Raw genomic sequence first — 144179 nt, 5'->3', positions numbered from 1 at the left:
GAGAAAAGACAGAATCTTCAACAAATGGTGTTAGACAAATTGGATGACCAGATGTAGAAAAATGAAATTAGACCCATTCATTTCGCCATACACAAAAATCCAGTTCAAATGCATTAAAGACCTCAATATAAGACTAAAACTCTTCAACAGCTGGAAGAAAAAAATAGAAGGTACTCTCCATAATATAGGATTGGGAAAAGACTTCCTGAACAAAACCCAGTAGCCCAGAAAATTTAACAAGCATTCAACCAGTGGGATCTTATGAAACTAAACAGCTTTTGCATAGAAAAACATACCATGAGCAGAGCCAGTAGATTATCCTCTGAATGGAAGAAAATTTTTGCCAGCTAAACCATTACAGAAGCCAAATATCTGGAATCTACAAAAAAGTTAAACAATAAACAATAAAAAAATCAAACAACCCACTCTAAAAGTGGGACAGAGAACTGAATAGGGAGTTCTCAGAGGAAGAATTACAAATGACTAACATGCACCTAAGAAAATGTTCCACATCCCTAACCATTAGGGAATTGCAAATTAAAACAACTATGAGATTCCACCTTATGGATAGCAAACATAAAAAAATCAAATGAGTCTTCTGGCCAAGATAGAGACTGCCTAGCTGCACCACAGATCCCAGGGAAAGAAAGGCAAGACATAAAGTGTTCACTGGGTCTTGTAAGGGACAGCAATCTCCAATAAATTGCCAGTGGGGGGGCACAAAGGGGAGAAACAGGGAATCTCTGATTCCCTCACAGGCGGGTAGCCCACCTCTCCCCCCAAGTAGCCGCCGTACCCACGGCACTGCTGTGCCAATTGATCCCTGCATGTGGAAGCTTAGACAGCTCTGCCCACTCACTTCCTGCTCCAGCCACTGCACATTCACACAAGCCCAGATCCATAGCAACTGCCACACAAGCTCTGACAGTCTATTTCTTGTGCCATCCCCTACCTTTCTGCCACGCCAGCCATCTGCCATTGTCCTGTTAGGTGGAGCGGAGACTGTTTCCAGGTCCCAGTGTCCCCCCACCAGAGTTTGGGCTGCTTCAGTGCTTGGTGCATCAGTGTCCCTCCTAGCGCAAGCACAGGCAGCTTTGGCGCATTACCGTGTGAAAGCTCAGGCAACTTTGGTGCCCCGGCCAGGCAGGAGCTCAGGTAGCTTTGGCAAGTGACAGCCAAAGCCCAGACTGCTTGGCAACTACCTCAGGCTGCCTCAGATTCCCATTGTGTTTGAGCCCATGCTGATCCACCCACCTATGTGCCCATACACTATCATGGGCAGACCTCAGTGCAAAAGAAATAACATGAAAAGTCAAATGCAAGAAAATCCAGTTAGATCACCCAGTCCTACAATGAACATCTCTAATCAAAACATAGAAGAGTCACCAGGAGTGGTGGCACACACCTTTAATCCCAGCACTTGGGAGGCAGAGGTAGGAGGATCACTGTGAGTTCGAGGCCACCCTGAGACTACGTAGTGAATTCCAGGTCAGCCTGGGCTAGGGTGAGACCCTACCTCAAAAAAACAAAAATATATATATATATAGAAGAGTCATTAGGATCAGAACACCAAAATGAAGCTATGAGCAATGCAATGCTGACCAAGCTACTGGTACAACTTGCAGAAAAGCAACAAAGGACAAATAATTGTGTGGATGCTGCCATGACTAGACTAGACCTAATAGAAAAGAAAATGGAAGGAGTTCAAAGACAGTTAAGAGATTTGAGGGAGAGTGAACAAAAAGAAGACCTCAAAAATCAGCTGGCCATGCTAAATGAATACATAAATAAATGCAAGGATGAATTCCAAGAAGCATCAAGAAAATCAGAACATGGTGTGAAAAGGGAGCTTGACAGAGGGATTGAAATTATAGATAGAAAAGTAGTAGAAAATGCAAGCCTAATTGAACAAGTCCAAAACTCTCTAGAAGCTCTCAAGAATAGAATCACCCATATGGAGGATAGAAACTCTGATCTGGAAGACAAGATGGAAGAAACAGTTCAAGAGTTCAAAAATTTCCATAAGTTCCAAAGTTTCTGTGAACAGAACATGAGGGAATTGTGGGATACACTTAAATGTCCTAATATTAGGATCATTGGAATATCAGGAGAAGAAATTCAGACTAAAGGCATGGAGAATTTATTTAACAACATAATTGAAGAAAACTTCCCCAGTCTCTTAAAAGAAAGGCCCATCAAGATACAAGAAGCCAACAGAACTCCAAACAGACTGGACCAAAGGAGAAACTCTCTGAGACATATTGTTATTAAGACTCTAAGCCAGGTGTGGTGGCGCACACCTTTAATCCCAGCACTCAGGAGGCAGAGGTAGGAGGATCACCGTGAGTTCAAGGCCACCATGAGACCACAGAGTTAATTCCAGGTCAGCCTGGACCAGAGTGAGACCCTACCTCAAAAAAACAAAAAAAAAAAAAAAAAGACTCTAAACATTGACACCAAAGAGAAAATCCTAAAAGCAGCTAGGGAAAGACAGCACACTAGTTTTAAAGCTAACCCCATCAGAATTACTCCAGACTTCTCAATGAAAACCCTGAAATCTAGAAGGACCTTGAATGAAACACTGCAAAGTCTAAGAACCTTAGGCTTCCAACCCAAACTACTCTATCCAGCAAAAGTATCCCTCATTATAGATGGTGAAAGCAAAACTTTCCATGACAAAACTCAGCTTTACAATTACATGAACACAAAACCAAACCTACAGAGAGTATTTCAGGAAATTCTCCACAGAGCAGAAACAAATAATCAAACTCAAATGCCTACAAGAATCAGATTACAATAACCAAACTCAGAGTAGGCACAAAAAACTTCAAAGTCCATGAAAACACCAACCCACATATACCATCACAATATGTCAGGGATCAAGTAAAATCTCACAGTCATTACCCTAAATATTAATGGCCTTAATTCACCCATCAAGAGACACAAGCTAACAGGATGGATCAAAAAATTAGACCCCTCAATCTGTTGTCTTCAAGAAACACCCCTCACCACTAAAGACAGACACCTCCTCAGGGTGAAAGGATGGAAAACAATATTCCAAGCAAGCAGGAATAAGAAACAAGCAGGTGTGTCTATTAATATCAGTTAAAATAGACTTAAAACCAAAAATAATCAAAAAGACAAAGAAGGCCATTTCCTACATATCAAGGGAATGATCCATCAAGAGGATATTACAATCATAAATCTGTATGCACCAAACACAAGGGCACCACAGTTCATAAAACAAAGCCTACTTGACAATAAAACAAATAACCACCAACACCATCATACCTGAGGACTTCAATAAACCACTATCAGTAATAGACAAATCATCCAAACAGAAACTCAACAGGGAAGTAAGAGAGCTCAACAAAACCATAGATCACTTAGACCTAACAGACATCTACAGAACTTTCCATGCCAAATCCACACACTACACATTCTTCTCAGCAGCCCATGGAACATTCTCTAAAATAGACCATATACTGGGTCACAAAGACTGCCTCCACATATTTAGGAAGATTGACATAACTCCTGCATGATATCAGATCACAATGCAATATTGCTAGAAATCAGTAACAAAAGACCCACCAAGAATCCCAATGGCACCTAGAAACTGAACAGCATACTTTTAAACAAAAAAATGGATAGTGGATGAAATAAAAAATGAAATTGCAAAATTTCTAGAACCGAATGACAATGAGAATACATTGTACCAAAACTTATGAGACACAATGAAGGTGGTCCTCAGGGGAAAATTAATAGCACTCAATGCCTTCATAAAAAAGACAGAAAGATCCCAAATCAATAACCTAACCATCCACCTAAAGGCACTGGAAAAGCAAGAAAAATCCAACCCAAAGAGCTCCAGAAGGAAAGAAATAATTAAAATCAGAGCAGAAATTAATGAATTGGAAACCAAGGAAACAATTAAGACAATTGACAAAACAAAGAGCTGGTTCTTTGAAAAAATAAACAAGATTGACAAACCCCTGGCCAATTTGATCAGGCAAAATAAAGAGATGCTTCAAATTAACAAAATTCAAAATGAAAAAGGAGAGATCACAACAGACATAAGTGAAATTGGGAGAATCACCAGGACTTATGTCTAAAACCTCTACTCCACAAACCTGGATAATGTGGAGGAGATGGATAAATTCCTGAATGCATACCATCTATCAAAGATAAACTCAGAGCAGATTAATCTCCTCAATGAATCCATCACACTCATGGAGATTGAAAAAGTGATTTAAAAAAAAAAAAACTCCCCAAAAAGAAGAGTCCAGGACCAGATGGCTGCTCAGCTGAATTCTATCAAACCTTCATGGAAGAACTCAAACAAATCTTCCTCAAACTGTGCCACACAATTGGAGAACAGGGAAAGCTACCCAACTCCTTTTATGAAGCTAGTTTCACCCTAATTCCAAATTCCATCAGGTAGAGATGACACAAGAAAAGAAAACTACCAGCCTATTTCCCTGGTGAAATTAGATGCAAAGATCCTGAACAAAATCCTAACAAACCGAATCCAACAACACATCAAAAGCATTATCCACCTTGACCAAGTGGGATTCATTCCTGGAACGCAGGGTTGGTTCAACATACGGAAATCTGTCAACATAATACACCACATAAACAAGGTTAAACATAAAAACCACATGATCATTTCAGTAGATGCAGAGAATATCTTTGACAAGATATCACATCACTTCATGATCAAAAATTGGAGATAATTGGCATGGTTGGTTCATATCTTAACATAATAAAGGCAATATAAAAAGCTCCTAAGGCCCAAATAATTCTTAATGGAGAGAAACTGGAGGAATTCCCATTAAGATCAGGAACAAGACAGGGTTGTCCACTATCACCTCTGCTCTAGTACTGGAAGTTCTAGGTCAAGCAATAAGACAGCAGAAGGAGATAAAAGGGATACAATTTGGAAAGGAAGAAGTTAAGTTAGCTCTATTTGCTGATGACATGATTGTATATGTAAAAGACCCAAGAGACTCCAACCCAAAACTCCTGAAGGTGATTAACTCCTATAGCAAAATAGCAGGATACAAAATCAATGCACAAAAATTAGTAGTCTTTTTATATGCAAATGACAAAGATACAGAGAAAGAAATAAGGGACAGGGTCCCATTTTCAATAGCAACAAAATAAATAAAATACCTTGGAATAACGTTAACCAAGGAAGTGAAAGATCTATACAACAAAAACATAAAAACACGCAAAAAATATTAGGGAGGACTTGATAAAATGGAAAGACATCCCATGCTCCTGGATAGGCAGAATAAACATAGTGAAGATGGCAATCCTACCAAAAATTATACAGATTTAATGCAATTCCAATTAAAATCCCCACAGTGTTCTTCACAAAGATAGAAAAATTGATCTCAAATTTCATATGGAAAGGCAGAAGGCCTCACATATCCAAACATATCCTCAGCAAAAGAAATTCCTCTGGAGGCATCACCATACCTGATCAAAAGCTATATTACAAAATCATAATAATAAAAACAACATGGTACTGGAATAAAAACAGGACTATAGACAAATGGAATAGACTTGAGGACCCGAACTTTGGTCAAGCAACTATAGCTACTTGATATTTGACAAAGGCCCAAACAATATACACTGGAAAAAAAGACAGCATCTTCAACAAATGGTGCTGGACAAACTGGATAACCATATGCAGGAATTGAAACTTGATCCACACATTTTGCCATGCACTACACTCACGTCCAAATTGCTCACAGACCTCAATATTTGACCAGAAAGAGACTACTACTGGAAGAAAATTTAGGAACTACTTTCTATGATATAGGAATGGAAAAAGACTTCCTGAACAAAAACGCAGTAGCTCACAATCTTAAACAGTCACTCAACCAATAGGATCATATGAACCTGAAGAATTTCTTTACAGACAAGCATACAATAAGCAAAGCCAATAGATTACCCACAGAATGGGAGAAAATATTTGCAGGTTATCCAATTGACAGAGCCCTAATCTCTAGAATCTACAAAGAACTCAAAAATCTAAACAGTAAAATGTCAAACACCCCACTCACAAAATGGAGCAAACAGCTGAACAGGCAGTTCACAGAGGAAGAAATACAAATGGCAAACACACACTTAAGAAAATGCTCATCATCCCTAATCATCATAGAAATGCAAATTAAAACAACTATGAGAGTCCACCTTACCCCAATAAGGATAGCACATATCAAAAAATCAAATGAAAATAAATGCTGGTGAGGATGTGGAGAAGTAGGAACCCTCATGCACTGTTGGTGGGAATGTAGGATGGTATAACCACTTTGGAAAGCAATATGGTGACTCCTGAAAAACCTGACAATAGAGATACCAACAGACTCAGTTATTCCCTTACTGGGCATCTACCCTAAAACCTTCAAACCACAAGCCAGAGAGATTTGCTCAACCATGTTTGTAGCAGCTCAATTCGTAATGGCTAAGAGCTGGAATCAACCCAGATGTCCATCACTAGAATAATGGATAACTAAGATGTGGTAGATCTACCTACATAATGGAATTCTATATAGCAGTAAGAAAAAAAATGACACAAAGAAATTTGAGGAAAAATGGTTGAACCTGGAACAGATCATTCGCAGTGAACTTACCCAATCACAAAAAAAAAAAAAAAATCACCACATACTCTCAATCATCTATATCACCTAACCTGAATCTACCTAAGATGCCTTACATACCCAGCAAGCATCTTGTGGTCTAGACAATAGGATGGGTCAGGAGGAAGGGGGTGGGAAACACAAATCTAGACCCAAACAGCAATGGTACCATAAAATTCTACTTCCAAAGAGGCAGACCAAATGGCTGAACCTTCACCAGGCCCTTAGAGGGAACACCTGCACCACAAGACACTGGAGAGGGTATGATGTAGACCAACCTTAATCTTCTACAGCTTCCCTCCCTCTCTCTCTCTCTGTCCATCTCCCTCTCTCTCCTCTCTAACTCTTTTATATTACTTATCTTTTTCTTCCTTTTCTTAGTGGGCACTGACCTGTAACTCCCAGTACCAGCATGTGGCTATCATCCACAATGAATTTTTTTTGTTTGTTTTGTTTTCGAAGGTACCGTCTCACTCTAGCTCAAACTGACCTGGAATTCACTCTGTAGTCTCAGGCTGGCCTCAAACTCATGGCGATCCTCTTACCTCTGCCTCTCAAGTGCTGGGATTAAAGGCATGTGCCACCATGCCCAGCTCACAATGAGCTTTTGATCAGAGAGACCTACAAGGTTTCCTAAAAGAAAGACAAATTTCTGTCCAAGTACTTGATGACCCACCAATGGTTAGTGGTAAGACTCTACTGCTGAAGACACCTTATGTAGCCAACACGTAAAATGGGATGGCATGGCTGGAAGCTGGAAGAGAGTCAGTCCCCAGACAGTCAGTGCGTCTAGTGCCAGAAGGTGCTACCTGGGCAACTGGGGGAAAATGACCAATATCTGTCCAAGCAACTCATGGTTTAACCTACTTAGCAGCAAATAACCTGTTGTGATGCTCACATAAGTGCAATAGTGGCACACAGCTATTGTGGGGAACCAACTGCTCTTGATTTGGCTAACTGATCCCCTCAGGGGTACAGGACCCATAGCTGGAGCTGGGAAACAAGTCAGAACCATATCCAAACATAAGCCCACTCTCCATTATCAAGCTATCATTAATCGTGGGCTACAAGAGGACCTACACCTATTAAATTCTCTATTAAAAAAATGTAAAGGTTATCTCCTTTATCCTGGTGCTAACTTACTCTCCACTGGAGAATCTGCTTCTCTTTTTCAGATAGATGTAGATCCTAAGGAGAGAGCCACCCCATCATTCCTCAAAAGGGCCCCAGCTGAAACTAAGAAAAATTGGCAAAACAAGCAAGGGTGCTGTTTTCCTGGTGAACTGGGTACCAGCACAAGGGTGAAGGAGATCAAGACAGAGAAAAATCGACTCCTACCAAATCAGAGAGCCAGAGACCCAGAAGCCCCCAACACCTCATCACTGAAGCAGACCAAAAATGAGCCCAACATGGCTCAGGGAAATTTTGCGGAAGAGGGGGCAGAAAGAATGTCAGAGCCACATCTTGGGTCATGATATGTAGAAACATGTGTCCTACCCACAGTTATGGAGCTACTGGGGGAAAGTGGCCAACATCTGTTTGAGCAACTCAAAGTCTAAGATACTCAGAAGCAAACAACTTAAAATGATGCTCACACAAAACAGATCTGCTCAGTGGTAAGGAAACCATATCTGGAACTGGGAAACAAGTCAGAATCATATCCAGATAACAATTTTGCTGTCCCATGCCAAGCTCCCACTAATCTTGGGCTATAAGAGGGTCTACACCCTTTAAATTCTCTCTAAATTAATAATGGTTATCTCATTTACCTGCTGCTGACTTCACTCTCTGTTGGAGAATCTACTACTCTTTTTCAGATAGCAGCTGGACCTGAGGAGATAAGCAACTTCACACATTTCAGCCCAGCCCTAGCTGAACTCACAAAGGAACTGGGGAAATGCACAAGAGTGCTGCTTTCTTAGCGAGTCTGATATCAGCACAAGGGTAAAGGATATAGACACTGAGAACACTCAACACCTACCATACCAGAGATACAGAGGCTCCTAAGAGCCCATCACTAAAGTAAACTTAAAATGCACCCAACATAACTCAGGTAATTTTGAGGAAGAGGGGGTATAAAGATTGTTAGAGTCACAAGTTGGGACATTTTGCACAGAAACATTGCCTCTCCCCCATAACTGACTGCTGCCCCCATAATGCATGGCCCACAATCCCCATGAGGTTGACCTGCATCCCCAATGAGGAGGGCCTCTTCAGAAAAGAGACAGGAATGAGGGAAAGGATGGTACCAATATGTGTTGTTGACATACTAAGTATGTTCATATCTAATAAAAATAAAATTTTTTGAAAGTTATAAAACATTGCTGTAATTCTTTTTTTTTTTTTTTTGGTTTTTCGGGGTAGGGTCTCACTCTGGTCCAGACTGACCTAGAATTAACTCTGTAGTCTCAGGGTGGCCTTGAACTCACGGCGATCCTCCTACCTCTGCCTCCCGAGTGCTGGGATTAAAGGCGTGCGCCACCACGCCCGGCTAAAACATTGCTATAATTCTTAAAGAAGGCCTGCATAAATGGAATAACATTCCATTATCATAATGACAGACATGGATCACTGAAATATAATTGAAAATTCAGAAATAATCCCTTATACCTATGTCTCGATGACCTAGAATTAGGTAATGGCTTCTTTCTTTAAATTTTTATTTATATAATTGTTTAAGAGAGAGAAAGAGGCAGAGAGAGAGAGAGGCAAAGAGAGAGAGAGAGAGAGAGAGAGAGAGATGGGGAGAGAGAATGGGTGCTCTAGGGCCTTCAGCCACAGCAAAAGAACCCCAGATGCATGTGCCCCCTTGTGCATCTGGCTTACATGGGTCCTAGAGAGTTGAACCTGGATCCTTTGGCTTTGCAGACAAATGCCTTAACCACTAAGCCATCTCTCCATCCTGGTAATGCCTTCTTAAATAACCCTGTATAACAGGAAAAACTAAAAACTTGGATTTAGTCAAAATTAATAAATTTTATATATGGAAAAAAAAAGCTAAAAATTCTAGGATTAGATAGTGGTGATAGTTGCATAGCCTTGTGAACATATGTGAGACTGGATTGGTACCTCAGCATAGTTAAAATTGTATAAGTGAGTTATATGAACTTTTTTACTTTTTATTTTACTTATTGACAATTTTACATATGTATACAATGTATTCTAATCATAATCAGCTCCTGTCACCTCTACCCTCTTCCCCTCACCTAAACTCACATAAACTCATGTGTTTTGAATGTTTGGTTCCCAACTCACGGCAATTTGGTAAGTGGAGCCTTGCTGGAGAAGGTGTGCTGCTGGGGATGGACCTTGAGGTTTATTAGCCCCTAGCTTGCCAGTGTGAGTTAGACTAACTCTTCTGCTGCAGTTTGCCACCTGCTATGGCAGGGAGGTGATGTCTAGTTTCTGCTCATGCTATATTTTCCTCTGCCATCATGGAGTCCCTTTTGAGACTATAACCAAAATAAACAATTTTCCTCCAATAAGCTGCTCCTGGTTGGGTGATTTTGCCAACACCAAGAAGGTAACTGCAATAGAAAATTGATGCCAGAAGTGGGGTTATTCCTACTAAAAACCTGGCTATGTAACTTTGGGCCTTTTAGAACTAATTTGTGGGAGGTATGTGGAAGTAATTGAAACCTTGCTATGAGAGACACCTTGCAGTTCTGAAGACATAATTTAGTGGACTGATTCTTGTCAGAGTTGAAAGACCTAGAGGCAGAAAGAACTGTGGATTGTGAGGTTTTATGAGAAGAAGATATAGCTTTGTCCAGACTGGACTAAAACCCATGTGTGAGAGGCTTATTGCATTCTTTCTGTGTCCTGAGAACCTATTCAGGGTTGTATTGCACAGAAATGGACTGGTGTGAATTTAAGCTGATACCACTGCCCCTTCAACTGTGATTGCTTGAGAGATTTCCCCCCCATTGAGATTGGTACAGCTATTTTTCATTGGGACAGCAGGAATTGTTTTTATTTTTATTTATTTATTTGTGAGAGAGCAAGAGAGAGGGAAAGAAGCAGATAAAGAGAGAGAATAGGCATTCCAAGATCTCCAGCTACTGCAAACAAATTCCACGTGCTTATGCTACCTTGTTCGTCTGTTTTACATGGGTCCTGGTGAATCAAACCTGAGTCTTTTGGCTTTGCAGGCAAGTGTCTTACCACTAAATTGTCTCTAGCCCACATGTTGACTCTTTTAAAGAAAAGGGCCTGAATGCTGAAGGATTTTCCTGCTCTTCAAAGTCAATTTTACTCCCCTCCTAGATTAACAAATTTGGTAGACCACATGGTACTATGGGAGTATAGCAACTGCAGGAAAGAGAGGGTCATTGGATTTGCAATGTGGTTTGTTTTCTGGAAATGATCATTAGGTGATGTGAAGCAGGGTTGCTGGAATATCTGTATAGAGGCCCACTGGAGTCATATGGATAAATTATAGATTGCAGTGGAAACCCCAGGAGATGCCAGGACTATGGAATGGCAACCAAGGAGAGCTACCAGCTCAGGATGGATTTTTCCCTGGGCTGTGAGCAGCCAAGGTAAAATGGTAGAATTGGTACTCCAGAGAATTTGTCACTGATTATAGATGTTGGATTTGGAACTACAGGATTTGATGTTTGTCCTGTTTGTTTTAGATTTTTTTTTCAATTTTTCCTTACTATGCAATGTCATATTTTGAAGTGCAAATGTTTATTCTGTGCTATTATATGTTTCTTGATTTTACAGCTCACTGTTAAGAAATATTTGGACTATGGGGATGTGTGAACAATATTGAGATTGAAAAAACTATGGGAACTTTTAAAATTGGACTGAATGCATTGCATTTTACATCACATTTAAGCATCAGTTTGTGGGGGTCACAGGTAGAATGTGGCAGTTTGAATTAGGTGTCTCCCATTAACTCATGTGCTTGGAATCATTGAGTCCCAACTGGTGGCAACTTGGGTGGTGTAGCCTTGCTGGAGGAGGTGTGTTGCTGGAAGTGAACCTTGAGGTTTATTATCCCCTATATTTCCTGTGTGAGTTCTGTTTGCCACCTTCAGTGGTAAGATGGTAATGTCCAGCCTCTGCTCATGCAATTCTTCCCGTGCTATCAAGGAGCATCCTCTTGAGACTATAAGTCAAAATTAACAATTTTTCTTCCATAGGCTTCTTCTGGTCATTGCTTTGTGCCAGCATTGAGAAGATGTGTGTGTGTGTGTGTGTGTGTGTGTGTGTGTGTGTACGCACATGCACCACTGAGTTGAATTAGGGTTGCTTGCATAAGAACAGGTAGTCAAGTGGTTAACTAGAGCATGTGCTACCAATGGCTACATCACTGAAGAAAATGTCTTCCCTTCACTGAGCAACCATTAACTGCCAATGACTCCTCAGGGTGAAATGGGGGCTGCATGCCCTCCTCCATCATCAACCTCAATTTTTAAAATGTACACCATAGGATTATGTGACTCAAGCTATGGGCACCTCTTCCAACTATGTGATTTTAAGCAAAAAATAATAATTCTTTGAGTTTCAGTTTCCTATGTCAAGAAAATTAGGGATAATAGCAATAGCTACCTCATAAAGTTACCAGGATTACATGAGATAACAAATCATAGGCCTTGGGACCTGGTAAATTCTCAATGAGTAGTTTAAAACATAAACAGATACACTGGAAATATACAAGATAGATACAATGTAAAAACATGTAGCTCAAGGGACACAGTGAGAGAAGAAAGATTAATAGACTCCTACTGGGACGGATGTATGAATCAGCCCACAGGAGCTTTCTTATCTTCTTAAAACTCAATTAGTAGATATTTTGTAATTTATCATTCATTTTCTTTTCTATTTGCCTAGCATGACTCAGTCTTGTAAGGGCAAAGTGATTGAATTAAAACATTGAGATCCTGTTCACATACACACACAAGAGCACACATACAGAGAGAGAGAGACACACCCTTGAGAGCCTGCCTAAATGAACATATTAGTTTATCTATAAAATAGCATCCGCAGTGGCTGAGGAAGGCTGTGTGTGGCAAAAGAAGGTAAGTGATACAAGTTTCCGTTTGTACAATGTGTTCACCAAAATTATAGTTCCAAATAACTTTCAGCCTCTTTGCCCATACAAATCTTTCCAAAGCCAACCCAAGTCTCACCTCAGTTGAACTTTTCCAATTATTTACACTAAAGATATCGCCTCTTCTGTCTATTCAGCTTCACAGAAAAGACAAGGCAGTAATTCATAAATCCCCATCTCCTACCACAACTCCCTTCCTGTACATCCCTTTCTGTGCCCTCCCACGCCCAGTACAGCAGCTCTTTGACGTCATCAATTTTCCACATAGTGACAAGTCAGCTTGGGTTGTACCCAGGACATCCTCCCCTATCAAACTTCAAGTCCATGGTCCAACTTTGCATCTGCTACCTTTTAAGCACCTTCACCTCCTTTTCCTCCTCCTTCCAGAGCAAAGCTCTAACTCTCCACGGATCCGATGTCTCCTCCCCCACCTCCCCTGTGCCTGAACCTGAAAAACATTAGCTCTTGCCAGAGAAGCGCACCCAGGTAGCCTGAATGGAATCAAGCCAACTTAATACTGGCTTATCTCAATTGACACTCAACCATGTCCAGAACTCTTCCTAAATTTCTTTCCTAAAATGTCTCTCCCATTTTCCATTATTATTTCAAACCTCCCCCTCCATTGAAACCCTGTCTCCTGCCTTCCCTTCCTCCTCAGGTGAAGATCATTCCTCACATCTCCTGGAGAGCACGGAGAGAGCCCATCAAGTACCCCTAGTCCCCCACATTTCAACCACAATCTCCGTTGGCAATGGCATTCTTTATTCTTCTTCACAAAAGTGTCTTTCCCCTCCATATCTGCTCTGATTGAATTTTATTTTCTACTTGGGGCCTTGCTGGGCACCAAAGTGAATGCTCATATGGCCACCCCTAAGTGACAATGGGTGATCTAGATTTTTCTGTTTTGTTTATATTTATGGTAGAAGTTACCATGGGTTGTTTATAGGCTGATTTCTTTATGAAGAAATTGAGAGGCATGATCCACTGTCATCATAAAGTTCTGATAGGCTTGGAGAGGCTCCTCGCTGTCCTTTGAGTCCACAGTTAGCCACCCTTCAATTTGGGGACATTGATGAGCACTAAATTCTGCCCAGCCAAGAAGCTGGGGGGAGTCAGTGTTGTCCTCTGGAGGTTTTAAGTTCGTTTTCTCTGCCAGTTAAGGAATTAAGAGGCAAGAAAGTATTTTAAAATAATAAAGTTTATTTCAGAGTAAGAGGGAAAGAAAGGAGAAAAGCTCCTCAAAGAGGAAGAGGCTTTCAGAGCTGGAAAAAACCCACAGTATCAGGGGGAACTGAACCTGTATTGAAAGGGGAAAACCCGCCCACCCAAGTGTGTGATTGGTCATCTTGAGTGGAGGTGAGAGGCGCTGATTGGTTTACGGTATCAGGACTGTGCAGGTCTCAGGCAGCGGTCAGGCCCGCCTCCCCAGGGCACTGGGCACTCGGGAATTTCTCTAGGACGGGAAGCAGCACCACGTCCTCTGCTCTCCTGAATTGCCAAGGGGTCCTTCCCTGGCCTGTCTACCCAGAAAGCTGTCTACTGCACTGTTTCATGAGCACGAAATTCTGCCCAGCCAAGAAAAGTCTCAGATCACTTTAAGGGCCACAAAATATGTTTTGTTGGTTTGTTTTATTAATTTTTTTTTTTTTAGGCAAGGTCTTTCTCTATCCCAGTCTGTTCTTGGGCTCACAGCAATCCTCCTACTTCCACCTCTGGTGTCCTGGGATTATAGGCATGAGCCCCCACAACCAGTAGAATGTAACTATGTCTAGACGGGCCACATAGCTCAAGTATCTCCTATGACCAATTTAAGTGTGACTAGCTTTCTAATTTGTCTTAATCATAGAACTGAGGAGAGATTACCCAGTGGCCAATTCTAGAGGAGAGATGGATTCAAAAGGAGTCAGGTTTTGGGAAGTTCAGACATGGGCGGGCTCACCTCCAAAAAGCAGCATTTCCCATCAGTGAATCATATCACTGAATCACCGTCAAATTACGGGAGAAAGTGACAGGAATTGGGCTAAATTCCAACTCCGGTGTCACAAGGTTCCGCGTCAGCCCCGAAGCAGCAGCTCCCTGTTTGGCAAGAGATGCTTTCTCTAATTAGGTGTCACTCCCGTGGGCCACCCAGCAGGGCCTTTCCCTGCCCCACAGTTATTAATCGGCTATCCAGTGTTAACAAGGTCTGATCTAGAAGTACGCAAACCCTCTCTCCATCCTTATTCCTCAGCACTCAGCAGGCCACTGTACTAGCTCCTCATTAATGAGGATCTTGGTGACTAAAAGCCTCCTGCCAACTGACAAGCTGACCTGTTCCCGTCTTAATGATCTTTTCCAAAATGAGTTACTTCCGTTTCAAGTGCACAGGCCATTCAATATGATAAAATGTATAATTTTTCCATAACTTTCTGGTCAAGCTATATCTGAATTAGGCAAAATTAAAATTCATAATTGAACCCCAACAAAATGGAAAAAACTGCGCAGCATATCAGGTATCCAAATGAGAACAAATTCAACACCTGGGGACTTTCCTGTCTCTACCCAAAGACAGAGTCCCCATCTGTCTCTATTGTCACATCTCACTGTTCTAGAAAGGAAGTAGGCCAGCAGGAGGGAGGGAGGGGGTTCTGCGTACAATGAATATGAACCGATAAAGATTTTTTTTAATCTCATCCTTCTAATGTTTCCTTCTTTTACTAACCTCAAAGTAGGAATCGTTCTGTGAAGGAAGCGTCAGCTGAAACTGAGCACTCGTGGGGGAAGGGCTAAGTGGCAGAGCAGCTGACTGCAGGCGACACCTTACAGAATGCTCTGATGATGAGGCAGGGGCCGCCATGCGTCCTGGGCTGGCTTCACACCCTCAGTCCTCCTGCTTCTGCCCCCCAGTTTACAGGGATTACCAGAATGCACCGCTACACCTGCTTCTGATGATATTTTTATCCATAAACATAGTGATTCCATATAGTTTAACCTAATGCACCGGCCCACAGAGGCTTTTGGAAAGGAATTGGATGCATTAAAATGTAAAAATAGGGCTGGAGAGATGACTCAGCAGTTAAGGTGCTTGCCTTCAAAGCCTGACAGCTTGTTTGGGTTCAATTCCTCAGCACCCACCTTAAGCCAGATACACAAGGGTGGCACATGTGTCTGGAGTTCATATGCAGTGGCGAGAGGCCCTGGAATGCGCATGATCCTTCTCTCTGACTCTCCCTTTCTCCTTGCAAATAAATAAATAAAAAGATTTTTTCAATGTAAAAAATAATCACTCTAATAGCTAAAATTACTGAGGTGTTTCTTTGAACCAAGCACTGGGCTGACATATCTTCATATATTTATATCAGCATACATATTTTCCCCACTCAGCTCTCACACATTTAACACTATCATTCCACAGCCATATAAACTGAAACATAATGAGGTTGGTTAAGCTGCTCAAAGCACAGACTTTCAAAAGCTACACTTTAACACGGAGTGGCCACCTGATAACTTCTATACTGTACTCTACAAAGTTTCTGTTGATAGCAAATGAAATAAATTCTGGGAGTCAATAAATGATAAAGCATTTAAGTGCCAATGGTAAGTCTATTGCATGCATGATAGGTATTATGCATTCATACACACAGACACATGTTAATTATTTTGAGAGAATCTGACCATTTAATATTTTTTGTTTTAATTTTTATTTAAAATTTCATTTAACACTTTACATAACCCTCTCCCCCACCTTCCTTTCTCCACGTGCCCCACGCCCCTCCACTGAACCCCCACTTCTTTCCTACCGGCTCCTCTTCTCTGCTGACGTGTTTGTTTGTCCCCCGCATCCATGACAACGTGTTGACGGGACCAACACCGTGCAGGTCTTGCACAGGTAACAATAGCTGCTGTGAGGTTGTGAATGCAATGGCCACTTTGTGTCTGGAAGACAGCATTCCAAAGCACCTCTCTCCGTTCTTTGGCTCTGAGATTCTTCCCATCACCTCTTCTGCTATGATCCTTGAGCCTTGGAGGGTGTGAAAGAGAGAGATGTGTCACTTAGTGCTGAACACTCCCCTATGCCTTTGCAGAGCTTTGGTGAGTTTTGCATCTCCCAAGCAGTCATTGTCATCTGAAGAGAGAAATTCTCTAACCTAAAGTGGCAGCAGCATTAATATATGGCAATAAACATAAGTATTCAGAGGGCAATTTGCAGGGCATCATATAAGCATTTAAATAAACAATAGTAGTACCTTTCCCTTAGGGCTTATGACCCTTCCAGTCACGGGCTTTTAAAAAATATTTTTTTTATTTATTTATTTAAGAGAGACAGAGTCAGCAGAGAGAAAGAGAGAATGGGCATGCCAGGGCCTCCAGCCACTGCAAACGAACTCCAGATGCATGCACCTCCTTGTGCATCTAGCTTATGTGGGTCCTGGGGAATTGAACAAGGGTCCTTAGGCTTCGCAGGCAAACGCCTTAACCACTAAGCCATTTCCCCAGCCCCAGTCATGGGCTTTTGACTAGGTTTTTGGTAGCAAATATGAATTTCCTCCTGCGGAACAGCCCTGAGATCCTATCCAAGAGCTGTTGGCTACCCCCATAGTTTCATGCCACTATAGCCTGTCTTGCTGATCATATTATAGAATGAAGTATTGTAGAACGCATGATTTATCACTGGACAACATCATTATTGACTGACTCCAGTTTTGTTGCTGTGTTTTGTTTTGTTTTGTTTTGTTTTGTTTTTTTAAGGTAGGGTCTCACTCTAGCCCAGGCTGAGCTGGAATTCACTATGTGGTCTCAGAGTGGCCTTGAACTCAGGGTGGTCCTCCTACCTCTGCCTCCCAGGTGCTGGGGAATAAAGGCATGCACCACTATAGCAGACAGATTCAGGTTCACTGAGATAAACTTCCAGATCAGGCACAGTTATGGAAGAAGGGATATTTATTGAAGCCTACAGATCCAGGGAAAGTTCCACAAATGGCAGAAGAAGCTGGCCTGCCTTCACAGGACCAAGCAGAGAGAGAAGAAGCACAAGCCAAAAGCCACACAGCACAGCACACTTCAGGAACTCCAGCTAGGCACACTTTGCATATCTTTAGATTGAAACCTGAAACCCACCACCACACCTTAAGATCACCCAGTGACATTGCCTCCAGCCAGATAGCCAGCAGATGCAAACTACAAACAATAAAGAACTGAAGTACTGAATATATTGGGGCCATCTATTCAAACCACCACAACCACCATGCCTGGCTTTTTTTTTTTGGTTGGCCTTGAACTCCTGCCTCTGCCTCCCAAGTGCTGGGATTAAAGGCGTGCGCCACCACGCCCGGCTCATGCCTGGCTTTTTAAATATTTTATTTATTTTCAAGCAGAAAGAGACAGACACAGAGGGCCTGGGCACACCAGGAGGGCATCTAGCCACTGCAAACAAACTCCAGACACATGTGCCACTTTGTGCATCTAACTTTATGTGAATACTGAGGAACTGAACCCTGGTCATTAGACTTTGCAGACAAACACCTTAACTGCTGAGCCATCTCTCCAGCCACTACTGACTCCAATTTTTGATGGTTGATTGCTGACAGCTTCTAAGCCTTACCACTCCCTCTGTCCTGTATGTCCCTCATGTGGACTGACTGATAAGAAAGCCTGAACTCTATGTAGTCTTTGGCCCAGCCTCAGCCCTTAACCACAACTAAGACCTTTAATTAATGCCAGTATTCAGGAGGCAGCGTAGGAGGATCACTGTATGTTCAAGGCTACCCTAAAACTACATAATGAATTCCAGGTTAGGCTGGGCTAGAGCAGACCCTACCTCAAAAAAAAAAAAGTGATTTATTATTGTGCTTATATATGATTCCAACTATAAAGACAATACAATAAAAAAAATATCAGTCTGTTTATTATCATCATGTTTTTAGGAGTGGTTAGGTTTAGAAAAAGAATTTTGGATGGAGAAATGGCTCAGTGGTTAAAAGCACTTGATTGCAAAACCAGATAGCCTAGATTCTCTTCCCCAGCACCCATGTAAAGCCAGATGCACAAAGGGGCCCATGTGTCTAGAGTTCGTTTGGTGGCAGGAGGCCTGAACATGCCCGTGCTCACTTTCTCTCTGTGTCTTTCTCTTGCTGTCTGTCTCCAATAAATAAATAAAAATAAAAGAGTCCCTTATCTTAGTAAGATAACCTACATTTAAAGACTTTTCTAGGGCTAGAAAGATGGCTTATCAGTTAAGGCATTTGCCTGCAAAGCCAAAGGGCCCAGGTTTGATTCCCCAGGACCCACACTAGCCAGATGCATAAGGGGGCACACATGTCTGGAGTTTGTTTACAGTGGCTGGAGGCCCTGGTGTGCCCATTCTCTCTCTCACTCCCTTTCTCTAAATAAAAATAAAATATTTTTAAAGTTAATTAATTAATTAAAGAGTTTTCTAAATATCATGGTTTTGAATAAACTTGATAAGTAATTTCTCTAATTCATTTCATCACCTCTTTCTACCTAGACAGAATATATAGTGAACTATTATATAAGAAGAAAAGATACATATGTGATCAACTGATTATTTGTTCACTCTGTATATATCTATTCTGCGAATTGTGTGGACAGCAGAGACCAAATGAATGGAATAATGAAGATCAAGCAACACAAAAACCTCTGTCCTCATGTGTCATTTCCAGTGCAAGGAAGTAGAAATAATAATAACAAAGTATAGGTTTAGATAACAATTGTTATGAGACAAGAAAATCTCATAGAGAGAGGCCAATCCAAAATCCTAGGGCATAAATGGAGAGCTGGAATTTTTAAAGAAGTTTCATTATTGTTGTTTATCAAATAGTGTATTTGGTTTTTCACTGCCAATATCATGTTCTTTCAGGCAGAATCTCTGAATAGCTATGATAAGCAGAATCCCTTGTGTTAGACAGTGAGAGCTACCTGTTAGCCAGACTAGGGACACTCAGGATTATTCATGCTATGGCTATCCTAATTCAGGCACATTGTCAACAGGTCACTGAGGTGACAGATGCAGGTGCCTTGAATATGAGTGGCAATAACAAAAGAGATGAGAAAACATTTCAATATATTTTTGATATTTAAAAAGAATCAAGTTCTGTATGACTGAAAATGTGAAACTTGTCACAGCAGACAACATTGGACCTAATATCAAAGAAACATGAGTTAAAAGCAACTCCAAGCAGGGCGTGGTGGCGCATGCCTTTAATCCCAGCACTCGGGAGGCAGAGGTAGGAGGATCACTGTGAGTTCAAGGCCACCCTGAGACTCCATAGTGAATACCAGGTCAGTTTGGGGCTACAGTGAGACCCTACCTTGAAAAAAAAAAAAAAGCAACTCCAGAAGAAATCCCTTATTTATGGTAACAGTGTGGGAGAAAATAATCTACCTGCTAAGTCTACAACAGTATATATATTAGAAATTTAAATGACAGATTAATTCATTAATAGAACTGAAGAGAGATTTCATCCATCATCTTGAGGCCTTCTACTTCTTGTGGTGGAGTGTTGTTGCCCTCTAGCGATAGAAGAGAGCAAGACATCCAATGCAGCTAAGAAAATGCATTTTCAATTTTAGGGTTATCTACTTTAAAACAGCTTTTGACTAGGAGATAACATGAATAACTGTCAGGCAAAGAAGATAAAAAACAATCACTTCTCTACAAAGTTATACAAGAAACCAAGTTATTTAATGCATTATTATTTTTGCATGTATAAGAATTAATAGAAATAGCCAAGTGTGGTGGTGCACACTTTAATCTCAGTGCTCCGTAGCCAGAGGTCAGAAGATCGCTGTGAGTATGAGGCCAACCTGGGACTACAGAGTGTGTTTCAGGTCAAAAGGGGCTAGAATGAGACCCTGCCTCAAAAAAAAAAAAAAAAAAGAATTAGGGGGCTGGAGAGATGGCTTAGCGGTTAAGGCATTTGCCTGCAAAGCCAAAGAATCCCACTGTGACCCTCTAGGACCCAGGTAAGACAGATGTGCCCATTCTCCCTCTCCCTCTTTCCTTCTCTCCCTCTCTCCCTCTCTCCCTCTCCCCCTCTCCCCCTCCCTCTCTCTCTCTCTCTTTCTCTCTCTCAAATAAATAAATAAAATATATTTTTAAAAAAACAATTAGTAGAAATAGGATCTGGAGATATGGCTCAGTATTAACAGCCATGTTCAGAATGTGTGAGTTCCTTGGCTCAACCAAAAAAGAAAAGAATCTGTACTATTAGCAGTGATATTAACAGCATAAATCTTTTCTGTATTCCCCAGAAAAGGAAATTACAAGTAATATGGTAAAGTTTGGACGGAGGGGTGGCTTGGTCAATTACCCAAATGGAGGGTGGTGGAAAACTTCCTGATGCTAATAGCATACCCAGAACACAGTGGTTCTTGTCAGCTGGTTGGTACAGGCCTATAATACCAGCTACTCTAGAGTCTAAGGCAGAAAGACTGTAAGATCAAGGCTATTCTGGGTGAGCTCAAGGACAGCCTAAACAATTTAGTAAGACCTTTTCTCAAAATAAAAAGTAAAAAGAGGCCTGGGGAAGTAACTCAATGGTAGAGTGCTTGCTTGCTTGCATGCTTGAAGCCTTGACTTCAATCCCCAATATGGGGGCTAGGGGTGGAAAAGAAGAGAAATTGAGATTTTTTTATCTCCTTCATAAAGTCAGTATGGGGTAGCAGAGATATGTAGCTTCCCAAAGAACAAAATGTTCATCTGGATGAAGGAAGAACTTTGTACTAGGACCAGTGTAATTGATTTGATCATCCTGAGTTATAAATACGGTTATATCTCTTTACCTAATTTAAGCTAGAATCTCAGGGGTTTGGATAAACTGGAGGTCTATCTCCTAGCATATATTTCTTATATATTCCCTAGATATCAGATCAAAGGCCCTGACCCAGCCAACAGCTGATAATTTTCAGCTGCCATTGTGCTGCCACATTGTGAAAAGTACATGATTTCACATAATGTCTTTGAGTTTATGTTTCTATGCAGGATGCCATCATGCCAAGGTTCCCAGGAGAAGGCTCTCTGGTTTGGGACCACCGTGCAGCCACTCTTCAGAGCATGTTTACGGTGCTCTGCTCTGAGATCCCTACCAACTTGAGCTCCAGACAAGCTAACCCAGAACCAGCTTTCCCCACCATCAATGGGTTATAAGCCAGAGTCCCCATTTGAACTCATCCTTCCTTTGTTAAGAGTAATCTCTAATACAGAGCCACTGTTCACAAGGACCCCCAACAAGAGACCTATGAGAAATGAACATATGTTCTCTTCTGGTACACATCTTAGATTCCAAGAAAACTTCCTTCCTTATAGGCAATTTTGATCACTACACATTAAAAGCAGTGGCACTCACCAAGTCCATTTTTCAAAGCCCTGTTATATACTTCCCTGAGAATAATCATTGCCTACTTGCCCTGTATTTATTTCCTTAGGAGCCATGAACATAGTATTCCCAAGACAAAGACTATGTTTGTGTTTCAGAGTGACCCATTTCATCTTTCTTGCAAAAAGAGGGAGAAGGCCATAATTAAAATACAGCTCCTCTGACAGCCATTATACAGTCTAGATATCACATGTAAACAGGGAGTTTATCCTAGAAATATATTCTACAAGTCAAATTACTGAAGCTATAATAGACTCCATTGTTTGGAATGCCTTTCATATAAGATGTGTACAAGGCATTTTTTGATGTTCATTAATAGATTGTTGAGTGTATGGGCTGGAGAGATGGCTTAGTAGTTAAGGCCTAAGGACCTATGTTCAACTCTCCAGATTGCACGTTAGCCAGATGCACAATGGTGAGACAAATGCAAGGTCACACATGCCCACTAGGTGGCACAAGCATCTTGAGTTCAATTTCAGTGGCTGAGACCCTGGTACACCAATTCTCTCTCTGTCTCTCTCTGTCTCCCTTATAAAAAGAAAGTAAAAAAATATGAAACTATGGTAAACATTTCATGAAGAAGAACTGGGCTCACTAAGTTACACTATGTCCATATGATTGAATACTGTGAAAATAATAGATACAGGAGGACTTCCGGTTAAGATGGCGGCATAGGTACCACGCCAAAGCAGCCTAGGGGAGAAAAAGACCAAGAAAACTCAGCAAAATACAAACTTTTACTAAAAAGTGAGGTGTATAGGAAATTGAAGCGGCAGCGGAGAAGTAGAAGAGATCCAGAGCATCCAGAGCCCACACAGGCCCGCAAAAGCAGCTCCGGCAGCTCGGCCAACTGCCGCGGCAGTGGCACACCAGAAAGCCGACAGGCTCGGCTTCAGCCGTAGGAAAAGCCAGGTGCGGGAGCTTCCCCTCACACCACGCTCTCCAACTCAGGAAACGTGAAGGGAGAGCGGCAATGAGCAACGGAGGAGCAGAATGTGAGGTAGAAGAACACGTGGAGCAGCAAGAGAACCAGAGTAGCTGCGGCTCCCTCCCCTCCCCCACCACCTGAGCCCAGCTCCTGCGAACAGAGCAGCGGTTCTGGGACCCGGCCACACCAACTTGGGCCGATAGCAGGACCCAAGCAGGGGCAAAGTTCAGGAGCAACATCAGAGGATCTGGCACTGGTAACAGCGGCCCCAGCAGTAGCAGCTCCAGTCATGGCAGCAGCAGCAGACCCAGCAGCAGCAGACCCAGGAGCGGCAGCAGCAGCAGACCCAGCAGCAGCTTCAGTGGGAGCAGCGGCAGTGGACACAGCAGCAGCAGCTTCAGCAGCAGTGGTGGCTCCAGCAGTGGCAGCTACAGCAGCAGCAAAGGAAGAAACAGCAGTGGGTCCAGCAGCAGCACCTTCAGCAGCAGTGGCTACAGACCCAGCAGTGGCAGCTTGAGCAGCTGCAGTTCCAGCAGCAGGGGTGCTGATCTGCAGGGCCACACTTGCCAGGCTCGGTTTGCCCTGCAGGAAAAGCCAGTGTCCAGCTCCAGAAATCAGAACAGCAGCCCGACAACCCAGGCAGCAACTGGACTGAGACCAAAATCATCCAAGGTAACTGGGATTGCACCAGGGAAGGGTCTCACTTGGTCGCAAGCTGACTTGGATCCCTCAACAGACCAGAAATCTTAACCTCTTTGTTGATAGAAGATCTGGTCGTTATAATAACTACTTTTGCATACGTACTCGGGGCTGTTTTTGATTGAATGTGTACAGTGTTTAGTTAAATTTTAGAATCTACCTGTATTTTATTCCACTAAGCCTGCTTGAATACTCCTATAGCAGGGAAACTCAACCCCTAAGAACATCTTTGTAGATACTCTAAGAGTCGTAAGAGCCACACCTAACACCTTAAGCTCCTACCCTGAAAATATATTACATCAAATCAATTGATACAGCTAAGAATACCCAGCTAGCTAGAAAATACAAGCAATAACTTAATCCAAGATGCAAAAATACATACATTATAACACAAGAAACACTAAAAAGCGGGGACTTCTGGTTAAGATGGCAGCGTAGGTACCACGCCAAAGCAGCCTAGGGGGGAAAAAAGACCAAAAAAACTCAGCAAAATACACACTTTTACTAAAAAGTGAGGTGTGCAGGAAATTGAAGTGGCAGTGGAGAAGTAGAAGAGTTCCAGAGCATCCAGAGCCCGCACAGGCGGGAAAAACGGCTCCGGCAGCTCGGCCAACCGCCGCGGCCACGGCGCACCAGAAAGCTGCCAGGCTCGGCTTCAGCCGCAGGAAAAGCCAGGTGCGGGTGCTTTCCCTCACACCGCGCTCTCCACAACTCGGGAAACGTGAGGGGAGAGCGGCAGTGAGCAACAAGGAGCAGACCGCGAGGTAGAAGAACGCGTGGAGCAGCGAGAGAACCAGAGCAGCTGCGGCTCCCTCCCCTCCCCCACCGCCTGAGCCCAGCTCCAGCGAACAGAGCAGCGGCCTGGGACCTGGCCACGTCAACTTGGGCTGACAGCGGGACCCAAGCAGGAGCAGAGTTCGGCAGCAACATCAGCGGCTCCAGCACCGGTAACAGTGGCCCCAGCAGCAGCAGACCCAGGAGTGGCAGCAGCAGCAGACTCGGCAGCAGCAGCTTCAGGGGGAGCAGCAGCAGTGGACACAGCAGCAGCTTCAGCAGCAGTGGTGGCTCCAGCAGTGGCAGCTACAGCAGCAGCAGAGGCAGCAGCAGCGGTGGGTCCAGCAGCAACACCTTCAGCAGCAGTGGCTACAGCCCAGCAGGGCAGCTTGAGCAGCAGCAGTTCCAGCAGCAGGGGTGCTGATCTGCAGGGCCACACTTGCCAGGCTCGGTTGGCCCTGCAGGAAAAGCAGGTGCCCAGCTCCAGAAATCAGAACAGCAGCTCAACGACCCAGGCAGCAACTTGACTGAGACCAAAATCATCCAAGGTAACTGGGATTGCACCAGGGAAGGGTCTCACTTGGTCGCAAGCTGACTTGGATCCCTGAACAGACCAGAAATCTTAACCTCTTTGTTGATAGAGGATCTGGTCATTATAATAACTACTCTTGCATACATACTCGGGGCTGTTTTTGATTGAATGTGTACGGTGTTTAGTTAAATTTTAGAATCTACCTGTATTTTATTCCACTTAGCCTGCTTGAATACTCCTATAGCAGGGAAACTCAACCCCTAAGAACATCTTTGTAGATACTCTGAGAGACTTAAGAGCCACACCTAACACCTTAAGGTCCTACCCTAAAAATATATTACATTAAATCAATTGATACAGCTAAGAATACACAGCTAGCTAGAAAATCCAAGCATTAACTTAATCCAAGATGCAAAAATATATACATTATAACACAAGAAACACTAAAAAGCAAGATGATATGAATCCACCTAAAAGTATTAATGCATCAGAAATGTCCTCCAGTGAGAAAGAGTTAGAGGAAATGCCTGAGAAAGAGTTCAAAAGAATGATTATAAATATGTTCAAAGAGGTCAAAGAACACATGAAAACAATCAAAGAAGAAATCAAAGAGGAAATCAAAGGAATCAAAGAAGATGCAGGTCACCAATTTAAGGAAATAAAGAAGGCAATACAAGACATAAATAAGGAAATAGAAATAATAAAGAAAAACCAGTCAGAATTACTAGCAATGAAGAACACAGTTAATAAAATTAAAAACTCTGTAGAAAATCTCACCAGTAGGATGGATGAGGGAGAGGACAGAATGTCTAAGCTAGAAGACCAGGTGGTAGATCTAAAGCAGTCCAACAAATAGAAAGACAAACGTATAGAAAAGTATGAGTGGGAATTTCAAGATATTCGGGACACTATGAAAAGATCCAATATAAGAATTCAGGGCATAGTAGAAGGAGAAGAACTCCACTCCAGAGTCATAGTAGGCGTCTTCAACAAAATCATAGAAGAAAATTTCCCCCAAGTTGGGAAAGAGGTGCCAATGAAGATACAGGAAGCCTTTAGAACCCCAGCCAGACAAAACCCAGAAAGAACCTCTCCTCACCATATTATAATCAAACTTCCAAACACACACACCAAAGAAAAAATATTGAAAGCAGTTAGAGAGAAAAATCAAGTTACCTACAAAAGCAAGCCCATCAGGATTATAGCACATTATTCAACACAAACTTTGAAAGCCAGAAGGGCTTGGAGTGATATACTCCAAGTTCTGAAAGATAACAACTGTCAACCAAGGTTACTTTATCATGCAAAGTTATCCATTCAAATAGACAGAGAAATAAGGACATTCCATGATAAAAGCAGGTTAAAGGAGTATTTGAAGACAAAACCAGCTCTACAGAAAATACTTGATAGAATCCTCCATGCTGAAGAAAAGGAAAAGCACACATATAAGGAACCTAGAAAAAACAAGCAATACTCAAATACTAGTTAACAGAAGAGAGCACAGGTAGAACCGGAACCACAAAAAAAAAAAAAATGGCAAACATAAATACACACCTTTCAATAATATCTCTTTATATCAATGGCCTCAATGCCCCAACGAAAAGACATAGGTTTGCAGACTGGGTTAAAAAGCAGGATCCTACAATTTGTTGTCTCCAAGAAACTCACCTTTCTACAAAGGATAGACATTATCTTAGGGTGAAAGGTTGGAAACTGTGTTTCGAGCAAATGGGCCTAGAAAAAAAGCAGGGCTTGCTATCCTAATATCGGACAAGGTAGACTAGTCCAACGTTAGTAAAGAAAGATAACAAAGGTCACTTTATATTGAATAAGGGCACACTCCAACAGAAGGACATTACAATCCTAAACATATATGCACCTAACATGGGGGCTCCCAAATTCATCAAACAAACACTATTAGAACCAAGGTCACAGATAACACCAAACACAGTGGTGGTGGGTGACTTTAACACCCCACTCTCATCAATTGACAGGTCATCCCGGGAAAAAATAAACAGAGAGGCAACTGGACTAAATGAGGTCATAGAAGGAATGGACTTAACAGATATATACAGGACATTTCATCCAAAGGCTGCAGAATATACATTCTTTTCAGCAGCACATGGAACATTCTCTAAAATAGATCATATATTAGGACACAAAACAAATCTTAACAAATTCAGGAAAATTGAAATAATTCCTTGCATTCTATCTGACCACAATGGAATTAAACTACAAATCAGTAGCAAGAAAGGCTATAGAGCATACACAAAATCATGGAAACTAAACAATACACTACTAAATGATGAATGGGTCAATGAAGAAATCAAGAAGGAAATCAAAAAATTTATAGAGTCAAATGATAATGAGAACACAACATACCAAAATCTCTGGGACACAAAGAAGGCAGTTCCAAGAGGTAAATATATAGCCTTAAGTGCCTATATTAAGAAATTAGGAAGGACACAAGTAAACGACCTAATGCTTTGCCTTATAGCCTTGGAAAAAGAAGAACAAGGAAAACTAAAAATCAGTAGATGGGAAGAAATAATAAAGATTAGGGCAGAAATTAATGAAATAGAAACAAAAAGAACAATCCAAAGAATTAATGAAACAAAGAGTTGGTTCTTTGAAAGGATAAACAAGATTGATAAACCCTTAGCAAATCTGACCAAAAGAAAGAGAGAAGAGACACAAATTAATAAAATCAGAGATGAACAAGGTAACATCACATTAGATTCCAGAGAAATTCAAAAAATCATAGGGACATACTATAAAAGCATATACTCCACAAAGTATAAAAATCTGAAAGAAATGGATGATTTCCTTGATCTATATGACCTACCTAATTAAATCAAAATGAGATTAATCACTTAAATAGACCTATAACAAACATGAGAAACGAACAGTTATCAATAATCTCCCAACTAAAAAAAGCCCAGGCCCAGATGGATTCACTGCTGAATTTTACCTGACTTTTAAGGAAGAGCTAACACCATTGCTTCTTAAGCTTTTCCAGGAAATATAAAAAGAAGGAATTCTACCAAATTCCTTTTATGAGGCCAGCATCACCCTGATACCAAAACCAGGCAAAGATAGAACAAAAAAAGAAAATTACAGACCAATCTCCCTCCTGAACATAGATGCAAAAATTCTCAACGACATATTGGCAAACAGAATACAAGAATATATCAAAAATATCGTTCACCCTGACCAAGTAGGCTTTATCCCAGAGATGCAGGGATGGTTCAACATATGCAAATCTATAAATGTAATACATTACATAAACAGGTTGAAGGACAAAGATCACATGATCATCTCATTAGACACAGAGAAAGCATTTGCCAAAACCCAACATCCCTTCATGATAAAAGTCCTACAGAGACTGGGAATAGAAGGAACATATCTCAATATAATAAAGGCTATTTATGACAAGCCTACAGCCAACATATTACTAAATGGGGAAAACTGGAAGCTTTTCCACTAAAATCAGGAACAAGACAAGGGTGTCCACTGTCCCCACTTTTATTTAATACAGTTTTGGAAGTCTTAGCCATAGCAATAAGGCAAGAGACACACATAAAAGGGATACAAATTGAAAAGGAAGAAATCAAGTTATCATTATTTGCAGATGACATGATTCTATACATAGAGGACCCTAAATGACTCTACTAGCAAGCTGTTAGAGCTGATCAAAACCTACAGCAATATAGCAGGATACAAAATAAATACACAGAAATCAGTAGCCTTCATATATGCTAACAACAAACACACAGAGGATGAAATCAGAGAATCACTCCCATTCACAATTGCATCAAAAAAAAATAAAGTACCTTGGAATAAACCTAACCAAGGAAGTAAAGAATCTATACAATGAGAAGTTTAAAACACTCAAGCGAGAAATTGCAGAAGACACTAGAAAGTGGAGAAATATCCCTTGTTCCTGGATTGGAAGAATCAATATTGTGAAAATGGCAATCTTACCTAAAGCAATCTACACATTTAATGCAATCCCTATCAAAATTCCAAAGGCTTTCTTCATGGAAATAGAAAAAACAATCCAAAAATTCATTTGGAATCACAAAAAACCTTGAATATCTAAAATAATACTGAGCAACAAAAATGAGGCTGGTGGTATCACCATACCTGATTTTAACCTATACTACAGAGCCATAGTAACAAAAACAGCATGGTACTGGCACAAAAACAGACATGTAGATCAGTGGAACAGAATAGAGGACCCAGATGTAAGCCCAAGTAGCTATAGCCACCTGATATTTGATAAAACTGCCAAAAATACTCATTGGAGAAGAGACAGCCTCTTCAGCAAATGGTGTTTTGAAAACTGGATATATATGTGCAGAAGGATGAAAATAGATTCTTCTCTCTCGCCATGCACAAGAATTAAGTCCAAATGGATTAAAGACCTTAACATCAGACCTGAAACTCTGAAACTGCTAGAGGAAAAAGTAGGGGAAACCCTTCAACATATTGGTCTTGACAAAGACTTTCTGAATACAACCCCAATTGCTCAGGCAATTAAACCACAGATTAATCACTGGGAACTCATGAAATTACAAAGATTTTGCACTGCAAAGGACACAGTGAACAAAGCAAAGAGGCAACCTACAGAATGGGAAAAAATCTTCGCCAGCTATATATCTGATAGAGGATTTATATCTAGGATATACAAAGAACTCAAAAAGTTAAATAATAAGGAATCAAACAAGCCAATCAAAAAATGGGCTATGGAGCTAAATAGAGCATTCTCAAAGGAAGAAATACAAATGGCATATAAGCATCTAAAAAAATGTTCTACAACACTAGTCATCAGGGAAATGCAGATTAAAACTACATTGAGATTCCATCTCACTCCTGTCAGATTGGCCACCATCATGAAAACAAATGATCATAAATGTTGGCGGGGATGAGGAAAAAAAGGAACCCTTCTACACTGCTGGTGGGAATGCAATCTGGTCCACCCATTGTGGAAAACAGTGTGGAGGTTCCTAAAACAGCTAAAGATTGATCTACCATATGACCCAGCTATAGCACTCCTAGGCATATATCCAAAGACTCATCTCATTTCCTTAGAAGTACGTGCTCAACCATGTTTATTGCTGCTCAATTTATAATAGCTGGGAAATGGAACCAGCCTAGATGTCCCTCAAGAGATGAGTGGATAATGAAGATGTGGCACATTTATACAATGGAGTTCTACTCAGCGGTAAAGAAAAATGAAGTTATGAAATTTGCAGAAAAATGGATGGACCTGGAAAGGATTATACTAAGTGAGGTAACTCAGGCCCAGAAAGCCAAGCGCCACATGTTCTCTCTCATATGTGGATCCTAGCTACAGATGATTGGGCTTCTGCATGAGAATGAAAATACTTAGTAGCAGAGGCCAGTAAGGTAAAAAGGAGACATAAAGGGAAGAGAAAGGAAGGGAGGAGGATACTTAATAGGTTGATATTGTATATATGTAATTACAATGATTGTAATGGGGAGGTGTTGCAGTCCGGTTCGCATTGCTGGTAGAAATCACCCAACCAAGAGTAGCTTCTGGGAAAAAGAGGTTTATTTGGCTTACAGGCTCGAGGGGAAGCTCCACGATGGCAGGGGAAAACGATGGCATGAACAGAGGGTGGACATCACCCCCTGGCCAACAGAAGATGGACCACAGCAACAGGAGGGTGTGCCAAACACTGGCATGGGGAAACTGGCTATAAAGCCCATAAGCCTGCCTCCAACAATACACCCCTTCCAGGAGGCATTAATTCCCAAATCTCCATCAGCTGGGAACCTAGCATTCAGAACACCTAAGTTTATGGGGGACACCTGAATCAAACCACCACAGGAGGTAATATGATGGAGAATGGAATTTCAAATGGGAAAGTGTGGGAGTGGGGAAGGAGGGAATTACCATGGGATATAGTTTATAATCAAGGAAAATGTTAATAAAAAGTTTAAAAAAATAATAATAATAGATGCAGGTGGTATAGAAAATTTCCTGGATATTATTAATTTTTTCTAGAATTATAACCAAAGAAACTGATTACTGTAATTAAAGAAGCTACTCTGAAAAGATGAAAGGGTGATCTGGAGGTTGTTGGGAAGTTACTGAGATTTTATATCCTTTTAAATTATTTGGACATCCTACAAAGAACAAAAATTGTTTTTATTTCTTAATTATGGGATGTGTATGTTATTCTTATAATTTAAAGTTATTAAACTGTGAAAAGGCACAAATAATTTACCTACTTAATTTAACTTAACAAAATATAATTGAACTAAATGATTCATAATAATATTTAATTCATAATGCTTAATATTTTAGTGCAAGAAGGAATATGCATCTTTTCTCCTCTAATAAAGAACCCAGAATGATAATGCTGGTGATAAAAATATATTATCACCCTAATGCCCCCAAAACATTACAGGCCATTGCCAAGGCTCTTGGCTTCCCACCAGAACTAGATGGACGACCCTATTGCTGAAGACTCCACATGCTTGGCCTACAGGTCACTGAGAAATCAAGCTGGAGCTGAGCTGAAAACCTCTTCCTTGTTAACTATCGGTCAGAATACTGGAAAGAGCTATGAAGCATTCAGTCCTTGGGGAGAGAGAAGTCATCAATGGTGCTAAACAGCAGTGAAATCTGCAAGCTGTAGCTGGTCAGCCAGGACAAATAGGCCAACTGGTGTATTAGTGGCATGTCTGTTATGGAGAAGACCAACCTCGCTCTGATTGGACTGGAAGAAGGGAATATATGCCTGGTACTGAAAACCTAGTCAAAACCCTATGAACAGAAAGGTCATAAGACCTAGGGGAGTAATAACTACTGTTGTGTGGCTAAATGCATATATTAAGTCCACTAAACTTCCCTCAAAACACTTATGTTTATTCCCATATATTAATGCTACTCTGACCTTTGGTTAAAGAGGCTTCTCTCATGTGGCAGTGACCATGGCAGTGACTTAAAAGTCACCATAGTGCTGAGAAGTGACAATGGTGTGTTCAGCACTAAGTGAAAAATATCTATCACACCCTCCAAGGCTCAGAAACCATTGCAGAAGAGGCGGCAAAATGAATGTAAGGGACAAAGGAAGAGGAGAACCACTTACAATGCTGTCTTCCAAACACAAAGTGTCCTTGATATTCATGACCTCACAGTGGCTAATGCGACCTACACAAGACCTGAATAATAGGAGGGAAGAAAATGATGTGAAAACAATAAATACTGTGGAAATTTTCCTGAATATTATTAATGTAGAAAGAAGGGATTCAGTGGAAGGAGAGTTAGGAGAGGGAAAAGGGAGGATGATGAGAGGGGATTATGATCACGGTATATTATCTGTACTTACGGAAGTTGTTGATAAAATAGTTAAAGAAGCCAGGTGTGGTGGCTCACGCCTTTAATCCCAGCACTCGGGAGGTAGAGGTAGGAGAATCGCCATGAGTTCAAGGCCACCCTGAGACTGCATAGTGAACTCCAGGTCAGCCTCGGCTAGGGTGAGACCCTATCTCAGAAAACTGAAAAAAAAAAAAAAAAGTTAAAGAAATATATTATCAGGCCTAAAATTATGTTGAGTATCTAAAAAGAAGTCAAAAAAAATTATGTTTTGTTTTAAGGTAGGACCTTGCTGTAGCCCAGTGGACCTGAAATTCACTATGTGGTCTCAGGCTGGCCTCAAACTCACAGCGATCCTCCTACCATAGCCTCTCGAGTGTTGAGATTAAAGGCGTGCAACACCATGACTAACTGAATTTTTTTTAATTAATACCTTTGTTGAAAAATTAGGGAGTGGGGAGACGGCTTGGCCATTAAAGGTGCTTACTTGCAAAGTAAGTTCAGTTCCCCAATACCTAGGTAAAGCCAGACACACAAAGTGATGCATGTGTCTGGAGTTCGTTGAAATGGCAAGAAGCCCTGGCATGCCCATTCTTTCCCTCTCTCTCTTGCTTAAATAATTTGTTTAATTTTATTTATTTATTTGAGAAAGCAAGAGAAAGACCAATAGAGAAAGAGAGAAAATGGGTACACCAGGGCCTCTAGCCATTGCAAATGAACTCCAGATGCATATGCCACCTTGTGCATTTAACTTACATGGGCAACTGGAGAATTGAACCTCTGTCCTTTGCCTTTGCAGGCAAGCACCCTAACCACTAAGCAATCTCTCTAGTCCTTTAATAATTTATTTTTGTGTTTTGTTTGTCAAGATAGGGTCTCACTCTAACCCAGGCTGATCTGTAATTCACTATATAGTCTCAGGATGGCCTCGAACTCATGGTGATCCTCCTACTTCTGCCTCCCCAGTGCTGGGATTAAAGTCATGTGCTACCACACTGAGCAAATTATTGTAATTTACATCCTTTGTTTCCATTCCCTTCCCACTCCACTAGACTTCCTTTTATTTCCTAGTATTCCTTCTGTTTAGATTTTTTTAAATTTTATTTATTTGTTTGTTTATTTAAGAGAGCGGCAGAGGCAAATAGAGAGAAAATGAGTGTACCAGGTCCTCCAGCCACTGCAAACAAACTCTAGACACATGTGCCACCTTGTGCATCTGGTCTACATGGATAGTGAGGAATGGAACCTAGGTCCTTACACTTCACAGGCAAGTGTCTTAACCACTAAGCTATCTCTCCATCCCTCTGCTTTGATTTTTTTCCCATTATCCATGACAACCCATTCATAGGTCCAATATTAGGCAGACCTTATGCAGTGTGAGGTCATGAATGCAGTGACCACTTTGTGCCTGGAAGATAGCATTCCAAAGCACTCCTTCTCTCCTTTGGCTCTTGATTTTTTTTCTGCCAGTGGCTTCCCTAACCAACAATTCACTGGTAGGTATTCCACCCCTGGCACTGAAATTTTTCTACAACAACCTAGAGCTTCTGGGCACACAGTATTGGCCACACTCACAGAATACTTCTGCCCAAACTCTCACATTTTTTCAACTTAAATTGCCTTTTTTTTTTTTTTTTTTTTGAGGTATAGTCTCTCTATAGTCCAGGCTGACCTGTAATTCACTATGTAGTCTCAGGCTAGCCTCAAATTCACAACCATCTTCCTACTTCTGCCTCCCGGGTGCCAGAATTAAAGACATGTGCCTCCACACCTAACTAATTATTAAAAATATTTTCACTTATTTACTTGTAGGCAGAGAGATGTAGAAGAGAGACAGACAGAGAGAATAGGTACACCAGGGTCTACAGCTACTGCAAATGGACTCCAGATGCATGCATCACATTGGTCATCTGGCTTGACATGGATATTGGGGAATCAAATTCAGATCATTAGGCTTTGCAGACAAGTTCCTTAACCACTGTGCTATCTCTCCAGCCTGACTCAATATATTTTTAATTAGCTAACAAAGAAATATGTTTCCATATGGTTTATTCATAAAATCTTTAGATTTTTGGTTCTGTTTGTTTTTGGTTTGGGTTTTTCCAGAGTAGAGTCTATACTACCCCAGGCTGACCTGGAATTCACTACTCAGTCTCAGGCAGTCCTCATACTCACGATAATCCTCCTACCTCTGCCTCCTGAGTCCTGGGATTAAAGGAGTGCATCACCATTCCCAATGACATCTTTAGTTTTGATTAACCCTCCTGCCATACCCCCTGTCAGCCACCAGCCACACAGACCTCACTCCTTCCCACCCAAGTATTCTATCCATTTCCTTACATATTGAACATACACTCCAGACTTCCACTTAAGATGGCAGTGTAGGAACCACGCCAAAACCACCTAGGGGAGAAAAAGCCAGAAGAAAAAAAAAAAACAGGAAAATACACTCTTCTACTAAAAACTGAGGTGTGTAAGAAATTACCAATGGTAGCAGGGAAGTAGGAGAGATCCAGAGCATCCAGAGCCCACATAGGCTGGCAGAAGCAACTCCAGCAGTGGAGGCACCAGGTCCGTGGGGCCACAGTGCAAGGCTCAGCTTGAGCCACAGGAGAAGCCAGGTGAGGGGATTTTCCACTCACACCAAAGCTCTTCACAAGCTCAAGAAACGTGAAGGGAGAACGGGAGTGAACAACGGAGGAGCAGATCACAAGATAGAGGATCACATAGACCAGAGAGAGACCTAGAGCCACCATCAACAGCCTCCCCTCCTCCACCACCAGTACAAGCTCCAGCAAGCACCAGGAGATCACAGCACCCAGCACCAATGACAAGAGCAGCAATCCAATGACCCAGCCAGCCTACCTGAGCCCACCATGCACCAAAGAGGGATACAAGCAGAAGTACAGCATAACTGAGACCAAAATCATCCCAAAAGGTAACTGGGATTACACCAGGTCAGTACCCACCCAATAAGCCTGGTATATAGACCTAAACTGGAAGTGCTAATTGCATCTTCCATATCAAGATAAATTATACATTAAATCTGATGGATGGTCAGATTTACCATTCTTAAATAAGCTATATCTTGGGCTTGTTATTTGTTGCTTCTTGATTTATAGTGGCTTTGTTTCCTCTCCTGTTGTACATTAGGGAAGGGTCTCACTTGGTCACAAGCTGACTTGGAACCCTCTACAGACCAGATATCCTAACCTCCTTGTCGGTACTAAGGGTGTGGGGCACTACACACCCTAAGGGACAGTGACTTTTTTAGAGGATCTGGTTGTCATAATACCTACTCTTGCATAAATACTCATAGCAGGCAAACCCAATACCTAGGGTCACTCTTGTAGATACTCTGAGAGTCTTGAGAGCCACGCCTAGTACCTTAGGCTCCTACCTACATTATAACACAAGAAACACTAAAAAGCAAGACAATATAAATCCACCAAAAAGTATTAATGCATCAGAAATGACCTCCAGTGAGAATGAGTTAGAGGAAACGCCTGAGAAAGATTTCAAAAGAATGATTATAAACATGCTCAAATAAGTCAAAGAAATCAAAGAAGACACAGGACACCAATTTAATGAAACAAAAAGGTCAATACAAAACATAAGTAAGGAAATAGAAATAATAAAGAAAAACCAGTCAGAATTACTAGCAATGAAGAACACAGTAATGAAATAAAAAAAAACTCTGGGGCTGGAGAGATGGCTTAGCGGTTAAGCGCTTGCCTGTGAAGCCTAAGGACCCCGGTTCGAGGCTCGGTTCCCCAGGTCCCACGTTAGCCAGATGCACAAGGGGGTGCACGTGTCTGGAGTTCGTTTGCAGTGGCTGGAAGCCCTGGCGCGCCCATTCTCTCTCTTTCCCTCTATGTGTCTTTCTCTCTATGTCTGTCACTCTCAAATAAATAAATAAAAAATGAACCAAAAAAAATTTAAAAAAAAAAAACAAAAAACTCTGTAGAAAATCTCACCAGTTGAATGTACACTCTCCTTAAATTCTCTCATCTCCTCCCTCCCCCACCCCATGACCCCTTTCTAGATTACTGGTTCACTCCAACTCACATACAAATCCAAGCATTTGAAGCTAGGATCAACATACAACAGAGAACATGTGGCATTTGAATTTCTGGGACTGAATCACTTCACTTAGTATAATCTTTTCCAGATCCATCCTGAAATTTTCATAATTTAATTTTTATTTATACCTGAATAATACTTTATTGTGTATATGTACCATATTTTATTAGCCATTTATCAATTGATGGGAATCTAGGCCAGTTCTATTTCCTAGTCATTACAAATAGAGCAGCAATAAACATGGATGAGCAAGCATCTGTATAGTAACATGTTTTACTTAGGGTATGTGCCCAGGACTGGTATATCAGTGTCAAATGGTAGGTGCAGTTTTAGCTGTTTCAGAAACCTCCAAACTCTTTTCTATTAAGGCTACATAAGTTTACATTCCCAGTGACCATGGAAAAAAGTTCCCCTTTACCCACATCCTCACCAGCACTTATTGCCATTTAATTTCTTTTTTTTTTTTTTTTTTTAAGCTGGGCATGGTGGAACACACTTTTTTTAATTTTTTTTATTTTTTAATTTTTATTAGCATTTTCCATGGTTATAAAAAAAATCCTGTGTTAATTCCCTCCCTCCCTCCCCCACACTTTCTCCTTTGAAATTCCATTCTCCATCATATTACCTCCCCATAACAATCATTGTGCTTACATATATACAATATCAACCTATTAAGTATCCTCCTCCATTAAATGTCTTGATGATAGACATCATGAGTGGAATAAGATGGAACCTTGAAGTAATTTTAATTTATATTTTCCTGATGGCTAAAGACATTGAACATTTTAAAACATTTTAGCCATTTGTGCCCCTTTGATATTCAGTATTATAGCCTATTTTTGATTGGGTAATTTTTTAAATATTTTTGTTTATTTTTATTTATTTATTTGAGTGACAGAAAGAAAAAGAGGTAGAGAGAGAGAGAGAATGGGCACTCCAGGGCCTACAGCCACTGCAAACGAACTCCAGATGTCTATGGGTCCTTGTGCATCTGGCTAACGTGGGTCCTGGGGAATCGAGCCTTGAACCAGGGTCCTTAGACTTTAAAGGCAAGTGCTTAACCACTAAACCATCTCTCCAGCCTTTGATTGGGTAATTTGAGGCTAGCCTCAAACTCACAGAGATCCTCCTATCTTTGCCTTTCAGGGACTGACTGGCCTCAGGCTGACTTAGAACCCATTTCAGGCTAGAAATTTCAAACTGCTAATTGACAGGATTAAGGGTATGGATCAACACACACCCTTAGGGATTTAGCCTTTACTAGATTATCTGTTTAGTTTAATCCCCACCCTTGTATAAATACTCTGTGCTGGTTTTGATTGAATGTCTATATTGCTCAGTTGAGTTTTAGAATTTGTCAGTAATTTGCTTCACTCAGTCTACTACAAAACTTGAATAACAGGAAACTCAACACCTAGGGTCACTTCTACTATTTCTTTTGGAATATAAGAGATAAACCTGGTACCTTAAACTCCTACACTGTAGATATATAAAGTCAGATTTACACAGCAAAGAACACTAAAGATAATTAGAAAACCCAATCATCAAATTAACTCAGAATGCAAAAATCTCTACATTATAATACAAGAAACACAAAGAATTGAGATAATACAATCCCACCAAAAATTATAAATCTGTCAGAAATACCCTCTGGTGAGACTGTTTTAGATGAAGTGCCTGACAAATATTTCAAAAAAAAAATTATTTTATCTATACTCAAAGAAATCAAAGGAGTCAAAGAAGAAAACAAAGTAATCAAAGAAGAAAACAAACTCCTGAAGGAGAACACAGGAAACCAACTAATGAAACAAGAAGGTCATTACAAGACATGAGTAAGGAAACAGAAACAACTAAAAAAAAAAATACCAAGCAGAAATACTACAAATGAAAAACAGAGTAATTCAAATAAAAAACTATTGAGCCGGGTGTGGTGGCGCATGCCTTTAATCCCAACACTTGGGAGGCAGAGGTAGGAAGATTGCTGTGAGTTCAAGGCCACCCTGAGACTCCATAGTGAATTCCAGGTCAGCCTGGACTAGAGTGAGACCCTATCTCAAAAAAACAAACAAAAGAGGGGGGGGGGGGGAATAAAAGAAAAACTCTGTTGAAAGTGTCACCAGTAGAATGGATCAAGGAGAGGACAGAATATCTAAACTAGAAGACCAGGTGGCATATCTGATAAGAGTCCCACAAAGAGAAAGACAAACCAATAGAAGGGAATTAATGGAAATTTCAAGACATTCAGGACAATATGAAGAAATCAAACATAAGAATTCAGGGCATAGTAAAAGGAGAAGAATTTAACTCAAGGTATAACAAGTATTTTCAACAAAATCAGAATACAACTTCCCCCAAGTAGGGAAAGTGATGTCAATACAAATACAGAAAGCCTATAGAATGCCAAACAGAAAAAAATGAGGAAAGAACCTCTTACTTTCATATTATAATTAAACTACAAAACACACCAACCAAAGAAAATATATTGAGAGAAATTAGAAAAATCAAGTCACATACAAAGGCAAACCCGTCAGCATAACAGCAGATTACTCAACACAGACTTTAAAAGCTAGAAGGGCTTGGAATGATATATTCCAAGTTCTGAAAGATAACAACTGTCAACCAAGGTTACTTTATCCTGCAAAGCTACCCATCCAAATAGATGGAAAAATAAGGACATTCCACAACAAAAGCAGGCTAAAGGATTATATGATGACTAAATGAGCACTACAGAAAATGCTTGAAAGTATCCTCCATGCTAAAGAGAAAGAAAAGCACACACATAAGGAACCTGGAAAAAATAAACCATACTCAAATACTAGTTAATAAAAGAGTGCAAACATAAAGCCAGAAGAACTACAAAACAAGAAAAATGGCAAAAACAAATACACACTTTTCAATAATAACTCCAAATATCAACAGTTTCAATGTCCCAACCAAAAGGCACAGATTTGCAGACTGGGTTAAAAAGAAGGACCCTTTGATTTGTTGCCTCCAAGAAACTCACCTTTCCACAAAAGATGCACACTATCTTAGGGTGAAAGGTTGGAAAATGGTGTTTCAAGCAAATGGGCCTAGAAAACAAGTAGGTGTCACTATCCTAATATCTGACAAGGTAGACCTCAGACCGACATTAGGTAGGAAAGATAAGGAAGATCACTTTATATTGATTAAAGGAACACTCCAATGGGAGGTTATTACAATCCTAAATATATATGCACCTAACATGGGGGCTCCCAATTTCATCAAACAAACACTACTAGAACTAAGGTCATTTCTGTATCCTACTCTCATCAATTGACAGGACATCCCAGCAAAAAATAAACAGAGTTTCATCTGGAGTAAATAGGGTCATATACCAAATGGACCTAACACATCTGTAGAACATTTCATCCAAATGCAGAATATGCATTTTTTTTCAGCAGCACATGGAACATTCTCTAAAATAAACAATAGATTAGGATTCAAAGCAAATCTTAACAAATACAGGGAAATTGAAATAATTCCTTGCACTCTATCTGATCACAACAGGATCAAACTACAAATCAATAGCAAAAACAAAACTATAGAGCATACAAAAAATCATGAAAATTAAATAATACACTACTAACTGATGAATGGGTCAATAAAGAAATCAAGAAGAAATTTTAAAAATTCATAGGATCAAATGATAATGAGAACACAATATACCAAAACCTTTGAGATGCAATGAAGGCAGTCCTATAAGGGAAATTTACAGCTTTAAGTGCCTTTATTAAGAAATTTAAAAGGTCACAAGTAAACAACTTAATGCTTCACCTTAAGGTCTTGGAGAGAAAAAAAGAACAAGGCAAGTCAAAAATCAGTAAATGGGAAGAAATAATAAAGATTAGGGCAAAAATTAATGAAATAGAAACAAAAAATAATCCAAAGAATCAATGAAACAAAGAGTTGGTTCTTTGAAAGGATAAACAAGATTGATAAACTGGGCATGGTGGTGCATGCATTTAATCCCACTCAGGAGGCAGAGGTAGGAGGATCACCATGAGTTCAAGGCCATCCTGAGACTACATAGTGAATACCAGGTCAGCTGGACTAGAGTGAGATACTACCTCGAACCCCCCCCCCCAAAAAAAAAAACAGATTGATAAACCCTTAGAAAATCTGACCAAAAGAAAAAGAGAGAAGAGACATAAATTAATAACATTAGAGATGAAAAGGCACCATAATAACAAATAGCAATGAAATTCAGAGACATCATTTAAGAATATATACTCCTCAAACTTTGAAAATCTGAAAGAAATGGAGGATTTCCTTGATTTATATGACCTACCAAAATTAAGTCAAGATGAAATTAAGCACTTATATAGACCTATAACAAGTACAGAGGTCCAAGCAGTTATTTTTTTTAAAAAACTCACAACTTAAAAAAGTCCAGGCCTAGATGGATTCACTGGTGAATTTTACCAGACCTTCATGGAAGAACTAACACCAATGATTCTCAAACTTTTGTGTAAAATATAAAATGAAGGAATACTATCAACCTCCTTCTACAAAGCCAGCATCACCCTGATACCAAAACCACACAAAGAACAAAAAAAGAAATACAGACCAATCTCCCTCATGAACATAGATGCAAAAATTCTCAACAAAATATTGCCAAACAGAATACAAGAATATATCAGAAAGATTATTCACCTTAGCCAAGTAGGCCTTATCTGATAGACAGAGGGATGGTTCAACATATGCAACCAATAAATGTAATATATTATATAAATGGACTGAAGGACAAAAATCACATGATCATCTTATTAGATGCAGAAAAAGCATTTGACAAAATCTAACATCCCTTCATGATAAAAGTCCTACAGAAACTGGGAATAGAAGGAACATATCTCAACATAATAAAGACAATTTATGACAAACCTATAGCCAACATAATGCTAAACAGAGAAAAACTTGAAGCTTTTCACTAAAATCAGGAACAAGACAAGGATGTCCACTGTCTCCACTTTTATTTAATATACTCAGGAAGTCTTAGCCATAGCAATAAGGCAAGAGATACATAAAAAGGGGGGAATACAGAGCTGGAGAGAAGGCTTAGCAGTTAAGGCACATGCCTGCAAAGCCTAAGGACCCCAGTTCAATTCTTCAGGTCCCACGTAAGCCAGATGTACATGATGCATGGCATGCCCATCCTTTCTCTCTCCAGTCTCTAATAAATAAATAAATCTTTTTTTAAAAAGGGATACAGACAGCCGGGCGTGGTGGCACACGCCTTTAATCCCAGCACTCGGGAGGCAGAGGTAGGAGGATTGCCATGAGTTCAAGGCCACCCTGAGATGACAGAGTTAATTCCAGGTCAGCCTGGACCAGAGTGAGACCCTACCTCAAAAAACAAAAAAAAGAGGGGGGGGGGATACAGATAGGAAAGGAAGAGATCAAATTATCATTATTTTCAGATGATATGATTCTATATATAAAGGACACTAAAGACTATCAGCAAACTATTAGAGCTAACAAACACTTACAGCAATGTAATAGGGTACAAAATAAACACTCAGAAATCAGTAGCCTTCCTATATGCTAACAACAAACATGCTGAGGATTAAGTCAGAGAATCACTTCCATTCACAATTGCATCAACAAAAAATAAAGTACCTTGGAATAAACCTAACCAAGGAAGTGAAGGATCTCTACAATGAAAATTTTAAAACGTTCAAGACAGATATTGAAGAAGACACTAGGAAATGGAAAGACATCCCATATTCTTAGATTGGAAGAATCAATATTGTGAAAATGGCAGTCTTACCAAAAACAGTCTACACATTAATGTAATCCCCCTCAAAATCTCAATGGCATTCTTCAAGGAAATAGAAAAAGCAATCCTAAAATTCATTTGGAAGCATAAAAAACTTCAAATATCTAAAACAATTTTTTAAATTTTTATTTATTTATTTGAGAGTGACAGACACAGAGAGAAAGACAGATAGAAAGAGAGAGGGAGAGAGAGAGAATGGGCGCACCAGGGCTTCCAGCCTCTGCAAACGAACTCCAGACGCGTGCGCCCCCTTGTGCATCTGGCCAACGTGGAACCTGAGGAACCGAGCCTCAAACCGGGGTCCTTAGGCTTTACAGGCAAGTGCTTAACCACTAAGCCATCTCTCCAGCCCTATCTAAAACAATTTTGAGCAACAAATATAAGGCTGGTGGTATCACCATACCTGGTGTTAACCTATACTACAGAGCCATAGTAACAAAAACAGCATGACACTGGCACAAAAACAGACACATAGATCAGTGGAACAGAATGGAGGACCCAAGTGTAAGTCTGGGTAACTACAGCCACTTGATCTTTGACCAAAAATACTCGATGGAGAAAAGATAGTGTCTTTAACAAATGATGCTGGGAAAACTGTATATGTATCTGTAGAAGGATGAAAATAGATCCTTCTCTCTCCATGCAGAAGAATTAAGTCCAAATGGATCAAAGACCTTAATATCAGACCTGAAACTGCTAGAGAAGAGAGTAGGGGAAACCCTTCAACATATTAGTATAGGCAAAGACTTTCTGAATGTTACCCCAGTTACTCAGGAAATAAAACCACTAATCAATCACTGGAACCTCATTAAATTACAAAGTTTTTGCACAACAAAGTACACTGTGAATAGAGCAGAGAGGCAACCTATCGAATGGAAGGAAATCTTCGCCAGCTATACATCTGATAGAAGATTAATATCCAAAATATACAAAGAACTCAAAAAACTAAATAATAAGAAATCAAACAACCAAATTTTAAAAATGGTCTATTGAACTAAATAGAGAGTTCTCAAAAGAAGAAATGCAGATGGCATTTAAAACATCTAAAAAAGTGTTCCACATCCTTAGCCATCAGGGAAATGTAAATTAAAACTACCTTGAGATTCCATCTCACTCCTGTCAGAATGGCTACCATCATGAAAATAAATGGCAATAAATGCTGGTGAGGATGTGGAAAAAGAGGAACCCTTCTACACTGTTGGTAGGAATGCAATCTAGTCCAGCCATTGTGGAAATCAGTGTGGAGGTTCCTGAAACAGCTAAAAATAGATCTATCATATGGCCCAGCTATACTATTATGAGGCATAATCCTAAGGACTCATCTCACTACCTTAGAGATACTTACTCAACCATGTTTATTGATGCTCTATTCACAATAGCTAGGAAATGGAACCAACCTAGATGTCCCTCAACAGGTGAATGGATAATAAAGATGTGGTACATTTACACAATGGAGTTCTACTCGGCAGTAAAGTGGGGGACTTTATATAAGGAAGCTCTGGGTAAAAAAAGAAGTTTCCTTCCATACACTTGGCTGCCAGAGCTGCTTGCTGCTTTCCAGCATGGATTGAAGACCAGGGAGGACTGAAAACCAGAGTCAACAGAAGACCTGAGTGGATCAAAACCCAGTGGCTCCTCAGGAAGCCTCCAGGCTTTCAGTGCCAGACTGAGACTGTTGAGACATCTGGACACATGGACTGAGCACCTACTGGGTTCCTTGATTCTTGGGCCTGCAACTGCTATTGGACTACCATAGCTAATCCAATAAATTCTCTTTTTAAAATAATTCATTCTAGCAGTTCTGTTCCTCTAGAGAACCCTGACTAATACAACCCTATTGCTGAGGACTCCACATACTTGTGCTGCAAGGACACTGAGAAACCCTGCTGGAGCTGAGCTGAAAACCTCCTCTGTGTGAACCAGATGACAGAAAGCTGGAAAAAGCTATGCTGCATGAAGTTCCATGGGAGAGAGAGAAATCATCAGTAGAGATAAACAGCAGTGGACACTGCAATCCTTATATTTGGTCAGCCAGGCCAGATGAGCCAATGAGTGCAATAGAGGCATGTCTGTTATGGGGAAACCAACTGCTCTCTAATTAGACTGGGGACCTACTCCACAGGAGGTAATATATGCCTGATACTGAAAACCTATGATGGGGGAGTCATGAGCCCTAAGGGTGTAACATCTGCTGGTATCTGGCTAAATGTATATACTATGCTCACCAAACTGCCCAGTAAGTACTTCTCTTAATGTTCATACCCATGTATTAATTCTACTCTCACTTTTGGTTAGAGAAGCTTCAATTTTCAGATGGCAGTGACTTCTGGGATGACTCAAAGGCACCATAGTGCTGAGAAGTGACAGAAGAATATTCAGCACTGAAACACCTCTATCACACCTTCCAAGGCTTAGGGTCCATTGTGGAAGAGGTGGCAGAAAGAATGTAAGAGCCAAAGGAAGGGTAGGACTCCTTACAATGCACTCTTCCAGACATAAAACTGCCTGGGTATCCATGACCTCACAGTGCCTGACACGACCTAAACAAGACCATCATAATAAGAGGAAAAGATGATGACATCAAAATAAAAGGCAGACTTATTGAGAGGAGGAAGGGATATGATGGAGAATGGAGTTGCAAAGGGAAAGTAGGGGAGGGGAATTACCATGGTTTATTGTCTATAATTATGGAAGTTTTCAATAAAAAAATAAAAAATAAATTTTTACTGACCACCTCCATACATGTGCATAGTGTGCCCTCTTTTGTCTTTCTTCCTATATCTCACCTCCATGGAACCCCTTCTTTCCAACCAGTCCCTCTTCTATTTTGATGTCATGTTCTTTTTTTGGTGGTTTTTTTTTTTTTTCTCTTATACTATGCAGGTCTTGTGTGGATAACTTTAGCCACTGTTAGTTCATAAATGCAGAGGCTACTTTGTGGTTTTGTTTGTTTGTTTGTTTGTTTGTTTAACTTTGTCTTTCTAATTTAATTTTATTTTTTAAAAGGTTATACTCATGTCTCCTCTCCCTCACCCTTATTCCAATGAGGCCCCTCCTCAGTGTGGTTATTGTTAGCATCAGCCACTTTGAGGTCATGAATGCAATGTTGGAAGACAGCATTCCAAAGCACTCCTCCTCTTCCTCAGGCTCATTCTTCCTGCCACGTCTTATACAATGGTCCCTTAGCCTTGGAGGGTATGATAGAGATGTCTCAGTTCTGAACACTCCACTGTCACTTCTTCTCAGCATTTTGATGAGCTTTGAGTCTCCCTCAGTAGTCACTGCCACAAGAGAAAGAGAATTTCTCTAACCAAAAGAGATAGTAGCATTAATATGTGGGCATAAACTTAAATATTAGAGGGCAGTTTGATGGACATAATATATTCAGTTAGCCAAACAGCAATCATAGCTTCCCCCTTACAACTTAGGATCTCCACAGCTATCAGCTTTTGACTAGGTTTTCAGTACTGGGCATGAATCCCCTTCCTCAAATCCAGTCAGAGAGTATGTAATTTCCTGGTAACAGACGTGCCATTGACACATTTGCCCAGTTGGTCAGCCATGTAGCTTGCTAATGATGGCTAAGCCCATTGAAGACTTTTCTCCCCCAACAGGCTACATAGAACTTTCCTGAACTATAACTCGTAGTCAACAGGGAGCTTCTGGCTCAGCTCCAGCTTGGCTGTAGGATAAAATTCAGAAATTAATTCTTGAGTCCTTCAAATGAGATAGATGAAACTGTATCTCAGCCATCTGAATGTGCAACTGATACAATAGAGAAAGCCAGAAAGCCCTGTACTCAGAGGTCGAGATTTCATTCTCCATCTACAACTTGGTATCCCGACAAAGATACTGCAGAAGGAAAGAAGCGGTCTCAGTCTACCTCTCCCAAAAGAGAAACTGGAAAAGAAAGCAAAATTTCCCTGTCACCATTACCTAAGAAAGAGTTGGCTAGAGGTCAGAGAAGATCTCACTCTCTAGCACCAAAGACGGATATGATAGGGGAAAGTCACCTTTCTTGGTCTCCAAACAAAGAGAGTAATAGGGAAGCCAGGAGATCTGGATCACTGTTCTCAAGAAGAGAGACTTCTAGAGAGAACCAAAACTCTCAATCAAAAGAGAAAGAGCCTGGCATGGTAGCACACGCCTTTAATCCCAGCACTTGGGAGGCAGATGTAGGAGGATCACTGTAAGTTCAAGGCCACTCTGAGACTACATAGTGAATCCCAGGTCATTCTGGGCCACAGTGAGACCTTACATCAAAAGGAGAGAGAGAGTCTTCTTCAAAAGAAAAATCTAGGTCCCATAGCAGAGAAAGAGAGAGCACCAGGAAAGGTCAGAGGATAGATCAAGACAGAGAAAGGAAACCCAGATGGTGATCAAGGTCCAGATCATGTTCTTGGTTGCCATCAAGATTAAGAATAAGACTTCATCTTCTGGTACAAAATAAAGAGATAGTTATTCTCCCCATTGGAAGGAAAATGGACACATGATGTTTGGAAGTGTCCATGAGGAAGTGATCAGTACAGAAGGAATGACACAGAGAAACAGAAAGAAAATACAAGAAAAGAAAAAAATTGATATCAATCTAGATATTGATGACTCAAATGCTGCTGAGAAGCATAGAAATGACTGTCCCCGTTGGGCAACAGAAAAATAAATCCTGGACCAGATCCAAGGATCAGAACTCCAGAAAAGTTAAAAGATTCTCATTGGGAAGAAAATAGAAATGAAAATTCAAGGAATCCTTGGAATAAAAACTTTGCCTCACAACTAGGCATGGTGGCACACACCTTTAATCCCAGCCCTTTGGAGGCAGAGGGAGGAGGATTGCTGTGAGTTTGAGGCCACCCTGAGACTACATAGTGAATTCCAGGTCAGCCTAGGCTAGAGTGAGACCTACCCTGGAAAGAAAGGTTGGATGTCTAACAGAGGTCGAGGTAACCATGGCAGAGGCACTTACAGAGGTAATTTTACCTATACAGATCAAAATGAAAGGTGGCAAAACTGAAAACCCCTCTCAAGAAATTCAAATAGCTCAGGGAATGATTCTTTCAAGTTTATGGAACAGAAACCCTAAGCAGAAAAATGAGCAAGAGATCTCATTTGATACACCAGCAGACAGATCAGGGGAGACATCTACATCTAGGTGGGCTGTGAGAAAGACTCTGCCAGCAGATGTACAAAACTATTATTCACAGCGAGAGAGAAATTCTTCAGGTCCACAGTCTGGGTGGATGAGACAAGAAAAGGAAACAATTGAAGAGGATTCTTATGTAAAAGACCAAACAAGCCAAATGGATGGCTCTCAGCTACCTATAAATATAATGCAGGCCCCAATGGAAGTCATTCAGCAGCAAGTGAGCACACGGCATCCTCCTGTGAATATCTTTTCTTACCCAGTAGGCATTCCTGCACCTCTGATGAACATCCAGCGCCATCCATTCAACATGTACTCTCAGCTACCCTTGCATCTCCACACAGGAGAGCCTCTAATGCAGGTAGCTCCTCCTGCCAGTGTAACTCAGGGACTACCACCTCCGCCACCCCCTCCTCCACCATCCCAACAAGTCAACTACATTGCTGCACAGATGGGAAACAATTGCAGCAGGGTATTCCAAGTATTTCTCATGTAAGTAACAACATGAGTACAGCAGTCTTACCTGCCCCACCAGCAGCCCCAGGGATAATGGGAACAGTTCAGGGACCAAGTTCTCATAAAACCTCATCATCCAGTCATAGCCAGGCCTCTAATGTTGCTGTAAAATTGGCAGAAAGCAAAATAAGTGTTAGAGTGGAAGCCAGCACAGATAGCCCAAAGACAGTCAAGAAATTACAGACTCAAGAAAAGCAGCACAGGAAGTAAAATTGGCTATTAAGCCATTTTAGCAAAATGAAGATATCACTAAGGATGAATATAAAGAGATTGTACAGAAAGCACTTGATAAAGTTTGTCATAGTAAGAGTGAAGAAGTAAGTTCTACCAAAGTGTCAAATCTCTTTAAAGCTTATGTAGACAAATACAAATATTCATAGAAAGGGAGCCAGAAGAAAACGCTGGAAGAATCTGTGTCTACCGAAGAAAACATAGACTGCCATTGGAGTACTAGAAAGGACATTGTCAAGATATTTACAAAGTGCAATTTCAACCTGTACCATTAACTGAAAATTGTACATAACTGTGACTGAATTTAGTTTGATAAAATTATTTTTTATTGTAGGATATAATGTTTTGTTATAAATACAGTTGTGCACCGCAACTTCTATATCTAACCCCCACCCTAATAAAACACATTCAAAGGAAAATTTTTAAAAATCAGGAATTAAAATATACTGTGATTCTATGAAAAAATGTTTGTAACTGTCTCATGAGTATATTTCTTGCTCCCTTAGTGAAGGACCCCCTAACAGAAGTGCGACATTGGGTTATTTTCATAAATTCTAGCATTCCGATCTCCCTGGGTCTCATGATTCTTTTAAAATAATATTTCATTTATTTGAGAAAGAGAAAGAGCTAATGGCTACAGTAGGGCCTCTTGCCACTGCAAATGAACTCTAGACTCATTCACCGTTTTGGGTGTCTGGCTTTATATAAGTACTGGGGAATCACACCCAGCCTGACAGGCTTTACAAATAAGCACCTTAACCACTGGACCATCTCCCTATCTCCCTCTTTACTCCAAACCATAATCACAGAAATTTCAATATCTCAAGACTCAAAGATTTGTGCAGAAAGATGGTGAGAGCTACAGGGTGGGTAGAAATACCCTGGGACATAACTCCCCCTGCCAAGACTGACTGAGGTCCCCGAGTTACCCCAGAGTGAACACTAATAAGCCCACTGAGGAGGGTCCTCAAGGAGATGGGGTCTGAGGTAGAGGGGATGTAAGTCTATAACCTATGAAAAAGATAAAATTTTTAAAAAGAAAGAAATTTTGGCATTCCCATCTCTTTTACTGTATGAGCTATCACATTCAGCTTCAAAAAGCCCATCCCAGAATAGCATCATGTACCTCGTGTCCTATACAGTCATAGGTGAACGTTATAGAAAACTCCTCCCGTTATACACATCTCCCCCGCCACTGGCCCAACAATATCCAGATGAACTCTTCATGTGGCTTCTTTCTAATCTTACTGATACATATTTGCTAGGCTCTGTAATTCCTTTACTGTGTGGCCTCTTTCCTCCCAGGGTAGAGACCACTTATCCCTGGGTCAAAGTTAACATGTGAATCTACTTACTGGAAGCAAAGAGATGTGCCAGGATGCAGGTCTTTAGAATGAATGTTACCTTGCAAAGTATCAACTTCAGGTGGGGCCATTACATGGTCTTTAGGCAAGAGAAAGCAATACTGTTCAGCCAGAAGAGAAGGGCTGCTATGCCAGCAAGGGAGATTTAGGAAAATGTAGCTGTTAAACTCACCTAATGTAAGTGAACAATCCCATGCCAAAATTCTGTTCTGCCCTCATTTCACAACTGCCTTAGTACAGATCCTCTAAAAATGACTCTGAGCAAAGACTAAAGTTTAATAGTAGAAAATGCAGAGAGATGAGGCAGAGTAAGAGAGGCAGAATGTGACACGATGCTCTACGCAGTGTGACAGAGCTGACTGTTGCCTCGTGGGAAGATGGAGACATGGCAGGTCGTAGTGTGCAGGCTTGTGCACACGTGAGCAGACATGTGCACTCTACATGCTAGAACATGCCAGAAGAGTTTCTAGAAGAATCCTCTAGTAATTCCTGACAAGAGGAAATTTTAGCTTTCATTGGTTATTGGTCATTTCATGGAACTAAATCCCTAAACAGAGAGAGTGGGGTGTGGGTGTACACTGCTGGAGATCAAACCTAGGGCCTTGTGCATACTGGGCAAATATGCTGCCCCTTAGCTGTATCTACTGCATTTCCTGGACTTTCCAGTTGCACCATCTGGAATTTCAGCAGCCTTTTAGCAAGCCAAATCTCACACAGGAAATAAAGTTTATGTGAAATTTTGTTCAAATCTCACACTGGAGGGTTGACCTGGGGTGAGAGAGAGAGAGAGATTGACCAAACAAGAGGAATAAGGAAGAGTAGAGAGACTCTGAGAGGTGCCGAAGATGATACTAGGATGCCGCGGGGGGGTTAGTGGAAGACCTAGTGCCCAGGGAAGGAAAGCTTCCACTAGAGAGCACTGTCACCATGGATTGAAACCTGCCACTATCCTCTAGCCAGTTTGAGGTCTTCATGCCTCTGAACCACAAGCAAGGAAAGGATCTGTGTGTTCACCAGGGTAATTCATTCCAATGACCCAGAGCAACGTGGCGGCTCCTGCTCGAGCACAACGAAGGGGACTGTGCCTCCGAGTACTCTCCTCGGTGCTTTGGTACAACAAACCTACTTTTACTTGCCTTGTTTGATTACACTGGCTCTTGTGGTTTTTATACATCTTTTTAATACGCTCAAATTATAACACTCAAATTATTCTCATTTGAGTGTTCCATCTACTTCTTTCTGGAACCTTATTTGCTGTTTCAGATAGCAGAGATACAGCCATGAACAAAATAGAAAAAGAGATTCCTGGCCTTATAAGGCAGTCAAAGAAGGAAAGCCAAATGAAACTAATAAAATTAAGAGAGAAGAATTATTTGCCCTGGGGATACAGCCCAGTGGATAAGAGCACTACTTTTACAAGCATGAGGACCTGAGTTCAGTCCCCAGCACCAATGTAAAATCTGGGTAACTGGGTATGGCCAGGCACACTTGTAACTCCAGTGCTGACAGGGGTGGAGACAGAAGGATCACTGGGGTTCCCCAGTCAGCCAGTCCACAAAAAACAAAAAAACAAACAAACAAAAAAAAAAAAAGTGCAAACCCCTAGTTTGATATGAGCCCTGTCTCAAAGAAATAATGTGATAGAAGAAGACAGCTGATGTCCTCCTCTGCCTACTGCTTGCACGTGCAAGGGGGATCCACATTAGTACACACATGCACACACATATGCACCACACAGAATGTACATAAACACCAAGAAAAAAGGAAGAACTGGGGCTGGAGAGATGGCTACATGGTTAAGGCACTTGCCTGCAAAGCCAAATGACCCAGGTTCAGTTCCTCAGGACCCACTTAAGCCAGATAAGCCAGATACACAAGGGCGTGCACACTTCTAGAGTTCATTTGCAGTAGCTGGAAGCACTGGCATATCCATATTTTCTCTCTCTCTCTCTCTCTCTCTCTTTCTCTCTCTCTCTCCTCCTGCGTCTTTCTCTCTCTCTTTATCTCAAATAAATATTTTTAAAAAAGAAAGAAAAAGAAGAGGGCTGGAGAGATGGTTTAGGGGTTAAGAAGGACCCTAAGGACTCATGCTCGGCTCTCCAGGTCCCAAGTAAGCCAGACACAAGGGCAAAAGGTTGCACATGTGCACATGCATCTGGAGTTTGATTTCAGTGGCTAAGTCCCCAGCATGCCAATTCTTTCTCCCCTGCCCTCTCTCTATCACACACACATTTACAAAAAAAAGCCAGTCTGTTGGGCTTGCCTCAAAACTATAAACAATAAGAACTGCTGTGAAAAGGGGATGGATAAAATGGTGAACTGCCTTACTGACTTGCATTTTGGCTTGTGTAGCTGTTGGGATTCAGAGTTGAACTTTTAACCTACCCTGCACCTGCCTTAGTGGTATGATGCTAATCCCCAACACAAGATAAATTTCATTAACCATAAAAGCTGTCTCCAAATATTCTCTGTTTTCTTTTATCATTGACATGTCAGTCACTTCATCAGTAAGACACCACTCTCTGCCACCTCTGCATATGGTATCAGAAACTTGAACTCCTCTCTGCCTTTTCCCTAGATATGATAAGTTCAATACTCTCTTTCATGTCCCATAAACCACTCCCAGGTAAATCTGGGAGCTCTTGATCTTCTACATGTAGCAATTACCTTCTCAGTACTATGACAAAATACCTGATCAGAAGCAGCATATGGGAGGAAAGAGTTTATTTCAGTTTACAGGTTTTTTTTTTATTAGTTTTCTATTCTGCAAATACAGGCAGTTTGGTAACATTATTAGGCTCATCCATGACCTACCCCCTCCCCATTGGCCCCTCCTTGTTGAGGTATATGGGTCATGCATTGTGGAGTTAGCCCACAGTTATTGGTACAATAAATGTCTCTGCATATCATGACCCAACATGTGGCTCTGACATTCTTTCCACCCCCTCTTCCGCAAAATTTCCCTGAGCCATGTTGGGTTCACTTTTGGTCTGCATTAGTGATGAGGTGTTGGGGTCCTCTGGGGCTCTGGCTTTCTGATTTGGTAGGAGTTGATTTTTCTCTGCGTTGGTCTCCTTCCTCCTTGTGCTGGTATCCGGTTCATCAGGAAAACAGCACCCTTGCTTGTTTTGCCAATTTTCCTTAGTTTCAGTCAGAACCCTTATGAGGTATGATGGGGTAGCTCTCTCCTTAGGATCTGCATCTATCTTTTCTTCCCCGGGATTTGCAGGGCAGCTAGGCAGTTGCCATCTTGGCCGGAAGTCCAGTTTACAGTTTTGAGGGCAAGTTTCATTGTGACAAGAAAAGCATGGCCGACCAGTCAGCCAGGGCATCACATCTTGTCACAGAAGCTGGGAGCAGGTTGTCTGAGTAAGCAAGCTCTGAACACCTCGAAGCCCACTCCCAGTGATACACCTCCCCCAGCAAGGCTCCATTTCCCAAAAGCTCCACAAACCAGAGACTAAGTAGGTGGCTTAATCACAAATACTTGGAGCTTTAGGAGACAGTTTACAATCAAACCACCACAGCTCGCATGATAACCTGCATCTGTTACAGAGCCTTCTCTTAATCTGGGCCCATCAAAATTTGCAGTTTTTGAGTCAGTCAGTAAGTTGGCCAGAGTTGTACATGGCAAGGAATATATTACCTCCAAAAATACAGAGGCCCATCAAGCAGTGTGCCAATTTTTGAAGAACAGAGAGGAATAGAAGAAGCCAGATACAACAATGAGGTAAACTTCATATTAAAAGGAAATTTTCAGCACTGGGCCCCTAGAAATTCCATTAAAGGAAAAGGTCCCTGAATTTTTATCAGATTTCTCACCTTTTTGTTTGTTTGTTTTTTGAGGTATGGTCTTGCTCTTGCCCAGGCTGACCTGGAATTCACTGTATAGTCTCAAACTCATGGCCATCCACCTACCTCTGCCTCCTGAGTGCTGGCATTAAAGGCATGTGCCACCACGCCTGGCTGATTTCTTACCTTCTATACCACAAACATCTTACCAATACATCTGGGGTACTTGCTAGGTCTTGCTCCCAAGGTCCAATCAGATTAGTATGATCAGTGTCATAAACCAGTGTGATGATTGTGGAAGGGGAAGGTGGCCACAAAGAATGACAGACTCCATCATGACACAGGCATGGAGAAATGATATCCTCTTGAGGTAAGATAGTGAAGGTGTGCTGCTGGCCTTGCCAATTGGAAACAAACTACATCTATACTAGCAAGTATGGGAGGAAAGCATTTGCCACCACATCTTCTGTATATCAGATATACTCATGAACTCAAGCAACAAAGCCCCATCTAGAAACAGCATCTGCAAGTGGAGCTATCCCCTGATTAAGTCTATGACAATCCACTATATTCTCTGTGATCAGTGTGTTTTCTGCATAGGCCAAAAAAGCGAGTTGAATGAGGATGTGGTGGGACTTATCAGCCTGGCATCCTTCAAGCTCTTGATGGTGGTACTAATATCTGTAATCCTTCCAAGATGTGATGTTTTTAGTTTATTTTTTGTCTTAACAATAATGTATTATCTCACAATTAAGGAAGTTATAAGTCTGAGATTAAGAGATCAACAAAGGGGCTGAGGAAATGGTTTCGCAATTAAAAGTACTTGCTTGCAAAGCCTGCTGGCCTGGATTCAATTCACCAATACCCATGTAAAGCCAGATGCACAAGGAGGTGCATGCATCTGGATTTCATTTACAGTAGCAAGAGGCCTTGTGATCCCCGTATCCTCATATTCTCTCCTGCTCTCCCTCTCCCTCTCTCTCTCTCTCCCCACCTTCAGAAATAAGTAAAATAAAGCAGAGCCATGCTCCCTCTGAGTGTGCTGGAGAAGGATCTGTCCCAGGCCTGCCTCCTGGCTCCTGGTGGCTTGCTGACAACTTTGCTCTACTTGGCTTGCAGAAACCTAACTCCAATCTTTTTATGAGGCTCTCCTTGCATGAGCATCTATGTGCCAAAATTTCCTCCATTTTATAACATGATTTGTAAGGGTTGATTGTAACTACCAACTTAATACAATTGAGAAACACCTAGGAAACTAGCAAAACACACTTATGGGGTATCTACAAGGGCATTTCCAGAGTTATATCATTAGGGCTATGACCTAATCAGTGATAATAAGATTGCATTATTGAGAGGCGGAGAAAAGTAGGAGGAGGGGCCTAGCTGGAGGAAGCAGGTCAGTGAAGACATGTCCTTGGGGGCCATATGTAGCCCTGGCTCCCTCATCTACTCTTTCTCTAATTCCAAACCACTGTGATGTGAACTCCTCTGCTCTGCCATGATGGATGATCATCTCTAAAAGTGTGAACCAAGCTGGACATGGTGGTGCACCCCTTTAATCCCAGCACTTGGGAGGCAGAGGTAGGAGTATCATCTTGAGTTTGAGGCCAGCCTGAAACTACATAGTGAGTTCCAGGTCAGTCTTGGCAGGGTGCTTGACCATATGACCCAGCTATAGCACTCCTAGGCATATATCCTAAGGACTCATCCCATTTCCTTAGAAGTACAAGGTCAACCATGTTTATTGCTGCTCAATTCATAATAGCTGGGAAATGGAACCAGCCTAGATATCCCTCAACTGATGAGTGGATAATGAAGATGTGGCACATTTATACAATGGAGTTCTACTCAGCAGTAAAGAAAAATGAAGTTATGAAATTTGCAGGAAAATGGATGGATCTGGAAAGGACTATACTAAGTGAGGTAATCTAGGCCCGGAAAGCCAAGCGCCACATGTTCTCCTTCATATGTGGATCCTAGCTACAGATGATTGGGCTTCTGTGTGAGAAGGGAAAAACTCAGTAGCAGAGACCAGTAAGTTAAAAAGGAGGTATAAAGGGAAGAGAAAGGAAGGGAGGAGGGCACTTAATAGGTTGGCATTGTATATATGTAAGTAGAAGAATATATCAAGGGGGGTGAAACTGCCCAAAGTGAGGTCAGGGGAAGAGATTGAGTAAAGGAAAGGTAGAGGGAGGGCTAATCAAATTCTAAGAGGATATAAATAAATCATATGGAATCCTCCGGTTTCGGACAATGGAACACTCAGTAGCCATAGATCATTGTTAGAAAATTTTCAGTGCCAAGGGTGGGATACCTCCAGTGAGTTGTTGGCCAGGGAGGTCCCCGATGCCCCCAAAACATTATACGCCATTGCTGAGGTCCTTGGTTTCCCACCAGGAACAGATGGTAAGACCCTATTTCTGAAGACTCCACATAGTTGGGCTGCAAGGCCACTGAGAACCTCCTCCATGTAGACCAGCTGACAGAAAGCTGGAAGAAGCCATACTACATGTAGTTCAATGGGAGAAAGAGATACCAACAGTGAAGATACTCAACAGTGGACACTGCAAGCCTTATAATTGGCCAGCCAGGCCAAATGAGCCAATGGGTGCAATAATGGCACGTCTCTCATGGTGGAAACCGACTGCCCTCCAATTGGACTGGAGGCCCACTCCATGGAGGGGAATACATCCCTGATACTGAAAACTTAAAGCAGGGATAGTCATGAGCCCTAGGAGTGTAACATCTGCTGATGTCTGGATAAGTGTATATACTATGCTTATCAAACTGCCCAGTAAGCACTTCTCTTAATATTTATACCCTTATATTAATGCTACTCTCACTTTGAGTAGAGAATCTTCTCTTTTCAGATGGCAGTGACCTTGGGATGACTCAGAAGGTATCATAGTGCTGGAAAGAAGTGACTGGAGTACTGAATAAGATCTCAATCACACCTTCCAAGGCTCAGGGTCTAATGCGGAAGAGGTGGTGGAAAGAATGTAAGAGCCAAAGGAAGGGTAGGGCTCCTTACAACATGCTCCCCCCAGACACAAAATGGCCTGCATGTCCATGACCTCACCATGCCTAACACTACCTACATAAGATCATCATAAGAGGAGGGAAAGATCATGACATCAAAATAGGAGAGACTGATTGACATGGGGAGGGGATATGATGGAGAATGGAATTTCAAAGGGGAAAGGGGGGGGGATAGTATTACCACGGGATAATTTTTATAATCATGGAAAATGTTAATAAAAATTGAGAAAATAAATAAATAAATAAATAAATAAAAGAAAAAAGAAAAACAGCAGCTCCAGGTTCAGTGACACAGTGCTGAGGAGCCACAGAGGAAGCTATGTGGTGCTTTCTTCTGACCTCCACATGTGTATACACAAGGCACTCACATGTGCACATACATGCATACACTTACACACCACACACACATGCACAAAAGGTAACAGTAATCAAGATGATATGATATTGGTGTAAGGAAAGTAAATACATGAAAAGAATCAAAATCAGAAATTAAACCCTATGTAACCTGCAAATAAATATTTTAAACCCACAAAAAAAACAAAATTAATGAATTAATTAATAAAATAAAATGAAAAAGTGTGAACCAAAACCTTTCCTCGCCAGGCATGGTGGTGCACACCTTTAATCCTAGCATTCAGGAGGCTGAGGTAGGAGGGTGTGAGTTTGAGGTCACCCTGAGACTACATAGTGAATTCCAGGTCAGCCTGGAATAGAGTGAGATTCTAGCTTGAAAAACCAAAAAAAATTTAAAAAACATTTGCTCCTTCATGTCAGGCAATCAGTCATAGCAATGACAAAGCCAAAAAACACATGAATCCTCAGGACTCTTCTACTCCAGTTAATTTAGCTAGCTTCATTTGCAAGTATCCTATTCCTAAATAACATCATGTTCTGAGTTATGAGGGCTAGGTGCTTTCTGTGTCCCATCATGTTGCTCATTCATCACTCCAGCTCTATTCTAGTGGCCATCACCTCTAGCACAGATGTTCTTCCTTGTAATTATAGTCCCCACTAGCTCCTCGGTTCAGTGTCCCTATCACAGCCCCTGCTGACAGGCTGAGACAGTTCTTCTGGCTAGCGGTCACACTCAGCTTTTCCTACCCTAACTCTCCTAGCCCTCACTCCACACATCAGAGAACCTAATGTGGAGAGTACACCGCTTTCTCAATATGTTTAATTGTGAATCCCAGCTGTGGGGAATTCTCAGGATGCATTCATGAAACTCACTGAGACGGATCTCACCTAAAACTTAAGTGGTCAACGAACTTCCATAAGCCCCTTCTCTGACCAGTGGACCACAGTCGCTTATAGCCCCCTGGTTCATTTCAGTTCAGAGACAGTGTCCAGCCAGGCTGAGAACATCTGGTTCTCCATCTTCAATACAGTCACCCTAATAAACATCCATACAATCTGATGGGAGAGGATTAGGAGAAAGTTAAATAGTAAGAATTTTTTATAAGAAAACAGGATCCTAAACCGGGCGTGGTGGCACTCGAGAGGCAGGGGTAGGAGGATCACCGTGAGTTTGAGGCCACCCTGAGACTACATAGTGAATTCCAGGTCAGTCTGAGCTAGAGTGAGACCCTACCTGGAAAAAAAAAAAAAAAGAAAAGAAAGAAGGAAAAAGGAAAGCAGAATTCTTACTCAGAGATTGTGGTTTGGATATGTATGCAAATCCATATTGAAAGAGTATCCTCCAAATGCTCATGTGTTGAAAACTTTGCCCCCAATGCAGAAGTATTAGTAGGTGAGACTTTTGAGAAATGACTGAGTCATGAGGACTCTGATGTCATCCATCCCCTGATAGGCTGATCATATGAAGAACTAGTGGGAGGAGGCAGACTACATATAGAAGGTGGAGCCTAGGAGGACGTCTCTGAAGGTATGCCCTGGAAAAGATGTGTCTCAGCCTCAGCCTCTTCCCCTTTCTCCCCTCAGTAGTGAGCAGCTCAGCTTCCTCAAATTCACTCCCATGAATAGCCTGCTTGCCTCTGGTTCAGCAGTGGAACCAGCTGACCATGGACTAAAGCCTCCCAAACTGCGAACCAAAATGCATACTTCCTCCATTGAACTCCTTTTCTCAGGTAAGCATTATAAGGACAAGAAGTCTGCCTAGCGCAACTTCCCGGTAAGATGGTATGAGCCAAGAAGGAGACAGATCAAGAGAAGAATTAAGAGACTATCCCAAAGAGAGAAGTTGAAAAAGAGCCCTGGAAAACCATGAAGAAGTTAATACCAAAAACAATAAAATAAAATAAAAAATCATGCCAAGAATGCAGAGATGGTGTCTGTGGGCAGCAGCAGTCTGAGGCAATTGCATAGCCTTGAGATCAGCTGGGAGCTCTCTGGCATAGAGAAAACTGCTGGGAGCCTAGCGCCTGGAACTCTCGGAACCACAAATCTGAAGTTGAAGGGTCCCCAGGAGACCGCAGGCAAGAACCAGATGAGGGGCTTGGAAATTTGAAATTAAGAGATTCACACACCCCTCCCCATGCTGCCTGTGGTGGTTTCAATGGGAATATATGACCCCCCATATACTTAAGTGTTTTATTAGGTTCATAACTTGGGTCTCCAGCTGCCTGACTGGAGGAGGGGTCACTGGGGGCGGATTCTGGGATCCTGCCCTAATGTATAGTATCTGATTCCAGCCCAAAGGTGTGAGAGCAATGGGAGCTCTGGCAGTTACTGTTTCCTTATGCTACTGTTTTGCTTGCTGCAGCTGTTTCTCTCTGCGTGGATGTATGGAAGTAAGCAGCTTGTTCTGTCACGGATGGTGTGCCCATAGATATGTAAGCTGAAATAAACCCCTTCCTCCCATAAACACTGATTGAATGTTCATCTCAGCAACATGGAACAGACTGATACTGCCACAGTGCTGAGCAGAAGGGACTTCTCTCAGACCCTATAGAAACAGCTGGATGAAGTCTCCAGCAAGGAATAACAGAGAACCACCTGCACCCAGATTCAGCTCCAGAGAGGGAACTAAGACTCCAAATGAACTGAACTGCTTGTCTCGAGTAAGAGAGGAAGTCCCAGTGGAGATTCCCCATTCCAGGAGCTGAGGAAGTTCAAACCAGAGAAGTAATAGGCCAGTCAGTTTGCAAAACCTGTGTTTATAGCCTACCCAGTCTTTTCTCTAGCTAGACGAATTGCTTCCAACTCCTATTATTTCTTTGTGTTTGAGGGGTTCTTTCTTTTGGTCTTTTGTGGGTTATTGAGCTTTCTTTCTCCTTTTTTCTCCATATTCTTTCCTTCTACATCTCCCAGTTTCAAAGAAAACAGTCTGTTCTGGCTCACAGGAACTCAGATGCAGCTGCATGATATGGAACTTTTCTACATCAGTAAAATATTGACAAATGGAATACAAGAATATATCAAAAAGATCATGGGCTGGAGGGATGGTTTTGTAGCTGTTTGTCTGCAAAGCCAAAGGACCAAGGTTTGATTCCCCAGGAACTATATAAGCCAGATGCACAAGATGATACATGCATCTGGAGCTCGTTCGCAGTGGCTGGAGGCCCTGGTGCACCCATTCTCTCTCTTTCTCTTTCTCTCTCTCTCTCTCTCTCTCTCTCTCTCTCTCTCTCTATCTCTATCTCTATCTCTATCTCTATCTCTCATAAATAAGTAAATAAAAATTTTGTTTAAGGGCTGGAGAGATGGCTTAGCGGTTAAGCGCTTGCCTGTGAAGCCTAAGGACCCCGGTTCGAGGCTCGGTTCCCCAGGTCCCACGTTAGCCAGATGCACAAGGGGGAGCATGTGTCTGGAGTTCGTTTGCAGAGGCTGGAAGCCCTGGCGCGCCCATTCTCTCTCTCTCCCTCTATCTGTCTTTCTCTCTGTGTCTGTCGCTCTCAAATAAATAAATTTTAAAATTTTTTTTTGTTTAAAAAAGAGATAATTCACCTGACCAAGTAGGCTTTATCCCAGATAAACAGGGATAGTTCAACATACACAAATTGATAAATGTAATAAATGGACTGAAGGACAAAAGTCACATGATCATCTCAATAAATGAACAAAAGGCATTAAACAAGATTCAACATCCTTTCATGACAAAAGTCCTACAGAAACTGGAAATAGAATGAATATATCTCAACATAAATAAAGGTTATTTATGATAAACTTATACCCAACATAATAAATGGGGAAAACTTGAAGCTTTTCCACTAAAGTCAGGAAAAATAGAAGGGTGTCCAACATCCCCACTTATATTTAATATAGTACTGGAAGTCTTAGCTATAGCAATAAAGCAAGAGACACTCATAAAAGGGATACAGATTGGAAAGAAAAATATCAAGTTATCATTATTTCAAGATTATTTGATTCTATACATAAAGGACCATAAAGACTCAGCAAACTGTTAGAGCTAATAAACACTTTTAGCAATGTAGCAGGATACAAAATAAACACTCAGAAATCAATGGCCTTCCTACATATTAATAACAAACATGCTGCTGATGAAATCAGGGAATCACTCCCATTCACAGTTGCCTCAAAAAATAAAATAAAATACTGTGGAATAAACTTAACAAAAGAAGAGACAGATCTCTACAATGAGAACTTTGAAACACTCAAGAGAGAAATTGCAGACAACACTAGGAAATGGAAAGACATACCTTGTTCTTGGATTGGAAGAAATAAAATTGTGAAAATGGCAATTTTACCAAAAGCAATCTACACACTTAATGCAATCTCCATCAAAATCCCAATGGCATTCTTCACTGAAATAGAAAATAAACAATCTTAAAATTCATTTAGAAGCACAAAAAACCCCTCTAATATCCAAAACAATTTTAAGCAACAAAAGTAAGGCTGGCGCAGGGATGGAATATCTTCCAATGAGTTGTTAGGCAGGGAGAGGTCCCTGATGCCTCACCAAAATTACACACCATTGCAAAGGCTCTTGGTTTCCCACTAAGAATAGATGGTGAGACCCTATTGCTGAAGATGTCACATGCTTGGGCTGCAAGGTCTCTGAGAAATCAAGCGGGAGTGTTGGGCCCTGAAAGGCCCAGGCATGAGGCCTAGTGGAACTTCCTGAGCCTAGCTAAATTTTAGTGACCTGCCTCTGGCCAGCTATGATTCAGCAGGATGCCTAATGGCTTCTGGCCTGCTACTTCCGTGTGTTAATTGTAATTACCATTTCAATAGTTACAGTTTACTATTGGCCCTTACCTCTTCCCCCACCCTAAAATCCCCGCCTTCATCCCCAACATGATATAGGCAACTGCTCAGAGTAATAAAGCGAGTTGTTCCTGCATAGAAAAGACTCCTGACTCAGTGTGGTTTGTCTCAGGTGGCCAGGAGAGGTTTCTGAGTCGTCCGACGCTCATCATCCCCTCAACCCCTAGGGAGGAACGAACAGGCCTGGTCCTTCCCTCGGCACTACCTGAGCGGGAAGGAGCCCTGCACGGGAGCTGGCCTGAAATTCTCCTCCCTGTAGACCAGCTTGGAAAAAAAAAAAAAAAAGCTGGAAAAAGCTACATTGTACACAGCTCCATGGGAGAGAGAGAAGCCATCAGTAGGGTTAAACAGTGGACACTGAAAGCTTTAAGTTTGGACTGCCAGGCCAAATGAGCCAACAGGTGCAATAGTGTCCTGTCTGTTACAGGGGAAACCAACTGCTCTCTAATTGGACTGGAGGCCTGCTGCACAGAGGGAATACATGCCTGGTACCAAAACCCTATGACAAGGGTGGTCATGAGCCCTAGAGGTATAATGCCTACTGGTGTCTGGCTAAATGCATATATTATGCCCACCAAACTGCCTGATAAGCACTATTCTTAATGCTCATACCCATATATTAATGCTACTCTCACTTTTGGTTAGAGAAGCTTATTTTTTCAGATGGTGGTAACCTCTGAGATGACTCAAAAGGCACCATAGTGCTGAGAAGTGACAGAAGAGTGTTCAGCACTGAAGCATCTCTACCATAGCATCCAAGGCTCAGGGTCCATTGCAGAAGAGATGGTAGGAAGAAGGTAAGAGGCAAAGGAAGAATAGGACTCCTTACAATGCCCTCTTCCAGACAAAAAATGGCCTGGGTATCCATGACCTTGCAGTGCCTGGCACAACCTACACAAGACCAGTATAATATAATAGAAGGAAAAGATGATGACATCAAAATAAAAGATTGAGAGGAGGAGGGAATATGATGGAGAGTGGAGTTGTAAAGGGGAAAGTGCAGGGGAGAGGGAATTATCATAGTTCATTGTCTATAATTATGGAAGCTGTCATTAAAAAAAAACTAGCAGTATCACCATACCCAATTTTAAGCTATATTACAGAGCCATAGTAACAAAAACAGCATGGTACTGGCACAAAAACAGACACATAGATCAATAGAATAGAACAGAGGACCCAGATGTGAGTCTGGAAAGCCACAGCCATCTTATTTTCAACAAAAATACTCATTGGAGAAAAGACAGCCTATTTAACAAGTGGTGCTGGGAAAACTGGATATCTATATATGGAAGGATGAAAATAGATCTTTATCTCTCTCCTTGCACAAGAATCAAGTCCAAATGGCTCAAAGAAACTCTGAAACTGCTGGAGGAAAAACTAGGGGAAACCTTTCAACATATTGGCATAGACAATGACTTTCTGAATATAGCCCCAGTTGCTTAGGAAATAAAACCACTAATCAACCACTGGGACCCCATGAAACTAAAAAGCTTTTGTATAGCAAAGGGCACTATGAATAGAGAAAAGAGGCAACATACAGAATGGGAGAAAATTTTTGCCAGCTATACATCTAACAAAGGATTAATATCCAGGATATACAAAGAACCCAAAACACTAAATAATAAGAAATCAAACAACCCAATTAAAAAATGGGCCATCCCCACAAAAACAGACATGTAGATCAGTGGAACAGAATAGAGGACCCAGATGTAAGCCCAAGTAGCTATAGCCACCTGATATTCGATAAAAATGCCAAAAATACTCATTGGAGAAGAGACAGCCTCTTCAGCAAATGGTGTTTTGAAAACTGGATAAATATCTGCAGAAGGATGAAAATAGATTCTTCTCTCTCGCCATGCACAAGAATTAAGTCCAAATGGATTAAAGACCTTAACATCAGACCGGAAACTTTGAAACTGCTAGAGGAAAAAGTTGGGGAAACCCTCCAACATATTGGTCTTGGCAAAGACTTTCTAAATACAACCCCAATTGCTCAGGCAATAAAACCACAGATTAACCACTGGGACCTAATGAAATTACAAAGATTTTGCACCGCAAAGGACACAGTGAAAAAAGCAAAGAGGCAACCTACAGAATGGGAAAAAATCTTCGCCAGCTATATATCTGATAAAGGATTAATATCTAGGATATACAAAGAACTCAAAAAGATATCTAATAAGGAATCAAACAGGCCAATCAAAAAATGGGCTAAGGAGCTAAATAGAGAGTTCTCAAAGGAAGAAATACGAATGGCATATAAGCACCTAAAAAAATGTTCTACGTCACTAGTCATCAGGGAAATGCAGATTAAAACTACATTGAGATTCCATCTCACTCCTGTCAGATTGGCCACCATCATGAAAACAAATGATCATAAATGTTGGCGGGGATGTGGAAAAAAAGGAACCCTTCTGCACTGCTGGTGGGAATGCAATCTGGTCCAGCCATTGTGGAAAACAGTGTGGAGGTTCCTAAAGCAGCTAGAGATTGATCTACCATATGACCCAGCTATAGCACTCCTAGGCATATATCCAAAGGATTCATCTCATTTCCTTAGAAGTACATGCTCAACCATGTTTATTGCTGCTCAATTTATAATAGCTGGGAAATGGAACCAGCCTAGATGTCCCTCAACAGATGAGTGGATAATGAAGATGTGGTACATTTATACAATGGAGTTCTACTCAGCGGTAAAGAAAAATGAAGTTATGAAATTTGCAGAAAAATGGATGGACCTGGAAAGTATTATACTAAGTCAGGTAACCCAGGCCCAGAAAGCCAAGCGCCACATGTTCTCCCTCATATGGGGATCCTAGCTACAGATGACTGGGCTTCTGTGTGAGAATGAAAATACTTAGTAGCAGAGGCCAGTAAGTTGAAAAGGAGACATAAAGGGTGGAGAAAGGAAGGGAGGAGGATACTTAATAGGTTGATATTGTATATATGTAATTACAATGATTGTAATGGGGAGGTAATATGATTGAGAATGGAATTTCAAACGGGAAAGTGTGGGGGTGGGGAGGGAGGGAATTACCATGGGATATATTTTATAATCATGGAAAATGTTAATAAAAATTAAAAAAAAAAAAAAAAAAAATGGGCCATCCCATGAGATATTGTTTACAATTATAGAAGTTATCAATAAAAAAAAATTAAAATGGGCTAATAGCCGGCCATGGTGGCACATGTTTTTAATCCCAGCACTCGGGAGGCAAAGGTAGGAGGATTGCCAAGAGTTCAAGGCCACCCTGAGACTACATAGTGAAATCCAGGTCAGCCTGAGCTACAGTTGCCAGGCTCCTTCCCAGGCAGGTAGGTAGTGCTGAGGGAAGGACCAGGCCTGCTGGTTCCTCCCTAGGGGTTGAGGGGATGATGAGCATCGGATGACTCAGAAACCTCTCCTGGACACCGGAGAAAAACCACACTGAGTCGGGAGTCTTTTTGATGCAGGAACTCACAGAAACAACTCGCTTTATTGCTATGAGCAGTTGCCTATCTCATGTTGGGGACAAAGGCAGGATTTTAGGATGGGGGAAGAGGTAAGGGCCAATAGTAAACTGTAACTATTGAAATGGTAATTACAATTGCCACATGGAGGTGGCAGGCCAGAAGCCATTAAGCATCTTGCTGAGTCCTAGCTGGCCAGAGACAGGTCGCCCAACTTTAGCTAGGCTCAGAAGTTCCACTAGGCCTCACACCTGGGCCTTTCAGAACCCAACATAGAGTGAGACCCTACGTCGAAACCCCTCCAAAATAAAGAGAGCGAGCAATTGAGGTGGGAGGGGATACTATGAAAAAAAGGATACAGATTGGATTAGAAAACAAAATCCATGTCTTTACTATCACCAAGAAACCACCTTTCCATGAAAGACAGACAATAACTTAGGGTAAAAGAACAGAAAAAGACATTCCAAGCATATGGAATTAAACAAGCAGGTATCGGTATTTTAACTTCTGACAGACTTCAAACTAAAATTAACCAGAAGAGAGGGGGGGAAAGGCCACCTCACACTGATTAAGGGAATAATTCATAAAGTCATTGCAAAGTTTACTTAATTTCACAAGACATACACTACTATAGATGTACACTCAGTGATTAACATCAACCCAGTAATATTGGGTGACTTCAATACCCCACTGTTATCAATCAATAGGTCAGGTTAACAAAATATTAACAGCTAATCATTGGAGTTAAATGACACCATGGATCAAATGGACTTAACAGATATTTATAGAACATTCTACCCAAACACAACAGAATATACACCTTTCTTGGCAGTCTACAGAACTTTCTCCAAAATAGATCACATATTAGAACATGAAGCAAATATCAACAACTACAGAAAAAAATGAAAGTTTCTTAAATTTTTTTATTTATTTAAGAGAGAGAGAGAATGGACATGCAAGGACCTCCAGCCACAGTAAACAAACTCCAGACATATGCCACCTTGTGCATCTGGCTGACGTGGTTCCTGGGGAATCGAACTTGGTTCCTTTGGCTTCACGGGCAAGCGCCTTAACTGCTAAGTCATCTCTCCAGCCCAAAATGAAAGTATTTCATCTGACCACAATTAAATAAGGTTAGAAATTAATAGCAAGAAAATTACAAAAAAAAAATAATAAACTCATGAAAGATTAAACAAAACACTTTGAATGATTAATGGTCCATGTAAGAAATTAGGAAGGAAAGTATTCCTAGAACAGAATGAAAATGAGAACATACTATGCTAAAACCTAAGGCACACATGAAGGCGGTCCTAAGAGGGAAGTTCACAACTCTAAGTGCCTCAATTAAAAAAATCAGGGTCTGGAAAGACGGCTCACTGGTGAACGGTGCTTGCTTGGAAAGCTTGCCAGCCTGGGTTCAATCTCCAAGCCACCCATGTAAGCTGCACACAAAAAGTAGCACAAGCATCTGGGGTTTATTTGCAGTAGCAACAGGGCCTGGCCTGCCCATATATACACACAAATCATTAATTTAATCTTTTAACTCAGAAAAACTTCTTTAAAACTAGTTTAATGATACACCTTAAGGCCTTGGGAAAATGGGAACAAACCAAACCTCAAAACAGTAGACATTTTAAAAAAGGGGAGGGGGATGAAATTATATGAAAAAATAAATCAATGAAACAAAATTAGTTCCTTGAAAAATAAACAATGATAAATCCTTAGCCAATTTAACCAAAATAGAGAGATAAAACCCAAATTAATAAAATTGGGAATGAGACAGATTATAACAGATAACAAAATTCAGACACTATATGAACATACTTTAAAAATCTATAATCAGGGCTGAAGATATAGTTCAGAGGTTAAGGTGTTTGACTGCATAGCCTAATGACCCAGGTTTGATTCCCCAGTACCCACATAAAGCCTGATGCACAAAGTGGCATATGCATCTGGAGTTTACAGTGGCTATAGACCCTGGCATCCCATATATTCATTCTCTCTCTCTCTCTCTCTCTCTCCTTAAAAATAAGTAAAATATTTTTAAAAAATAATAATCTATAATCTAACAAATTAGATAATCTAAACTAAATGGATGAATTTCTAGATGCATATGACCTACCAATAGTAAGCTTACATGAGATCAATAATTTAAACAGATCTATAGCAAGCAAGGAGAATAAAGTAATAAATAAAACATCTCCCAATACAAACAGCCCTAGTGGGGTGGAGAGGTGGTTTAGTGGTTCAGATGCGTGCCTGCTAAGCCTAAGGACCCACTTCAATTCCACAGTACCCACGTGATCCAGATGCATAAGGTGGTGCATGTGCCTGGAACTCAACTGCAGTGGCTGGAGGCCTTGGTGTACCCATTCTCTCTCTCTATCTGCCTCTCTCACTCCCTTTCTCTCTTTTTCTCTCTCTCAAGCAAATAACTAACTAAATAAATAAAATATTTTTTTAAAAGAACTTTTAAAACAAAAACATCCCTGGTCCAGATGGGTTCACTGAAGAGCCTACCAAACCTTTCAGGAAGAACTAACCTATACTTCTCCAATTACTTCATAAAATAGAATGGGAAGAAATATTTCCAAAACTCCTCTGATACCAAAACCAGATAGACACAACAAAAAGGAAAATTATAGACCAATCTTCCTGATGAATATAAAAAACAAAAAATCATAATAAAATACTTAGAAACTGAATTCAAGAACCCATCAAGATGATACACCATGATCAAGTGGGCTTCATCCCAGAAATGCAGGGATGGCTCAACATGTTTGTCTTTTTTCAATATTTATTTATTGGAGAGACAGAGAAAGAGAAAATGGGTACTCCAGGGTCCCTAGACACATGTGCCACCTTGTGCATCTGGCTTACATGGGTTCTGGGGAATCGAACCTAGATCCTCAAGCTTTGCAGGAAAGCACCTTAATCACTAAACCATCTCACCATCCCTCAAGATGTTTGTCGATTAACGTAATGCAGCGCATAAATAGACCAAAGACAGAAATCACATGATCATTTCAATTGCTGCAGAAAAGGCCTTTGAACAAGCCACATCCCTTCATGATCAAAGTATTGGAGAGGCTAGAGGTAGAAAGAACATATGCCACCTTAATAACAGCCATATACAACAAACTTATAGCCAAGGTCAAAATGCTAAATAGAGAAAACCTTAAGCCAGGCACAGTGGCACACACCTTTAGTCCCAGCACTCGGGAGGCCGAGGTAGGAGTTTGAGGCCACCCTGAGACTACATAGTGAACTCCAGGTCAGCCTGGGCTATCTCAAAAAACCAAAAAATAAATAACTAGAGAAAACTTCAATGCATTCACACTACTGTCAGGTACAAGACAAGGGCAGCCATTTTCTGTATTCTTATTCAAAACAGTATTTGAAGTCTTAGCAAGAAGAAAAGGAAGTAATAAAAGAACTACAAATAAGAAAGAAAGGATGGGGGGAGGGCGCTGCCGGCGGCGGAATGGTCCTGCAGAGCGTGGCCGGCGTGGTGAAGGTGCAGCTCCCTGCCTACCTCAAGCATCGCGGGCTTCCCCGGCTCACAGTTTCAGAATGGCTTCGGTTATTGCCTTTTCTCGGTGTACTGGCCCTTCTTGGCTACCTTGCAGTCTGTCCATTCCTCCTGAAGAAAAAACAACAGAAGGATAGCTTGATTAATCTCAAAATACAAAAGGAAAATCCCAAGGTGGTGAATGAAATAAACATTGAAGATTTGTGTCTTACCAAAGCAGCTATTGCAGGTGTTGGCGTTCTAAGACGTTTCCTGCCTGTGATGGGTTCCATAATCAACATAATGAGTTGACAGGGGATCATGGGGGTCCACTCATACTGAAGAAGAAAGAAGTATGACAGGAATCATTTAGGATTGGCTCAATTGTGTGATGTATAATTTTACAACAATATTTTCTCATGTTTTGTGTACAGAAAAAGTTTGATGGTGGTCTTAATTATCCATAGTTGAATAATTATTTCTGCCAATTGTTTTCTTGCTACACTATTGCTTATATTTGATCCTTGTACAGTCAGGCATTTGTATAGAAATTAAAGTCAGCATCATTCCAACTTCAAGGAATTAATAATAAAATCTTCCAGCAGTAAAATAGTTACTTTTGATTTTAATTAATTGTTACTCTAAATTTTGGAAATTGGCCCAAAATTATTTCTTTGACTATTAATATTTCAAAAGAATGCATACTTTAAAATCTCTCCTATACTGTAAAATATATTTTGCCTATTGGTTTTGGTTTGGTTATTTAAAATAATACCACTACCACCCTTTGGCTATCCATGGGACTCTACCATTTTTTGTGAATTATGAAAAATATTGTTATCAGGAATTACTCGAGGTTACAGAAGTAAGATTACTTTACAAAGATTGTTGTCTCATTAATATGAATATCCCAAGTTAAGGAAGGAAGTAAACTGGATACAAGAAGTTCCAATGAGGAAGTTATTTGCATGGTAAATGATTTGTTTACTTTTCTAAATGCATGTCGCATGTCACATGTGTTTGTGTGTGTGTATGTCTGTTGAGCTGTTTAACTCATTTACAACTGATCTGGCAAGAACACTGTCAGCTAAACTTACGGGCTGTTGCACTTGAAGGTCAGTTAGAAATAAAAATAAATCATATTTAAACCTAGATAAGACAGCAGAAAGAGCCATGATGAGAATTGTGTTATATCTCTGTAACGGTAACAGTTTTTGAAAGTCTTCAAAATAAGTTTACTGAAAAATTTGAAACATTTGCAATTTTTAGCATACAATTAGAAGTCTCTTTAGGTTTGTTTTACATTGCAATTCTCATGTAGTAGGTATACTTAAGTCTATTAAAGGTACAATTCCTTCAAAAACAATAAGAAAGGATGAAGTTAGATGATCCTTCATTACAGATAATATGATTCTATATTTAATGGACCCTAAAGACCACAAAAAAAGCCCCTCCTAGAATTGATAAACACTTTCAGCAAAGTGGCAGGATACAAAATATACAAAAATCAGTAGTGTTGGGTGTGGTGGCACACACCTTTAATCTCTGCACTCAGGAGGCTGGGATAGGGTTCTGTGAGTCTGAGGCCAGGCTGGAGCTGTAGAGTAGGTTCCAGGCCAGCCTAGGATAGAATGAGAACTTGCCTTGGAAAAAGAAATCAGTAGCTTTTCAAAAATATTTTTTTTTTTTTTGAGAGAGAGTAAAAGAGAAAAAGAGGCAAAGAAAGAAAGAAAATGGGTATTTCAGGGCCTCTAGCCATTGAAAATGAACTCCTCACGCATGCACCGCCTTGTGCCTCCATCTTTACATGGGCACTGGAGAGTCAAACTTGGGTCGTTAGGCTTTGCGGGCAAGTACCTTAACTGCTGAGCCATCTCTCCAGCCCCAGTAGCTTTCTCACATACCAATAATAAACTGTTGTAGAGGGAGGGAATTACCATGGGATTTTTTTTTTTATAATCATGGAAAATGTTAATAAAAATTTAAAAATGAAAAAAAAATTAAAATTAAAAAATAAACTGTTGTAGCTACCTTCTAGTTACTGGCACAAAACACTGTCCAAAAGCAGCTTATGAAAGGATTTTTGGCTAACAGTCTCAAGGGGAAGCTCCATGATGGCAGCAGAAATGACGGCATGAGCAGAGGCTGAACATCACCTTGGCCACAGCAGGTAGAAAATAGCAGCAGGAGGGTAAACAGAGCTAACAGGAACCAACTAAGGCGAATAAATCGTTAAGGTCCACCCCTAGCAACACACCTCCTCCAGCAAGGATCCACCTACCCAGCTGTCATTGGCTGGGGATCAAGCATTCAGAACACATGAATTTATGGGGGACACAATTCACACCACCACACAAACATACTGAGAAATAAATCAGTTTCATTCACAATAGGCACAGAAAATTACTTCTCTCAGAATATACCTAAGGAAGTAAAAGACCTCTACAATGAAAACTTAAAAAGCACTGAAGACAGAAGTTGAAAAAACAAAAATTAAGTAAATAAACATTTTTGGAGGTGGGGGTTTCAAGGTAGGGTCTCACTCTAGCCCAGACTATCTTGGAACTCTCTGTGTATGGTCTCAGGCTGGCCTCCAACTCACAGTGTTCCTCCTACCTCTGTCTCAAGTGCTGAGATTAAAGGTGTGTGCCACCATGCCTGGCTACAAACAAACTTTTTATATATAATATGAGAGCTTTTAATGTTGCCATCACCCTTCCTCACACCAGGTGTTGGTTTTAATTAAGAACTGGCACTCAGGGCTGGAGAGATGGCTTAGTGGTTAAGCGCTTGCCTGTGAAGCCTAAGGACCCCGGTTCGAGGCTCGGTTCCCCAGGTCCCACCTTAGCCAGATGCACAAGGGGGCGCACGCATCTGGAGTTCGTTTGCAGAGGCTGGAAGTCCTGGCGCGCCCATTCTCTCTCTCTCCCTCTATCTGTCTTTCTCTCTGTGTCTGTCACTCTCAGATAAATAAATAAAAAATTTTTTAAAAATTATTAAAAAAATAAAAAGAACTGGCACTCAGTTGATTTGCACAGGGCTTAGTCAGGTATTTGGTTGTATGCCTATAAAAATTGTGGGCATCTAGTGGGACCTCATGAAATTACATAGCTTTTGTACAGCAAAGGACACTGTGAATAGAGCAAAGAGGCAACCTACAGAATGGTAGAAAATCTTGACCACTATATATCTGACAGAGGATTGATATCCAGGATATACAAAGAACCCAGAAAATTAAATAATAAAAAAATCAAACAACCCAATTTAAAAAAGGAGCTATAGCCGGGCGTGGTGGCACATGCCTTTAATCCCAGCACTCGGGAGGCAGAGGTAGGAGGATTGCCGTGAGTTCGCGGCCACCCTGAGAGACTCCATAGTGAATTCCAGGTCAGCCTGGGCTAGAGTGAGACCCTACCTTGAAAAAAAAAAAAAATGAGCTATAGAGAGCCGGGCATGGTGGCGTACACCTTTAATCCCAGCACTCAGGAGGCAGAGGTAAGAGAATTGCCATGAGTTCAAGGCCACCCTACATAGTTAATTCCAGGTTAGCCTGGGCCTGAGTGAGACCCTACCTCAAAAAATAAAAAAATTGGGCTGGAGAGATGGCTTAGCGGTTAAGCGCTTGCCTGTGAAGCCTAAGGACTCCGGTTCAAGGCTCAGTTCCCCAGGTCCCACGTTAGCCAGATGCACAAGGGGGCGCACGCATCTGGAGTTCGTTTGCAGTGGCTGGAAGCCCTGGCGTGCCCATTCTCTCTCTCTCCCTCTATCTGTCTTTCTTTCTGTGTCTGTCTCTCTCAAATAAATAAATTAAAAAAAAATTAAATTAAATTAAAAGTGAGCTATGGAATTAAATAGAGAGTTCTCAAAAGGAGAAATACAGATGACATGTAAACATCTAAGAAAATGTTCAACATCCTCAGCCATCAAGGAAATGCAAATTAAAACTACTTTGAGATGCCTCTCACTATTGTCAGACTGGCTATCATCAAGAAAACAAATAACAATGAATGTGGGCAAGGATGAGGAGAAAGGGGAACCCTTCTACACTGTTGGTGGGAATGTAAACTGGTCCAGCCATTGTGGAAACCAGTGTGGAGGTTCCTGAGACAGCTAAAAATAGATCTACCATATGACCCAGCTATCCCACTCCCAGGCATAGATTCCCAAGGACTCTTCTCATTGCCTTAGAGACACTTGCACAACCATGCTTATTGCTGCTCTATTAATAGTAGCTAGGAAATGGAACCAGCCTAGATGTTCCTCAACTGGTGAATGGATAATGAAGATGTGGTACATTTATACAATAGAATTTTATTCAACAGTAAAGAAAAATGAAATTATGAAATTTGCAGGGAAATGGATGGATCTGGAAAGGATTATACTTAGTGAGGGTTAGAAAGTTAAACGTCACATGTTTTCTCTCATATGTGGCTCCTAGTTACAAATGTTCAGACATGTGTGACTTGGAATAAAAATCAGTAGCAGAGGGCAGTAAGCTAGAAAAGAGCTATAAGGGAGGGAGGAGAGGAGTGGACTTAAGGGATGGTATTGTATATGTAAGTAGATGAATAGTACTGCAGGTGGAATGGCCTAAACAAGGTCAGGGGAAGTGATTGAGTAAAAGAAAGGTGGGGAGAGGGTTAATCAAAATGTATGATATTGTGAATAAGCCATATGATAATGTACTTTTAATTATGGTACTCTCAGAAGCCATAGACTGTGACAAGAAAAATTTCAGTGCCAGGGATAGGAGTTGTTGGCCAGGAAGGTCTCTGATGCCCCCAAAACATCACAGGCTATTGCCAAAACTCTTGGTTTCACACCAGGAATAGATGATAAGACCCTATTGCTGAAGACTTTACATGCCTGGGCTGCAAGGTCACTGAAAAATCTTGCTGGACCTGAGCTGAAAACCTTCTCCCTGAAGACCAGCTGACAGAATAATGGAAAAAGCTATACTGCATGCAGCTCTATGGGAGACAGAAGCCATCAGTGGTGAAAACAGAGGACATTGCAAGCCTCAAATTGGGCCAGCCAGGCCAAATAAGCCAACGGGTGCAATAGTAGCATGTCTGTTATGGGGAAAACCAACTGCTCTCTAATTGGACTGAAAGCCTGCTCTACGGGAAGAAATACATGTCTGGTACTGAAAACCTAATCAAAAGCCTATGAGGGGGGTGGTCATGAACCTTAGGAGTGTAATGCCTGCTCTTATCTTACTAAATGCATATATTATGTCCACCAAACTGCTCTGTAAGCACTTTACTAAACATTCATACCCATATATTAATGCTACACTCACTTGTGGTTAGAGAGCCTTCTCTAACCTTCAGTGGCAGTGATCACTGGGATGACCCAAAGGCACCATAGTGCTGAGAAGATGTGACAGAGGAGTGTTCAGCACTGAATCATGTCTATCACACCTTCCAAGGCTCAGGGTCCATTGCAGAAGAAATGGTGGAAAGAATGTAAGATCCAAAGGAAGGGTAGGACTGCTTACAATGCAATCATCCAGACAGAAATTGGCCTTTATATCCATGACCTCACACTGCCTAGCACTACCTTCACAGGACCCTCATAATAGAAGGAAAAGATCATATCATCAGAATAAAAGACTAATGGGGAGAAGGAGGAGATACAATGGAGTGTGGATTTGTGAAGGGGAAAGTCAGGAAAGGGAGAAAATTATCATGGTTTATTGTCTGTAAGCATGGAAGCCATCAATAAAAAATAAATTTAAAAAATAAAGATTTATTTTTATTTATTTATTAGAGATAGAGAGAGGGAGAGAAAGAGAGAATGTATGAGAATGAGCACACTAGGGCCTCGAACCACTGCAAACGATCGCCAAATGCATGCGCCACCTAGTGCATCTGGCTAGGTCCTCAGGCTTCGCAGGTAAGCACCTTAACCACTAAGCAATCTCTCCAGCCCTAAAAAAAAAATTAATATGTGCTTTGCTCAAACATGTAGTTAAAGTTCTTCAGGATTAGTTTCTTTGCACATTTTCCATAATGAAACCCACTATTTCATTTTTAAAGACATTCTTTTGAGTTTTATTTATTTACTGTGTGTGTATATACATATGTGTACATACCTATGTATGTATGTGAGTAAAGAGCAAAGATACAGATAATTGTATCCTCAGAATCAGTTTTATTCTATATATATAATTTTTATTTTTGAGAGAGAATGGACGCACTAGGGCCTTTCAGCTGTGAATGAACTCCAGAAGTGAGCACCACCTGTGTGCATGTGTGACATTGCACACTTGCATCATTATGCATCCGGCTACAAGTGACCTAGAGATTAGAGCAGGCATTGTAAGCCTTCACAGGCAAGTGCCTTAACCACTAAGCAATCTCTCCAGCCATCTTTATATATATATATATATATATATATATATATATATATATATATATATATATACATATTTTATAATTTTTTGTTTATTTTTATTTATTTATTTGAGTGACAGGCAGACAGAGAAAGAGACAGGTAGAGAGAACGGGCACTCCAGGGCCTTCCGCCACTGCAAATAAACTCCAGATACATGCGCCCCCTTGTGCATCTGGCTTACGTGGGTCCTGGAAAATCGAGCCACAAACCAGGGTCCTTAGGCTTCACAGGCAAGCACCTAACCGCTAAGCCATCTCTCCAGCCCTTTTTATATTTTCAATAATGAAACCCACTATTTTATTTTTAAAGATACACTTTTTAAATTTTATTTATTGTGTGTGCACATATGTGTGCATCCATGCCCATGTATGTATGTATGTGTGAGTAAAGAGCAAAAACAACAGGTTATTGGCAAGTAAAAGAAAGATGTAGGGAAAAACTTTAGATTAAAAGAGATTTGAAAGACCTGCTTTTTAGTAGGTTAAATGATAGTATTCAAAAATGCAGAGTTGGGAAAGCCATAAGGAAATATGAGAAGTCAATACAGTAACAGTAGCATCTGCTGTCAGTGGCCGGGTAAACTGTGACTGGGGCGGGCCCTCAATAATCATCTCTTAGTACTCTTGAATCAGCTTGGCTCTGAGACTTGTTTTAGCCAACAGAAAGTGGCAGCATAAGGGCATACACCTCTAGGACTGTATTAGTTGCTTTTCTTGTTTCTGTGACAAAAACACCTGACAAAAGAAACTTACGGAAGGAAGGGTTTACTTTGGTTCCCACTGTGAAGGCACAGCCCATCATGGCAGGAGACAATGGGTCACATCGCATGCATAGTCAGGAAGCAGAGGTGAAGGTTGGTGCTCAGCACTTGGTATTCTGTCTGTGATCTCAGTCAGGGAATGGTACTAACCACATTCAGGATGGATCTTCCCTCTTCAGTTAAACTTTGCTGGAGCCTAGTGACTCCTGGACCGCACCAGCAAAGCACCAACCCTGCAGAAGGTGGACGTCCAGACAAACTTTTTTTTTTTTTTTTTTTTCTTTGAGGTAGGTCTCACTCTGATCCAGGCTGCCCTGGAATTAACTATGTAGTCTCAGGGTGGCCTCAAACTTATGATGATCCTTCTACCTCTGCCTCCTGAGTGCTGGGATTAAAGGCGTACGCCACCACGACCGGCTCAAACGAACATTTTTAAGGCTAGCCTGGGTGAGAGTAAGACTCTGCCTTAAAAGTGCACGCCTTGGGCTGGAGAAATGCTTAGTGGTTAAGCACTTGCCTGTGAAGCCTAAGGACCCCGGTTCAAGGCTCGATTCTCCAGGACCCACGTTAGCCAGATGATCAAGGGGTCGCACGCATCTGGAGTTCCTTTGCAGTGGCTAGAGGCCCTGGTGCACCCATTCTCTCTTTCTCTCTCTGTCTCTTTCTCTCTATCTCTGTCACTCTCAAATAAATAAAAAATGAATAAAAAAGTTTAAAAAATAAAGTGCATGCCTTTAGTTCCAGCACTCAGGAGGCAGAGGTAGGAAGATCACCATGAGTTGAGGCCACCCTGAGACTACATAGTTAATTCCAGGTCAGCCTGGACCAGAGTGAGACCCTTCCTTGAAGACAACAACAAAAAAAAGGATGTGGGGAAAAGGGACCCTTATTTACTGTTGGTGATGGGAATGAAAGCTGGTACAGCCATTATGGAAATAAGTGTGGTTTCTGAAAAAGCTAAAAGTTGAACTACCTTATGACCCAGCCATATCACTCCTGGGCACTACAGGCTCTACACTCTACTTTGGAGATAATTGCTAAAGCTATGGAACCAGTCTAGATACCCATGAACTGATGGACGGATAAAGAAGATGTGATGTACATATACACAGTGCAGTTTTATTCAGCTATAAAGAAAAGTGAAACTATGAAATTTATAGGAGAATGAGTGGAACTGGAAAGGTCATACTGAGTGAGGTAACATAGGCTCAGAAATACAAAATGCTTACTGGGCGTGGTGGTGCACTCCTTTAATCCTAGCATTTGGAAGGCAGAAGTAGGATGATTTCAAGGCCACCCTGAGACTACATAGTAAATTCCAGATCAGCCTGGCGAGACACACTACCTCAACAAAAAAAAAAAAAGAAAGAAAGAAAGAAAGAAAGACAGACAGACAAATGCCACATGTTTTCTCTCATATGTGGACCCTAGATTCAAATTTCTAAACTAGTTACTACGAGTTGAAATGTATATAGAGAAGCTAAAAAGGGCTCATTGGGGGAGGTCTGGGAGTTGTCAAACACATGGAGTATAAAGTAGAGGGTAACAGTGGGAAGGAAGGGTTTATGGAGGAACATAGTGGTGGACCAATCAAATCAAAGGATACATGAATAAACCATACCGAAACCTACTACATGACAAGTCAATTAAAACCAACTTTTACAATGTTTTTAAATGTCTGAGCAAAGGCGCACAGAGGCGAATGATCACCTCTCTGGTCCCCCAGCTCATCCCAGCTGAAGTCATGCTGTCTGTCTTCATGGTGAACTCCATTCCCTACAATGATGTTCCCCTAAGAAGTTGAGATTATAGAAAACAAAAGTGGTAGAGAGATGTTGGGATTCAAAGTTGAACTTTTAACCCACTCCATACATGCAGGCACAGTGCTAATTTTTAGCAGTAGATACTGGTCATTGATCTTGTGTGCTGCTTTTTACATATTCTGTTCCATTCTTTTTTGACCTGTCAATTGCCTGATCGTCAGGCATCACCTTGCCTGACACACAGTATTGAAAATAATTCCTCTAATTCCACTCTCTTCTTTAGTGTAAGTGCTGCATGTGTCTGGAGTTTGCAATGGCTAGAGGCCCTGGTGTACCCATTCTCTGTCTCTCTTCTCTCTGTCTGTCTCTGTCTCTCTCTCTCTCTCTCTCTCTCTCTCTCTCTCTCTCTCTCTCTCTCTGCTTGCAAATAAAATGACAGGATGACCTGACCTTCCAGTCACACTATAATTCTTGTTTCGGAGACACTCAACTACTGCATGAACCCCATTTCTCCCAAGTAAAGGTCCCATTAATCTGTCAGGGCTAGTAGAAATAATGAGAATAATACCACTTGTTTCTTTTTATTTATTGTCATTTTAATGTAAGACTGAAACGGACTATTACAACAATATTTAAGATTCCACAGAGAACTGCATGCTTTTGCTATTCAAGAACTTTTGCTGAAGCATTTGAATTTTATAAGGAAATGGAGATTCCAACCATTTTTATGAGCACACAATCACTGATAACAACCTTGTTTCCTTATTTTCTACCATTTCCTATAAAAGGTAGTGCTCACTTATTAAAGCCTCACCACCACAGGACAGTTCAAAGCTCAGGAGTTCAAGGGTGATTTAAACCTACAAATCAGCATAATTAATAAAGCTTGGTTTAAACATTTGAAAACCGCAAACAAGAAGTACTTTAATACCAAATAGAATGTAACTCTTTCTGAGGTAAAGTCTCATCAATTAATATCACCTAAGCTCAACTTTTTCTGTTAGCAGTCTCTAATTCTATATAGCCTGCATTCTTAATGCTCCCTATGGCATCACAGGTTTTATAAATAAACGACACATGGTCAGCATTTCACAGTAACCATCACTTTCAAAAATTACAGTACACATCTGCATGTTACACTAACATACAATACGTAAGCATTTTGTCACATATCGACTCTTGGCCACAAGCAATTGGATACAAAAAGCTATACAAGGACAAAACATCACAGAACTTTAAGGTAGTCCCTTTATCCAGGTGTTAGCGGGTAACACTTTAACGAGAAAGTGATGAAGTCAGAAACTTTTCATCCAGTGTTTACCTCCAGGTTTCTCATTTATCGTCTTTTAGTGCCACCATATCCTAGAAGAAGAAAAAGAAAATCTATATTAGCTTTTAAAAATAAATCAAAATTGCTTAGAAAATTATAAAAGTGTTATGTTTGTTATGTTTATTGTTGGCAAATGATAAAGAAAATATAAAAGAAAGAGACAAGGCACCACTAGGTTAACTAGGACTATACAGAACTTTCCAGTCACCATGCCTATAAACTAAAACATGGGCTGGGCTGGAGAGGTGGCTTAGCAGTTAACGCGTTTGCCTACAAAGCCAAAGGACCTTGGTTCAATTCTCCAGGACCCATGTAAGCCATATGCACAAGGTGGCGCATGTCATTTGCAGTGGCTAGAAACCCTGGCATGCCCATTCTCTTCCCCAAACCCCCTTTCTCTCTCAAAAATAAATAAAAATAGAAATGAACAACTTTTGGTCAGAAAACCAGAAAAGATGTGTTCTATGGTAAGTTCATACAGGACAGCCATTATTACAAAGTCACAACCAAAAAGGCATTATTGCAAATTCTAAACCAATGGAACACATATCATACCTTGCTACCTCTCACAACTCCAGTAGTAAACAAGCGGGGGAAAGGGCGATAGGGACTTCCAGTGGTGTTACCTGGCTCCCACCATCACTCCCCCTCCCCCCCACACACCATGTCAAAGACTGGCTCTGAATAGCTCTGCTCAGCTGGCAGTGCACAAAGTGCACGCCCTCTGCTGTCAACACGGCCATCTCTCCCCATCTGTACCTCCATGACCATGAACTCAACCAACTGAGGTCTGAAAATATTTGGGGGTTAAAAATGTACCTCTAGTGTTTCCTGGTTATTAGTCTTTGTAAACAACATAGTACAATGACTGCTCACATAGTATTTACATTGTCCTAGTGACGACAGGTAATCTATGGGGATGGTTTAAAGCATACAGGAGGACAGGTTGACATCATGTGCACAGGCTATGCCATTCTGATTTTCTGTTGCTGGGTTTTGGTTTTTCAAACTGGGATTAAAGGCATGTGCCACCACGCCTGGCTTTACTATGCCAGTTTTATATAAGAGACTTGATCATTCATAGATTTGGGTATATCCTGGGGGTTCTACAATCAACAATCCCCCAGATATGGAGAGGTAACTGTATGTGAGTGTGAAACTACAGGGTCTTGCATGTGCTGAGCTTGAAGTTTAGTAGGTCAGAAGTGATGGTGTCATTTATTTCCAAACCAGCACCAAGATTTTTACTATTAACATTTAAAAAAATATATTTTTCCATCAACTACAAGAGTTAATCACTATTCTACAGCCTCTTCCTTCTGAAAAAGACAAGCAAATGCACTGCACTCTACAAAGGTCCCATTACCCATCCCCAAGTCATGATTCATCTTGTCAAGCACAATGGAAAGAAAGGAAGTAGATGTTCTTTCTGAATTTGCAATCAAAAGTACCATTAATCCTCAAGGCATTCTAAAATCTGCCCCAAGCTTTCCTAGATTAGTTTAGCTAAGGTGGAAAGATCACCCTAACTGTGATTCCATGGGCTGGGGGTCCTGGACTCTAAAGAGGAGAAAGTGAGTGAGCACCCGCATTCATCTCTCTCTCCCTACTGACTACAAGTCAATGTGACCAGCTGCCTCATGCACCTGCCACCACCCCAATATTCCCTACCATGATGGACTAGAAATACATCCTTCCTGCCTTAAACTGCTTCCTGTCAGGTCTTTTATCACAAGGAGAAAGACAACTAATAAACCTTTCAATCCCTGAGGTCAGCTGGATATTTAACTCCAACAGTTACTATTCTCTACATAATAGTTTGGCTTTTCAAAGAAATGTCCTTTTCCCCTTTGTAGTAAACTTACAATAATCATATTTTGACAATTATTGAAAGTACAATTCAACAAGCTTCTGGCTTACAGCTTAAAAAGAGTCCCAGAGTCTACTGCATGTAGAGGTTAGTACCTATAATCTCAGCACACAGGAGGAAGAGGGAGGAGTATGGTTGTGAGTTTAAAGCTACCTTGGGCTGCAGACCATGTTCTAGACTGGTCTATGATAAAGTGAGGAACCCCCCCAAAAAAAAATATTCCCAGGGTTAAACAGGAAGTTTAAATCAAAGGACATGTTTTGAAATGTGAGGAAAGAATGGATCTGAACTAAATTTTCATCAAACTTAGCTGTACTATTAATATTTTGATGGGCATGAAAATAAAATCATAATAGCTAACTATAAGTCATCCTCTTAAGTTCAGACACTGTGTTTCCCTGCTACGCAGTAGGAGCATGTGCACTTTTACCTGACGCGGTTCTGGTTTTCACATCGGAGTTGGAGCATGCCGAGTAGTTGCCCGAGCCTCCATGAAGTGGGGAGTAAGCGCGATTATTCCATGGGCTGGAGTATGAAGGAGGGTGAGCTGGGTGGTACCATGAGTTTGAAAAGGGTGTTGAGGCTCTTTAAAGACACAAAAAGGAGTTAGGCATCTTTCTTCTTACCATAATTTTTAATTACTTTCCTGATCCTAAGCAACCAGAAAATAGGATCTTAGTCAAGTATCTTTTTCCTGAAAGTTCTGATATATCTTGGTTCATATGAAATAAGTTCTTCTGACATTATAGTAATTGCTATGGAAGGAAAAAGTGGCAGAAAGTAAATGTTCTTTCTTTCTGGATCTGTGATCAAATCTAAACTGAAAATGCCCAAGACATCCTAAAATCTAGTCCCAAGCCTTTTCCACACTAGCCTCAGCCCTTCTACCAAACGCAACTGCTAAGTGTCCTTCCCCAAACGCTGAGTCTTCTTGAGCCTTCTCATTCTCTCACATGTTATGTAAACAGTCTCTCTGTCTCACAATATCTACAAGAAAACATGAGGATCCAAGCACACATGGTGTACCTTCCTCATACCCAAAGAATCTGGTTTAATATAGGACAATGTCACCATAATTTATTTTCCTTATAAAACCAAATGCAGTCAAATTGTAAGAAAAACAAAGACACTCAATGGGCATGGTAGTTCACGTCTTTGATCCCAGCACTTGGGCTGAGGCAAGAGGATCATCACGGGTTCCAGAGGCCAGCCTGGGCTACAGAGTGAGTTTCAGGTCAGGTCAGCCTGGACTAGAATAAACCCCTGCCTCAAAAAATAAATAAGGGGGGCTGGAAGGATGGCTTAGCAACTAAGGCATTTGCCTGCAAAACCAAAGGACCCTGGTTCGATTCCCCAGAACCCACATTAGACAGATGCACAAGGGGGTGCACGTCTGGAGTTCATTTGCAGTGGCTGTAGGCCCTGGTGTACCCATTCCCTCTTTCTCTCTCTCTTCCTCTCCCTCTTTCTCTGTCAAATAAATAAATAAGGGCTGGAGGAATTACATAACAGTTACGGTGCTTGTCTGTGAAACCTAAGGACCCAGGTTCAATTCTCTAGGACCCACATAAATCAGATGCACAAGGTGGCACATACTTCTGGAGTTCATTTGTAGTGGCTAGATGCCCTGGCACACCCATTTTCTCTCCCTCTCTCTCTCTCTCAAATAAATTTTAAAAAGTAAAATAAAGGCTGGAGAGATGGCTTAGTGGTTAAGTGCTTGCCTATGAAGCCTAAGGACCCTAATTTGAGGCACGATTCCCCAAGACCCACGTTAGCCAGATGCACAAGGGGGCACATGTGTCTAGGTTCGTATGCATTGGCTGGAGGCCATGGCGTGACCATTCTCTCTATCTATCTATCTATCTATCTATCTATCTATTTCTCTGTCACTCTCAAATAATTTTTTTTTTTTTTTTTTTTTTGGTTTTTCGAGGTAGGGTCTCACTCTGGTCGAGGCTGACCTGGAATTAACTATGTAGTCTCAAAGTGGCCTCGAACTCACTGCAATCCTCCTACCTCTGCCTCCCCAGTGCTGGGGTTAAAGGCGTGCGCCACCACGCCTGGCACAAATAAATAATTTTTTAAAAAAAGTAAACTAAACTTATTTTTAAAATAAATAAAGACACCCTTGCCAGGCATGGTGGCGCACGCCTTTAACCCCAGCACTGGGGAGGCAGAGGTAGGAGGATCGCCTTGAGTTAGAGGCCACCCTGAGAATACAGAGTGAATTTCAGGTCAGCCTGGGCCAGAGTGAGACCCTACCTCGAAAAACCAAAAAAAAAAAAAAAAAGACACCCTGAAGGAAAAGTTGAACTAAAGAGCAAATGAGACCAATGCAAAGCTTACCTATTGCTGCCAAACAGATATCCTAGTATTCCTCCAGTTCCCAGTCCAGTCCAGAAACCTGGCCCTGAATTTTCATACCCTTGTCCTGCAAAAGCACTCCCAAAACCAGAAGTTGTACCATGGCCAGTAGCACGTGGTCCTTAAAATAAAAATGATTAAGTTACGTATACTTACTTACAAATCACTTACAGAAACTAAAATGACTTTTCCATGATTTCATCTGTGCTATATTAATTTATTAACAGAACCATATGAATAGTACATAGGCCTCAACTCCTGAAAAGCTGAATTCACAAAGGCTATGAGTAACAAATTAACTTATAACTCAGGAACACATTTCCCACAGACGAGGAGGAGGGATATGTTTTCATATTTACAGGGTCTTAGACTACATCTCCTCTGCTCAAGATCATCTACTAGAAGGTGACCCCACTTTCTTTCTGCCTCGAAGATCTCTAGGACTCCAGGGGAGAGTCATACCCAAGTCTCTAATGGAAAAAGGCAGCTAGGCACTTATTAGCTGGGATGTCAGATCTTATAAGGACCCACACACACAAAAAAAGTATCTTCCTCTCAAAGGAAGTTTTTTCTTAAAAAAATTGATACAAAAGAGGGATAGGAGAAAGGGAATAGGGAGATAGTGGGAGGGAATTGTGATCATGGTATATATTGTCTGGATGTATGGAAGTTGTCAGTAAGTTTTTTTAAGGGCAATGGCTCAGTGGTTACAGGCAGTTGTTTGCAAAATGTGTAGGCCTGGGTTTGATTCCTCAGTACCCATGTAAAGCCATATGCACAAAGTGTCTTCAGTTTGCTATGGCAAAAGACTCTGGGGCACCTATACTGTCTCAGTCTCTGTCTCTCAAATAAATTTTTATCCCTGAAGCACTACACTTAATGTTCATATTCATATATTAATGCTACTATCAATTTTGGTTATAGAAGCTTCTCTTTTCAGATGGTAGTGACCACTGGGATGACCCAAAAGGCAACATAGTGTTGAGAAGTGACGCAGGAGTGCTCAGCACTGAAACATCTCTAGTTCCAAGGCTCAGGGTCCATTGCGGAAGAGGTGGCAGAAAGAATGTAAGAGCCAAAGGAAGGGTACCACTCCTTACAATGCAACTGCCCAGACAGAAACTGGCCTTGATACCCATGACCTCACAGTGCCTGGCACTACCTTCACAAGACCCTCATAGTAGGAAGAAAAGATGCTGACATCAAAATACAAACGAGACTAATGGAGAGAGGGAGGGAATATTATGGAGAGCAGAGTTGTGAAGGGGAAAATGGGGGAGAGGAGGGAAATATCATGGTTTATTTTCTGTTAAGTATAGAAGTTGTCAATAAAAAAAAAAAAAGTTTTTAGGGCTGGAGAAATGGCTTAGTGGTTGAATGCTTGTCTGTGAAGCCTAAGGACCCCGGTTGGAGGCTCGATTCCCCAGGACCCACGTTAGCCAGATACACAAGGGGACGCATGCGTCTGGAGTTCGTTTGCAGTGGCTGGAGGCCCTGGCGCACCCACTCCCCATCCCCCATCTGCCTCTTTCTCTCTCAGTCACTCTCAAATAAATTAAACAAAAAAAACTTTTAATGCTTTAAATACTTTTCAAAGAAAAAAAAAACAAAAAAGACCCTGATACATAGAAAAACATGCACAATAATTTTGTACTTATGCACCCATCCACCACCCACATCAAGAAGTCACTAAGCTAATTGTGGGGGCACAGGCTCTTAATGCCAGTAAGACTGCCATGAGTTCGAGGCCAGCCTTGGCTACACACAGTGAGTTCCATGTCACCCTGGACTACAGTGAGACCCTACCTCAAAACCCCCCAAAAAATAAATAAATAAATAAAAAGAAAGAAGGAAAGAAGAAACCACCTTAGCACCTAGAAAGCTCATTATAGTTCCTAGGAGTTCCCACTTTCATCTGAGACAAACAGTGCTCAGACTTCGCAGTACTGTCTAGGTGTCTGTCTGTCCCTGAGCATTTCACACAGTCCATACTGTCTTGAGTCTGCCACATCAATACAAACCAAACATACTACTGCATATGTGTCAACAAGTTTTTGTTTTTTTTTTAACTCGTGTAGCATTTAAATTTGCACCAATATAGGCTTTATCCTATGTCCCATTTGGGGACATTCTCCTAGGCCTCGCCCTGCCACTTTCTTAACAGTATCTTTTGATGAACAGATATTCTTAATTTAAAGAAAGTTAATTTATCCACCTTTCTTTTTATAGCTAGTACTTTTGTGTTCTGTTTAAGAAATCTTTACTTATCCTAAGGTCATGATATTCTCCTGATTTATTCTACTCAGTTATTTACCTTGAAGTCTAAAATACTTAATGTGTTCATCTTCATGTACTGTATGAGGAAGGGGGACAAAGTAAATGCTTATTACCAAACTCAGGTTTTGTTAAAAGATTTACTATTTAATCAGGCATCTCTGACAACAATCTTAGGAGCAGAACAGAAAAGCTGAGAAAATAGAGAGAAATTATTTGGGCTTCCCAGGGCATGAAATTTACTCCCTCACATTCACCATGGACACATACCTGTGAACTCAGTCTTAAAGCCTGGGGGAGGGGGTCCTGCTGAGTTGCTAAACCGCTGGTAACGCTGGGAATATGGAGGATACTCTGAATATGGTGAGCTTTGGCCATCACTAAGGAACATCTTATAGACGACAAAAGCAATGGTAAGCAGGACCCCAATGGTAACCAATCCACCAACGCAACAGGCATCTGCAGAGTAAAACTTATAATAAAAATCAGAGAAAGAGAAGCCAGGGTGATTTCCAGACTCTTTCAGCTTCTTCAGACCAATTTCGGTATAATCCAAGTTATACTCCAAACCACAGGAGCCTCTCAGCACATACTGGTCTTCAGAGGACTCATAGCCTTCACAGCTCACCACGGTTTTTCCAAACTTGTATGCAATGTCTAAATCAGTCTTACACTCCCACTGTGAAAAAGAGAGAAATAGGTTATAAGAATGAAAAGATTGTTTTCACTCAATATAAAGTATTTGGGCTATTCAGCTGTCCTAAGATGAAACGATGAAGGAATGGTCAACAAGCAGCTCTGTGAGGGTAAAAGCACCCTGGGTTCAGGGACGGTGGTGTTGAGTACTTGATTGTTCCTTTCACTGCTTTTCTAGTTCCTATGCACATGCTTGTGCACACATTAAATAGTCCATAATTTTTAAACTTTAAACAAATTTTCAAAATGTCAACTTCTCATCACTGTAGTTCAAGATGATTCTTCAAAAATATGGTTACTTCAGGGCTGGAGGGATGGCTTAGCAGTTAAGGTGTTTGCCTGCAAAGCCAAAGGACCCAGGTTCAATTCCCTGGGATCCACATTAGCCAGATGCACAAGGTGAAGCATGTGTCTGGAGTTCATCTGCAGTGACTGGAGGCCCTGTTGTGCCCATTCATATTCTGTCTCTCTCTCTCATATCAAATAAATAAAAATATTTTTTAAAAATACTTTAGATGCTGAGGCTCAAAAATGAGCATCATATAAGAAGATTTGGCCACTAAATACAGCATCAGGCAGGCATCCCCTTCTGTGTAACAAACCATGGAGTAGCTTACAGGGTCCAATCCTATACAATCCTCTTTAGCTGGGTTTTTAAAGCTATTTAGAAAACTGAAAAAAAAATGACATTAGCTTCAGATTTTTCTATCTGAGAGAGAGGGAAAAGAAGAAAGAGGCAGAGGGAGAGAGGAAGAGAGGTAAGCCAGGCATAGTATCTGACACTCAAAATGCCAACACTGGGAGTGCTGAAACAGGACGGTAAGTAGACTAACCAGCCTAGGCAACAAAGCAAGTACCAGGCCAGACAGGCAGCATAACACCGCCCTGTCTCAAAGCAAGCACATAGGTGCATGCTGGGGGTGGGGCGGCTCAGTGTTTGAGCCTTCACAACATCCAGCACCACCAAAAATTTGCTGAAAATGTTTCTTTAACAATATTAAGCATGCTAGAGTAGATTTAATTAGTTCAGCTGCCTTCTGTTTTGTTCACATTACCTTCTTTTCTCAAAGATTAAGTATACTATTTCACTTTTCTTCTTGTTTGAGGTTTTGTTTCCTTTTGTTTTCTGTTTGAAAAAGGGTCTCATGTAACCCAAGCTGGCCTCAAATTCACTCTGTAGCCGAGAATGACCCTGAATTTTTCTGACCTGCCTGCCTCCATCTCCCAAGCACTGGGATTCCAGTTATGCACCATCAGTTCCAGCTTATGCAGTATTGGAAAGAGAACCGAATGAGAGCAACCCCACCAGCAAGTACATGGGGCACACAAGAACACATACATATGCATACATCACATACACCCCCCCACACACACAAAACACATACATATATGCTCATACAAGCAAAAATATTTTAAATGTTTTAAATATCACCCCAAAGAAATCTCAAACTCATCGGTAATCACAACCATCCACACCCACCCAGCTTCTTCACACTACCAAACTGCTTCCTCTACACTGAGCCTTGGTAACTGGCTTCTTTGACTTCCATGGTTTCAAGTTTTCTCACTGTTACAGTATGTACCAGAACCGTGTTCTTTTCAATGACTGAAAATATTCCACTTACTCATATTCATTTTTTTCATTTTTTGGTAATTAATACTGAGTTGTTTCTACATTTCAGCTATTTAAATGTTGTTCTTACAATCTCCTACGGGGTCTCTGTGAAGAAGTATGTCTTTGGTTGTCTTGGACATTTTCCTAGGAGTGAAGTGACTGGAGCGTCTGGTACCTTTTAAGGAAATGCCAGATGGCTTTCCAAGCAGCCATACCACTTTCCATCCCCAACAGCAGAGCATGAAGGTCTACAGTTATAGGTATCCTGTTGGGTGTAAGGTGGTACATCACTGAGGGTCTGCGACGTTTCTCCAAAGGCTAGCGGTGGGGAACATGTGTCACATGCTAACTGATCATTTGCCCATATTCTCTGGAAAAAATGTCTGTAACAGATGTTATGCCTATTTTTAGCATTTTTTTTCAGTGCTGGGATCAAACCTAGGATTTTGTACAAGCTAGGCAAGCACTCTGCCACTGACTTTCAGCCCCAGCGCTTTGCCTGTTTTCAACATGGCTGTCTTCTGAGTTGCGTGTCCTGCTACTCCAGGTAGTCTCTCATCAGCTAGAATTTACACAGTCCTCTCATTCTACAGGCTGCCTTTTCACTTGCTTGATGGTTTCTTTGAAGCCCAGATATTTTTGATTTGAATATTATACATTTCCCCCTTCTGTTGTCTTGTTGCTACTATTCTATTTGTTTTTGAGTATTTTATTTGAAAAAAAATTATAAATTTGCTTATTTAAGTAAATAAAACAAGTGAGCTCTATCTTGGTATTTCACATCAACTGCCATTTCCTTAGATACTCAAAGTAGCTTTTAAATACTGTGTGTAAGTTTAAGTTAGTACCACTTAAATACAAACCAGTATCTGCTTGTGCCATGCATCTTTGCTTGAGCCATTCTCTTCTTTCTCCATCTCTAATTCTCATTCCTTCACAATATAGCACACACATCTCCTCTTCCTCCAAGCCTTTCCAATTGCTCCCAACCAGAACTTCCAGAACATTTTGTTGGTGTGTGCATTTAATTTAGGCATTTATCTCTTTCACTAGGAAAAATCTGACACTATGCTACTCATTTGGTATGACACATTTCATATATGCTCAAGGGATTAGATTCAACATCAGTGTCTTTTTTTCCCAGTAAAATCGTAAAGTAACTTGAAAGTAAAATGAAGATGGGACAAGTGCTTTAACCAAGAGATTCTATGATTCAATTAAACAATGTGGGCAAACATGAGCTCTCTGAACTACATGGACCATACATAAAGGTTTTATTTAAAAAAAAAAAACATACTGATAAAAGGGGAAATCATCAACATAATATTCTTGCCTAGGAATAAGTCACCTTAAAACATTTTTGAAAGCAGACAGAATACAAAACAGAACCACACTGGTAGTAATGTAAACTAAATTTGATTTAATACAACACACTTCAAATCTAAGTCATATTGATGTGGAATTCAAGAAGATGCTTTGCTGCATATGCAAAACTCTTACAGCATCCTAAAGGCAGCAAGTTGATCAAGTCCCCTGAGATGCTTCTAATTACAAGAAACCACCCTCAGTTACAGTGTCCTGAGACTTAAAACCTAGGACTCCTAGCCACCTAACTTTACGTCTGTTATTTCCTTTGAGGAATAGTGGGAAAATGACAACCAGAAAAGACTGTCAATATCAAAACTTTTAAAAACTTATTACCATCTTAGGAGGAAGTCACAGTATGAAAATTAAAGTGTTTACTTCTAGTCCCTTTTGAAGACAGTTTCACTATGAAAAAAAATAACGGACTTATTTTATATTTTATGATGAGCTGTTATTTGTGTTTTAAGAAAATACTAATGTCCCAGTAAGCCATTCATTGCATGAAATCCCATTTAACTACCATGGATGCCGTAGATTATTACCTGTACATCATAACCATCCCAGCCTTTGTTCTGGCACTGTATCACTTTAGGGGTATAGGAATCACATCCAGCTGTACCGCCAACACATTTCAGCTGTGGGATCGGATCCAGCCTCCGGGAGGTAGTGTAACGGTCATAGTGGAGGGTGAGAGCTTTCACATCCCGCAACAACATTCTGTCTGAAACAAGAACACCAACAAAAAGTAAATATCATGTCAAACAGAACAGATTCATCCAATAACTGATTTCAAAAACAAGAGTTGAGCTGGAAGGCCAATAAAGCCATGAGGATGAACTGCAAAGTGGAGATGCCAGGACTATGGGATGGCTGCCAAGGAGAGCTGCAGGCACTGGATGAAGGTTTCCAGGACTGTGAGTAGTCTAGCTGGACAGGTGGAATTGGAACCCCAGAAACTCATCACTGGTTAGAATTATCAGACTTGGAGACTTGGAGCTACAGAGTTTGATGTAGTCCTGTTTGTTTTAATCTTGTATTGGTTGAATGTTTCTTTATTATGCCTAATGCCATCTTGTGTAATGTGAATGTTTATTCTGTGCCATTATGGGTTTTTTGGTTTTGGTTTTGGTTTTTTTTGGGGGGGTTGTTTGTTTTTGAGGTAGCATCTCACTCTAGCCCAGGCTGACCTGGACTTCACTTTGGGAATTAGAGGCTATGCACTGTTGGGGGCAGGCTCACAGATGTTATAGCCAGCTTTCCCTTGCCAGTGTTTGGTACATTCTGCTGCTGTTGTCCACCTGACATTGGCAGAAGGTGATGTCCACCTTCTGGTTATGCCACTGTTTCCCCTGCCATCATGGAGCTTCCCCTTGAGTCTGTAAGCCAAAATAAGCCCCTTCCTTCCACAAGCTGCTCTTGGCCAGGTGTTTTCTGCCAACAATATAGAGTTGACTGAGGCACCATGCAAGTCTGAGACGCAGCGCCTCTGTCTCCCAGGCTGACGAGGACTTTGTCCTTGCAGCTGCAGGTCCCAAAGCCCTGCTGGCCAACTCACTTCCTTCTCGGTAAACATCTGCTTTGTCTCATAATAATATAGCCAACAGTCTCTATGCTAAGCTAACAGTTAATAATTAATGACCTTTCCCAGGCAGAGTAATAAAAACACAGCGGGCTAAGATCCAGCATGGCACCTCTGTCCTCTGAGATGGGAGTCCCCTGGTTCCCACACTGTCAAATTAGCCATTCTCTTGTGTGTTTACTGAAGCCATGATGTCTTCTGCAAGATCCTCTAGAACCTGCTGTATGTGAATGCAGTAAACAGTGAGATCAGGGCAAGTTCATGTACAAAAATAAATGTCAAAGTGCTATTGGCAAACAAAATCTTCCTGTTTAACACCCCTGGCTCATGGCAGTACTATAGTGATTGCACATGCTTCACTCTCAAACTCATATACTATGAAGCTGAATAAAAGTCCCTAAACCTTTACCAGTGATAGCTTCCCAAAGAGATTTTGATCCTGCCAACTGAGGGACTCAGCAAGGGGTGGAGAGCAGAAGCTAGACTTCAGACCATGTTGTGTGTGTCCTCTGCCATCACACACAGGCACAGTTTCTAAGCTGGCAGAATTCCAGTATCTTCTAACTAGCTTCATGGGTATCAAAAGGTCTTCTCTCAAGCAGCAGTTTTAGTAGGCATCACTTTCTATTGTGTTGTTCACATCCAGTTCACTACATTCAAATCTACTGCGTTAGCAAAATCTGACTATCAACAAATCCACTATCCTACAATAAATAGTTGTGTGGGGATGTGAATGAACTGTCTGTTAGGCACAAAAGAAGGGGCCATGGCAACTAAATGTTAGAAGGAAAAGCGAATGGACTAGAGGTAGAGAGGCCTAAGAGAAAGACCAGCATCAGATGCCCAGACCTACTGAGAACATTTTAGAGCAATCCACACTGCCTTTTGTCTCGGGAGAGCCTTAACGTCTAAGAACGAAATGCTCGTCTCATCCCCAGTCACTACTTGTTATTACTGTCCAGACTCAGAATAAAAAATAATCTTTCAGGTCTCAAACTTAACACAAATGAAGCCAAAAACCTCTAAGCTCAATTCTCCCAGACTTTTCAGCAGCTCGGGAAACTAAGTCCACATGCCAGAACCATACCCCAACCTGGGTATTAGTCCACCTCCATCTTCAAAACAGGTGAGATGAGAGTCCAACCTCTCTAGCAACTCCTGTTCCTCTGGCCCAAAGTACTCATAACTCTTGAACTCACTGTAAAAGTTACCTATTCACTAGCCCCCAGCTTCCTTCCCTTCTACCCATTTTCAGCCTGTTTTCTAAAGAACAGCTCATACAAGCTTTTAAAAATGTATATCAGGAGGCTAGCAAGACAGTTTAGCAACTAAGACACTTGCCTGCAAAGCCTAAGGACCCAGGTTTGGTTCTCCAGTACCCATGTAAGCCAAATGCACAAGGTGGCACATGCATTTGGAGTTCTGCAGTGGCTAGAGACCCTGGTGTGCCCATTCTCTCATTCATTTTCTCTCTCTCTCTCTTCTCTATCTGCCTTTCTCTCACATAAATAAATATTGTTTTAATTTTAAATCAGAGCTGGAGATGGCTCAACAGTTAAGGCATTTGCTTAAAAAGACTTATTGCCTGTGTTTAGTTCCCTAGTACCCATGTGAAGCCATATGCACAAAATGGCACATCTGGAGTATGTTTGCAGGGGCAAAAGGCCCTGTCATGCCCATATTCATTCTCACTCCACCTCCTTGTAAATAAATAAATAAAAATATTTTGAAAAAATTTAAATAATATCAAGTCATTTTTTTAAATTTTTTATTTATTTATTTGAGAGCGACAGACACAGAGAGAAAGACAGATAGAGGGAGAGAGAGAGAATGGGCGCGCCAGGGCTTCCAGCCTCTGCCAACGAACTCCAGATGCGTGCGCCCCCTTGTGCATCTGGCTAACGTGGGACCTAGGGGAACCGAGTCTCGAACCGGGGTCCTTAGACTTCACAGGCAAGCACTTAACCGCTAAGCCATCTCTCCAGCCCATATCAAGTCATTTATTCCTCACTTCTCTTCAGGTTTCCTATACATGTCACCTCAGTGGTAACTTCTTCCCTAACCAATGTATACTTTTTTTGAAATTATTTATTTATTTGACAGAGAAAGGTGGGGAGGGGGAGAGAATGGGCACGCCAGGACCTCCAACCACTGCAAACAAACTCCAGGCGTGTGCACCCCCTTGTCCATCTGGCTAACATGGGTCCTGGGGAATAGAACCTGGATCCTTTGGCTTTGCAGGCAAACACCATAGCCACTAAGCCATTCCTCCAGCCCCCCAACCAATGTATACTTGGTAAGTACCCACCTCTGCACTCCTGTTTTATTATTGTCCAGAACACTGTTTACCATAGGGCATGTTATTTACATGTTTATTTGTTTATTGTCAACTCAATAGATGTAAACTCCTTGGGGGCAAGGTACTCTTCTCCACAGCTATATTCTCAACACCTATACTCAAAGGGCTGGGAAGATGGGTCAGCAGCTACAGGCCCTCGCTAACAAGGCCTACCAGGTTCAATTCCCAAGTACCCACATAGAGCAAAAAGTGGAGCATACATATCACATTGGTTTGCAGCAGCAGAGAGAACCTGGTGTGCCTATACACACACATACACACACACAAATAATTTAGTTGTTGTTTTCTTGGAGGTAGGCTCACACTCTAGCCCAAGCTGACCTGGAACTCACTATGTAGTCTCAGGCTGCCCTGGAACTCATGGCAATCCTCCTACCTCAGCCTCCCAAATGCTGGAATTAAAGGCAGGCCCCACCACACCAGGCACTCAATTTTTTTCTAGACATATTAGTTTTGTTCTATATAAGCTAAAGATAAAGTAAATGGAAACTAAATTAGTGAGTTGCTTTACCAAGCCTTAATAAGTAGATAATAGAGCACCTTCATAAAAGAGTAGAAACCAATTAAGTTTAACTCTGCAAAATATTTTGGTGCTTTTTGTTCCAGAACAGTAGCTTCACCATGGGTAGACCAAGAGCCACCAGGAAGTGGTGCACCATTAATTTAAATGTGGTTGCTTTTCTTCTTACAGTTCCCCTGACTGACTCTTCATTTGGAAACCTCCCCAGGTTTAAAATTAAAATTTGGTCTTTCCTTCACATAACTTTCTAAGAGTACCTAAAGAAAACACACAGCCGTTTATATACAGCTTGATTTAACTACTGATAATTAAACATCTGTGATTTTTTTTTTTTTTGGTTTTTCAAGGTAGGGTCTCACTCTGGTCCAGGCTGACCTGGAATTAACTCTGTCATCTCAGGGTGGCCTTGAACTCATGGCAATCCTCTGCCTCCCAAGTGCTGGGATTAAAGGTGTGCGCCACCACACCCGGCTCTGTGATGGTTTATATTGTCAAAGGAATCACCTATGAGGGATTATCTTTTAAAGGTTACTGTGCATGTCTGTGAAGGATTGCCCTGCTGAGGTCATGGGAAGACCAACCCTTACTATGGTGGGCACCATCCCGTGGGCCCGCCCTGGACTGTAAGGAGGAGAGAGCGGCATTCCTCCCTCTCTGCTTCCTCACTACTGAATATGACCAGCCTCTAGCTACTGCAGCTAACCCATGATGGACTGTAATCTCCAACTGTAATCTAGAACAAACCCTTCCTCTCTTTTGTCAGGTACTGGTCCCAGCAACAGAAGCTGACTCATGCACATCCACAGCAAATGGGTTCCTCGGAGCCAACTGCTCATCAACAGCGTGTCATCAAAATACAAGAGAGACTGATTCAGAGGGAGAGGGGATATGATGGAGAATGGAATCTCAAAGAGGAAAGTGGGGGGAGGGAAGGCATTACCATGGGATATTGTTTACAATCATGGAAGTTGTTAATAAAAATATAATAAATTTTTAAGAAGAAAACAGGATCTTACAGAAATAAACCTGTTGCTTAAATTCAACACTTGGTCATGTCCAAGCAATTCACAAATCCAACACTTCTTTCCCCTCCAAACTAAAGCTGACGTCGTTTTAATTGATGATATGTCTCTTTTTGCATCTAATAATTGTGTAAAGAGCCTCCACCTTAGAAATCAATTGTGGCGCACGCTTTAATCCCAACACTAAGGAGGCAGAGGGAGGGGGATCACTGTGAGTTCCAGGCCAGCCTGAGACTACAGTGAGTGCCAGGTCAGGCTGGGCTAGAGTGAGACCCTACCACAAAGAGAGAGAAAGAAACCAATTATGTCTCATCACCTCAAAAATAAGATTTTTCAAATTCCTGTGTATGGTGAAAAACAGTAGGAAAAAAGCTGATGTAATAATGCACTGCTTCTTAGAAGCCTACGACAGCCGTCCAGTCTAGAATTCCGCTAATTAACCTCGCAGGTTTGCTGCCCGGTCCCCCTAAGCATGACTCAGACTGCCGGTGGCATGGCAACTACAGACCATGGCAACCGCGAGCCATAGCAACAGGCAGCCATGACAACAGTCTGCGATGACATCAGCCAGCCATGACAAGACAGAAAGATGCGCAGGTGAGTATCATGATAGTCAACCGGGCTCAGGGATGCGGCCTGTCGCCTGAGAAAACGGACAAAATGAAAAATCCAGAGACTGGGGTCGGGAGACTTCAAGGATGGAGTGGCGCGCCCCGCCCACTCTCCGGCCGTCCCTAGCGGGCTAGAGCCTAGAGCCGGGCCGGGAACCCAGGAAGGAGCGCGACGAAGGAGCACGTCCCATCACCCACCCGCAGGGCCGCTCAAGGGATCGGTGGGCGAGGGGCGCTGCCCGAGGACCCCACACAGCGCTCACCAGGGTCGTTCCAGCCCACGGCAGGGCTGGCCACCAGCAGCAAGCAGAGCAGGCCGAGCAGCGGGCGGCGCTGGGCAGCTCGCGGGCCGCGGGCCACCGCCATGGCGCGGGAGCAGCAGCGGCCGAGCGGCGCTCTCGGGTGGCCCGCTGTGGCTGCGCAGAACCTCTCGCCGCAGCGCAGCGACGCCAGCCTCCGACTCACTGCAGAAGCGGCAGCTGCGACAGAAGCCCTGCGTCACTGCGTCACCGCGTCACCGCCGCTGCGGGCGCGTGGGGGCCCGTGAGTGGCTGCCAGCGGCCCCGCCCCCGCGCTCGCGCTCGCGGGAGGGGCCCTGGGCGGGGCAGGCCTGTGGGCGGGGCCGCCCGCCGACTGCGGACCTGTTGGGCCTGTGCGGCGAACTCGCTGCGCCTGCTTGCAAAGGTTCGCTAGCGCCCAAAGGCTGTGGCTTCAAAAGCTGAAAAAAGAAGAAAAGAAAAAAATTCAAAATTCTTAAATATTTTATTCTTATTTATTTGAAAGAGAGGGAAGGAGAGAGAATGGACGCGCTAGGGCCTCCAGCCACTGCAATCCCCGGCGCTGTGCAAGGTGCTGGAGACACAGCAATGGATAAAACGACATTTAAAGCCTTTCAGAGGCAAACAAGGCCAGCGTAACTGAAGCAAAGAACAAAAGGAAGCACAGCCCAGAGCCTTCAAATGCTATGAGCTGCCGGGCATGGTGGCGCATGCCTTTAATCCCAGCCTTTGGGAGGCATAGGGTAAGAGGACCGCCATAAATTCCAGGCCACCCTTCGCATACGTAGTGAGTGCCAGGTCAGCCTGGGCAAGAGCAAGACCCTATTCCCTAAAACCAAAAAATAAAGTAAAATACTGTGGTGATAATAGAGAACTCGGTTCTTACATAGCCTTAATTTTGGTTCTTAAGGTCTTAATTTTGAGGTAACTGATGAGGCATACAAGTACACATGTCAAAAGATGTTGGGGGCTGGAGAAATGGCTTAGCAGTTAAGGCGTTTGCCTGCCAAGCCAAAAGACCTAGGTTCGATTTCCCCAGGACCCACGTGAGCCAGATGCACAAGGGTCACATGCGTCTGGAATTCGTTTGCATTGGATAGAGACCCTGGCATGGCCATTCTCTGTTTCCTCACTCTGCTTGCAAATAAATAATTTTTTAAATAAGCATTTTTTAAAAAAGACAACATTGGATATTCAAAACTTAAGTTCAAACTAAATTCGCTAGTGATAAATACGAAGATTCCACTTAATACTATGGAAAGAAACAGTACAGGCATAATTTAGACATAGCAAAGGATGCCCAGGCTGAAACTACAGGAACAAGACTGAATCTTGAGTAGAAGAGCCTAGAAAGAATCTGCAAAGTTGGACTGGAGAAATGGCCCAGAGATAGCATTTGCTAGCAAAGCCTGACAGCCCAGGTTCAATTCCCTAAGACCCATAAAGGCAGATGCACAAAGTGGCACATGCATCTAGAGTTCATTTGCAACAGCAAGAGACCCTCACGTGTCCATTTATCCTTTCTCTCTCTCTCTCTAGTTATCTCTCTCTCTCTCTCTCTCTCTCCTTGCAAATAAATAAAAAAACAATCTGCAGAGTGTTCTCTGGTAAACAGGGAAACAAAAACAAGGGAGTATCAATAAGGTAGTTAAAGAAAAACAAGTGGCTTTTGGATTTTGCAATGTAGAATGACTACTTCTGCAGGAAAATTTCTGTCATTTGAGCCCCCCCAACCAGTGCCATGTGCAGATACAGACAGTGATTAACAAAACATAAAGGTTATACTAGGGCTGGATAGGTGGCTCAGCAGTTAAAAGCACTTGGCTGCAAAGTCTAAGTACCCATGTAAAGCCAGATGCACAAAGTGGTGCATGCATCAGGAATTTGCAGTGGCTAGAGGCCTGGCATGCCATTCTTATTCACACACACACACACACACACAGAGAGAGAGAGAGAGAGAGGGAGAGAGAGAGAGAGAGAATGTTTTGTTTTGTTTTCTGAAGTAGGGTCTCGCTCTAGCTCAGGCTGACCTGGAATTCACTATGTGGTCTCAGGGTGGCCTTGAACTCAAGGCAATCCTCCTACCTCTGCCTCCCAAGTGCTGGGATTACAGGTGTGCACCACCACACCTGGCAATAAATATTTTTTTAAAAAGAAAGTTTAGGGCTGGAGGGATTGCTTAGTGGTTAATGTGCTTGCCTGCAAAGTCAAAGAACCCAGGTTCAATTTCCCAGAACCCACATAAGCCAGATGCACAAAGTGGTGCATGTATCTGGAGTTCATTTACAGTGGCTGATTGCCCTGGCATGCCAATTTTGTCTCTCACTCTCTCTCACTCACTCTTGCTCCCAAATAAATAAAAATAAAATATTTTTTAAAAGAAAGGTTATACTAATTTACATTCTAATTGGGAAGAACAAAAAAAAAAATCATGTTACAAAAATAAATGCTTTAGCTAGGTGTGGTGGCACACGCTTTTCATCTCAGATCTCCAGAGGCAGAGGTAGGAGGATCACTGTGAGTTCAAGGGCACCCTGAGATTACATAGTGAACTCCAGGTCAGCCTGGGGTAGAGCAAGACCCTACCTCAAAAAACCAAATAAAATTTTTTAAAAAGCCAGTAATGAATGTAAGGGCAGTGCTATAATAACTAGGAGGGCCAGGAAGGATTCTCTGAGGAGGACCTGTGGGCAGAGCTGAAATTTAAGAGGCTGCAGGACTACCCATGATAACCACAGCATGAATCAGCCTCAGAGGATGACTGGATAAAGTAAATATGGTTTATACACACAATGATATTTGGTGTTTCCCACCTGTTATTCCAGTACTCAGGACATTCATGAGTTTTAAGCCAGCCAGGGATGCAGAGAGAGACCCTATCTCGAAAAGAAAAACAAAAGACTTCTGGTTAAAATGGCAGCTTAGGAACCACACCAAAGCAGCCGAAGGGAGAAAAAGCCAAAGAATACCCAGCAAAATACACTTTTACTAAAAAGTGAGGTGTATAAGAAATTAAAATGGCAACAGAGAAGTAGGAGAGAACCAGGGCATCCGGAGCCCACACAGGCAGGCCTAAGCAGCTCTGGCAGCAGCGGCTCTGGCTCCGGCTCCGGCATTGGCAGCTCTGGCTCCAGCAGCAGCAGCAGTGGCAGGTCCAGCAGCAGTGGGGAATACAGCAGCAGCAGATCCAGCAGCAGCTGTGGTGGCTCTAGCAGCAGCAGCAGCGGCTATAGCAGCAGCACATCCAGCAGCAGCAGCTTCAGCAGTGGCAGCAGCAGCGGGGGCTCCAGCAGCGGCAGCTCCCAGCAGCAGCGTTGCCAGGTCTGTGGGGCCACAGCTGCCAGGCTCAGCTTGCCCCACAGGAAAAGCCAGTGCCCAGCTCCAGAAAACAGAATAGCGGTACAGTTATCCAGCCAGCCTACTTGAACCCACAGGGCACCAAAGAGGAATTCAAGCAGAGCACAGCATAACTGAGACCAAAATCATCCAAAAAGGTAACTGGGGTTGCACCAGGGAAGGGTCTCACTTGGTCACAAGCTGACTTGGAACCCTCAACAGACCAGAAATCTTAACCTCTTTGTTGATAGAGGATCTGGTTGTTATAATACCTACTCTTGGATAAATGCACAGTGCTGTTTTTCATTGAATATGTGCATTGTTTAGTTAAATTTTAGAATCTATCTGTATTTTGTTCCACACAGCCTACTTGAATACTCCCATAGCAGGCAAACCCAACACATAGGAACACCTTTGTAGATACTCTGAGAGTCTTAAGAGCCACACCTAACACCTTCAGCTCCTACCCTGAAGATATATAACATCAGATCAATTGATACAGCTAAGAATACCCAGCTAGCTAGAAAATCCAAGCATTAACTTAATCCAAGATGCAAAAATATATACATTATAATACAAGAAACACTAAAAAATCAAGACAATATAAATCCACCAAAAAGTATTAATGCATCAGAAATGACCTCCAGTGAGAATGAGTTAGAGGAAATGCCTAAGAAAGATTTCAAAAGACTGATTGTAAATATGTTCAAATAAGTCAAAAAAGAAATCAAAGGAAACAAAGAGGAAATCAAAGGAATCAAAGAAGACACAGGACACCAATTTAATGAAATAAAGAAGTCAATACAAGACATAAATAAGGAAATAGAAATAATAAAGAAAAACAGAAAGGAGGAAGAGGGATATTTCACTTTATTTGCATGAAAATAATAGAACAGGAGATCATCATCATAAGTATAATAAGCCAAATTCAGAAAAAAAAAATACAAGCTGCTTTAAAAATATTCCTCTCACACAATACATTGTATGCCTGTGGCCTGCTGTGTTGTGAGGAGATTTTTCTACACAGCAAAACATTCTCTATGGCTACCACTTGAGTATGTCCACTTGATGTATCTATTGGCAGAGTGTTTAAAATCTCCTAAGTCCCAAAAAACTGCCCCAAAGTTTAGGTGATAGTCTCAAGTCCTAAGCACTGTACTGACTGAACATTATAAATCAATTCCTAACACACGCCCACACACGTGCACGTGTGCATGCCTTAAAGATAAAATTATGCCAAATTTGCTGAAAAATGAGAAAAGTTTATATGTGAATGAGGGAAGTGGATGGAAGGTCTAAACAAAACAACATTTGGGCTGGAGAGATAGCTTAGTGGTTAAGGCACTTGCCTGTGAAGCCTAAGGACCCAGGTTCAATTCCCCAGTACCCATGTAAGACAGATGTGCATGGTGGTACATGTATCTAGAGTTCATTTTGCAGTGACTGGAGACCCTGGTGCACCCATGCTCACTCATCCTCTCTCTCTCTCTCTCTCTCTTTCTAATATAAGCATGAAAATATTTTTAAAACACACTGATCATATGTTTACTATTGAAAGCAGCTGATAGGACATAGGAGTTCATTGTACTATTCTGTTTTCATATACAACATTTAAAAGTTGCCATAATAAAAGGATTTTAAACAAAAACTAAAACTTCTCTGTGTTTTGTCTTATTTGTCTAAAAGAAATTTCCAGCTTATAAACTTATGGAAAGGATAATCAGATATATCTAAGAGCACCAGATATAAAAGGACTTTTCCTCTTACTCTATTAGTTAATCTTTAAATTAATGTTGGAGGGTAGGAAGCCATCACTGTGCTAAGTTTTGAAACTATGAAAGATAACACGGAGGCTGGAGAGATGGCTTAGCATTTAAGGCACCTAGGTTCAATTCCACAGGACCCAGGTAAGCCAAATGCACAAGGTAGTGCATGCATTCTGGAGTTTGTTTACAGTAGCTAGTGGCCCTGGTATACCCATTCTCTCCCTCCCCTGCCCTCTCAAATAAAAGACACATCACATGGATTCACTACTATATAACAATATTTAAGGAACATTTACAGGATAAAACATTAGCATTTAGGACATTTAGGATTCAGTAGAAAAGCTGTGTTTCAAGCTAAAATTTGTGTAGTGAACATTTGAGATACATCTTAACATTTCAGATTTCTGGGCTGTGCCCACAAAGGTTTCTAATTCAGACAATGTAGGGTAGGACCCATCTAAAAAATTCTGATGTAGGTGATCTCTGAAATACATTTGGAAATACTGTTTTTTAAGATCTTGAGAAACTTGCCCTGAGGCTGGAAAGATAGCTCAGTGTTTAAAGGCACTTGCTTGAAAACCTTTTGGCCTGGGTTCAATACTCAAGCAACCCACATAAGCCCAATACAAAATGATGCACAAGTGCTTGGTGTTGATTTGCTGTGGCAAGAGGCATGTGCACACACACGTGCATACTAACCTTTAAAAAAAAAAAAAACGAAGTGCCTAGGTGCACATCAGGGTCAAAGGGGGTCCCTATGAAGGAGGACAGTGTGGTTTAAATAGACACACAAAACACTTTGGCTAATTGGAAATTGGAGGAACCAGGAGGCTCAAGCTCAGAGGACAGAAGCCTGGAGCCTTGGCCCGCTGTGTTTTTATTCTTCAGCTTGAAAAAGTCATTTATCATTAACTGTTAGCATAGATTATCATAGGAGTGCTTTCTCATGAGACTCCTTGCTATGTTATTTTGAGACAAAGCAGATGTTGACAGAGAAAGAAGAAAGTGGGCCAGCAGAGTTTTGCTACCTGCAGCTGCAAGGAGAAGCTCCCCATCAGCCTGGGAGAGAAAGGCACTGTATTCCAGGCTTGCACTGGTGTATGTTTATCGGCTTTGCCATACTAAACATTCTTGACATGAGATGTTTTGTACAGTCAGGCTGCTGTCAGTACAATTTCAGGTAGGGTGGTGGTCTCCATCACATAGGCAGTGACCAAAACAGTTTCACTGACTGGTAACTGTGGTTTGTTTCTGCTACAAACAATGTGAATCTCCTGGAAAAGTTAAAAGAGGGAAATGTCCTAGTTTAACCCTCTGACCAGGTAAGCAATGAGTTGCCCATTAGTGTCATCCGGGGTACCTGGAATACCAACAAAAGAAGTTAGGATTACAGTTTAACCACTAAAGCTTGTCAAAGCTACCTCTCAAATAGCTTCTCTGTGTGTGTGTGTGTGTGTGTGTGTGTGTGTGTGTGTGTGTGTGTGTGTGTTTGGGTTTTTGGCTTTTGTTGTTGTTTGTTTGTGTTTTGAGATAGGGTTTTACCCTAGCCCAGGCTGACCTAAGGTGGCCCAGAACTCACAACAATCTTCCTACTTCTGCTTCCCAAGTGCTGGGATTAAAGGCATGAGCCATCCCACCTGGCTTTAAATGACTTCTTTAAAATGGCATCTTTCCTCAAAGCTAAGCTATGACCCTTGAGATCTGAACTGGGCACTTTCCATCTACAGTCGTCACCCCTCACCTGACCAGCTCTCTTTCATCTCTACTCACCAGTGTCCTAATAGTCATTCCCACTTCCAAAGATGTAGCACAATGGAGAAGGCACGGTGACGTTAGGGATGAATTAATTTACTTCTCCACAAATTCTGCTCTTTTGTGTTATTGCAAAAATACCATATGCTGGGGAATTTATAAAGCATAAGTTTCTTTCTGCAATTCTAGAGGATGAGGTTTTCACAAGCAAGGGTCCACATTTAATGAGGTCCTTCTTGCTACATCTGTTTTTTTTGGGGGGAGGGTTCAAGATAGGGTCTCACTCTAGCCCAGGCTGACCTGGAACTCACTCTGTAGTCTCCAGCTGGCCTCGAACTCACAGTGATCCTCCTACCTCTGCCTCCGAGTGCTGGAATTAAAGGCGTGAGCCACCACACCTGGGGCTGCTACATCTTAACATGGCAAAATGCATTAGTGAACTTTTAATACAAAAGAAGCCAAAAATGGATATGATATGCCTACCAAACTGGCCTCTTTTATAAGAGTTTGTTTTTATACCCATAGATCACTGTTTCTCTCAACCTAAGTTAGTCATGGAGGTAATCTCTTTTTGTGCAATGGGTGGTATAAGGAAGAGACATAACTGGCCATGTTCTTGAGACTAAGTGACTTGCTGTGGCATAATGACCCCAGTACTCAACCATATTTGGATGAAAATAATCAAACATGTATATCACCCCTTCCACTGCTCAGAGAACAGTGCAGAAAAGGAGAGGTGGAAAGAATGCAAGAGCCAGTGGTCCTCTGAAATGAAACATTCTACCCTGGAAAGAAGCCCATTGGAGCCCATGAGATTCAGAAGGCACATACAGCTCACAAGTCCCAGGAAGCTCTGAAACTTACAAAGTTCACGTGGCCATGAACAGTTGTTGGGATGAGGATACTCTGATTCACCAAGTCATGCAGGAACTCTGAGATGCAGCTTCCACAAGATCATCATTCATGATGGGGTGGGACTTTGCAGTGATACAGCTGCTTGGGGTCACCACATTCATGTAACTTCTCACTCATACTCTATAAGTAGCCCCCAAAACTCACTGGTTTGCCAAGTTGGATTTTGGTGGAATTGTACTTTGATCTGTCATCAGATCCCCATTTTGGATGAAGTAGACATCTGTTCATGTGGCAGAGGGAGGAAGACCAGAAGTTCAAGGTCATCTTGACTTTGAATCACCATTCAAGGTGGTTTGAATGTAAAATATCGCCTATAGGCTAATGTGTTTGAATAGTTCCCTGCTGTTTTGGAAGGTGGTGGAACTTTCAGAAGGTGGAGTCTTATTGGAGAAAGTGTGTCACTACCAGTGGACTTTGAGGTGTTACAGGCAGGCTTTGCTTGCTGTTTTCTCTCCCGCTCTCTCCCTCCCTCCCTCCCTCCCTCCCCCCCTCTCTACTTCCTCCCTGCTGTTTGTGTGAGAAGCTTGCTCTTATGCCCGTGTCCTGAGAAGTTGTGCAGGGTTGCTTTGCGTAGAAATGAACTGGTATGAGTAGAGGCATATGACACAGAAAGAAAAATCTTTGGGTGAACTGTTGCCCGTTCAGCTGCAACTGAGAGATTACAACCTATGAGACTGGGCTAGCTGACCTGCGCTGGGGCAATAAGAATAATGTAGACTCTTTTGAAGGGGCCTGAGTGCTCAAGGAGTCCTGTTCTTCAAAGTCTGCTTTAATCCCCCCTGGATTAACAAATTGGCACCTACCTGGTATCGTGGAGTATAAGAAATGCTGGAAAGAGGGTCATTGAGTTTGCAACACGGTCTTGTGTTTTGGAAATGGCCATGGGCAGTGTGAAGCGGGTTTGCTGGTTGCCTGCATAGAGACCCCATGGGGCCATGAGGATGAACCGTGGCTTGCAGTGGAGACCCAGTGGAGATGCCGGGACCATGAGATGGCTGCCGAGGAGCTGACGGCCCCGATGAAGTTTTCCAGGACTGTGAGTAGCCTAGCTGGAGGGGCAGAATTGGAATGCCAGAGACTTGTTGCTGGTTAGAATTATCGGACTTAAAGATTTGTCACTGGCTAGAGTTGCTGGACTTGAAGCTACAGAGTTTGATATTTGCCCTGGTTGTTTTAAATCTTGTATTGGTTGAATGTTTCTTTGCTATGCCCAATGCCATCTTTTGCAGTGTGAATATTTATTCTGTGCCATTATGGGTTTTTTGAGGTTATATTTTTTGGTATTATGGCTCAGTTAAAAGATCTTGGACTATGGGGATGTATGAATATCATTGGGATTGATAAAAACTATGGGGACTTTTAAAGTTAGATGAATGCATTGTAGTTTACATCATGTATGGATATCAGTTTATGGGGGCCAGGGGCGGAATGTGGTGGTTTGATTCAGGTGTCCCCTATAAACCTACGTGTTCTGAATGCTAGGTTCCCAGCTGATGGATATTTGGGAATTAACACCTCCTGGAGCGAGTGTATTGTTGGGGGCGGGCTTATGGGTATTAAAGCCAGTTTCCCCTTGCCAGTGTTTGGCACACCCTCCCGTTGCTGTGTTCCACCTTACGTTGGCCAGGGGATGATGTCCACCCTCTGCTCATGCCATCGTTTTTCCCTGCCATCGTGGAGCTTCCCCTCGAGCCTGTAAGCCAAAATAAATCTCTTTTTCCCAGAAGCTGCTCTTGGTTGGGTGATTTCTACCAGCAATGCGAACCGGACTGCAACACCTCTGGAACTGAATCAGAAGTAATATCTATTCTTTCCTGTTGCTTCTGGTCAGGTATTTTGCCCCAGCAAGGGTAAAGTAACCAATACATTTAGTTACAGTGAATCCAAGGCCAACATGGCATGGATGAGAACCTGTTTCTAGAAAGGAAGGAAGGGAGGGAGGGAGGGAGGGAGGGAGGGAGGGAGGGAGGGAGGGAGGGAGGGAGGGAGGGAGGGAAAAGAGAAGAGAAAAGAAAAGAGAAGGAAAAACAAACTGCTCTTAATTGTCTTAGTGATTTACTTTTAAAGTAGATATAGGAGCTGGAGAGATGGCTTAGCGGTTAAGCACTTGCCTGTGAAGCCTAAGGACCCCAGTTCAAGGCTTAATTCTCCAGGACCCATGTTAGCCAGATGCACAAGGGGGCGCACACATCTGGAGTTCATTTGCAGTGGATGGAAGCCCTGGTGCGCCCATTCTCTCTCTCTCTCTCTCTCTCTTTCTCTCTCTGTCACTCTCAAATAAATAAATTAAAATGAAGAAAAAAAATTTAAAAATAAAGTGGATATAAAGTTGTATGGGAAAAAATGCATTAATGGGAGAAGAGAAACAGACATGATTGTCTCAAGCTTGTTCATCATGGGGACTAAGCCATTCATGAGGGTGGAGTCCAAGTGACCTAAACAACTTCCATTAGTCCCCACATCTCACACAGTTGTACTGGGGAGTAAGTTTCCAAACATGCTTTTGTGGAGGCACATTCAAACTGTAGCATCCACTATCTTCTAGAAGGCTGGGGAAGATGTGTGTGACTGCTTCAAGATTTTGGGAAGGGAGGCAGAAGCTCACCAATTCTGTTGAAACAGCATACATCTCCATAGCATACATTCTAATGGGTCTTGTGTTTCAGCTCCCACAATCTTTTCTTTTTAAATTTTTTTAATTATCTATTTGCAAGCAAAGACAGAGAAGAGGAAGAGAGAAAGAGTGGGGGGAGGGGGAGGGAGAGTATTGGCAGACCAGGGCCTCTAGCTACTGAAGATGAACTCCAGATGCATGCACCACTTTGTTCATCTGGCTTTACATGGGCATTAACCACTGAGCCATCTCTCCAGCCCTGGAAACACTTTTTTTGATGGTGATGAGATGGTAGAACTTTTGGCACTAACTGGAATAGAGAAGAATTCTCTCAAGTCAGGTGTGGTGGCATATGCCTTTAATCCCAGCACTTGGGAGGCAGAGGTAGGAGGGTCACCATGAGTTCCAGGATACCCTGAGACTACAGATAGAATTCCAGGACAGCCCAGGCTAGAGTGAGACCCTACCTCAAAAACAAAACACTCTCTCCTACCAGACACCCACACATTTATTTGAGGCTTTAAGTCACAATAAGTAATATTATTTAAATGAAATAGTAACACAGCTCTGGAAACGGCAGAGGAAAGCAAGGTGGACGATGCCTTATGTTTCCCAGTCGCTCTCCGATGGCTGCACATTCTTTCAATGAAGCCTTACGTGCTGTGCTAGTTTATCCAAGCACGGTGAATAAATGATTTTAAAGTTCCAGTCTTATGTTACTCATCTTCACCTACCTCCTCTAAAACCCTTCAAAAGATTTTCATAGCTCAGAGAAAATAATCTCAAGCATTATAGATAAAACCCACACCAACCCTGAGCAATCCATTGACATCTCTCTCCAACTAACCAAGACCCTTGTTCCATTTGTTGCCAGAGCTCACCCACCCAGTACACATGTAAACACCATTCCATCCCCACAAAAACTTTTTTCTCATCCCCTAGTTGCATAGGCAGTCAACCTTCTGTTGCCTCTCTCCATCAAATCTGTCAGACCCAAACCAGAGCCTCCATAGAACTCTTAACTGTCTGAATTAGCATAGCCAAAATAAATAAATAAATAAATAAAAATGAAAAGAGCAAAAAGTTTATTCCACACATTGCTTGCTGTCTCTTCTTGGTCAGAGAAACAGAAATATTTATAAATGGAAAAATCATGTTGTCAATCCTTGTTTATGTAACATTGAAATTTCCATTTCCATTGCAAAAAGAAGTTTATATTGTGCCCTGGGACAGAAAAATGCAGATTTCCTCAACTATCTGCAGTTTCTCTTCTTTTTAAAAAACTTTTTACTTGCCAGGTGTAGTGCGGTGTGGTGCATGCCTTTGATCCCAGCACTTGGGAAGTAGAAGTAGAAGGACAGCTGTGAGTTCAAGGACAGCCTAAGACTACATAGTGAGTTCCAGGTCAGCCTGGATTAGAACGAGACCCTACCTTGAAAATTCAAAAGACAAAAAAATATGTTTTTCTTTTTTTGAAATTTTTATTTATTAGAGAAACAGAAACACACTATGAGCACACCAGGGCTGCTTGCCTGCAAATGAAATACAGATGCATGTGTCACTTTGTGCCTCTAGCTGTATATAGGTGCTGGAGATTCAAAAGGTGGCCAGCAGGCTTTGCAAGCAGTGTCTTTAACTTCTGAGCCATTTCCTCAGTCCGCTTTTTTCTTTTCTTTACTTTTAAAAAAAATAGGGCTGCAGAGATGTCTCAGCGGTTAAGGCACTTGCCTACAAAGTCTAGTGACCTGGTTCAATTCCCCAGTGCCCACGTAAGGCCAAATGCACAAAGTGATGCATGTATCTACAGTTTGTTTGCAGCAGCTGGAGGCACCGAAGCGCCCTTCTCTTCAGTTCGTTTGCAGGGACTGGGGTCCCTGGCACACCATTTCATTCTCTCTCCAGAGAGAATGGGCACCCCTGGGCCTCCAGCTACTACTACAAACGAAATCCAGATGCATGCGCCACTTTGTGCATCTGGCTTTACCTTTACGTGGTAGTGGGGAATCGAGCTGGGTTATCCTTCACAGGCAAGCGCCTTAATCACAGAGCCATTCCTCCAGCCCTCTTTACTTTATTGTTATTGTTGAAGCAGGGTCTCAGGCTGACCTCGAACTCATGGTGATCCTCAACTTCAACATTGTGAGTGCTAGGACACCCGGTTTTACCTGCAGTTTATTTGCCGTTAGCTCAAAATAACCTTTATGCCAACGTGGCATGTTTTGTAGTGGCATATTCTCAGGCTTACTAGCAATTATTGTTGTATTTTTACAGTTTTGTCTTCCTTTCTGGTCTCCAAGCAACTGGGAGATAGACATTGCACACAATACGCTCCCCTGTTCCTATTGATGACTACATAAGTGTATAGCACCTTTCCTTCCTCCTTTTTTTTTTTTTTTTTTCCTATCAAGAGAGCAATTTCCACGGGCTCCCAAAAGATTGCATTTGTATTATGCCCACCCTTTGGTGGGCCTGCAGTTTCCATCTGCGCAAGGCAGGCCTAGCTTTGTGCAGGAAGCCAAGAGGCCCAGACCACCCAACCTGCCCGACACTCCCGGGTAGCACCGGGCTGGGCTGCGGAAGAAGTGCGCGCTCTGAAGAACGTCGAGTCATTCCCCGAAGACGTGAGGGGCGCTTCCCAAGGCTTCTCGGCGACCGTGGCACCGGGCGGCAGGGACCCGGGGCTCCGGATGGAGTTTCCGCCCGACCCTGGCGGGCGCACCAGGGCGGCGCCGGGCGCTGCGGGTTGCAAGGAGCGCGGGACGGGAGCGCCGGAGCCGGCCGAGCCCCGCGCGCCCCCCGCCCCCGCCCCCCCCCCCGCCCCCCGCCCGCGCCCCGCGCCCCCGCCCCCCGCCCCCCGCCCCCCGCGCCCCGCGCCCACGCCCAGCGCCCGCGCCCCACGCCCCACGCCCCGCGCCCCCGCGCGACGCGAGCGGCCGGCGGAAGTGCTGCGCACTTCCGGGTGTTGTCTGGCCGCCGCCGCCGCGCGTCCCGGGTCTCCGCGCTGCCGCCGCCTGGGTGTGTGGAGCCCCGAGCGACGTCACCGCCATGGCTGGCATCAAAGGTGAGCCGGGGCGCGGGTTGCTAGGGCGGGGGCCGCCGGGGAAGGGGAGGCGGGGCCCCGCGCGGTCGTCTCCTTCCCTTCCCGGGGGTCCCCGCGCCCTGGCGCTGGCTGCGGAGGTGGGCGCGGCGCCCGGGGTCGCTCGTCGCCGCCCGGGGCCGTCACCGTCCCCACCCCATCCTGGAGACCGAAGCCCGCGCGACCCGGTCGGCCGGAGTTAGCCCGGGAGAGGCGGCGCAGCGCGGAGTCGGGGCCTGGCGGCCGGGTGCCCGCAGTGGGAGGGCAGGGTCGCTTCCTCGGAGGGACGCCGCCGGGAGCGCGCCCCGCTCCTCCCGAAACCGGCGAGCGCGCTCCGGAGCCCCTCGCATCCTGGTAGCCGAGGCGACCCCCGGCGCGCCTGCGGTCGTCCTTCCTCCGCGGTTAATGCACGTTACACTTTTCTGGTGTAAAAGTTTGGGGGGGGGGTTGTTTGTTTGTTTGTTTTGTTTGTTTTAGCTACAACCTAATGAAACAGTACTGGACTGTATTTTCCTGGGAAAGGGGAATGTTGCATTCGATAGAACTCTTCAGTCGTCCTTCCACTGAGATTAGAAGCAAAGTTTTTGTTTGCTTCTTAACTGGGTGTTACATTGATTTCTTGACCGGCTGCTTTGTAGAAGGCAGGCACGCAGGGAGTAAACAATTTGGATAGCAGCTTTTTGTTTTGTTTTGTTTTGTTTTTCCTTTATGGATGACTTTGGTTGAGCTGCTTTCTCTGGGTCACCTTTTCCCATGTGGGGTTTATTCTCAGCGTCTGAAAACATTTCCTTTCCCATAGATAACCCTTGTCATTTGCGCAAGTAGTACGTTTTCAGATGATTTGGACTGTAATAGACCCTTAGATGTTGCCTGTGTCCCATTTCTTCAGTCATTATAATGAAAGTTTGTTTTTTTTTAATAAAGAAAGAAAAGAAAATAGCTTTGCAGTTTACTTCCCCATATTCATCTGGAAAAGGGAAAGATCTCCAGAAGAACTGTATATACATTTTTGGTTTCCGTTATCAGGATGTTTCTTCCTGTAGACCTATTGCCTTTAAGTTAATGAGTGTTGCTATAGAGATCATGAAATATTCCTTGAGCCATTTGCCTGTTTCTCTATGATCTGTTCTGTTTTAGGCTGAATTCCCTGCTAGGAAAGTTGGCCCTTTCTCCAGTTTCTTGTAATCACATAATCAGCACCTTATCTCTAGACAGTGTGTTCCAAAATTGGGCAGCTCCATCCCTAGCCTAGAGGCTTTGGGAGTAGAACCAGACTCGTGAAAGTTTTTTCTTCCAAATATTCCATCATTTAGTTACTAATAAATTCTTGCCATATTGATGTATCAATTCAGACAATAGTTTACATATAAAAAATCAGCCTTCTTGGGTTGTACCTGCAAGGTGGTAAAGGTGCTTGCCTACAGAGCCTGACAACCTGAGTTTGATTCCCCAGCACCCACGTAAAGCCAGATGCACAAAGTGGCACATGAAAGTGGGGTCCTTTTGTAGCGGGTGGAGACCCTGGCATGCCTCTTCTCTCTCTCTCCCTCCCTCCCCACGTCCCCCCTTGCAAATAAATAAAAATAGTTTGTTTGTTTTTTTTTTAAATCAGTCTTCCTACCCGGTGTGGTGGCACACACCTTTAATCCCAGCACTCGGGAGGCAGGGTTAGGAAGATTGCTTTGAGCTGGACTGAGACTGCCTAGTGAATTCCAGGTCGGCCTGGGCCAGAGTGAAACCATAACTAAAAAAAAAAAAAAGTCAGGGCTGGAAGAGATGGCTTAGCGGTTAACGTGCCTGCCTGGGAAGCCTGAGCACTCATGTTGGACTCTCCAGGTAAGCCAGACACACAGTGATACAAACGTGCAGTGTCACACAAGCACACAAGGGGGCGCACTCGTCTGGAGTTCAGTTGCAGTGGCTGGGGGCCCTCACATGCCAATTCTCTCTCTCTCATTAAAAAAAAAAAAAGCCAGGTTTTTGGGCTTGCCTCAAAAAATAAAAACTGAAAAAGAAAAAAAAAATCAGCCTTCTTGCTGGTTCTATAGAAAAAGCAGGGGCTGACAGGAGCTGAATAGATGGCTTAGCGGTTAAGGCACTTGCCTGCATAGCTGAAGGACCCAGATTCAATTCCCCAATACCCACGAAAAGCCAGATGCACAAGATGGCACAAGTGTCTGGAGTTTGCTTGCAGTGACTAGAGGCCCTGGTGTACCCATTTCCTCTCTCTCCTCTCTAATAAATTAAAGTTTAAAAAAAGGACTTTTGAGCAGTTTATTTAATCTCATTGCCTGTTATATGCTATGACTGGAAGGTGAGATATCACGTAAAATTGTTTTTGAACATCTTTTTAATACTGAATATGGAATAAATTGAAGAATTATCCCAGAATATCTTGATTCCCAAACAACTCCAAGGAGTTTGCTTGATTATACAGTGGCATTTGAGATTAACTGGAGATTAAGATGTAAACAAATGCATAATAATTTCTTATACTGTAGCACTTACAATAAAATTATGTTTTAAAAATGTGGGGCTTTTTATTTATTACGGAGAGAGGGACAGAGAGAGAGAATGGGCGCGCCAGGGCCTCTAGCCAGTGCACACGAACTCCATATGCCTGCGCCCCCTGTGCAGCTCACTTCCATGGGTACTGGGGAATCGAGCCTGGGTTCTTAGTCTTTGTGGGTAAATAACTTAATTGTTAAACCATCTCTCCAGCTATGAAAATGTGTGTATATTTTTATAGATTTTTTTAAAAGTACATTTAAGATTTTTATTTATTTATTAAGGACAGAGAGAAGGAGAGAGGGAGAATGGGCGTGCCAGGGCCTCTAGCCACTGCAAATGAACTCCAGACACATGCTCCACCATATGCCTCTGGCTTACGTGGGACCTGGAGAATCAAACCTGGCTCCTTAGGCTTCACAGGCATGCACTTTAACCACTAATCCATCTCTCCAGCCCCAAAACTGTGTTTGGATTTTAGAAACTTTTCTCCTTATAGTTCCTTATTTTTTTTGTTTGTTTTGGTTTTTGAAGTAGGATAAGCCCAGGCTGACCTGGAATTCACTATGTGGTCTTAGGGTGGCCTCAAACTCTCAGTGGTCCTCCTACCTCTGCCTCCCAGGTGCTGGAATCAAAAGCATACACCATCAAACTTGGCTTTTTTTTTTTTTAGTGGGTGTCACTATGTAGTAGCCTGGAACTCACTCTGCCTGCCTCAGCCTTCCTAGTGCTGGGAGTACAGGCATGTGCTGCCACACTCAGCTTCTCATCAACTTTGTAAGACTGCACTCTAAGAACTTAGACTTTTTTTCCATTCTTTTTTTTTTTTTTTTTTTTTTTTTTTTGGATTTTAGAGGTAGGGTCTCACTCTAGCCCAGGCTGACCTGGAACTCACTGTGTAGTCTCCAGTGTCCTCAAACTCATGGCAATCCTCCTACCTCTGCCTCTCAAGTGTTAGGATTAAAGGCGTGCACCACCACACCCTGCCTTTTTTTTTTTGGACCAGAATGTTTATTCTCTGTCACAAGCAGATAGCCTCCAACACTGTGTTTAGGCTTATTACTTGCCGAGGTTATCACAACCATGCTTTTGTGAGCTTTTTCTGCCTGACTTAAAACTTTTCCTCATTCTTCTCTCCTGGGCCAGGTCTTGCTCTTTGCAACTCTTCTAGTTCTTTCTTATTTCAATGTGGAAATAAACTTAGAAAACTTCATGTCACAAGATACAGGTAACAGTAAAACTTTTGTGAAGAACATTTCTTGACACTGAATTTTGTTTTGATTAGTTATATAGAATATCTATTGAAAGAAACATACATAGCATAGGTAATTATTTTTTTCTTCATGCAGAATCATGACATGTAGCCCAGGTGAGCCTAGAGCTTGCTGTGTAGCATAGCTCCCCTGAATTCATGATCATTCTCCCTAGCCTCCTGAGTGCTCTGTATGTCTCTGTACCTAGCTCTAGATGACTGGGGATTTTATTTGTTTGGGGCTTTGTTTGTTTGTTTATTTGAAAAAGGATCTTATGTAGTGCATTCAGGCCTCAAACTGGCTATGTAGTTTAAGATGACCTTCAATTCCTGATCCTCCTGCCTCTGCCTCCCGGGACTGTTTTACAGATGCCACCACACCTGGTAGGTAATTCATTAAAATAATGTGGATTTTTTTTTAAATTTTGCTTTTCCTGGTAGGGTCTTGCTCTAGCCTACACTAACCTAGAATTCACTATCTAGTCCCAGGGTGGCCTCAAATTCACAGTGATCCTCCTACCTCTGCCTCCTGAGTGCTGTGATTAAAGTTGTTCACACCACTATGCCTGGTTAAAATGTTTTCTATTAAAATTCACATCCAGCAACTGTGACACAAAAAGAAAATGAATTAAAAGCTTAGGTTCTGTGTTTTTAAAAGTTTGCTTTAGTTCATGGGCTTTGTGACACCAGTTTTGTTTATAGTGACCTTTGCTTCCTCCAGAGTTGTGAGTTATGCTCTGGATAAATGACCTCTGACTAAATAAAGCGTTTTCTGTACAGTATTTGCAACAGTAAACTTTGGTCTTTGGCAGCTGTATTTCTAAAAGTAGAGATAATTTTTACTTATTCAGAACATATTTATTTATTTACTTATTATTTTTCAATATAGGTTCTTACTCTAGCCCATGCTGACTTGGAACTCACTCTGTAGTCCCAGGCTGGCCTTGAACTCACACTGATCTTCCTAATTCTGCCTCCTGAGTGGAGTGCTTCCATTAAAGGTGTGTGTAACCATACCCCACCCAGAATGTCTTTTCATCAGTATGTTTAGTGTTCAAAGAGAATTACTTGCCTTGTAGCTGTAGTTCTTCTCATTTCATAGAACTGAGATAAATTTTTTAGACAGCTAGTTAGTGGCTAACAGTGCCTTCCAACTCTCAGATTCTTTGTTGCCTCTACTGTTAAATGATTCTGCAAACATTGTTATTGAGTGTTAAGAGCTGGGACATAAGCATCAACAACAGGAAAACTTGCTCCCTTATATCATACAAACAGTTAAGAAGGAAGGACAAATAAAAATCAATATGGGCCTGGAGAGATGGCTTAGCAGTTAAGGCACATGCCTGTGAAGCCAAAGGACCCAGGTTCAATTCTCCAGGTCTCAGGTAAGCCAGATGCACGTGATGGTGCATGCATCTGGAGTTAGTTTGCAGTAGCTAGAGGCTCTGGTGCACCCATTTCACTCACTCACTCTCCCTCTCTGTCTCTAATAAATAAATAAATAAATAGAATTTATTTTTTAAATGGATGGACCTGGAAAGGATTATACTAAGTGAGGTAACCCAGGCCCAGAAAGCCAAGCGCCACATGTTCTCTCTCATATGTGGATCCTAGCTACAGATGATTGGGCTTCTGCGTGAGAAGGAAAATACTTGGTTGGTAGCAGAGGCCAGTAAGTTAAAAAGGAGACATACAGGGAAGAGAAAGGAAGGGAGGAGGATACTTAATAGGTTGATATTGTATATATGTAAGTACAATGATTGTAATGGGGAGGTAATATGATGGAGAATGGAATTTCAAAGGAGAAAGTGTGGGGGTGGGGAGGGAGGGAATTACCATGGGATATTTTTTTATAATCATGGGAAATGTTAATAAAAATTTAAAAATTAAAAAAATCAATATGGAGCCAGGCATGGTGGCACATACCTTTAATTCCAGCACTCAGGAGGCAGAGGTAGGAGAATCACTGTGGATTCGATGCTACCCTTTGAATACAAAGTGAATTCCAGGTCAGCCTGGGCTACAGTGAGACCCTCTCTCTAAAACCAAAGCAAGCAAACAAACAAAATCAATATGTAATTGCAGCTGTGATGCTGAGCTAGGAGCTGAATAGAGTGGAAGACCACTGTGCATACAAGGAGCGAGCGCCTCTCTGCCTGGCTTCTCCAGAGTACATGAGGTGCTTTGATTGAATCTCTGCTTATTTGTCACCTCATTAGAGACGCCTTTCCAGGCCACTTGCACTCTCATTCCTTATCCTACCTGGTGGTTTTTGTCATTGGATATTTATTTATTTTTACGTTTACTAATTTCTGTCAGAAATCATATTTATTGAACAAACATGGAATGGTCAACCTCATTTTCTCTTTCATTCATTTGTTAAATATTTATGGAGCACCCACTATGTGCAGGCACAATATAAAATCCTGGGAGAATCTAGATGAAAAACAAGCCAGTGCTCCACCCAGGAGACTCAGGTAGGAGGATCACCATTAGTTCCAGGCCAGCTTGGAGCTACAGAGTGAGTTTCAGGTAAAGCTGGGCAAGAATGAAATCCTGCCAGTAACAAATGAGAGAAAGAGAAAGAGGGAGAGAAGAAGAAGAGAGACAAGAAAAGACACACAGGCTTTGTCCTACAAGGGTTTCCATGGAATCAGGTATTATTTTAGGGTACAATAAGCACTTAAGGAAGTTAAGTGCATAGATGAGGAAGGCTGATGGCTACCAAATAACTCAGCAGCCATAAAATAGATGAGAGCTATTGTTTGCTTTTATTTTAAAAAATGTATTTTGCAGCCAGGCATGGTGGCTCACACCTTTAATCCCAGCACTCAGGAGGCAGAGGTAGACCGTGATTTCAAGGCCACCCTGAGAATACAGAATGAATTCCAGGTCAGCCTGGACGGGAGTGAAACCCTAACTCAAAAAACCAAAAAAAAAAAAAGTATTTTGCAGGGCTGAAGAGATGGCTTAGTGGTTAAGGCATTTGCCTGTGAAGCCTAGGGACCCAGGTTCGATTTTCCACTACCCTCGTAAGCCAGATGCACATGGTGGCGCATGCATCTGGACTTTGTTTGCAGTGGCTAGAGGCCTTGACACTCCCATTCATTCTCTTCCCCTCCTCCCTTCATAAATAAAAAATAAAAATTTTTTTTAATTTTTTTTTTTATTTATTTGAGAGCGACAGACACAGAGAGAAAGACAGATAGAGGGAGAGAGAGAGAATGAGCGCGCCAGGGCTTCCAGCCTCTGCAAACGAACTCCAGATGCATGCGCCCCCTTGTGCATCTGGCTAACGTGGGACCTGGGGAACCGAGCCTCGAACCGGGGTCCTTAGGCTTCACAGGCAAGCGCTTAACCACTAAGCCATCTCTCCAGCCCTAAAATACTTTTTAAAAATATATTTTGTCTGGCCTGGATATCCATGGCCTCACAGTGCCTGACACTACCTGCATAAGACCATCACAAGAGGAGAAAAAGATCATGACATCAAAAGTAAAAGAGAGACTGATTGAAATGGGGAGGGGGTATGATGGAGAATGGCGTTTCACAGGGGTAAGTGAGGGGAGGGAGGGTATTACTGTGGGGTACTTTTTTTTTAATTTTTATTTATTTATTTGAATAGCGACAGACACAGAGAGAAAGACAGATAGAGGGAGAGAGAGAGAGAATGGGCGCGCCAGGGCTTCCAGCCTCTGCAAACGAACTCCAGACGTGCGCCTCCTTGTGCATCTGGCTAACGTGGGACCTGGGGAACCAAACCTCAAACCGGGGTCCTTAGGCTTCACAGGCAAGTGATTAACCGCTAAGCCTTCTCTCCAGCCCATATATATATATATATTTTAATGCAAGGGCAAGGAGCTTTATTTTGGGCTTAAGCTCAGGCTCTTGACTTCACCAATAACATAGAAGGGGATGGGCACATGATTGGTTGATTTAAACAGTGTACTCTTCTGGTTGGCTTGGGATTTTGATGGGCTGGGTCTAGGGGAATTGAACTTATCTATGACTACAGGAATGTGTGGCGTAATCAGTTTCCATTAAGTGTTAAACCCACCCTTACCGGAAGATAAAATCTTAGACCTTGCTGGGAAACAGAAACTTAGGCCTACTGAGGACCTTGAAGCCTGTCATGGCATCCATCTGGTTCCTGAGTGCTTCATTCCCCCCTGTCTTTGTACCATGAGGAGAATCTTGGATCCCAACTGAGTTAGTTAGTGGAGTCTAATGGTATATACTGTAATGCAAGGTCCTATTGTGATTAGCAATAAAAGTAAAAGTAATGGCCCTGCTAAAGTAGACAGCAGAGTTATTAACCATGGGGACTGACTGGACCATGACTCAGCCATCCTCTATGAACTTCTCTTTCTTTTCCAAATTCTCTCGTACCTTTACCATGAAGTCTCTAATTATACCTGAATGGTTGATATAAAAACAACATTCTTCCCTTAAGGCTACACATAGTCCCCCTTGCTGGAGGAATAATAAGTTCAAACCCCATCTATTCTATAATACAACCTCAGCTAAGGAATCTACATTTTTCTCTAGTATTTTTTATAATCATGGAAATTGTTAATAAAAATAAATAAATAAAAATCTTTAAAACTGTATTTTGTCAGGCATGATGATGCACAGTTTTAATTCCAGCCCTGAGGAACCAGAGGTATTATAGTGCATTCCAGGTCAGCCTGGACTAGAGCAAGACACTACCTTGAAACCACCTCCCCCCCCAAAATGTATTTTATTCTCCCACAAGAATGTTAGTAACAGGGGTTAAGGGAAAAAAAGAATATTAGTAACAGGAAGGGACAAAGCTTATTTTTTTTTCATTGCTGTCTTCAGTAGCATACATTCAGTGCTTATATTTGTTGTATGGGAGAATAACTTTGTTTATTTATTTGACAGTGCTGGAAATTGAACCCAGGGCCTCATGTATACTAAGCAAGTGCTCTACCACTGAGCTGCATCCTCAGCCCCTCCATGAGTAAATAAGAAATAATTATATGTAATAGGGGTAGTTGGTATAGCCAGGAGCTTTGGAAAACTTTCAGAGGAAGAGATGTTGTTTGAGTTTAGTCCTGGACAAAGAATAGAAGTTAAGTTGGAGGAAAGATGGGAGGGGCAAGAGCTTCTGACTTGAAAGGGCAAGTGCTGTCCTTACCTTGTCCCCAGTGCCTGCTGCATGCCGAGCTTCAGGAGACACTTCCCGAATGAATGAAAATCTGTCTGAGGTCGAATGACAAACACGTACAGAGGCCACATAGGTGAGGGACCCTGCTAATTTTTTTTCAATTTTTTTTAATTTATTTATTTGAGAGCGACAGACAGAGAGAGAAAGACAGATAGAGGGAGAGAGAGAGAATGGGCGCGCCAGGGCTTCCAGCCTCTGCAAACGAACTCCAGACGCGTGCGCCCCCTTGTGCATCTGGCTAACGTGGGACCTGGGGAACCGAGCCTCGAACCGGGGTCCTTAGGCGTCACAGGCAAGCGCTTAACCGCTAAGCCATCTCTCCAGCCCAACCCTGCTAATTTTGAGCAAAGGATGAATGCCAGTGTTGCTAAAGTGTGGGGAGAAAGGGTCATTGCTTCATAGGACATACATCAGGAAGGTAGATAGGACCTCAGGGCTTATTTTGAACTAAAGAGAACAAATGACAAGTTCAGTATTTTCATAGCAATGCTGCATTCCCCTGTAAGCTTAAAGTGTTGCATTTGCTGCATAATAGAATTTTTCTAGACTTTTTTTTTTTTTTTTTTTTTTTTTTAGGCAGGGTCTCACTCTAGCTCAGGCTGACCTGGAATTCACTGTATATTTTCAGGATGGCCTTGAATTTATAGCGATCCTTCTACCTCTGCCTCCCAATTGCTGGGATTAAAGGTGTGTGCCACCACAGGCAGCTCTTGACTTTTCTTTTTACTGTAACTGCAAATATAATGACATTAAGAGCTAAGTAGACATGTTGAAAGTTGGTATGACCTATATCAGTGCTCTCCTGACAACCAGATTTGCCCAGCTACCCTGTTAGTGGTTGTCTTGACAACCATTTTCATCCTGACATGTACTCAGCAGTACTTGGCAGTATTTACCCTTTCATAGCTGCCTTGGTCTATGTGCGCTAGCTTTATATTAGTAACTTTTAGACCATGCATGCATCTTCTGAATTTTGACTTTTTTTCTGTTAAGGATAATAGACCATACCATTAAAAAGGGAACACAAGGAGAGCCGGGCGTGGTGGCGCATGCCTTTAATCCCAGCGCTTGGGAAGGAGAGGTAGGAGGATCTGTGTGAGTTCAAGGCCACCCTGAGACTACATAGTGAGTTCCAGGTCAGCCTGGACTAGAGTGAAACCCTACCTTGAAAAACAAAACAGTGGCTGGAGAGATGGCTTAGCAGTTAAGCGCTTGCCTGTGAAGCCTAAGGACTCCGGTTTGAGGCTCCATTCCCCAGGACCCACATTAGCCTGATGCACAAGGGACGCACACATCTGGAGTTTGTTTGCAGAGGCTGAAGACCCTGGCACACACGTTATCTCCCTTTCTCTCCCTCTCTCTCTCACACACTTCCTCCTTCCCTCCCTGTCTGCCACTCTCAAATAAATAATTAAAAAAAAAAAAAAGGAACACAGGGGGAAGCCTCGAGATGGGCCAGTGGTTAAGAGCTCTTTCCTTGTAAGTATGAAAGCCTGAGGTGATCTTAGACCGCCCAAGTGCAGCACCCCAGAACCCACATAAACAGGTAGGCATGGTCATGCATTGCCTGTAACTCTGTGGGGAGCAGACTAGAGAGTCCCTGGGCTCACAAAAAATAGCAAGGTTTTAGCAGTTACGGTACTTGCCTGTGAAGCCTAAGGACCCAGGTTCAATTCCCCAGTACCCATGTAAGCTAGATGCACAAAGTGACACATGCATCTGGAGTTCATTTGCAGAGGCTGGAAGCCCTGATGCACACATTCATTCTTATTCTCTCCCTCTGCCTTTCCCTTTTCCTCTCTCTGGGTGTGTGTATCTCTGTCTCTAATAAATGAAAACAAAACATTTTTTTAAAATAGGAAGCTTCAAAGTCATTGAGATACCATCTCAAGGAAAACAGGAGGGTGAGCAATGTATGGGCATTGGAAGTTCTCTGGCCTTAGCATGTGTGCTTGGGGCCTTGCCACCTACCTGCATGCATACGTCACACACACACACGACACCATAGAAACAACACGTACTAAAGTTCCTTTCTTAGCCATTGAGGATGCAGAAATACATGTTATGTAAAAGTCAAAATTGGTCCTTATTATCTTAAATATAAACCATGAATTAACTATATGTAATCAAAAATGTTGTTTCTGGGCTAGAGAGATGGCTTAGTGGTTAAGGTGCTTACCTGCAAACCCTAAGGACCCAGGTTCAATTTCCCAGGACCCATATAAGCCAGATGCACATGGTGGTGCATGCGCCTGGAGTCTGTTTGCAGTGGCTAAGCTCCCTGGTGTGTCCGTTCTCTCTCTCTCTCTCAAATTAATAAATAATTTAAAAAAAAAAAAAAACACTGGCCAGGTGTGGTGGCACATGCCTTTAATCCCAGCACTCAGGAGGCAGAGGTAGGATCGCCATGAGGCCAGCCTGAGACTACGTGGTGAATTCCAGGTCAGCTTGGGCTAGAGCAAGACCCTATCTCTGGGAAAGAAAAGTAAAACAGTTATTTCTTTTTCTTTTTCTTTTTTGGTTTTTTGAGGTAGGGTCTCCCTCTGGCCCAGGCTGACCTGGAATTAACTATGTAGTCTCAGGGTGGCCTCGAACTCACGGCGATCCTCCTACCTCTGCCTCCCAAGTGCTGGGATTAAAGGCGTGCGCCACCACGCCTGGCTATAACAGTTATTTCTGATGACAGACACGTGAGAGCACTTTACACTGGCGTGTATATGCATGTGTAAACATTGCACAAACTGTTTTAAATTTTTTTTTGTTCATTTTTATTTATTTATTTCAGAGAGAAAGAGGCAGATAGAGAATAGGCACACCAGGGCCTCCACCCACTGCAAACAAACTCCAGATGCATGTGCCCCTTGTGCATCTGGCTACTGTGGGTCCTGGGGATTCGAGCCTTGAACCGGGGTCCTTATGTTTCACATGCAAGTGCTTAACCTCTAAGCCATCTCTCAAGCCCAACAAACTTTTTAAATTTTTTATTATATATTTGTAAGCAAGGAGAGATAAAAGAGAGACAGAATGGGCATGCCAGAGCCTCCAGCTACTGCAAACAGACTCCAGATGCATGTGCTACTTTGTGTATCCGGTTTTACATGAGTACTGGGGAATTGAACCCAGGTCATTAGGCTTTTCAGGCAAGCACCTTAATTGCTGAGCCATCCCTCCAGCCACTTTACAAACTATTTAAAAATCTATAATAAAAGTAACTAAAATAATGAACTATAGGCAAGTGGAACTCTTATTACTGCCCAGCCCTCTGCCCCTTGTAGTGTACCCAATAATCTATTTTCTTTCTTTAAAATAATGAGTAATTAAAAAAAAGAGGAATGACCATTTACAGACATCCTTGGACAATTTTTCTTTTAAGTTTTGGGGACTTGGCTATTGTTTTGAGGTAGGGTTTTCCTGTGTTGTCCAAGCTGGCCCTGAATTTCTTGGGCTCAAGTGACCTGCCTCAGCATTCTGAGTAGCTGAACTGCAGGTGCATTCCACCGGGCCAGCTCTCCAGCTTTCTGCATGTTGAGGGGGTGTGTGCAAAAGCAGAAGCTGCCGAGAGAAGTTGAGCAAGACACCTTGAAAGTCTAGTGGAAAATGTGCTTTTTAAACGTAATGATGAATGCTATAGCAGGAAGGGCAGTGATAGTGGGGAATGTAGCATGCTAGCAGTGACTCAAAGCTCTGAAAAATCAGTGCCCAGGGAGTATCCTTGTTGAGATGCTTTAGGACCAGAAGTGATTCGGATTGCTGGTTTCTTTAGATTTTGGAATGTTTGAATATACATAATAAGGTATTTGGGAGATAAAAGCTAAATCTAAATACAGTTTATATCTCATATATACCTTATGCACATAGCCTGAAGATAATTTTATACAATTTTTATTATTTTTTAGTATTTTATTTTTTTTAATTTATTTGAGAGAAAGATGCAGAGAGAGAGAGGGAGGGAGAATATGGGTACTCCAGGGCCTCTAGCCACTGCAAACAAACTCCAGACACAAGTGCACCTTGTGCATCTGCCTTATGTGGGTCTTGGGGAATCAAACCTGAGTCCTTTGGCTTCACAGACAAATGCCTTATCCATTAAGCCACTGCTCCAGCTCGCCTACACAATGTTTTTAATAATTTTGCGCATAAGACGCAAAGTGTCACGGTGTAGAATGTTCCACTGGCATCATATCAGCACTCTAAACATCACTGATTTTGAAGCATTTTGGATTATGCTCAGCCTCAAACGCTATTTTGCCTAAAAAAATGCCATTAAGACTTATTCTGAAACTACACGATTGATGGTTTAAAGAGAACTCACTGTTTTGTTTTCAGACAGGGTTTTATCCAGTAGCCCAGGCTGGCCTGGCAGTCACTATGTAACTCAGTATGGCGTCAGATTTTGTAGCAATTCTACTTGAGCCTCCCAAGTGCTGTGATTACAGGCATGAGCCTACACACCTGGCATAGGGCCTTTTAATATGCTTAGATTTAAGAGGAAATGGTTTGTTTTGTTTTACTTCTGGGATTATGGGTAGCAGTCAAACTGCTAATGCCAAGGAAGATGATACTAGCTTAACTAAGTGATCTTTCTGTTGCATTTTATCTGCCATGCAGCTTTGATCAGTTTGTCCTTTGGAGGAGCAGTCGGGCTGATGTTCCTAATGCTTGGATGTGCCCTTCCAATATACAAGTATGTAAATGTTTGTCCTCTGAAATGTTTAAAGGTAAAGTTTTTCTGCTTTTAAAGCTTTAACAATATCTTGTTTCCTACTAGAAAAGTAATGTACAGAAAGGTTAATTTATCAAACTAAAATCTTTTAAAAAAAATCCTTAGTTGAGCTGGCCATGGTGGTACATGCCTTTCATCACAGCACTGGAGAGACTGAGGTAAAAGAATCGTCATGAGTCTGATACCAGCCTGGACTTCAGAGTGAGTTCAAGACCAGCCTGGGCTAGTGAGACCCTACCTCAAAAACAACAACAACAGGGCTGGAGAGATGGCTTAGCGGTTAAGCGCTTGCCTGTGAAGCCTAAAGACCCCGGTTCGAGGCTCGGTTCCCCAGGTCCCACGTTAGCCAGATGCACAAGGGGGCGCACGCATCTGGAGTTCGTTTGCAGAGGCTGGAGGCCCTGACGCGCCCCATTCTTTCTCTCTCCCTCTGTCTTTCTCTCTGTGTCTGTCGCTCTCAAATAAATAAATAAATAATTTAAAAAAAAACAACAGCAACAAAAGTTTTTGTAAAGATACTAGAATACCAAGGGGCACAAAACTTTAGGTTTTTACCTGCTCATTGACAGCCTGTCATGGATGACATGGTCTGTAAGTCCTACTAAGCTAATGTACTGCTGCTAATATGAAATCTAAGAAAGCTTGAAAACATCTTTTTACAGAAAATAATTTAAACAGAGTCATAACATCATTGACTTAATCAAAGCAATGGAAACAGTTTTTTTTTTCCTTAGGAAAGAAAACTTTTTTGAAACAGTATATCACTGTGTAGCCCAGGCTAGCCTCAAACTCAATCCTTCTGCCATAGCCTGCTAGACCTGCATGCACCACCATACCAGCTTAGAAAACCCCCTTTAAAATTAAAAGTAACATTTATGTAAGTTTGTTAAGGGCTAGGGATGTAGTTCAGTTGGTAGAGTACTTGCCTAACATGCACAAAGACCCGGGTTCTCCCTTCAGCACTACCTGAAGTAGGTGGTGTACACATGTAATTCTAGCACTCAGGAGGTGAAGGCAGGATTATCAGAACTTCAAGGTTATCCTCAGATACATGGCAAGGTTGAGGCCCAGTCAGTGCTCTATGAGACTCGTCTCTCCCCCCCCCCCAAAAAAAGATAAATTAGTAAGAAGACAACAGAAAAATAAACAAGCATGAGAAGAACCATATTACTAATAAACACATGAAAATATACTCAACCTCACTCAACACTACATGAAATCCATTAGTAAGATAAAGCAATACATAGACAGGCACTGTTAGATACTAGCAGGTAGCAAGTGGGCAGAGGCCTGGAGGGTATATACAGGTTTCTTAGAGACTACTTTACCTGTATCTGGTAATTCTCTGAACCAGCCCTCTGTTTCTTAAAATTCCTCATGCAAATCCATCTACAGCTGTTTGCAAAGATACAGTTGGGTAAGAGTATCAATGTCATATGTCTATAATAACAAAAAAGAAAACTACTGACATGGAGCATATCCATCAAAAGTGAAATTATGGGGGGTTGGGTTCAGCTAGGGAGGCAGCTCAGAAAATTGCTTGCCACATACGCAGTCGTGGTGTCGTGCAGCTGTAATCCCAGCACTGGGGAGGCAGAGACATAAGGAGCTCTGGGGCTCACTTGTCAGCCAGTCCAGCCTAATTGGTGGACTCCAGGCCAGTGAGAAACCTTGTCTCCAAAAAAGTGCATGATGCTCCTGAGGATGACATCCAAGGTTATTTTTTGACCTACACATACTCACATGCGTATGTACAAACATACATAAGTCCTTTTTAAATTATGATATAGCTGTCAATTAAAATACTAAGAAATGAAGACGAGCTGTAAAACACTGATATGTAAAGATATGTTATTAAATGAAAAAAGTGGAGCGGCTGATGCACCTTCATTAAGTTTGTCTGTGTGAGATTGTGGAAGGAGGGGTCCATAAGTAGCTTTTTAGGAAAGTGGTGGTTGGGAATTAGGACAGGTTTAGAGACCTTTTAATTTTTATCTTTTGTGCTTTTACATTGTCTAAATATTGTTCTTAAGCATATATTCCATTTGTAATCATTTTATTCTCTTAAATGTTTAGGAAAAGACTAAGAAAAAATGAATAGGATTTTATTTGAACTTAGCTTCTAGGAGCCGGAGAGAGATAGCTCAGTGGTTAAAGGTGCTTGCTTCAAATAAGCTTCTAACTACAAGAGAATCAGTCTGGAAGACAGCTCAGTGGATGAAGTGCTGGACTCTAAATGCAAGTGAATCAGGCTGGATGATGGCTCAGTGGATGAAGTGCTGGACTCTAAATACAAGTGAATTAGGCTGGATGATGGCTCAGTGGATGAAGTGCTGGACTCTAACCACAAGTGAATCAGGCTGGATGATGGCTCAGTGGATGAAGTGCTGGACTCTAACCACAAGTGAATCAGGCTGGATGATGGCTCAGTGGATGAAGTGCTGGACTCTAACCACAAGTGAATCAGGCTGGATGATGGCTCAGTGGATGAAGTGCTGGACTCTAACTACAAGTGAATCGGGCAGGATGATGGCTCAGTGGATGAAGTGCTGGACTCTAACCACAAGTGAATCAGGCTGGATGATGGCTCAGTGGATGAAGTGCTGGACTCTAAATGCAAGTGAATCAGGCTGGATGATGGCTCAGTGGATGAAGTGCTGGACTCTTAACTACAAGTGAATCGGGCAGGATGATGGCTCAGTGGATGAAGTGCTGGACTCTAACCACAAGTGAATCAGGCTGGATGATGGCTCAGTGGATGAAGTGCTGGACTCTAAATGCAAGTGAATCAGGCTGGATGATGGCTCAGTGGATGAAGTGCTGGACTCTAAATACATGCACATCACTGCAATGTGTAGATTGTTTTATCAGTTTTAAAGATCATTTATTTATTTGAAATATTTTTCTTTTGAACTAGAACATCAAAGCATTACAGAAGTAGTGGGAAGAGCTTCCACAGCTTTCTCCATTCATCACGTGTATCATAACTGCAGTTGTCAAAACCATAAAATGACATTGGCACGGTACAGTTAACTAAACAGAACACAAAAAGGCATCTATTACAATATTACTTTCAGTTCTTTTTCTACATTTTGACTTCAGGGTTTTGGAAGGTCTTAGAAACTTAAGGGAAGCTTAGTTAAGGCAGGATGTCAAAGGCATGAATCTTGAATTTTAGAAGTTATTGTAAGGCAGGCATTGTGGCCTATGACTTTAATCTCAGCATTTAGGAGGCTGAGGTAGGAGGATCAACATGAGTTCAAAGTGAATGTGGGCTAGAATCAGACCTTACCACAAAATAAAGAATAAATAAAACCCAAACAAGTTATAAGATAAATATTCTCATTTTTCTACGATTATTTACAAGCTAAAATAAAAAAAAAATAATTTGGGGCTTAGATTTACAAAGACCTTTTAACACTAGAAAATAAAATGTTGTGTCATAGTTGCTTGCAGGGACAATGGGGCTCAGAGTTCCTGTCCTTCAGTGTCTCATCCATAGCCTGTGCTCAGCTACAGTCTACCCTGCTTACTAGTCCTGGGGTCTGAGAAATAGAAAAGCTGATCTTTATGTGTAGAAGAGTGACATTGATAACAAAATGGACAATAACTTTTTTTTCTTCTCTAGCCAATATTGGCCGCTGTTTGTTCTGTTTTTTTACATCCTCTCACCGATTCCATACTGCATAGCAAGAAGACTAGTGGATGACACAGATGCCATGAGCAATGCCTGTAAGGAACTGGCCATATTTCTCACAACAGGCATTGTTGTCTCAGCTTTTGGACTTCCAATTGTATTTGCCAGAGCACATCTGGTAAGCTAACTATTTTCTATGAATTTTATTAGACTGTGCTAATTTTTGTCTTAAAGTTTTTGTTACTGACATGAAAAAGAGGTGAGGGATATTAGACCCTAGGAGAGATTGAATCCTAACTTTCTTTCTTGCTAACTAATAACAATGATATTGGAGGGCTGGGGATGGAGCTCAGGTGTTAGAGTGCTTGCCTTGCTGCTTGGCTAGAACCTTGGGTTTGACCCTCAGCACTACATAAACTCAGCATGGTGTTACAGGCCTGTAATCCCAGCACTCACACTGGGGAGGTAGAAGCAAGAGGACCAGGAATTCAAGGTCACCTCAGCTATGTAGTGAACTAGAGGCTACCCTGACCTACATGAGACCCTGTCTCAAAACTGAAAAATAAAAGCAAATAAAAATTGAAAAGAATCAGATGCTGGAGAACCGGGCTTGAGCCTCTGCAGTATCAGTGGGCTTGCCAGTAGCTTGCTGTCAGAATAGGCTCATAACTACCCAGTGTAGAGCAGCCATGGCCTGCCCTGAAAATCCCATTCTCTGAAGCTGGGAAAGTATGCTAAGGGAAAGGGTGGAGCTAAATCCACTCAGTTCTGCTCCTAGACTCACCAGTCACACCAGTTTCCAGAGAGGTAGAGAAGACAGAGACTGACCATCTTCAGTGTGAAGGCAATTACTCTCCCTGCCCTTAAAAGAATATATGCAAGTGTATTTTATCTCTGGTACTGAAGACTCTTCTCTAAACAGATCTTTGGGCTCTCTAAGAAAAAAACAAATTTCTTTATAAGCAGTAAATTGTCAACTTTTATGATGTGGGACAAGGACTGGGGATATAACTGGTAATTGAACAGTTGTTGAGAATACACAAAGCCCTGGGCTAGATCCCTGCTAAAGAATCTTAACATTCTTGTAGCCCAGAAGTTAAACTTGTTTTTAAATAATTACAACCTTCTAACATTCTGTCCTTTGAAACCAACTAATGGCAAATAAAAGCTGTTATATAAAAGGATTGGTCTGTGTTATATGGTGGTTATCACAATATCTTTACTTCAGATCATGATTGGCATATACAACTAGAACTTAATTTGCTTTTCATTTCCCTTTGCTTTTCATATCTATTACTGCTTATGCCTTATTTCCATAGATTGAGTGGGGAGCATGTGCACTCGTTCTCACGGGAAACACGGTCATCTTCGCAACGATACTAGGCTTTTTCTTGGTATTTGGAAGCAATGATGACTTCAGCTGGCAGCAGTGGTAAACACGAAGGAGTCACTGAGCTGTTGTCACACGGACTTCTCGTCATGTCAGCGTCTGTGCACAGGAAATGGGGCAGGAATACTGAAACGTAGCAAGCCTCTGGGAGCGTCTAGGTGCTCCTGTCTCACTTTCATCATATACCTGTTATTTCCACAGAGATTTGGGAAAGGATTAAAAGGATCTCTGTTTGGAAAGCTTGACAGATTTCGTACTTATCTATAGTATGCTTTTTTTGTGGTGTCCTACTGAGTCTAAAATATTTTATGTTTTTTTTTTTCAGTTTTTTTTGTAAATCAGTTTGCAATGTTCAATATTTTTAAAAATGTAATCACCATTTGCATTGGTTTAGAAATTCAGAATTCTGACTGTATTACTGGGCTAAAAGTATATGTTTTCTCTTAAAATTAGTTAACCTCCATTATTATAAAAATAATTTTCCAGTCAGTCAGGATGACATCACTCCAAGTTTTATTCAGACCGTTGGCATACCTTATAAATAAACTATTTACTTAGTGCAAATATAGCTGCATTTATACCTCAGAGGGGCCAAGTATCATTGCACATACCCTCTATAAGGGTTGCTGGTTTTACTAGTAGACAGATGTTTGTGAATTGAAAATTATTTTATGGAATTGCTACCAAAAAAAGTGCTTTTCTTCCCAATTGTTCAAGGAATTTGTGTTAAACTTCAAGGTGTGGGTGTAAAGACAGATTTTGACATACTGTTTTTATTTTTGTTAACTTTGATGTAAGGAAGTGAGTTGCAGTGTGTGAAAGAGCAAGAGCCCCACTGTTTGAATGCTACTCTGTTTCCAGGTGGGAGTTCGGGTCAGATGGACACGCCCAGAACTGCTATTAATGGGGGAAAGTTGTATGCTTGCACCATATGTACCAGAAGACCTCCCCCTGCTTCCTCCTATTAACTTATTTGTAAATTGTATATATTAAGTAAAAGGACTTGGCAAATATAGTTTAATAACATTTAGAAATGTTTGATGACTGGGAAAATAATTGCTATGCCATATATTATGAGTGCTCCTCCCCAGCAAGGCCTGGCTGCAATTTACAAGTTAGTCTTGCAGGGAACATACATTAAAATTTTAAGACTTAGACCATGGTAAGAGGTATTCTAAGGTTATATGTAATTTTAAAATATTTAAAACAAGTTTCCTGTATATGTCTTAATTATTTGGGGTGTGATTTCATCTTGATAAATCTACTATTTCCTTATAAAAGGTATTTATTGTATGAATTAATGCAGAGTAGCCAAATCCAGCTATGTAGGAGCTTCAGAAACCTGTCCAAAAAATTCCCAGTTACCAGGCATGATCAAATTGTGGTGGTCTGCCAGGTGTGGTGGCGCACGCCTTTAATCCCAGTACTCGGGAGGCAGAGGTAGGAGGATCACCATGAGTTCGAGGCCACCCTGAGACTACATAGTGAATTCCAGGTCAGCCTGGGCCACAGTGAGACCCTATCTTGAAAAAAAAAAAAAAATTGTGGTGGTCATTTGCATCTCATGGTTATCAATACCTGTTTCATGAGCTGGTTATGAAAATGTTTGAGTTGATTTGACATTATTTTGCTAAGAATATTTGTATGTTTATTCAGTCTATTTACATAAAATATTATTTTTGCCTTCAGTCAAAACTGAGTAATCATGACAACTATCTTATTTTGTAAAGGTTATTTCTCAAGAAAATGGTAACAAATTTGGATTTTGTTCAGTTTCTTACTAAAGATGTCTAAGAGTGGGGGGTTTTAAATTTTGTTTTACCTAATCCAATCCAAGTTTTATTACTTTTGCCTGAAATGGAAGCAGTGTGAAATGTCTGTATGTGGCTATGCCATTTATGCATCAGGCTGAAAATGGCTTGTTGGAAATTAATGTTTAAGACTTGAAGAAGAAGATATGCATAATTGGGCAGCTGTTGATACAGTTGCAACTCAGTGCCTGTGAGCTACTGGATTGGGGGAGGGACAGGAAGTTCATTCTGTGATCCTTCTCTCTTTCCTGTTCCCTAACAGTCTCCGAACAGTGCACTAATACGGTGTGTTCATTTGGCCATAGTCCCCTTTTCTAACTGCTGCATAGTCTTTCTGTGTACTATTTGCATTGGCAACATTGTGTCTTGGACCCTACACACTAGCTTGACAGTGCTATCTGGTGTCTGAGCTAGTTACTTGAGATGTGAATTTTCCATAAAATATGCACTGACACACATTTGCCATTCTTCTGTGAAAAGAAAGAAAACTTGATGATGGAACAATAAAGATTTAAATATTCATTTTAGTTTGTGGGTATTTTTGTAGTAAAAGTATACTAAAGTGTGTGAGGTACACTTATTTTATTAATGTGATATAGAGCCAGGCATGGCAGTGGACATCTGTAATCCCAGTATTTGGGAGGTTGAGGCAGAAGGATTAAGAGTTCATGACCAGCCTGGGGTGCATAATAAGTTGGAGACCATCCTGGGCTACATGACCCCTGTCTAAAATATAATAATGATAATGATAATGATAAGTAATGTTATATACATGCTAGGCAAGTTCTGTACCACTGAGCTAATGCCCAGGGTCATTTGTTTTTAAATTTTCTTTTTTATTTTTAAATATGCTTATTTGATAAAGAGGGAGTGTATGAGCATGCCAGGGCCTCCTGCCACTGCAAATGAACTCCGGATGCATGTGCTACTTTAGTCTGGCTTAACATGGATGCTGGGGAATTGAACCTAAGCCATCGGGCTTTCCATACCAGTGTCTTTAACCACTGAGCCATCTCTCTAACCCCTAAATTTTCTTTTATGGTCACATTTCTTATATATTTATTTCAGAGAGAGAGGGAGAGAATGGATGCAGCAGGACCTCTGGCTACTATAAAAGAACTCCAAACACATGTGCCACCTTCTGCATCTGGCTTATGTGGGTCCTGGGGAATTGAACCTGGGTCTTTAGGCTTCACAGACAAACACCTCACCACTAACCCATCTCTCCAACCCTGAAATACTTTTTTAAAAAATATTTTACTTGAGAGAAAAAGGCAGACAAAGTGAGTATGGGTACACCAGGGCCTCCTGCCACTGCAAATGAACTCCAGACACATGTGCCGCTTAGTGCATCTGGCTTTATGTAGGTGCTGGGGAATCAAACCTGGGTCATCAGGCTTTCAGGCTTTGCAAGCAAGTACCTTTAACCTCAGCCATCTTTCCAGCCCTGCAAAAAACTTCTTTTGTGAAATGATCAAAATAAAGCTATTGTTGCTATTCTTTCCATTACTCTTTGTTTTGTTTCTTACGGTTTTTCTTAAAATTGTTCCTAGCAGGCTGGAGAGATGGCTTAGTGGTTAAGCGTTTGCCTGTGAAGTCTAAGGACCCCAGTGCGAGACTTGATTCCCCAGGACCCATGTAAGCCAGATGCATAAGATGTCACTTACATTTGGAGTTTGTTTGCAATTACTGGAGGTCCTGGTGTGCCCATTCTGCCCCTCTCTCTCTGCCTCTTTCTTTCTCTGTCACTCTCAAATAAATAAATAACTTTTTAAAAAAATGTTCCTAGCACCCCTTAAGAGGAAAATTCGTGGGGAGAAAGTAGAATCAAGCTTACTAAATGAATTCTGTCACTTTTTTTTAACATGTTGTAGTATGAGTGGACTTTGTTTCGGGTGACTCCCTCTCATTGGTGAAATGCTTTGTAACTGGGCATTCTTGCTGAAAGGCTTAAATATAGTTCATAGGTATCTAGCACATAATCTAAGCTTGTGAGAGAAAAACTGTTGCTGTGGTGTGCAACAGAAACCTTGTAACTTAAGTCCTATACTTTATGGTGGGACCTCCTCTGTACTGGTGTTTTATTTTGTTGTTTTGTTTTTTTTTTTTCAAGGTAGAGTCTCACACTAGCCCAGGCTGACCTAAATCTTACTCTATAGTCTCAGACTGGCCCTGAACTCATAGCAGTCCTCCTACCTCTGCCTCTGACATATTGGGATTAAAGGTGTGTGCCCTTTATTGCATTTCTAGCTCTATCTTTTTATTGTTTGATTGGTTGGTTGGTTGGTTTTTGTTTTTTGAGGTAGGGTCTCACTCTAGCCCAGCCTGACCTGGAATTCACTATGTAGTCTCAGGGTGGCCTCGATCTCATGTGACCCTCCTACCTCTGCCTCCGGAGTGCTGGGATTAAAGGCATGTGCCACCATGCTCAGCTACTGTTAGGGCTGAAGTTTATTTTACAAGATTTGCACTGTTTTGCTTCCAGTCTCTTCAAAGTAATTGGAAGCTATTCTTGGGTTTTGAACTACACACTATAATTAAATATTCAAATATTGCATTCACATATATATGTATATAGTATTAATATATTCAAGTATTAATTGCTAAACTTGTGAGCTTCATGGAAAAAAAATCCAAAGTCGTTTCCATGAATGATCAATCCAGACCAGAAAGCATTTCTTCTTTCAGTTATAGTTCTGTTTTCTTGTTTGTTTTTAGAGGTAGATCTAATGGGGGGGAGGATAGGTAGTTTCAGGAGTCAGTAGAATGGTTACTACTGTGAGTGAGAAGCTTTATTGCAGATTACAGTCATTGGAACCAAAATATAGACTTAAATAGCTTATTAAACCAAAGTGGTTTCATATGCTATGTTAAGAGCATTGTTTTTTAATAATTGTGTTACAGAGGGTGGCATTAATAGAAGAAATATCTTTTCTTGGTAGATGAATTTGTTGTATAATATAATAATGTATAGTATAGCTATGACATAAAGTAAGTGATTTGTGAACCTTCCCAAAATAGGACAGATATTTTTCTGAAAGACAGGTTTATTTAACATCAAAATTTGAGGACTGTTTCTGACAATATTCACAGTTAAAATTGTATTAAACTAAAGATAGACTGATTTTCATCCTGGTCTGTGTCAACTTCCAGCACATGAGTAGGAAGTGGCTCTGAGACCTGCTTACAACTGCAGCACTGAAAAAGCCCTTGGCCTGGGGGAGGGCAACTGAGCCATACTTGATATTAGAACTGGTATTTGCCATCAGTATAAACATGCTGATAAGTACTATGAAGTGCTTGTCCCGCATGCATGAGTACCTGAGTTCAAGTCACCAGAACCCACATAAAAAGCTGAGTGCTATTGTGAATGCCTGTAATCCCAGGACACCTGGGCCAAGAAGTTGGAGACAGGAGAGCCCAGTGGAACTCACAGTCCAGCTAGCCTGGCGGAGATGGCAGTGAATAATGAGACCCTGCTCTTTAGTTTTTCACGTGTGTGGTATACAATATGCATGTGTGTGTGTGCACGCGCAGAGGCCAGAATTTGCCGTTGGGTGTGTTCCACCTTGATTTTTGAGACAGAGTCTCTCACTGAACTGGAGCTCACTGATGAAGCTAGACTGGCTAACCAACAAACCCCAAGAGTCCTGTCTCCTTCCCAGCGCCAGCATTACAGGCAGATGTTACCAGGCCCAGCTTTTACATTGGAGCTACAGACCCAAACTCAATTCCTACATCTTTGGGGGGGGGCAGTAGTGCATGTATGTGTAGGCATGTTTGTATGTGGAGACCAGAAGTTGACATCAGAGGCCTTCCTCAGTCACACTCCAACTTTCTCATTGAGACACTTTCTCACTGAACCTATAACTCACTGATTTGACAGGATCCCTGTCTACAAGTCACCAGTGCTGACATTATAGGTGCATGCCACTGTACCTGGCATCTTTTTATTTTATTTTATTTATTTATTTGAGAGTGACAGAGGAAAAGGCAGACAGATAGAGAGAATGGGTGCGTCAGGGCCTCCAGCCACTGCAGGCAAACTCCAGACGTATGCGCCCCCTTGTGCTTGTGCACCCAGCTAACATGGGTCCTGGGGAATCAAGCCTTGAACTGGGGTCCTTAGGCTTCACAGGCAAGTGCTTAACTGCTAAGCCACCTCTCTAGCCCTGTACCTGGCATTTTTACATAAATTTTGGGAATCCAAACTCAGGCCCTCACATTTGCACAGCCAGAACTTTACCAACTAAGCCATCAATTCAGCCCTGTTTTTTGTGAAAAAGTCTGACTCCAGCCCAGGTTAGCCTGGAATTCACTATGTAGCCCAAGCTTTACTATAATTTACAATCCTCCTACCTCAGCCTTGCAAGTGCTGAGATTACAGCCATGAACCACAATGCCCAGCAACATAGATACATGATTGATGATAGATACATAGATGATAGATACATTTTTTTCTTTTGGTTTTTCAAGGTAGGGTCTCATTTTAGCCCAGGCTAACTTGGAATTCACTCTGTAGTCTCAGGCTGGTTTGAACTCACGATGGTCCTCCTACCTCTGCCTCCCAAGTGCTGGAATTAAAGACGTGTGCCACTATACCCAGCTAGCAAGTTATATTTTTTAAAAAAATGGAAAAGACATCCTCTTTCCCATCCTGAACATTTAAATTCAGACAGTTACAATAGGTGTCACCAATTAAGAGTTACCAACTAAGTTTTTTTAAATTTTTTAAAATATTTATTTGAGAGACTGCGGGCATACCAGGGCCTCCAGCCACTCTGCATCTGGCTTCATGTAGGTACTAGGGACTCGAGTCTGGGCTGCCAGGGTTTGCAAACAAGAGCCTTTAACCTGCTATACTATCTTTCCAGCTCCTTTTTGTTTATTTTATTATTATTTGGTTTTTTTAAATTTTTTTTGTTATTTTTGTTTATTTATTTGAGAGAGACAGAGAGGGACAGAAAGAGGCAGATAGAGAGAGGGAGAGAGAATGGGCATGCCAGGGCCTCCAGCCACTGCAAATGAACTCCAGACGCATGTGCCCCCTTGTGCATCTGGCTAACGTGGGTCCTGGGGAGTCGAGCCTCGAACCGGGGTCCTTAGGCTTCACAGGCAAGCGCTTAACTGCTAAGCCATCTCTCCAGCCCTTATTGTTTGGTTTTTTGAGGTAGGCTCTCACTCTAGCTCAGGCTGACCTGGTATTCACTGTGTAGTCTCAGGGTGGCCTCGAACTCTTGGCGATCCTCCTACCTCATCCTTCATTCATTTGAAAGAGATAGAAGTGGTGCATCAGGGCCTCTTCCCACTGCAAATGAAATCCAACACATGCCACTTTGTGTATCTGATTTTATGTAGGTTCTGGGGAACCAAACCAGGACAGGAGGCTTTGCAAGCAAGTACCTTTAACGACTAATCCATCTCCCCAACAAAGGGTTGTTTTTTAAAATTTTATTTATTTTTAATATTTTTTTTGTTCATTTATTTATTTATTTATTTGAGAGCTACAGACACAGAGAGAAAGACACATAGAGGGAGAGAGAGAGAATGGGCACGCCAGAGCTTCCAGCCACTGCAAACGAACTCCAGACGCGTGCGCCCCCTTGTGCATCTGGCTAAGGTGGGACCTGGGGAACCGAGCCTCGAACCAGGGTCCTTAGGCTTCACAGGCAAGCGCTTAACCACTAAGCCATCTCTCCAGCCCTAAAATTTTATTTTTGTTTATTTATTTGAGAGAGAGAATGAGGCCGAGAGATAGAAAGAGAGAAATGGGTGTGCCAGGGCTTCCAGCCACTGCAAATGAATTCTAGATGCATGTGCCACCTTGTGCATCTGGCCTACGTGGGTCCTTTGACTTTGCAGGCAAGTGCCTTAACCACTAAGCCTTCTCTCCAGCCTAACAAAAACTTTTTTTTTTAATATTTTATTTACATGAGAGAGAATGGGTGAGCCAGGGCCTCTAGCCACTAAAAGCGAACTCCAGATGCATGTATCACTTTGCATTTGGCTTATGTGGATACTGGGGAATTAAACCTGAGTCCCTGGGCTTTATAGGAAAGTACCTTAACTGCTAAGCCATCTCTCCTGCCCAAAAAAGGTGGGTTTTTTGTTTTGTGTTGTTTTTTTAAAGAGAGAATTGTTACGCCAGGGCCTCAGCCACTCTAATTGAACTCCAGATACTTGTACCACCTAGTACACATGTGCAATCTTGCACTTGCATCACCTTTGTGAATCTGGCTTACATGGAATCTGGAGAAAGATCAAACATGGGTCCTTAGTCTTTGTAGTCAAGCACCTTAACCTTTAAGCCATCTCTCCAGCCCTAAAAGGGTTTTTTAAATAGAAGTATTATTTGAAGTATTATTTGCATTTTTGGGTCACTGAAACAAGCAAAGGAGGAAAATTCACTCTGGCTTTCATTTTCATTTCAGAGGTTTCGTCAATACTCAGCTGGCTATACTGCAGTGGGCCTGTGGTGAGGCAGAGCATTCGGACAGTGAGACTGTATGGTGGAGAAGGCTGTCCACCTTGTGGGGCCATGAAGCAGATAAGAACAGAACAGGAGGGCTGAAATATGTCCTTTCAACATATGCCTCCAGCAGCCCACTTCCTCCAATCTTGTGCCATCTTTAACAGTCCCCTCTGCTTCCCAATACTCTGTTCAATTATGAATCCACCAATGGATGAATCCACTGATGAGCTCAGAGCTCCCATAATGCAATCACCTCTCAATGACTGGATCAACTAGCTGTGGGGGAGAACCTTGTAACACATGAGCTAGGAAAGTATTTCATACTCAATCCACAGCAACAGAGAAATGCAGTCTAAGTTCTAAATAATTTGGAAGCAAGGTTGTAAAAAACATCCACTTTGTAAAAAGAGGATATCCGAAAACACCAGCCTTGCACGGGCGGATCTGTGTAAACATGGGGTAATAGCTTACTCCAGTTGCCCATGCAACTGAATCAAGATAACACTTGAATGAGACAGAGGGTTTGTGTCTATATTATCTTTTTGTTTTGTTTTGGTTTTTGGTTTTTTTTTTAATTTTTATTAGTATTTTCCATGATTATAAAAAAAAATCCCATGGTAATTCCCTCCCTCCTCAGCCCCCACACTTTCCCCTTTGAAATTCCATTCTCCATCATATTACCTCCCCATCACAATCATTGTACTTACATATATTGTTTTGTTTTTTTTTAGGTAGGGTCTCAACACTAGCTCAGGCTGACCTGGAATTCACTATGTAGACTCAGGTGGCCTTGAACTCTTGGCGATCCTCCTACCTTTGCCTGCCAAGTGCTGGGATTAAAGGTGTGTGCCACCAGCCTGGCTATAATCATTTTTTAAGACAGGGTCCTTTATAGCCTGGCCTGGCTTCCAAATTGCTATGTGGTCAAGGATGGCCTTGGAATCCTGATCCTCTTAACTCCACCTCCTGGGATTGCAGGCACATGCCATCACATCAGCTACTCACATAATATAAATGCACATAAATATACAACTATCCCCATTGTTTCTGAAGATATATGTGAAGCAAAAGCAAGTGAGGTGGGCTTGAGACATTGTTCAGTGGTTAAGGTGCTTGCCTGGAAAGCCTAAGGACCAAGGTTTGATTCCCCAGTACCCACATAAAGCTAGATGCACAAGGTGGCGCATGTGTCTGGAGTTTATTTGCAGTGGCTAGAGGTCTGCCAATTCTCTCATAAAAAATAAAATACATATATTTTTAAAGTAAGTGAGATCCCAGCACTGGGGAGGCAGAGGTAGGAGGATCTCTGTGAGTTCAATGCCAGCCTGAGACTACATAGTGAATTCCAGGTCAGCCTGAGCTAGAGTGAGACCCTACCTCAAAAAAAAAAAAAAAAAAAAAAAAAAAAAAAAGTGAGACAAAGACACTCCCCTAGAAACAACTCATCATTTCTAGTTATTATAAATTGTTCCTGAAAATAAGAACCAAAGGTACTTGCAAAATCAAAACCATTAGCAGGTGGTATTGACGGGAGGGCCCAGAGCTGGGAGGAAGTATTGACTATCTGCGATGTTCCCACACTAGGCCCTGAGATCAAACTTGGACAAATCTGCATTGTTTAGCATAGAATGATGAATGCCAAAAGTAGAAAGATCAATGTTTATAAAGTATTAAATATATCAAATTTGTTCGCTGAGAACTGGAATATAATAAAGAAGATAGATACTTGACATTTCTGTGAAGACACTTTTAGGGTAAATAAAAAATAAGTACAAGCTTTTTTCAAAAAAAAAAAAAAAAAGAACCAAAGGTACATTAATATTGTCAATTGTCAGCTGCCAAATCTAGGTTGGAAAATTTAAACTATCTCCTCAGGGAAGAAAGCTTATGGTGTTTTATGGACACTGAGAAACTTTATTCACTATCAGCTTTTTGTGGGGATTTGGGGTTTTATTAAAGATTTTTTTGTGGGGGGTGGGTTCGAGGTAGGGTCTCACTCTAGCCCAGGCTGACTTGGAATTCACTATGTAGTCTCAGGGAAGCTTCTAGCTCATGGGATACTCCTACCTCTGCCTCCTGAGTGCCAGGATTAAAGAAAGGCATGTGCCACCACACCCGCTTTAAAGATGTTTTAATATAGATTTTAGCCACAAAGGTTAAGAAAAAAAAAGAAGCACTCAGAAGAAAAGAGAACTCAGAGCATGGATGGGGCTTCTCAAAGCTCTGCTTATTTTTTGAAAAATATATTTTTTATTTAATTATTTGAGAGACAGAGGTAGAAAGAGAGAGAGAGAACATGTGCATGGGCATGCCAGGGCCTCTAGCCATTTATTTATTTATTCGTTTATTATTTAAGAGAGAGAGAAAGAGGCAAAGAGAGGAAGAAATGGGGAGAGAGAGAATGGGCACATCAGGGCCTTTAGCCACTGCAAATGAACTCCAGACACATGTACCACCTTGTACATCTGTCTTATATGGGTCCTGAGGAATCAAACCTGGGTCCTTTAGCTTTGAAGTCAAGCACCTTAACCGCTAAGCCATCATTCCAACCCGCCTCTAGCCACTTTAAATGAACTCCCAATGTATACACCACTTTGTGCATCTGGCTTTATGTGGGTACTGGGAGATCAAATCTAAGTCATTAGGCTTTGCAGTCGTGTGCTTTAACTGCTGAGCCATCTCTCTAGCCCTCTACTCAGTTTTTGAATGAGCTATAAAAATATCAGTTGTTCTTATGTAGTAGGGAACAAGTTGAAGAAACAATAGATTTTGGTGTTTCCTTAAGACAAGAACTTGCTCTGTAACCTGGGCTATTATGAATTCATATGTAGTCCAAGCCATCCTTCAGCCTGTGGCAATTCTCCTGCCTCAGAATACTAAGTACTGGGATACAGATAGGAGCTACCATGCCTAACTGCTTCCTGTAAGATTACTGCAAGATGCATCACACAGGTTAGAAGGCCACGTCACCTTTTCCTGCTTAGTGCTCTGAAAAATTACATGTATTAGTCAAGATTCTCTAGAGGAACAGAACCAATAGAATGGATTTATTGAAAGGGAATTTACTGGATTAGTTAACAGCAGTCCAGCAATAGCAGTTTGTAGGCCTGAGATTCAAGGTACCCAGTAGCTGCTCAGTCCATGGGACTGGAAACTTCATTTGTCCCAATCCAGCCCTGAAGGTCTGGAGGTGTCCTGGAGAGCAGCTGGTCTTCAGTCCACACTGGAAAGCGGCGAGTAGCCAGGTGGGAGGAGGGGAGACTTTCCTTCTTCCCTGACCTTCCTTAGATAAAGACCCCCCTCTGAAAAGGACCGCCCACTCTGGAGGAAGGGCTCACCCTGGGGAAAAGATTCCTCCTTCAATTAATCCTTCCTGAAAGTAACCTCAGAGACCCACTCAAGAGAAATGTCTGTGGATTCCTAGACAGATCAAATTGACAAAAAAAAAAAAAAACCCCTTAACCATTACATTGCACTTACCCAACTATAGTGTCATCAGTTTAAAAGCTAAATAAAAGGATATTTTATCTACTCTCTGGTTTGCCACACTGGGAATTTGGGCCCTGAGAATAAATTTTTATAATCTCACAGCTGATGTGTGATAGAATGGGATTGAGCCTTAATGTCTGCCTCCTATAGAGAAGCTTTGGCTCTCAGAATACATAGTGGGCATGGTGGTGCACGCCTTTAATCCCAGCACTCGGGAGGCAGAGGTAGGAGGATCACCATGAGTTCAAGGCCACCCTGAGACTACAGAGTTAATTCCTGGACCAGAGTGAGACCCACGAAAAACCAAAAAAAAAAGAAAAAAAAAGGAGACACTGAAGGCCACATCCATGTTACCATTTTCTTTAAATGCTTTGGAAATAAGTGCAGTTGAATATTTGGGAAGAGTTCACATGAAATGTAATTACCAGCCTTTAAACTCTCAGCCCCAGGCTCACAAGTAGAGAAAAAGCTTCTACACCATCCGTTTCTTATAAATCTTTAATGAGGAATCTGTTGGAAGTGATGTGAATATATTCATAGTCGGCATTTTAAGCAGAATGATTACTAGTAATAGTCATTTATCCCAATCTTCATCCACTTTTTGTTACTATGATAAAATACACAAGGCTGGGAAATTATAAATGAAAAAGTTTGTTCATAGTTTGGGATGTCCAGTTGCATGATACTGGGAGATAGGGAGGGAAAGAGAGATTTCAAATGAGAGAAGGAAAACAAATCTAGTTCTTGAAGCACAGAGTGATTTAATAAGACACGTTAATCAGGCTGTACTAGTTATGTAGCAAGGGACTTTGGGGAGCAGTGGGTGAGAGCTTGGGTGACAGAGTCAGCTGGAAGGATAATAAAACTGAGGTGGCCAATCGTTTCAGCTGGGGCAAACAAAGAATTAAGTCCTGGGCTGGAGAGATGGCTCAGTGGTTAAGGTGCTTGCCTGCAAAGCCTAAGGACCCTGGTTCAATTCACCAGTACCTACATAAAGCCAGAGTGAGTTTGAGGCCAGCCTGAAACTGCATAGTGAATTCCAGGTCAGCTTGGGCCTTGAAAAAAACAAAACAACAACAAAAAAGGAGTTAATTCCTAACAAAAAAAAATTGGGGCTGGACCCTGCTATCTTGGGTCCTATGCTCTCCACTGTGTGGATAGACACCTCCCTGCTTGTATCTCTGGCTCTGACTTCCTTAGACCAGTTTCCCCAGATCGCATTGTTCTCTGCTGTCCAGGTAAATGAAACATTCCCTATAGCATGGAAGAAAGTAGACACCCCAAGCAAACCAGTCAGAGTAGTAGAAATTACATATGACCATCAAATGAGGGGATTTAGAGGCCAGGATGATGCTGCCTCCTCCCGCCCCCCTTCTTTTAACTTTTTATTTTTGTTTGTTTTGTATTAGTTACTTTCTGATTGCAGCTTAAGAAAGGGAAGGGTTTATTTTGGCTTACAGTTCTAGGGGATACATTCCACCATGGTGGGGAAAGCATGGAGTCAGAGCAGAGGCTGTAGGACACATTTCCTCCACAGCCAGGAAGCCAAGGTTAAGCATGAAGTGACACACTGGCCAATAAGACCTCAAAGCCCACCTGCAGTGAGCCACACAACCTTCCCAAACAGTGCCACCAGCTGGGAACCACCTATTCAATCATATGAGCCTATGGGTACATTTCACAATTCCTTTTCCAGATTCCATTTTGAAAGACATTTACTAGCCAATCTTTTTACATTGTTAACATTTCCTTAACAGCATTCTCTAATCATTAAAAGTACCCAGAGGAATTACTGAAGTGCCGTGTGTGTGTGTGTGTGTGTGTGTGTGTGTGTGTGTGTGTGTGTGTATAAAGGTTTGTACAAACCTTAATGATGTTTTTAAAGATAATTTATTTATTTGCAGAGAGAGATTATGTGGGTACTGGGGAATAGAAATTGGGCCATTAGGCTTTGCAGGCGAGTGCCTTTAACCACTGAACTATCTCTCCAGCCCCTTAATGACATTTTAAAGACGCTTCATAAACTGAACACACCCATGTAAACAGCTCTTTATTTTCTTTTAATTTTTTTCATTTATTTTTATTTATTTGAGAGCAACAGACACAGAAAGAGGCAGAGAGAGAGAGAGAGAGAGAGAATGGGTGTGCCAGGGCCTCCAGCCACTGCAAACAAACTCCAGACGCGTGCACCCCCTTGTGCATCTGGCTAACATGGGTCCTGGGGAATCGAGCCTCGAACTGGGATCCTTAGACTTCACAGGAAAGCACCTAACCGCTAAGCCATCTCTCCAGCCCTAAACAGCTCGTTAGAAGTATTCCTGTAGCAGTTACCTTCTCATGTTGAACCAAAAAACCAGCTTGGGCTAGAGAGATGGCTCAGTGGCTAAGGCACTTGCCTTCAATGCCTAAGGATGTGGGTTCAATTCCCCAGTGCCCACATAAAGCCTGATGCACAGTGGCCCATGAATCTGGAGTTTATTTGTAGTGGCTAGAGGCTCTGGCACACCCATTCTCTCTCTGTGTCTCTCTTTGTCTCTCTCTCTCTCCTCTTTCTTCTCTATTCCCTGTCTCTTTCACTGCTTGAAAATAAATAAATAAAAATATCGGAGAAACAACCAACAAGAAGCAGCATATGGGAGGAAGGGGTTTATTCAGCTTATAGTTTCAAAGGGAAGTTTCATCATGCATGGAAACTAGCAAAGTAGAGGCTGGGCATCACATCTTGTCACATCAACTGGAAGATAGCAGCCAGACTGGGCTTGTTGCAGTCAGGTTTGCATTGCTGGCAGAAAACACCAACTAAGAGCAGCTTGTGGGCGAAAAAATTGTTTATTTTGGCCTATAGACTTGAGGGGAAGCTCCATGATGGCAGGGAGAAGTGATGGCATGAGCAGAGGATGGACATCACCTCCTGGCAAATATCAGGTAAACAACAGCAACAGCTAGTGTGCCAAACACTAGCAAGAGGAAACTGGCTATAACACCCATAAGCCCGCCCCCAGCAATACACTGCCTTCAGGAAGCATTAATTCCCAAATCTCTATCAGCTGAGAACCTAGCATTCAGAACACCTAAGTTTATGGGGGAACACCTGAATCAAACCACCACATTCTGCTCATGGACCCCATAAACTGATAACGATCCATGATGTAAAATACAATGCAGTCAGTCAAACTTTAAAAGTTCCCACAGTTTTCATCAATTCCAAGGATATCCAAACATCCTCATAGTCCAAGGTCTTTGAACTGAGCTGTAATACCATAAATAGCCCCCCAAAAAACCCACTGCAAAAGATGACACTGAGCATAGCAAAGAAATGTTCAACCAATACAAGATTTAAACAGAGCAAACATCAAACTCTGTAGCTCCAAGTCTGACAACTCTAGCAAGTGACAAGTCTCCAAGTCCATTAATTCTAACCAGTGACAAGCCTCTCGAGTTCCAATTCCACCCCTCCAGCTAGGCTGCTCACAGTCCCAAAAAACTTCATCTGGTGCCAGCAGCTGGCCTTGGCAGCCATCCAGTAATCCTGGCATCTCCATTGTGTCTCCACTGCAACCCATGGTGCATCCTCATGGCTCCACTGGGCTCCACACAGGTGATTCAGTAAGGCTGCTTCACACTGACCATGGCCATTTCCAAAATACAAAACTGTTGCAAGTTCAATGACCCTCTCTTCCCTGCATTTGTTACACTCCACAATACCAGGTGGGCTTCCAACTTGTTAATCCAGAGGGGGAATAAAGCAGACTTTGAAGAACAGGAACACTCCTTCAGCTTTCATGCCCCTTCAAAATAGTCTGCATTCTTCCTGTTGTCCCAGTGCAGGTCAGCTGGCCCAATCTCAATGGTTATAATCTCTCAAACAATGACAGCTGAATGGGCAGCAGTTTTGGCCCAAAGATCTCATTTCTTTCTGTGCCATATCCCTCTGCTCACACCAGCCCATTTCTATGCAATGCAATCCTGCACAAATTCTCAGGACATGGGTATAACAGCAAGCCTCTCATACAAACTGCTTCCAGCCCAATCCAGGCAAAACTTTCTCAACCTCATAAGCCAAACCTCATAGTCCATAGTTCTTACTTCATTCAAGTCTTTCAAACTCTGACCAGAACAATTCATCAAGCTGTACTTACAGCACTGCGAGGCATCTCTTAGGCCAAGGTTTCAAATCTTCCCACATTACTCTTAAAAATCAGCTCCAAAAAGCCAAAGCCACACAGTCAGGTGTTTAGCAGTAATAATCCAATTTCTCAGTACCAACTTTACTGTTGCAGTCAGGTTCACATTGCTAGCGGAAAACATCTGATCAACAGCAGCTTGTGGGGGTGGGGGAAGTGGGTTATTTTGGCTACAGACTTGAAGGAAAGCTCCACGATGGCAGGAAAAATGATGGCAAGAGCAGAGGGTGGACATCACCTCCTGACCAACATCTAGTGGACAACAGCAACAGGAGAGCGTGCTAAATACTGGCAAGCCTGTCCCCAACAATATTCAGCCTCCAGGAGGCCTTAATTCTCATTACTACCAGCTGAGGACCCAGAATTCAGAACACCTAAGTTTATGAGAGACACCTGAGTCAAACTACCACAGGATTGGACTAATATGCCTTAAGTTCTCCCCCATTGACATACCTCCTTCAGCAAAGTTGTACCTTTCAAATTGGCCCCAGTTGGGAACAAAGTATTGAAAACACATGAGGCTATGGGGGATATTTACATTCAAACCACCACCCCTATATAAAGCACTCATATTTTTTTAAATTATTTTATTTATAGAACCAAAAATAAAAAAAGAAAGGGCTGGAGAGATGGTTCAGCAGTTAAGGGGCTTGCTTGCAAAGTCTAATGACCTGGGTTTAATTCCCCTAGCACCCACATACAGTCAAATATACAAAGTGGTTCATGCATCTGGAGTTCATTTGTAATGAATGGTTGGAGGCCTTGGTGCACCCATTCTCTCTATC

At 41.9% G+C, this 144179-nt stretch overlaps 2 protein-coding genes and 2 pseudogenes across 3 annotated transcripts; 3 read left to right on the top strand and 1 right to left on the bottom strand.

The window, feature by feature from the left end:
- Positions 1 to 43696: 43696 nt before the first annotated feature.
- Positions 43697 to 48408, top strand: LOC101593430 (annotated as a pseudogene).
- Positions 48409 to 68443: 20035 nt separating this feature from the next.
- LOC101610747 lies at positions 68444 to 68898 on the top strand (annotated as a pseudogene).
- A 9065-nt stretch (positions 68899 to 77963) lies between these two features.
- Saraf (store-operated calcium entry associated regulatory factor) lies at positions 77964 to 95420 on the bottom strand. 2 transcript variants are annotated; one of them, XM_004666932.2, is made up of 6 exons: positions 95264 to 95420; positions 89452 to 89630; positions 85504 to 85912; positions 82942 to 83080; positions 81023 to 81177; positions 77964 to 78754 (listed from the first exon to the last, which is right to left on the bottom strand). In XM_004666932.2, exons 1-6 carry the CDS (start codon positions 95364 to 95366, stop codon positions 78729 to 78731), a joined length of 1011 nt encoding a protein of 336 aa, XP_004666989.1. In that variant the 5' UTR covers positions 95367 to 95420; the 3' UTR covers positions 77964 to 78728. The 2 variants fall into 2 exon arrangements, with proteins under 2 accessions (XP_004666989.1, XP_045015520.1); XM_045159585.1 differs by lacking the exon at positions 82942 to 83080.
- Positions 95421 to 108613: 13193 nt separating this feature from the next.
- Positions 108614 to 129771, top strand: Leprotl1 (leptin receptor overlapping transcript like 1). Its single transcript, XM_004666933.2, has 4 exons — positions 108614 to 108722; positions 122297 to 122372; positions 126040 to 126226; positions 127368 to 129771. The coding sequence occupies exons 1-4, from the start codon at positions 108707 to 108709 to the stop codon at positions 127482 to 127484; spliced, it is 396 nt and encodes a 131-aa protein (XP_004666990.1). The 5' UTR covers positions 108614 to 108706; the 3' UTR covers positions 127485 to 129771.
- The last annotated feature ends 14408 nt before the right edge of the window (positions 129772 to 144179 follow it).

The sequence above is a fragment of the Jaculus jaculus genome, chromosome 9 (genome assembly GCF_020740685.1).
Source record: "Jaculus jaculus isolate mJacJac1 chromosome 9, mJacJac1.mat.Y.cur, whole genome shotgun sequence".
Taxonomy (NCBI): Eukaryota; Metazoa; Chordata; class Mammalia; order Rodentia; family Dipodidae; genus Jaculus; species Jaculus jaculus.
Note: the sequence above shows the minus strand (reverse complement) of the source record. Positions and strands in the feature narration are given on the sequence as shown.

What these genes read in the sequence shown, in the direction of transcription:
- Saraf (XM_004666932.2), bottom strand. Translation starts at nt 95,366, where the DNA reads ATGGCGGTGGCCCGCGGCCCGCGAGCTGCCCAGCGCCGCCCGCTGCTC. An exon ending in GGGATGGTTATGATGTACAG is followed by an intron (nt 85,913 to 89,451) that starts GTAATAATCTAC and finishes TCTTTTTCACAG; the next exon opens with TGGGAGTGTAAGACTGATTT. An exon ending in CTTTAAGACTGAGTTCACAG is followed by an intron (nt 83,081 to 85,503) that starts GTATGTGTCCAT and finishes TTTTATTTTAAG; the next exon opens with GACCACGTGCTACTGGCCAT.
- Leprotl1 (XM_004666933.2), top strand. An exon ending in TGTGCCCTTCCAATATACAA is followed by an intron (nt 122,373 to 126,039) that starts GTATGTAAATGT and finishes TTTCTTCTCTAG; the next exon opens with CCAATATTGGCCGCTGTTTG. An exon ending in TATTTGCCAGAGCACATCTG is followed by an intron (nt 126,227 to 127,367) that starts GTAAGCTAACTA and finishes TTATTTCCATAG; the next exon opens with ATTGAGTGGGGAGCATGTGC.